Source organism: Tachypleus tridentatus, chromosome 4 (assembly GCF_004210375.1).
Source record: "Tachypleus tridentatus isolate NWPU-2018 chromosome 4, ASM421037v1, whole genome shotgun sequence".
In the NCBI taxonomy this organism is placed as follows: Eukaryota; Metazoa; Arthropoda; class Merostomata; order Xiphosura; family Limulidae; genus Tachypleus; species Tachypleus tridentatus.
The window spans coordinates 91,742,477-91,886,655 of record NC_134828.1 but is presented as its reverse complement, the minus strand read 5'-3'; the positions used below and the strand labels follow the sequence as shown (position 1 = coordinate 91,886,655).

General features: G+C 33.8%; 2 protein-coding genes across 4 annotated transcripts in view; one reads left to right on the top strand and one right to left on the bottom strand.

Annotated features, from left to right (window-relative positions):
• The window catches only part of LOC143249687 (epithelial sodium channel subunit alpha-like), a 67,988-nt gene extending 44,881 nt beyond the window's left edge, over nucleotides 1–23,107 (top strand). For both annotated transcript variants that reach the window (XM_076499988.1, XM_076499987.1), the window contains 6 exons: nucleotides 3,155–3,287; nucleotides 3,975–4,050; nucleotides 12,785–12,851; nucleotides 17,948–18,030; nucleotides 19,152–19,227; nucleotides 21,588–23,107. In XM_076499988.1, the coding sequence (XP_076356103.1) occupies nucleotides 3,155–3,287; nucleotides 3,975–4,050; nucleotides 12,785–12,851; nucleotides 17,948–18,030; nucleotides 19,152–19,227; nucleotides 21,588–21,785 (633 nt within the window). In that variant the 3' untranslated portion in view covers nucleotides 21,786–23,107. The remainder of the gene's footprint in view (nucleotides 1–3,154; nucleotides 3,288–3,974; nucleotides 4,051–12,784; nucleotides 12,852–17,947; nucleotides 18,031–19,151; nucleotides 19,228–21,587) is intronic.
• A 52,628-nt stretch (nucleotides 23,108–75,735) lies between these two features.
• LOC143249686 (ras suppressor protein 1-like) lies at nucleotides 75,736–122,930 on the bottom strand. 2 transcript variants are annotated; one of them, XM_076499985.1, is made up of 9 exons: nucleotides 122,660–122,930; nucleotides 117,305–117,355; nucleotides 110,167–110,234; nucleotides 105,210–105,262; nucleotides 94,915–95,033; nucleotides 91,790–91,872; nucleotides 86,614–86,728; nucleotides 84,894–85,026; nucleotides 75,736–83,137 (listed from the first exon to the last, which is right to left on the bottom strand). In XM_076499985.1, exons 1-9 carry the CDS (start codon nucleotides 122,826–122,828, stop codon nucleotides 83,044–83,046), a joined length of 885 nt encoding a protein of 294 aa, XP_076356100.1. In that variant the 5' UTR covers nucleotides 122,829–122,930; the 3' UTR covers nucleotides 75,736–83,043. The 2 variants fall into 2 exon arrangements, with proteins under 2 accessions (XP_076356100.1, XP_076356101.1); XM_076499986.1 differs by lacking the exon at nucleotides 122,660–122,930 and adding an exon at nucleotides 122,411–122,479.
• Nucleotides 122,931–144,179: the final 21,249 nt, after the last annotated feature.

Here is a 144,179-nt window from a genome sequence, read left to right as displayed (position 1 = left end):
TAAAGACGTCTTTCTGGCAACTATCCAAGGATATGAAGTTGGTAAAGTACTCAAATGTATTACAGTCATAGTTAGGGTTAACCAAGCTATTTCAACAGTCAATTAAAACAAAGTAACCTTCACAACTTCCATTGTGAATGTCTGTTCCAATAAAGAGAAGGAAGAAGATAATAACAGAAGTATAAATTGAGAACAAGATATAATAAATTTATATGCAAAAACGGCTCGTTTGGGTTGAGAAAATATTTTACATAGAAGAACGAACAACGTTTCGACCTTCTTCGGTCATCGTCAGGTCGAAACGTTGTTCACTCTTCTATGTAAAATAATTTCTCAACCCAAAAGAGCCGTTTTTGCATATAAATTTCTCAACAAGTGGGTTTCTCGACATCACTGAAGATATAATAAAGGCTTAACAAGAACATAAAACACTGGAAAAGAGAAATATATAATAAAATGGAATAACATGTGAAACATATGGGTGAAACAAAAGTTAGACAGAACCGTCTTTAACGTCCAAATAACCCAGTTTCATCAAGTAATAAAGTACCAGCCTGTTTAGAACGTGAATTTAATATAGTACTTAAGGAAATAACATGTCATCATTATGTTTAGTTGTGGATAACTTCTATAATGTGTAAACTTGAAATTTAACACGTGGATCATAATACGTGCAAGTGAAGGATAAATCCATTGCTGGGGTTGGATGTTTGTATTTGACAACCAATTGGACCCCTTTAAACTGACTAGCTGATAACTCGCTCGGTAAACCTGGAACCCACAAGACAGAATAGCACACTGGTTTTTTAATAGAAAGATCCAGATAGAATCTAAGTTTCTTCTATAACATTAAATGTTTTACATGGTTGAAGACTGAAGTAAATTATCACCGATAATTGGTTTTGTTAATGATTAAAAGAGATAAGTTAAAAAAGAAAGTACATCAATTTCCTGATGATATTTACCTAAAGATTAGATTTAAGTGTTTAAGGAATTATGTTGTTAGTTTGACCCGTAAGACTAAATGGACTTATTAACATCACCTGTTTAAGAATGCTAAAACTATTAAACAGAATTGGAATATTGTTAACTCTATTATTGATGTTAAAAAAAAAAGAAATTTTGTAATTTTGGTACTACTGATTTATCTGATTTGAATTATTTTTTTGTTAATGTTGCTAAATCTACTTGCTCCAATCCTAAATTTTGTTCTCAGGGCATGCCTCCTGCTCCTTCTTCTTCTTGTTACCTATATCCTGTTACTGTATCTGAAACTATGAATAATATTTTCTCCTTATCAAATTCAGCTTCTAATGGTGTTTCGGTTAAGATTTTGAAAGCTAATGCTAATCTTTTTGCACCAATTTTGACTTTTTTAATTAATTTATCTTTTACTCAAGGGAACTTTCCTAATGCTTTAAAGTTATCATTGGTCATTCCTATTTATAAATCTGGTAATATTTTTGATTTTACGAATTATAGACCTATTTCCTTATTAATACATTTCTCTAAACTATTTGAAAAATCTATGAAGATTAGAATTTTATCATTTCTTGATAGACATTCAGCTTTGTCTCCTTCTCAATTTGGCTTTCGGCCTGGGCTTGGAACGGAGGTTGCTGTTGCTAAACTTGTGGGAAGTATTACAGAAGCTTTGGATTCTGATCTTCATCCAATTGCTGTTTTTCTTGACTTAGCCAAAGCTTTTGATTCTGTTAATCATAAAATTTTGTTAAATAAATTATCTTATTATGGTTTTAGAGGCATTGTTTTTGATTGTTTTTTTTCTTACTTTCACAATAGAAAGCAATCGGTTTGTATCCATAATAATTATAGTGATTGGCTTACAATTAATGTTGGAGTACCACAAGGTTCTGTTCTGGGCCCTTTATTATTTCTCATTTATATATATGATATTCTTTACCAACAGTTTTCTGGAGATATCCAAGCCTATGCCGATGATATTGCTGTTGTTTATAGTAAGCCAAATCTAATTAATGAAGCCATTATTTCTAGTGATCTTAATAAAATTAAAATTGGCTTTTCTGTAATGGCTTATCCTTAAATATATCTAAATCTTTTCTTCTTCAGTTTAACCTTTATGGTGTCATTCCAGCTTTTCCTTCTATTTTTTATCATTCCAATGATTGTTATACTTACCCTAATTGTAAGTGTCCCAAATTGACTCAAGTTTCCTCTGTTAAATATTTAGGAATTATTTTAGATCGAAAATTAAATTGGCAATTTCATATTAATTCTTTAGTTAATAAATTAAAATATAGTTCTATGCTAATTTTTGAACTTAGTCATTGTGCTCCTTATCATATTTTGTTAAGTGTATATTATGCTCTCTTTCAATCTTTCTTACAATATTGTATTTCAATTTGGGTGGCACATATAAGACTTTTTTAATTCCTATTCACAAGTTGCAAAAAAGTGTTTTCTCTCTTATTTTTACCCATAGGCTTGATACCGATTTCAGTAAATTTAACTCCCCTCTTTCATATGATAAACTTTATTTATATTTTTTAGCTTTATCTACAATGCATGTTTCTTTTAATAGGCCTTTTAAAGTCACTTCATATTTTACAAGACTTCAATCTTTTTTTCCAATTAATGTACCCACACCACGAAAAACAGTTACACTTCATCAATATCTTTATTTGGCACCTCGTATTCATAATTTTATTCCTTATAGTATAAGATCTTCTATTAATCGTGTTAATCAAAAGAAATACTTAAAACAATGGATCTTAAATACTGATGATAATATTCTGGGAACTTTATTTTGATTTTGTAAGTTTTGATTTTACTTTATTATGTGTTTAACCATCACAGGACGAGTTAACTCTTTGTTGATGGTTTTATATTGTTATTTGATTTTTTGTGTCTAATTTATTGCTTAATAAATTTATTATTATTATTATTATATATATGATACATATACAAACTAATATTTAGTACCTAATGATGATATAATAAATTAATAACTCATCAGTAATCCATCGTATAGTCTTTTGAACATGACAATGTTCCTTAATTCTATTATCTATTTTCAGTTGTTTATTTTTGTAAACTGTTATTAAATACATTTCAATAAGGTGTAAATATTATCCTGTTGGTTTTCTGATATGTAAATCTTGACATCCTACAGATCTGTATTGAAGGATGTACCCAGAAAGAACTAATCGATCAGTGCAAGTGTTTCGCAACTCATATCAAATCTAATGGAGTTCCAGTAAACAGCTCTTCTGCACGTCCATGTGGACGTTACGATACAGAAAGCTGTAAGTACAAACACAAAAAGCTGTAAGTACAGACACAGAAAGCTGTAAGTACAGACACAGAAAGCTGTAAGTACAGACACAGAAAGTTGTAAGTACAGACACAGAAAGCTGTAAGTAGAGACACAAAAAGCTGTAAGTACAGACACAGAAAGCTGTAAGTACAGACACAGAAAGCTGTAAGTACAAACACAGAAAGCTGTAAGTAGAGACACAGAAAGCTGTAAGTACAGACACAGAAAGTTGTAAGTACAGACACAGAAAGCTGTAAGTAGAGACACAGAAAGCTGTAAGTACAGACACAGACAAAAAAGTAAAAGAACAAAGAATAGAAACTCTATGAAACACAGAACCTGAACAGTGGTTGTTAACTTGTTGCTAAGTAAATTATTAACAACAAGTAAAAAAAAGTTTAAAGTGAAATTACTGTAAGGATGGCTAGTATCAGTCCTTTAACAAATGCTAATAATAAAATAGTGATGACACTTTCATGTAGGGATTATGTAAATGTCATGTCTACTATATTTTTATTAGAAAACTATATAAGTGTAAAAGTCTACATGTATTAATGATTATAGTGGTTCATTGGACTATAAAAAGTGACTCGATTGCCCTTCTAATTGTTTACAGGTAAATTTATAAATAGATCCCAACAATATATCGTGAATTCGATAACATGTTTATTTACAGATAAATGTCAGAAAACTGTTGAAAAGAACAAAGACAAAATATCACCGTGTGAAGCCAAATGTGTCCATCCATGCAGGTAAGTGGTGTCTGTCTCAAACACTAAATATACAGGGTTTGGTGGCTTTGAACAATGATCTTGGTCGAGTATCGTTTTAACTTCTTTTCTTTAAAATACAATTAAAACTTCAGATATTTTATATCAGTTAGGTTGTCGACCAATGAGCTACAGCATACAACTGATATACTAAACAACAATCAAGTGTTTAGACTTAGAAAAAATAAGTTTACTTACTACATCCAATAAATTATCGAAATTTATTAATGTAAAATAAACTGTTTTACCTATTAAGAAATGAATTAAATATTTGTACTTAATATGATTAATGTAGTTACTAATCTACATATGTTGTACGTATTCATTAGACTGAACTGAATTTTTTATTAAAAGAAAACGTTCTTATGTACTGTAGTGCAGTGAAACATAAAAATGTCCTAAATACAACAATTGTCAGTAGATAATTACTGGGGAAGAAATACGTTTTTGTATCTTACATATGTTTACAAACCTAAACTGTTCCTTTTGCTACAGTAACTGTTTAGTGGTTTTTTATTTGTGTTAAAATTCACCCAAAAGATCTGGTATAGAGCTGTCAACGAAGTGACCCAACATGAGTTACGCCGAACCGTTTTGCACGGAGAAAATGTAATTTTGTAAAATAAACTCAACAAAATAATATGATTTACACATTCTACTGAGACAGACTGTTATTCGTGTATTTGTTACTTTTTGTTATAAGGTATGATTTACCTTCTGGTCAGTTGGACAAGTTAACTGTTCTACGGTCAAATAGAACTATAGAAGCTGATTGTACTTCCTTAGGGTCTTCGAAAGTGTTCTGCTTAAATAATAAATAAAACAAAGATTAAAAGTGACATATATCTTCATTTCTTACTTTTGATGTTCACATGTCGTGATGTGTTGTAGCCTAGAGAGTGCACAATTCTTCACATGTCGTGATGTGTTGTAGCCTAAAGAGTGCACAATTCTTCACATGTCATGATGTGTTGTAGCCTAGAGAGTGCATAATTCTTCACATGTCATGATGTGTTGTAGCCTAGAGAGTACACAATTCTCATTATTTTTGGCACGCTCACGTTTTACTGACGTCACGACACTGCAAACTGCAACGTTAGGGTTTTCTGTTGTGACGTAATTTACTGACTGATTGAAAGATAACAAACTATTGTATAGTTGTGCGAATGTTTAAAACGGGTTATCCCACCAGACGGCTTTCGACCTCCTTTGAGGGAAACTAGGATTCTAATTTATTAATGACATTCTCACCTGTGAACATATTACAATTTGAAATTTGGCAAGAGCATAGCATGCCCTAGTAGTCAGAGTGCACAAATTGCAATCTGAGGGTCACGGGGTCGAAATTCGTCATCGTACATACTCGTTCTTTCATTTATGGGGGTATTATAATATCACTGTCAATAACATTATTTCGTAGTAAAGAGTAGCCCAAGAGTTTGCGGTAGGTGGTGCTGACTAGCTGTTTTCTTTCTGCTCTGCTAAATTATAGATGGATATCGCAGATAGCCCTCATGTAGCTTTACGCGAAATTCAAAAACAAACAAATACGAATATATCTTCACCACTTTCCGCTGTTCACTGTTTAATAAACTGTGCTTGAAATTCAATCCGGCTGTTTTTTGTGGAATGGAGCGATCGGATGGTGAACCCAAGGGTTTATGGTTCGCAACCCAGTTGGTGCAAATCATTTGGGACCGTGAGTGCACAATAAAATGATGGGTGAATCTCAGTATTCAGTGGGTTATAATAGCCACGAAAGTAGACGGCAAGTGGTATAGACTAGCTGCCTTTATTCTATGCTATCAGTATTCCCTGTATTTTGAGCCGGTAGATTTAGCCCTAGCTTCGCGAAATGAACTGAAAAGGTCAACTTAATGTATTCACTGTATTTCTTTCTATTATAATTTAAATGTGTTTAATTTAAAATTGAACTACACAAACGAGTTAAGCTTACGCATTCACAACAATCAAATAGAAGTTAAGTGAAGATTAACTCCAAGTTTTATTTCTAAATAAAGATTAAAATAGAATGATTGACGAACACTGCTGAAATATCTACGAATAAATATTTTAATGTTTTTTACAATTAACTATAATAAAAGTTCTATTTTATCTACTCTGGCAAACACTGTTTCAGAACATATTAATTTTATCCAAAAATTGTTTTGTATTTGCCTTCTATCCCAAACATGTCTTATATGGACGTAATCACTATTAATCAGCCATCCAGTGACACAGTGATATGTCTACGGACTTATACTGCTAGAAACCGGATTTCGATACCGGTGGTGAGCAGACTACAGATTGTCCTTTGTGTAGTTTACATGCTATTAACCACCAAAATCATAATAAATGCTTTCATTCTGAGCTTGCTTCTGTCGTAAATAAAAATGAACTTCACCCGATTACACTCACGTGCTGACAGTTTCTAATCAGAGTAATGTCCATAAAAGTACAGTTGGTTATCCTTCCATCAGTAGAGTAGTGACTATTCATGGGTCACAAGATAAATAAATAGTTTTACAAGCTTGTATCAGGTCATCCCTTAAGTAATGTCCGATTTTAGGTTCAGAAAAAGAGAAAGGATTTCGAACGCTTTTAATATTATTTAAACAATAATGTATGTTCCGTTATTATTAATTGCTTCCTGCCAACGATTCACAAGCTTCTGAATGTCACTTCTATAAACGTCTTGAAGTTTGGATGAAAATAATGTAGAGAGGGTAGTTTTGACATCTTCATGTGTTCTAAGCTCTTTTCCATCAAGATTGTTTTGCAAAGATCGGAATAGATGATAATCAGATGAAGCAAGGTCTGGAGAATAAGAAGGATGTGGGTTTTTTTTTTTCCCATCTAGGTCTTCAATCTTTGCAGATGTGATCCTTGTTACATGGGGCCGTGCATCATCCTGGTGTAACACAACACCTTTATGATTGATCAAAGCAGGCCTCTTTTCTTTCAGTGCAACATTCAAGCGCTCTAACTGTTGACAATAGAAGTCTAATGCAATCGTTACATTGAGTGGCAGCAACTCAAAATGGATCACACCAACTATATCCCACCAAACGTTTAACAAGATTTTCCTAAGATGGAGGTCCATTTTGGGCTGTGCTAAAGCCAGTTTACCTTCACTAAGCCATTGTCTGCAGCACTTAACATTTTTATAAAACAACCATTTTTCATCTCCAGTCACTAACCAGTTCAAATAAGGTGAGTTACGCTCACGAGAGTGCGGAGAAGTTGCTCTAAAATTGGCTTCTGTGAAATCATGAGTGACCCATTTTCCAAGTTTTGATAGTTCTCCAAGCTGTTGCAGATGACTGTTGAATGGGTTGAATTAAACTTCTATGCTAGTTCTTAAACTGTGACAGCATAATCTTCATTAAGTGCAGCCAGCAACAAGTCATCATTAAACTCAATATGGCGCATCACTTAAGCTGTAGTCACCTGGTTTGAACTTCTGAAACCACCTCGGACATTTTCTTTCATTGAGAGACTCCCCACCATAAACACCTTGAATGTTTAGTGCAGTTTCTGCTGCACTATTACCTTTTGTAAACTCATAAAGCATCATATGCCTAATGTGCTCCTCAGACACATCTATCTTCATAAGGGTTTATTTGATTAATGATCTGAAAAAGTGTAGTTGGGTTAGTTTATTTTATTTTTCTGGACATTTTTATACAAGTCCTACTACATGTTATAGTTATTAACACCTTCTACAAAGACAGAAATGATGATGCACTTTCTGTATTAAATTTTCGGACATTAGTTATGGGATGATCTGATAGAAACCAATATTGTTTCTGATAAAAGCTTCTTCTTAAGACAGATTAACATGAACATGTTTCAGTAGATGAAAACTGAAAACATTACGTACAACTAGCATGGAAAGTGAGGTAAGTTGGTCCTGTTATGATTGAATGATATGACTCAGAACACAAACACACTGTTTGTCAGATACGAACATGAATGATCAAAGTGCGGTTTTAATCAGCAATAAAAGCTAATATTTTAGGAAATGTCACTTTGTTGGTTTCAAAACACCAGAAATGACAGACACCCAAATATTCCGTAAAAGAATCACGAGTGAAATTCTCCAACTTTACCACATCAAGTACATGAAGTTGACCTACTGTAAGACATTCATCGCTGTCTAGACATATCCACATACCTTTGCATCATTGAGCTAATATACACAGAACTTGAATAAGGTGTATAGTCGTCCTAGTCTATGTTAGAAGCATTTAAATTGTTATGTAAGTGATTTAAGTACAGTTGCAAAATGTATCACTTACTTTAAATTGCAGTTATTATGAAGTAGCTGGGAAGTCATTTAACCCATACCTGAGATCTTATTATTCTAACTTTTATAACTTTCATTTCAATTGGTGAAAACCATATTCATTGTTAATGTGGTATTTCAACCTCTTCTGGTGTTGATAACAGAAGTGTAATACTTGTCATAACTTTAACAATGGTTACCATAGTTGCTAGTCATATTCAGCATCTACATCATTCATATAGCCTAATGTAAGGCCCGGCATGGCCAGGTGGTTAAGGCACTCGACCCGTAATCCGAGGGTCGCGGATTCGAATTCCAATCACATCAAACATCCTTGCCTTTTCAGTCGTGGGGGCTTTAAAATGTGACAGTCAATCCCACTATTCGTTGGTAAAAAAGTAGCCCAAGAGTTGGCGGTGGGTGGTGATGACTAGCTGCCTTCTATCTAACATTACACTGCTAAATTAGGAACGGCTAGCGCAGATAGCACTCGTGTAGCTTTGCGCGAAATTCACAACAAACTAAACCAACCTAATTTCACAGTTCAAGTACCTAATATGTGCTGATAATATTCTGATGCGCAAGAACGACTCCATCAAAGATGAAATAAAACAACAACAAAATACAACCATTCCAAAGCAGGATCAGCAAACAGAGCAATGGCATATGAATGGTCATTATTCATTCTATAGCCACAGATATATCACACTCAACAAAAGATATCCTTATGAGCACAAACCACACTATCAAGTGGAGCCACAGCTATAATTATGAGGTATCTGGGGTAACCTTAATAGATAACGTCACCAGCCACATTAATGCCATGAAAACCAGCGCTTCATAGGAAGTAGTGGACTACTTTCTTGCAATAGGAAATCAAGATGAAGAACATTACATATTTACACTGTGCCAAAGATTTGCTTCTTCATCCTTTATTATGATGAGTGCGAGTGCTTCACAGCTAAATAATGTTAGAAATATAGAAAAACAACAGCTTGTACTTAATGTGACAGAGGACGAATCTAGATCACTTCTATCAAAGCCCTAGTTCATTCTGCCATCTTTTTGTCGAAGATCCATATAAGTCCCATGAATCCCAGTCAAGCAGGGAATATCCTTAATGGTGAATAAAGAGACATTCACATTTTCACCCATTTGTACCCATTGGAATAAATATTTGACAATTTAGAGATTAGGTAAATGGTGAAGCAGATGTCATAGCCACAGATCGCTTGCAAACTAATACTATGAAGAAAGCATTCGTGCATTTATTAATATGTGGTTTGTTTGTTATGGATTTCGTGCAAAGCTACATGAGAGCTATCTGCACTAACTGTCCCTAGTTTATTAGTGAAAAACTATAGAGAAAGTTGCTATTCATCACAACCCTCTGAAAATTCTTGGGCTACTCTTTCACCAAATAATAGTGGGACTGACCATCGCAATATAAAACCACTATGACCGAAAGGGCGAACATCTTTTGGTGAGAAAGGAATTCAAACCCGCAGATTCCGAATCAAATGATCTAACTACCTGGTCATGCCAGGTTAGTTTTGTGGAGCAAAACATTCTAAATAAGGCTGGCGGAGCATCCAGTGTTCCCACAAAATTGCCCAGCTCTCAGTACAAAATACAAAAATATTTACAAAATATTGTAAATGTTTTTCTTGAAGAGGAGCTTGTTATTAAATATTTGAACATAAGTACGACAAGAGTGTTAAACTGAGTTATTTTTAGAAATGATAGTTTATTGCAGGTTTGTTTACGTAACTATTTTCGAATCATATGAATCATCAGTTGTGAATTGGTTGGTTGTTGTATTACTGCATCATGTTACTAGAACCATAAGTTTTTCTCGTAGTTTTCTTCAAGTATTTTTGCATCATAGTATCTCGTATTTTGTGTAATGTTCTAGGCCTTAGTCGGGCTATAATATATACGTCCAAAATGCATAGAAATATAATTATATGCAGAAGTATTGGACAGATCTAGACTGAGTGATCCTGAGTTTAGTCATGACGAGCGTATAGTGGCAAGTTCTAAAAGGAAATGATCACAGATTGTATTGCAACAACAGGGTAGAAAACAATAATTTATTTTTTCAATTGTTCTAAAGTAAATGAACCAGACTGTGTGGAATTTTACAACATAGAGACAATTATTTAAAGCTCTGAATACAACTGTAGTAACTAAAAGTGTAATGAAAATTTGAATATACGTATCACACTTTTTAATATATTAAAACTAGTGGATTTGTGCTGATTGTTTATTGTTGAAATTTAATGTCAACAAATCACAGCTACCTACTGTAAAGAATTCGGTCTATCTATAAAACCTGACACTAAACGACCAGAGTAATAGGCACACTGCACTAATTTTTGGATGTAATTATAATTATAAGTTGATTGATTAATAAGCAAACTATGTTGTTGGTGAAGTAATTCTGGTTAAAATATAAGTTAGTAGTATCGTTGTTTAAATTTGAGATAGTAGACACGCTGTAATGTTCTTTAAGTTGGTACGATATTCACTGTAGTTCAGTTTTTGCTAACATTCTTACAGTCATTCATATTCTAGGTTTACATATTTTCTTACATTTGCAGAAAGACAGGAATCTGTAGATCTTGTAAAATATTTCACAAGTAACACAAATTATACAATTTAACCTTTATATCAGAACTGATGATTAATGTTGGACCTTATATCTAAGGACTTGTTCAGTGTTCAACGTGTGGAACCAAAGATGGTTGTTAATAGTAGAGCAAGTTAATCTCATTCAAACCCAACATGGTTTCTCTATCCTCACTCAGCTGTGGAGTATTTAGGTTTAATGAAATGTTCCAGGTCTTTATTCAGTGCAACACAGCTGCCATATTAAAGTAGTTTTGATGGCAATCTTTGCCGTATATTACTTATTTATTACAATTCCATGTCTAAATACGTATCATTTGTAACTTGTAAGAATTTCACAATAAGGTGATTTCATCAGCTTCGATAACTGTCAAAGAAATATAAAAAATGTAACCCCTTCGGTGAAAAACAGTTTTCATTTGGATAATATAAAGATATGTATTAATTTTCAAAGTGTATCTTCTGACACTATTGTGAAATAAAAATTAGATATTATCATAGTTAAATAATAGAGCTACAGCAAATACTAATTGTATTTAATTAGAACTTCAAAACTACTTCGACACTAATTTGAACTCTAGTTGAATAAGCAAATGTCTTTAGTTTTGACTAAATAAATTTAGTGAGTCTAGTCACTCTTCATAAGAACGATGTTTCGTATCTTGTGTTGTCTTTGGAGATACAAACGGCGTCGTTTTCACTGTGATGATGATGGTTATTATCCGACACATTACAGCGAATGACATTAAGGTGAATGACATTAAAATTAGTCCTACTTTTGTATATATTTTTTTCTAAAATATTTTTAATACTTCTTTCGTTCAGCAATCTCAGTTGTTTTAAGGCTACGTTTGTCTGTCAGAACTAATGCCCCCGCGAGTACAGCAGTAAGTCGCTGGATTTACAACGCTAAAATCAGGGGTTCGATACCCCTCGGTGGGCTCAACAGATAGCCCTATGTGGCTTTGCTATAATAAAACACAGAACTAATGAAATATTGCTCTTTTTTCTTTACTCGGTGAACGCTAAAAACGGGGTTTCGATACCCGTGGTGGGCAGAGCACCGATAGCCCTTTGAGTAGCTTTGTGCTTAATTCAAAACAGCAACATCTTTTCTCAGTAAACCCTCTGTTCAAGGTTTATAGAGAGTAAAGAACACCCAATCTTCCTGTAAAGTTGTTCCTATAAAGTGACTTAAGTAAAACCTAAAAGGCCCAATATCATATATTATTGAACAGTGTTCTGTATATTAGTTACTCTTTAATTCTGTATGACGTACGACAATTTTCTTGAACAATATTATAAAAATAAGGTATAATTGAATATTAATTTCAACAGCTCATCAGAATGACATCAGTCTGAACCTGGCTTTAGTTTTTCTATGAAGATATTTTGTTAGTTTTATATTCATTAGTTCTTTGTTTGAAGTGCAAAGCTTTATAAAGGGTAATCTGTATTATATCTGCCACATGCAATCAAACCTCGGACTTTATCAATTAGCTCATTAGAAGTTTACGTTAAAAGCCTAGATAACTCATCAAATTACAAATTATGAAATATACACAACGACACATTATAGACAATTAATTTAGGGTAAACTTTTAAAAACAAGTTGGTATTAACCAAGTTGTTTTAGCCCTGGTTCTTAGCGTTGTAGTCTTACTAATATCTATGGCTTGAAAGATATTTATTAGCAACGCACGTAGTTATGTGTTTGTTTTATGACAAAGTCGTGTTGATAGCTACATTTCACGTAATTTTAATATATGTTACGTAATTGTATTTGTATTTACTCAGAATAGTGAACTATGACATTACTACTACAGTTAAAGATCCGTGGCCAGAAGACACCGCTCCTAAGGAGGTATTTGTCCTTTTATCTCTATTTAAGTACAGTACATGTAACACTTAAACTGTTGGAATTATATGTTTATCTGCAACATGTATGGTGTGTGAGAATTTGATACAGGTTTTTTCATTCAACTGTATAAAACGTATATTGTAATATACAGTATAGTGACATGTATTTTTAATCTGGTTATATGGATGCACATTTTGGAAATATTTGTTTTAAGTGTATTTTAAGTCGGTTTTATTGAGAGACATGTGATTTTATCTTATAATGTGATACTTGGATATTTCTAGCAGAACAAGTTACCGAAGTGTTTAGCTCTAGATATCCATACGTTAGTTAATGTTTGTATCGTTAACTCTAGATGGAAGTTACATTTAGGCTTACCACCTGATTCATGTTTCACTAAAAGTACTTTTAATAAATAATAAAAGGAAAACAACTATGCTAAGTAGTGCATTAGATTACATATATTTAGTATCGTTCATATTACAGTTTAATGTGTATGTCAGTATTTTATAAACTGAGAGGTGTTGTTAAATAGAAGATTAATATATCTTGAATTTTTGTTGACAAATGTTTTAGTATAAATGTTAACTGTGTAATTTTTATTTATGTAAATTAACACTTTTACATTGGGTTACGATGAAATATGAGCTTACCATATCAAACAGAGATTTGTTAGAAACTAATATCCATAGTGTGCAATTTAACCATAAAATACTAAGCTTGACATTTATTTATAAACTAAGAAATTTTCGTAAATAGTATCCTAGTGTACAGTATCCCAGCCTATTTTGAAGTTATGTTACCAAATGCTTCAATATCTGTGATACTTGAGTTCGATATTTTACGCACGTATATTGAAGTTAGCCCGGCATTGTCAGGTGGTTAAGGCACTCGATTCGTAATCTGAGGGTGGAGGGTTCGAATCCCCATCGCACCACACGTGCTCTCCCTTTCAGCCTTGGGGCGTTATAATGTGACGATCAATCCCACTATGCGTTGCTAACAAGAGTAGCCCAAGAGTTGGCGGTGGGTGGTGTTGACTAGCGAATTAAATGTTTTAATAATGACTTTGTTGTTTAAAGTATAAATTATATTTCTTGCCCTATTTAGGTTGACTTAAGCCAAAAGACAAATTTTATGTGATTACCCTCAGAAATTCAAACAAACAAACAATGAGTACAACTTCTAGAAGTTATATGTATCAACTTGGTATATTACATTTAAACAACAAAGGAAACTTAGCATAAGGGACATACAGCTTACCTGGATTGTAGACATACTGGATTTATAAAACATGAAAATTTGTATTGTATTTTATTATAAGAAACTTGAAAAATATTGAAACAGAATTTCTAAGTTGTTTGTTCATTTTGTATAAACGATCGAAACACATGTTTTGGTTTGGTTAGGTTTCTGAATTTCGCGCAAAACTACACGAGGGCTATCTGCGCTAGCCGTCCATAATTTTGCAGTGTAAGACAAGAGGGAAGGCAGCTAGTCATCACCACCCACCGCCAATTCTTGGGCTGCTTTTTTACCAAAGAGTAGTGGGATTGATCGTACATTATAACGCTCCCACGGCTGAAAGGGCGACCACGTTTGATGCGACGGGGATTCGAACCCTCCACCCTCAGATTACGAATCGAACGCCTTAACCCATCTGGTGTTGTGTTTGGAATCTTTCCTGTCTGTATACGATATATTTGTTTTATTTACACTGTTACATGAGTAAACACTGAAATTTCCCCTATTGTTCGAGCATGCGCAATACTTTACAATCCTTTACTTTTATGTTAAAAGTAAGGTTGTAAGCTATAAATGAAGTGCACTGCTGATTTAGCTTTTAAATTGTTGTAGAGATTCTAAAATAAAGAAAACTTTGATTGCTTGTCACTTATTTTTCATTTAATGTAATTTACTTTCATATTAATATATTGCAGGTATTATTATAATGAAGTGTATGGCAGTATTTTATAAACCAAGAAATTTTGGTAAATGGTATCGTAGTGTATTGTGAAGTTACGTCAGAGATTTTATTTACATTGTTGACTTCAGTAAAATTATTTAGTGTATGGTGTATATTATTGGTGTATATATATATATATATACATTAGTGTGTGTGTGTATATATATATAGAGATAGATATACATAAATTACAGTCTGTGATTTAGTACAATTAGCAATTAGTAAAGTGAATATAATTTAAAATTTCTTATTAAATGTAAGTAATAATTATAGTAACAGATGTTTTACCAAAGATGTACAACAAAAGTAAATTTTTATCAAAACTTGAATAGTTTGGTTTATAATTTATGGTCCATCAATCAGTTGGGACTACGACTTTGTTTTACTTGTATTATAATTAATTCTGCTCTACATCTACATTACAACACAGTATTTATTTCCATAAACCACATAGACTTGGTCAATTCATAAATGACCTTTGAATGAGTCCCACTTATCAAACTGTTTGTGACAACGTTAGTTTTTTCCAAAGTACTGTCACAATACTTTGTTTTTACAGTAAATGTTTATAATGGTTGATTTAAATATCGGTTTGAATTCTTCAGTCTTGTTTCTGACTTTTGTAATTCTTAAAAGTCTATGTCCAGATTGTATGTGTGCAATATTCTATTTTGGCTTCAGCATTAGACAGTATGAACGTTATATTGTTTTAAATAATAATATTTTATTAAATTATAAGTCATTCATTTGACATATTTAATTGCATGGCAGTTATTGGTTATGTATGATCTGTGAAATATTAAGTGTCCTACAGAAACTTGTCTAAAAGAAGCTATGAATAGTTTTAAAAAATGTATTCCACTCTTTCACAAGGTTTATGTGCGTTTGGAAGTGGTCAATGGTTATATAGGAAATGAATGGATAAGTAGTAACTCAATCATTTATTATTGTTATCACAGATAATTAATTTTAACATAGTTAAATCTAGACCTTCATGACTTGTGTACAATCCTACAACAGCCGTTAAAATAATGGTTTTGATGTGTGTAAATTTTCTATAAGATGTGCAATATATAGTGTCAAAACTAATAAAAGTTTATTATTACATATTAAATGTTTTAATAATGACTTTGTTGTGTAAAGTATAAGCTTTATTTATTGTATATTTCTTGCCATATTTAGGTTCACTTAAGCCTACAGACATATTTTATGTAATTGAAAATACTCGATTGATTAAGACATAATTATTCTATCATTGTTTTCGAAGATTCGTTTTTCAAGACTTCATTAAATTATAAACGTATTAATGAACTACTCCTGAAGACTTAAGTCCATAAATATTAATTATTATATTGTCCCTTTTAGGATGGATAACTGAATTAGAGCTAAGCATCTATATTTATGTTGATTTAATTATAAATGTTTTAATTAATTAGTGTTAACCATTCTTTTTAGGATGAATTAATTTACTATTAAATTAATAATTAATTATGTTCATGTTAAGTTACTGCATTATGATCGTTTGCCATGGCTACCTACAAACATTCTCTACTTTGTTGTACTATTACATAATCATCACTCATAGTATTAAATATGTGACTTTTCTATAAATTGTTTATTTTTATTTAACGTTTCTTTAGAATGTTTCGAACACTCGAAGTGACATCACCAGGTAACTGTCTCCATTTATAATCCATTATAGCAAAAGGCTTACACTGGAGATGAAGCAATATACATGTACATCCACTCCATCTTTTTCACCTATGGCAGTTATAATCATTACAAGATGTTCTGATTAAACCATTACAGAACAACAATAAATACAGAGTTAAAAGTGTTCTAGAATCCCTAAGTATTCTCAACAACCTCAGTAATAATAACAAAATCTGCAGTTTTGATGTTGTTTCCATGGATACAATGACATCACCAGAGGAAGCACCAGATCTAGGTCTATAAATAATATCAACAAATCTAACAAATTTTATTAAAACGCAGGCATGTAAATTTTGAAAGATTTGTTACACTTTTCACTAAAAATGTTTCATCTGTCAAGATAAAACCTGTGAACAAATAGATAGCCTCTGCAAGGACAGCTCTCTGTCACGTGGATTATGTGAATTGTTTATTAAGAAAATAGAAAATCAGGCGATTAAAACAGATCTGTACCTTCCATACACTGGTTTAAGTACGTTCAAGAAGGCCCGAATTCACTGGCAAAGTAGTACGTTTGTGGACTTACAACATTAGAAACTGGGTTTCGATCCCCGTGGTGGGCAGCACACAGATGGTCTTTTGTTGTAACTTTGTGCTTAAGTACAAACAAACAAACGTCTACGATATATTTTATAGATTTGAGAACAGCATCCGTCTACAGTCATTTGTGTAGCAACATTCACTCTGACATCAAATTCACTCATAAAGAGTGTGTGTTTTTCTTACATTTGATTAGCCCACCGAGAGGAATTCAACCCCTTATTTTAGCGTTGTAAATCCGTAGACTCTCCATTGTACTAGCAGGGGGCCACTCATGAAGTAGAAAATTAAAACGAGGTTTTCAATTAAATGAACACACCAATAGGACAAGTTTAACATGAAAAGGTTTGGCAAAACTGGCAAAGTCATGACTATATAAAGTGGGACTCCACAAAGTTTAACCTTACAAGCTTTGAAATTTCTAGATGGCTCTGAGCTACATGTTATAGATTAAGAAGTAAACTGTTATTATTAAAATTTCTTCTTTTTCTTGTTATTTGGTAACTACATTTATAGATGGCGCCACGTCCTTTCCTAACAAATTCATTAAATTTTCAGTAATACAACGTACAACTAGCTTGGGAGGTGTATTTTTATATCTCAGAGTGAGTGCGCTAGTATACTCCTAGTATAGGAAAGAATCTGATGAAATAAATGACCGTAACAATTGTAATAATAAATACACTCACTTACTAGCTTGAATTATTTTTTCAAATGTTTATTTCTAGAATTCTTAATATATTATTGACGGTTTGTTTTGTGGTGTTTATCCGTCAGTAATATCACACTTTAACGTACAGTAAATGTTAAAAACGAAAAATTATGAATTTTTTGTTTGACAATTTTGAAGTCTAATGAATATTTTCTGTTTATTGTATAGAAGAAAAATGTGGAATCTGTTTTTAACGTATGGTCAGACTTCGCACGCAGAAAAGCTGGAATTTCAACCTTGGAGAAAGAAAGGTAATCATTGTAGAAATAAACTTTAATTACCGATATGATAATAAATGTTGTTTTTATTTATTAGTTTTAAAGGCTGATGTTTACCAGAAATATCATTAGTCAGTTTATAAAACATATGTTAGAAATAAAAAAATGGGAATAGTCAGTTCATGTAAAAATGTTCATTATATATATGTAGTCCATCTTCAACAAGTATCTCTAAACAAGTACAAAATCCCGTCAGAAACGACGCTCAGAATCTCTATAACCTCTGAAATAAATTGCCTTTTTTTTCTGTAAACCTTCATATTGTATCTACTACATTCAGTATATTAGTTTTATATTATATCTGTCAGTTTGACCAGTCTCGTAACCACCATGAAAATACAAATAAATAAACATTATCCTTTTCTTTCTAGGATTACTTTCAATTGCAGCAGGAAACAACGTTTACCTATAGTGGGCGGTGGGTGGTGGTGACTAGCTGCCTTCTCTCTAGTGTTACACTGCTAAATTAGAAATGGCTAGCATAGATAACCTCGTGTAGGTTTGCGCGAAATTAAAAAACAAACTAACATTTACCTACACTAAATAACTTAAATAGCTTAATATTATTCATCTGTTTATAATTAAGTTTTATTGTCAAGATTGTCAATCTTTGTGACAAACCGTTAGTAAAACGTTTGTATCTAGATACGTATCGTATCATACCTATTATATATACATATACACAGTTACTTCCAAAATATTATACGATTCGGCATGGCCACTTGGTTAAGGTACTCGAGCCGCAATCCGATGGTCACGAGTTCGAATCCCCATCACAACAAACATGTTTGCCCTTTCAGATGGTCAATACCACTATTCGTTCGTAATAGAGTAACTCAAAAGTTGGCGGTGGGTGGTGATGACTAGCTTGTCTTCCATCTCGGCTTATACTGCTAAATTAGCGACGGCTAGTGCAGATAGTCCTCGTGTAGCTTTGTGCGAAATTCAAAACAAACCAAAATATTATACAGCATTTAACCATGGCTCTTTAGTGATAGGATCATGAATAATATATAGTGTATATGCAGGCATCGTTTTATTTGTAACTATTTTATCCTTAAATGGGTTAATATTTTGTTTGTATTTCACTCCAGAAAAAGTTTGGCCAGAGTCCTGATCTATTTCAGCTCCATGACACATGTGACATATAAGCAGTTTCCTAAGTTTGAAGTGAGTGTTTTAAATAAAAGAAAAATGTTCACTTTGAAACAGTAGTTTTGTATGTAAATTAGTGACAAAATTTTATTCATGACAACCTAAATAAATTCTCACGAATAATAAACAAATTTCGTTAAAATACATTGAGCTTTGTGATAATTTCGGTGTTAATTAAAGATTTTGAGTTTGTTCAATTCTTATTTTATATGCATTTTTATATTAAATTAGTGTCTATAAATGATGTATTACAAAATTATCAAAGTAAACCTTGGTATAAATTATAATTTCTGTGAGAAATACAAAACGATTATCACTGAATATAGAGCACTCGAAAAGTACAGTTTAGGTGCTGGTGTTTTCTTATAGCAAAGCCACATTGAGCTATCTACGGAGCCCTCCGAGAGGAATCGAACTCCTGATTTAGTGTTGTAAATCGGTAGACTTACCTCTGTACTAGCGGGGGACAAGTAGTGTCCTTCCAATTTCTTTTTATTTAAATAGTTTGTTTCTAAATCATTCTGGTGCAGTAGATTAATAGAAACTGAATGAATTAGAAATTTACAACATACGTTTATTTTGTGCATATAACGGGAACTAAGAAGTACAATATTCTGAGTAGTACTATTTATTCTATTCATTGTTTATCCTTTGCCTAAATACTACAGTTTGAAAAGAAGGAAAATGTTTGTTTTTTTTGTTTAAAGTACTTTATACCTTTCAAACGTTATTATAATGCACTTAAAATGATTGTAATTTAAATTTAGAATAATCTTTTTGTTGCATATTTATGAGGAAATTGGTCAGTTATAAGTGTATTTAAGAAATACATAATAATAACACAAATTAATGAAAGACTTACTGATATTCTCGTTAATCAAGCACGTCTTCAATGTAATGCCTTATTCTTTGTTATATTTTCAATGTAATGCCTTATTCTTTGTTTCGCGCAAAGCTACTCGAGGGCTATCTACGCCAGCCGTCCCTAATTTAGCAGTGTAAGACTAGAGGGAAGGCAGCTAGTCATCACCATCCACCGCCAACTCTTGGGCTACTCTTTTACCAACGAATAGTTGGATTGACCGTCGGTTTCAATACCCGTGTTGGGCATTATACGCCCCCACGGCTGGGAGGGCGAGCATGTTTAGCGTGACGCGAACCCGCGCCCCTCGGATTACGAGTCGCACGCCTTACGCGCTTGGCCATGCCGGGCCCTTATAATTGAAAGGCTAGAGATTTGTCAAAAACTCGTATTCACGACCTGCGTACGTGTAGCTCTACAACAAACTCAGCCTTTACGTTAAAATACTATATCAAAGTTCAGAAAACATCAAAACGTGTTAGTACGTTACAAATTGGTTAGACAGTTGTCCCCATCCAACCCCACGTAAATTTTTTCTGTATAGATAACATTTGATACGCAGCATAAAACTTTTGTCCCTTATACGACCCGTACATTTCCAAACGTGTAACAACCATAGAAATTGTTTTATTGTCGCTTGATAATGAGCCCCTCCAACTGGTACAGCGATTTATAAGGCTAAAATGAGAGGTTCGATTCCCCCCGGTGGGCTCATCAGATAGCCCGATGTGGCTTTGCTATAAGAAAACACACACGCACCCTTGATAAAAAAAGTGGTAAACGTTGAAACATGTATAGTTTTAGAAATGTTTTTGTGTATTGATTTTAAAGTTGGGTGTTATTCATTGATTACTATGCAAATTACCATTCTTGACTTTGTATTAATAGTTATATTAAGAAACTAGGAGAAGGAACTTCATGAAATTCCGAGACAGTGTTAGTGTGTTACTGTGGGGTCCATGAGTTAAGTGTTCTACATCAGTTGTTCTTTTTATGTTTAAGGTTTAATAGTTTGAACAAAGACGCTTATTTCTTATCAGTCTCCGAGTCGTGTACTAATTTAAAACATGCAAAAATTAATAACTAATCTGTTTCCTTCTCTGAGATAATTAACGTAAGGACCACTCTGTACGTTTATTGAGGTAATGGACTAAACAGCATCAGTTGTTTATTTTGTTTGAATTAATCCTCTTTGTAAGTCCTCACTTTATGACAGACACCTAACTCACACAAGTTGGGCATGGCTGGGTAGTTAGGACGCTTGACTCCTAATCTGAGGGTCGCGGGTTCGGATCTCCATCACACCATCACTCATCTCGGCTAGAGGAGATAGCCCTCGTGTAGCTTTGCGCGAAATTCAAAAACCAAGCCGAACTCACTAAATATAAGACGTATGTTAAAAAGCATTTTTTGTTGTTTCTACCAGACGTACCGTTGTATCAATGGGAGTATATGAGAAAAAGATTAACAGGAATTAATTAAAACTCTTTAGTAATTTATAATCTGTTTACAGGACATCGAAGTGTTCAGTTATATTGGAGGATATCTAGGAATGTGGTTAGGAGTCTCTCTTCTGAACTGTCTTGATATATTGGATGGCTTTCTGGTACGCTTGAAGAAATACAAAAACAAGGAAGTGAAAACTACTGAACAACAATATTCTGATAAAGTATCTTGTGTAGCGGTTCACTCAGTTAGTGAAAACTACTGAACAACAATATTCTGATAAAGTATCTTGTGTAGCGGTTCACTCAGTTAGTGAGTGAAAACGTTGGTCTACGAGGGCTGTTCAAAAAATACGCGGACTGAGGTCATAAAACAAAATGTACTTTATTTAGAAGTTACAGGTCTGGGACCCCTTCAAAGTACTCTCCTCCCCAACGCACACACTTATCCCAACGGTGTTTCCACTTGTTGAAACAGTCCTGGCACGCTTCTTTTGTAATGTCCTCCAGCTCCTTCGTCGCATTTGCCTTAATCTCGTGAATCGTCTCAAATCTTCTTCCTTTCAAGGGTCTTTTGAGTTTGGGGAACAAGAAAATATCTCAAGGAGCAAGGTCAGGTGAGTAGGGGGAGTGGGGAAGAACAGTGATCGAGTGTTTGGCCAAAAACTCACGAGTTCTGAGGCACAAATTTCGCAGCAATGCGGTGCATCTTCAATTTTTCGGTCAAAATCTCGTAACAAGATCCAACTGATAACCCACACTCTTCAGCAAGCTCCCTGACAGTCAGACGTCGATTTGCCCGCACCAGGGTGTTGATTTTGTCGACGTGTGGGTTGTCAGTTGACGTGGAAGGACGTCCAGAACGCTCATCATCTTCAATGGACTGTCGATCATCCTTAAAACGTTCATGCCACTTGAAACATGCCGTACGCTTCATAGCAACATCACCGTAAGCCGTGTTAAGCATAGCAAAAGTTTCAGTCGCAGAGTTTCCAAGTTTAACACAAAATTTCACAGTGAGTCGTTGCTCCTTCAGGTCATTCATTCTGAAATCCGCCAAACGAAAAAATCGCACTTCACTTAAAACCGCGTAGCTAATACACAAATGAAGATATCTGCAATCGGGAAATGGCGTCGTAATCAGCTGATCTGTGCAAACCTAGCGACACCAAGCGGATTCCCCTGAAACTAACTGGAGCCGCGCAATTCGAACAGTCTGCGTATTTTTTGAACAGCTCTCGTATAACAGTTTATTTAGATATTTATCTTCTAAGCCTTTCCTTCTATAAAACATCCCTTGAATTTCCAATCACACTCAATTATCCTCTCTAGGATATCATTTTTAAAACATGTAGCCTCTTTGCCTTTTCTCCAAATAATATCCTTAGAATTTTCAATCACGGTCACATCTTTTACTCTTATAATTATTACACGTATGATAATACACTACGTTTGATAATCGTAAGACTTTTAAAAGAACCTAATCTCTGTCGATTAGGTTTATCTGTTTTAATTTATTTGAACTGTATGCTAGATGCACCAATGACGTACTCATAAGCAAGTGTGTAATAAAATAATTAATTAAAGCATTTCATGTGTAGTCTGGTATTGTGTAATTATTGAAATATTTCGTTGTATTATCAAAAAAATATATTTTTGAGAAAGTGAAGATATGATTTTTTGTGATTTAAATTAATTAGTAAAAGAACAAAAGAACAAATTAAGATCATCCAGTGATGTTAACAGTACTGCGTATGATACCTTTTCCGTTTAAATAGTATTTTCCATATTCTAGGGTCTGAATCTATTTAATCTATTAGGATACAAAAGGCATTTAAATTTATCATACCTGGATTAACTATTCTAAATACTATCGCGGGCCTGGCACGGCCAGGCGTATAAGGCACTCAACTTATAATCCGAGGGTCGCGGGTTCGAATCTCCCTCACGTCAAACGCCTTTTTAGAGTGTCAGTCCCACTATTCGTTGGTAAACGAGTAGCCCAAAAATTTTAAGTGGGTGGTGATGTCTAGCTGTCTTCCATCTGGTTTTACACTACTTTTACTTCAGCGTTTTTCAGACTGAGTTTGAATTAACGTTAATCTATCAGCCTGTATTTATGCTCTTGTCATGGCTGCTACTGTTTTAGCCATTTTCTCTAAAGGTTCAACATTTGTATTATAAAAAACTTTTACACCTAGCGACCCATAGTGTGTGTTTAACTAATGAAATAAGAAAAATAAAAGAAAAACGTAATTCCTTTGGTACAAGTAATGGCTGGTTAAACATATAGCAGTTTCTACTTTTTAAAACTTTCAAAGAGTAAACTCTCTTCAACATTATACATAACTCGTGGTAGCAATAACTCTAAACAAAAACATGTTTGACCGTTTTCTGTAGAAAGGGGAAATAAAATGTACTGGTATGACAGCGTACTGCTACGACTCCATGTGCTGTCCTCCAGTTGAGAAAAGACAACGATTGGTGGTGTTTTTTATAATTCCACTTCCAGTTGACTTGAAGATATTTATGTGAAGTTTTGCCCTATGGTCCGGTATTTAGTTGTAGGTAAATGTCTTGGGGTTTTTTTACCTAGTAGTTTCACCTTTTCTTTTTTTTTTACTCTATTTATTTCACATGAAGCCCTTTCAACTGTGGGTGCGTTATAACGTGACGGCCAATCCCACTATTCGTTAGTGAAAGACTTACCCAAGAGTTGGCAGTGAGTGATGATGACTAGCTGCCTTCCCTCTAGTCTGACACTGCTAAATTAGGGACGGCTAACGCAGATAGCCCTCGTGTAGCTTTGCGCGAAATTAAAAAAAAAACACAAAAACATTTACATGCTAAAGTGGATCATAAAACATAGATTGGTTAGTTTTCTTTTCAGAGAAATATTTGAATTTCAATACCAAATTATGCGTTAGGAAATGTACTGCCGTATGTTGAGAATGCAAGATAGAAATATATAAAGATATATATATATATATATAACGCTGCTGTACACAGTCTGATATGAAAAACACCAAGACCAGCTTCATGTATATTACGATTAACTGTATTTCTCTTACACTGCTAAATTAGGGATGGCTAGCGCAGATTGCCCTCGTGTAGCTTTGCGCGAAATTCCAAAACAAACAAACAAACAAACAAAACAGCTCATAGAATGTGATTCTTGTCGGACAAAAATGTATTCGAATGAGAAACAGGACTGTGTTGTGATAATGGGAAAGTCCAATTGCAACGTTTGAGAGAACCGATACCTCTTAATCTACACCATCAGGGAAATACTTAAGAATATGGAAACAACCAATATCTATGTACATAGGCAACAAAAATATCTGTGTCTGTCTGTTTGTCCATTATCTAACTACTCCAAGGTCGTTTGGCTAATCTGAACCAAAGATTGTATTATGATACTTTGGAACAAAGGGCATGCTAGCGGTGTTTATAAATCCTCCATCCTTGTTATTGCTAACGTTAGTTAATGGTAACTACATTCATAGATGGCGCCACGTCCTTCCCTAACAAATTCATTAAATTTTCAGTAATACAACGTACAACTACCTTGGAAGGTGTATTTATATATCTCAAAGTGAGTGCGCTAGTATACTCCTCGTATAGGAAAGAAACTGATGAAATAAATGACCGTAACAATTGTAATAATAAATACACTCATTTGAAGTTTTTACTTCTACAGCTAAAATAAGCTGATAAAAAGAACCGTTTCTTGACTTATAGGCACTTCCTACTATGACCCGTGATCTTTTAACTTCGGACCGTAAGACATTTATGGGGACAATGAACGCCAATTCATTATTCACGTTAAACTCTGTTGAAAGACAATAAGAGCGGGGTCTTAATAGCCGGTAATAAAAAGTACACCTAGCGCCACCTACGTTGTTGCTACCTCTTCTTCCTTCAAAGTTATCCTGACCATTGCACAGTGTACACCATATTTTAAGTACAAGTATACCTGCTTTTAAACGACATTTTATAACGCAGGTTTTAAATACAAATATATGTATATATAATTAAAACATAAAATAGTGCAAAATAAACATGCAATTAATCTAGGAAACAGTCATGCTTGTCATGTAGGAAACGTTCTGTACACGAAACCGGAAGAAGTATTATAAGAGTTATTATAAGGAAATTAAAACAATGATAATCTTCTTTATATAAGAGACTCTGCCCATCAAATCAACAAGAATTTTATACAAAACTAATAGGCCTGGCATGGCCAGGTGGTTAAGGCATTGAACTCGTAATCTGAGAGTTGCGGGTTCAAATCTCTGTAACATCAAACATGCTCGCTATTTCACCCGTGGAACGTTATAATGTGAGGGTCAATCCCACTATTCGTTGGTAAAAGAGTAGCCCAAGAGTTAGTGGTGGCTGGTGATGACTAGCTGATTTCCCTGTAGTCTTACACTGCTAAATTATGGACGGCTAGCGTAGATAGCCCTCGTGTAGCTTTGCGCAAAATTCAAAAACCAAACAAATCTCTTTATGTATTTCGTAAATAGGGTATGCTTAGTTTATACATTAGCATTACTTTCATAAACAGAACTTGATAGTTTGTTTAATATGTTTGTTTTGAATTTCGCGCAAAGCTACTCGAGGGCTATTTGCGCTAGCCGTCCCTAATTTAGAAGTGTAAGACTAGAGGGAAGGCAGCTAGTCATCACCACCCACCGCCAACTCTTGAGCTACTCTTTTACCAATGAATAGTTAGATTGACCGTCACATTATAAAACCCACACGACTGAAAGGGCGAGCATGTTTGGTGCGACTGGGATTCGAACTGGGATTACAGGTCGAACGCCTTAACACACTTGGCCATGCCGGGCCTATTGTTTAATACATGTTTCTATTATAAATATAATATTGCATCGCTACTTCAATACATGAATTTAAAACTAATCTAATTTCTCTATGCCAGACGAAATTGAGGAGAGAATCCAGATTTCTATAAAAAACATATTGCTAAGAACGAGGATGCTCAACATGTGAAATAATAAAATTGGAATATCTAATTAGTTATGACCATTAACGGGTTGAATTCAGTTCCTAGTCTATGTAAGTGGCTTACTTTTATCAAATGTTACTATTAGTAATGGTGACATCTCTACAAGTATACTCCACTTTAAAAATAACAAACCTTTTGTAGAATAGTGACACAACTGTCTACCATCTGATGTGTGGATAAAATGAACAACATTTTGTAACAGATGTAGGATTAATAAATTTTTCTTGAAACTCGACTGAGAGAATGATACTAAGTGAAAGTACTAATGCATATTAATGATATGGGTATCAGGTATTTCAGAGAAAACTCTTAGCTATATATTAGAAACGTTAGACAACTGGCACTGTAATTGTGGATAGCCTCATTCTGAATGGGTTTACAAAATACTGTATCAAACTGAACCATCTGGTTGTCTATAAGGTTTTTATATTAATCGTACAGGGAAGGAAACTTCGTTATTTTGTAGAGAATCACATGATGAAGTTAATAACACAATTCTCTCGGTCTTTCTTTAAGTCATCCAGTTATATCATTGATTATGACGTTCTGCCATCTAGTGTGAAAGATGTGAAAGTATTATTCATGAGATCTTATTCACAAAAATACCAGAAGAATGATATGAATGTCAGTAATTAAAGCATAACTTAACATTTTTATTGTGAACATTTTTAACAGCTAAGAAAAGAATCCTAACGTTTATCATGATTATAAAGTAGATATTTCATGTAATTTGCTGGGTTCATAAGATTGGAAATTACAGAGAGCTGAGTAATCCATAGAAGAAACACGTATCAAATTTCCTGATTTTGTTTTGTCATTGGCTTAGAACTAAACGTTCCTCCCTCTTCGTCGAGCCGTATTTAGAGTACATGCAGAGCTATTTACATGGTGCACGCTATCTAAATGATGATCTTAATACAGGTGCTAAAAGTAAAAGTTTTACTTTATTTTATAGTTGTTAACGTTATTTAGGAATAATTTTACTCCTTTTATTTCATCCTTATGGACAAAACAACCTCAGTATGACATGAAATTAATTTCTACAACAGCTTGATATAGTCTGTATCCAGTCTCTTGTTCATTTGTAAATTATGTTTATAACTAACAAGGATTCATTTGAAACATTTTACTTTTTTAAAAGCTCATCTTTATTGCTGAGACCACATTAAAATAAAAGGTACTCATATTTACCCCACCTTCCCTATAAAATTAAAATGGAAACGTAAAATGAAACTGTAAAATTCATCATGGCTGTGGTAACTACCAGAAGATCAGTTGAATGTGGCAATCGGCTTGAATCATCACAAGCAGTGGTCTGCCTTAAAAATCACCATGTTTGTCGGTCTTAATCAAATATCTATACCATTGTCTTAGCCAAAATTTACAGTCAAATTCTATGTGGTGCTACTATCCTAAATCAAGGTGAACATGTGACCCATGAATTTTGAATAATCTTGCCAAAGCTACAGTCATGTTTTGCTCACTCGAGAACAGACATGCTAACGGATACAAACCAACACCATTTTTTTGGGATGATGCTATTCATATCGAAGAAATCTAAATTATTTGGAGTTATCTTTAACATACAACTTAACTTCTTAATAAACAGAATAATGAAAACAACAGAGGGCAGCAAATATAGCTGAAGAATGTCAAGTGCCAATGCTCTGCCAAAGTTTTATATGTTCTATTCTGCAATACTAATTGCTAATGGTAACAACAAGTGCTACACAGCCATATAAGAATGAAAAAAGAAAACAAAAATCCGCTAAAGATTGGTCACGGGATTGACCTCTGTAGTTCCAATCAAAGCCATATTACAATTCTTAATCCTCAGTATCATTGCAGAGTACCAACTGTAATTAAAGCACCTGAGTACCCTCCAGTGAATAAAGATCACGGATTCCATTATTAGGCCATTGTTCTATTTAACTCCACAACAGGCTCACAGACACCAACCAAGAAGATGATCATGGGTGGGTAGATGATACATAACTATTATTAATATAACTCATCATTACCAGATTTTATATAACCATATGTGGAATAAATATCTGGTGTCACTGAAGTCTGTGAAAATTAGTCTAGATAAATATATTAAATACTGGGTAGAAAGTATAGCAGAATAAAACTTTTAACACCTGTGTAAAAACCATGATGGACTCCTTTGTCATAACAGCCAATAATAATGCATGGCTGATGGTTAGTTGCTAGTTTTAAAATCATTACCTTTATATTTGAAGCACAGGGATTTATAACGGGATATCTGTGTCAGTATACCACATGGAATTGAACCTTGGATTTTTACGTTATAAGCCCTCAAGCTTCTTGGTAATGTTATGCAACATCCAACTATTAATCTGAGGGTCGCTGGTTCGAATCCCCGTTACACCAAACATGCCCGCCCTTTCAGCCGTGGGAGCGTTATAATGTTATGGTCAATCCCACTATTCGTTTGTAAAAGAGTAGCCCAAAAGTTGGCGGTGCGTAGTGATGACTAGCTGCCTTCACTCTAGTCTTACACTACTAAATTAAGGACAGCTAGTGCAGACAGCCCTCGTGTAGCTTTGCGCAAAATTAAAAAACAAACAATCTACATCAGTTTCTGATATTAACACACAGTACCTGCTCTCCTGATAATTGTGTATTACAAAAGTACAGTTACATAATATAAGTATTGGGTTTGTAATTAATACAAATAAAGTCACCTTAAATGTTGCTGTTAACTTTAACTAGTTATTTGGTATTATTTTGAAACAGTTCGTGATAATATTTAATATTGATATTTAAGGTTAATATTGTTGTTGTTGCGAGCACAAAGCTGCACGAGATTTGGCCTATTGTAAGTTTCCAACCTTGAAATTTAATGTTACAAGCCCTAAAACTTACCACAGAGCCACTTTAAAAGAATAAGGATTGAGAACCATATTAATATTTATAAACGTTAGTTTGTTTTATTTTTATCTAGTGAATATCTACATTTCAAAGACGTCACTTTTCTAGCTTTGGTCACAGTTTCCAAAATTTTCTTTGTAGTTTTCTTAAGAAGTTTTTTCGGATTGTTTTTATCAATCAGTAACAATAAACGTTTATTATATGAATTATTAAAAACGATAAACTACGAATATTACGATATATTACTTTGGATGTCCAATGAACAATGCACAACTCTTGTAAAATAAAAATATCAAATCAGTTTTTAACACGTGGTCAGACAACTGACGAAGAAGAGTTGGACTTTCAACTTTAAGCACATAAATATAAATAAAGGTTCATCATTAGAATGATGATAAATATCGTAAACAAGGAATTTAACTGTTTTAAGTATTTGTTTTAAAGGCTATGGTTCACCAGAAATAGTGTACGTCAGTAGTTCAGTCTCACCTCATGGTTTATTCTATTTGCTGGTAAGTTGTATTTGAGGTTGACATTTCGGATACTCCATACATTGTGTAACAAACGACAGGTAATGTTTTGATATAATTATTTTCTCTTTTATTCGAGCATCGATTTTTCAGCTCCTTTAGATATCCTGCTATGTAATCATACAGTTTGAAATAAATAAAAAATCGTATTTTGTGTAAGTGTAATTATTATAAAAGAAATATTTCATGAATAATGACCAGGTTTGTTCCTGAAACAGGTTCTGACCTCAGACTCAACAACCAGTTTATTCAGAACCAATACCTGTTTTTAGTAGACAGTATGTAAGTAGCCCTAATGTTCAAAATGAATACTCATTAATTATAACTTGTTATCCACTAATCCAACGTCCAATATCCTTGTACAGAAAGAAATGTTTTCAGAAATAATTCAATACAATTACCACATAATTTTATAAATAAAAAGGAAGTAATAATATACTTATTTTTAAGTAATTCATCACCATAGTAACATTTGTTTGGGTCGCATTCGTTTCAAGCAGCCAAGCTAACAAAACATCTAATTGTTAGTTTATAATTGTTTAGTATTAGAGTTAGGAACGATTTTAGATACATATAACAGCTGTATACAGAAGAGGGTGTTGAACATTTCCTCAAATTCCAATAAAAAACATCTTTTCCAGACCTATCTTTAAACTAATGATATATATACTGCCTCAATAGTTAGGGTTACCTATGAGTTTATTCTTCTATTGAAACTGGAAGAAAAGTTTCTGCCTTTTCTGACATTGAAATAGTACAATGATAAAATCATCGGGTAGTATTTTTTTTACGATCTCGATTTCATCGCATTTCATTTCACTGCATACATTTTGAGATAAAAATAATATATTTCATGTTATTTTATGGTATTCTACAAAGCTTATGTTAATAACCAAAATATTTATTCATTATGAGATTTCTAAGGTCTATTATTATTGGCATTATCTGTGAGGTCTTATGTTCACTGTTTTCATTCATTGACCAGGTTTAGTTAACTAAACGGGCCCGGCATGGCCAAGCGTGTTAAGGCGTGCGACTCGTAATCTGAGGGTCGCGGGTTCGCATCCCGGTCGCGCCAAACATGCTCGCCCTTTCAGCCGTGGGGGCGTTATAATGTGACGTTCAATCCCACTATTCTTTGGTAAAAGAATAACCCAAGAGTTGGCGGTGGGTGGTGATGACTACCTGCCTTCCCTCTAGTCTTACACTGCTAAATTAGGAACGGCTAGCGCAGATAGCCCTCGAGTAGCTTTGTGCGAAATTCAAAAACAAAACATAGTTACTATATAATAAATAACAGAGTCTGTGACTTTACAACACTCAAATGAAACGAGAACGAAAGTCAATATTTCCGTTTAGTTTTAAATAATTATGAATATTTCACATGTCTGGTCGTTATTTAACCAATAAAACATTTCACGTACTAGACACGATACGTCAAACAAACGTACATATAAGAGCACGTTTTTTTTAGCATTAACAGACCCCTTACGAGCCAGCAGTGGACATTGTTGTTGAAAAAAAAAGACCACCAGAAACTACCCAATCCAGTTTTTCTAAATTTATTTAAATTTAAATTTTAGATATTTTTTACTCAGTACTCTTTATGGAGTTGGGGGCTGCAGAAAAAGTGATTTGAAGTGATAGAACACGGGCTTAAAGACTAAGTTCAAGAAACATGGAAGTCTCCAAATGACACGTATAGATATTCAGGAACCGTTATGAACCATTTGTTAGACATTGTGTAGCAAGCTGAGTACAATATTATGTCTCTAACTACTTTCAAAGTATTCCTGTCGACTCATCCTACTGCTGACTATCGTGACACTTTGACCTTTCTTTCACAATCAAAGGTGAACTCGTTCGTATCTCAGTTGAAAGCTAAACATAAAAAGATCACGGCAAAATCCGTAAAAAAAGTTACAATTGTTTAATTACGAATGTGGCTTTATTGATGTATACTACACATACTGACCTTTTACTATTTCCTCATTCTAACTCAGTATGTAAGGATTTATATATCTTATGAACGTCATCGTCCAATTATTGTATTTAAACTATCGGTTGGAAAATCAATCGGCTAAGAATAAATTGTTCAAGATAAAAGATCTATTTAATTCTAATTTATGACGTTTGCATAAACATGTGAAAGTTACGAGATTTGTGAACCCAAAATACGTTTACAGGTGTGTTTGCCAGTCATTCGAGTCATGAATCTGGAGAAAGGAGAATATTTTGATCCATTATGACTGGTTCCAAGTGGTCTCAACATAATAACATCACCATTATGACTGGTTCCACATAGTCTCAACATAATAACATCACAAAGAAGACTTGTTGACTGTGAACTTTCAACAAAAGTACTGTAGTGACTGTATTGGTCTATGTATGTGTATAATATTGTATACATTATGGTTATTATAACTGTCGACATAGGTCCAAGAAAGTTCAGTTATTTCAAAGGTCTCAAAGTAGTACATGACAAAATGTTTTGTAATGAAGAGAGGTGTCAACAGAACGACTAATGTTTACCTAGTTATTCCAGCATGGCCAGGTGGTTAAGGCACCTCGACTAATAATCCTAGAGTCGCGGGTTCGAATCCCTATCGCACCAAACATGCTCGCATTTTCAGCCGTGAGGGCGTTACAATGTGTGAAGGTCAATCCCACTATTCGTTGGTAAAAGAGGAGGGATGATTAGCATAGATAGTCCTCGTGTAGCTTTGCGCGAAATTCAAACCATACACTAGTTATTTTAGACGTTTGTCTGTAACTGTTATGATATTAAATGTTAATGTAATAAACCCTAATGGAGATATTCACGCAAACAAAACCTTTGCCCTGTTTCTGATTAAAAAGTGTCATAAAGTAAACCTTATCGCTGCTGCGAGATAAATCAAAAGTGACCAGTGTCATGTGGCTATCAGTCACCTCAACATACAGTATTTGGACATTTCGACTGACATATAGCTACACTATTTTCGAAACATTATAACATGAGATATTTACAACGGCAAGTGAAAATTAGTGTATAATACATTTCACACGTTTAAATACTTATTAAAAATAGGATCGAATCGATTGTTATTAAATAATTCATTGTATTGTATAATACAGGGTTTCTCAACATGAATTCCATTGATCCCTAATGTTTCATGTCCTTTTCACGAGAAAAGCTGTTAAAACTTTAGCTGAGCTTCTAGAAGCATTCTTGTTGGATTGAATGTAAAATATCTGTATAATAATGAAAAAAAATTATGGCAATCCATCCATAAAAATCTTGGCCTTCTATTGGTTATAAATATAATGGGAGCAAAAGTCAAGGAAACCGATTAGCAAATTGTAAAAAAGAGAATGTAGTAGGTAAGTGTAAGAGGAGGCTTTTGACTTTTTAAAGGGTGTTAAAGTTTTCTATTACGTCAGCTAGACAATATTATACAGTGAGAAGTAACTAAACTAAAGAAGAACCAAAGAACTAGAGAACCAGATGTCGCAAGTATTACACTAGTGGAGAGTAAGGTTCTTTATAGATATTTCTTTTTATTAAATTAAGAACTTCAAACTTATAAAACGTTTAAAAATATAATTTTTTATATATTTTTTCTCAAGTAACCCCTTTAGACTTTCATCATGTTTGTCTGATTCTGACAAAGATTGGGCGATCTGGCTAGGTTTTCTGGTTTGCTTACCAAGGCACATCCATAACAATTTTAACCTCTAAGAAGAAAATTAAATCCATATTACTACATATGAAACTCTGGTTCTCACTGATTGTTGTTTGTTTGTTTTTTCCACCACATACAATTTATTGACAGAACTAAATAATTCAATCAACGATAACATTTGCTAAGATATTATTCAACATTTGCCAGGCCTGTAACCCATCATTAAAATGTATTTTTCACCTGTAGCTGAATGTTTCTCTGCATCTTTAACAAATCTAAATCTAAGTGTGAAAGAAACTAAACGACTGGTAAAGATTAACGCAGTTTCAGAGGCACACCATTAAACAGTTTTGAGTACTCACCTGAAAGAGGCTGATAATGGAATTTCTAAACTTGTTCTATACAAGCTACGTCTCTTTCAAATTACATACTGATGTGAGAAAGGATTTTCCAAGTACAGTGCGACAAAAACAAAATATGGAACTAGGCTTAATGATGAACCAGATATAGCGATGTAAATATCTTGCATTGAGTCTAACTTCAAGAATCTCCACGACATCAAAAAGTACATTGAATTGAGGTAGTAACAAACAGCAAATATTTCTATTTGGACTTATGAATCATTTATATCGAAATTATGTTGTTATGAATAATTTAATTAAATAGATCTATTGTGATGTTATATTTCAATATAACGTGAAATGACAATATAATACATATAATGTGTTTCTCTTATAGCTATCTATATATGTATGTGTGTGAAACAGGGCTCTACAGCAAATACATTTTTCAATAAGTGTTATGCTGTAACATAAACGTTATGCACCTATAGAATAATGAAATCCCATACATTTCACATGTGAACATCATAAATTTTATTCAATAGATCCTTTGTCATGAAAAATTATTCTCAGTCTACTGACACAGTCTGAACTTCTAACCGATTGTCGAAATACAAGAATTAGATCATGTCGTTTATGAGCTATGTAAACTTTTACACACTGAGTTGGAATGAACAAGTAGTGATATAGAAAGTAGAATTAAATATATCCTTATAAATCTTACCAACACAATCTGCCTATATTAATTGGTCTTATGATATTGAACTAAGGTAGTACTTCTCCCTAAGATATCCGCGCCATCTGGTTACCGTTGTGAAATTATGACGTCATCGTCTCTAGCTTCATGTCTACCTGTCATGATGGCCTAGTATGGCATTTCTCTTTGGTGACGTTATTGTCCATACATCTCCTTGGGTCGATACACCTGGTTTAGCTCCCTCTGGCGGAAAGGCACCCTGGGATAAAAACTGACTTGAATATTATTAAACCAGAAGACCTCGTAAGGATCAAGGTATCTCACAAAAGAATGAACCATATTTGAAAAGTGCTGGGAATCGAAACATAAATCTAGAGACATCTTAACTTCATACACCCTTCCTCCGGTTGTACAGTTAAATATTAAACTTTAGCCAGATCCAGGAATAATTTCCTTCATCTCACAAGAAAAAAAAAACACGATTTACTGAGGAAGTTAATGTTATTCTATGCATTTCATGAATTACTTTTGTTACAATTCTAATTAATTACGGCTCTAAATCACAAACAAACAAAATTTCTCGCTTGTATTACAAAATGAACGTTTTTTTATACTATTGCTCAAAGAATAAACTAAAATATATATATATAGTTTCAAGTGTCTCTCTATGATTTTCGTTCCATAACAAGGGTTAATAGCATATTAAACAGATTAAAAGAAAAAGAAACAACAATAATCAGAAATATGAGGATATAGCCCGAATACCCCTTCTGCAGGATATAACAATTAATCCCACAGAATGACCATCTGACACACATATTTCTATTGTTTGGTTAAAGTTCTTGCAAGGGATTCATTTCTCTAACGCAATAAATAGAAATAAAGAAATAGCCATTATAAATAGCTCCCACGGCTGAAAGAGCGAGTATGTTTGGTGCGACCGGGATTCAAACTCACGACCCTCAGATTACGAGTCGAACGCCTTAACCCATCTGGCCATTCCAGGATTGTTTTTTTTTTTTTGCAAAGCCACATCGGACTATCTGTTGAACCACCGAGGGGCAAGGGACAACAGTTAAAAACATTTTTCAAAATTATCTCTATCTCCAGTGGAAAATTGAAATATATATTTATACTAAGACTCACGTAAATTGGTCTAAATATGGTTAATAAATAGACCATAAACTTAAAATTATGCTTTTTGTGAGTTTATGACCTCTTATAAGGATAAAAAGTAAACTACCGCATACGTTTGTAAGTATATAGATGGGACTTGTAAAAAAGTATCTTTGTACCAGCTCTCACGTAAGTTGGTCCAAAACACCTAAATTTATGGTGTGTGTTTTATGAGCTTTTATGGCAATGAGTTAGATGCAGAAAAATTTATAATTACATCAGTTGTCATCTTAACTGTTCTAAACATGACTGTACAGGAACTCAAAACACACAATTTAGGTTGTTTGCCCTTTCTCATAATTAAATACTTTAAAAGGCTTAACTAAAAGAATGAAAAAGTGTCTGAGCATATTAGGCCAAAGTATAACCCTACAAGTTGGAAGTCAATCTACTGAAAAATGAAGGAATAACGTTCGATTGAAAAGTTTTTTGGAAGAAGAGGAGAAAGAACCAATGAGAACAGCATAACTTTCTGAGGAAACATAACAAAAGTTGTAACTTTCTGAGGAGACATAACAAAAGTTGTATACTTTCTGAGGAGACATAACAAAAGTTCTAACTTTCTGAAGAGACATGACAAAAGTTGTAACTTTCTGAGGAGACATAACAAAAGTTGTAACTTTCTGAGGAGACATAACAAAAGTTGTATACTTTCTGAGGAGACAACAAAAGTTGTAACTTTCTGAGGAGACATAACAAAAGTTGTATACTTTCTGAGGAGACAACAAAAGTAGTAACTTTCTGAGCAGACATAACAAAAGTAGTAACTTTCTGAGGAGACATAACAAAAGGTGTATACTTTCTGAGGAGACATAACAAAAGTTGTAACTTTCTGAGGAGACATAACGAAAGTTGTATACTTTCTGAGAAGACATAACGAAAGTTGTATACTTTCTGAGGAGACATAACAAAAGTAGTAACTTTCTGAGGAGACATAACGAAAGTTGTATACTTTCTGAGAAGACATAACGAAAGTTGTATACTTTCTGAGGAGACATAACAAAAGTAGTAACTTTCTGAGGAGACATAACAAAAGTTGTAACTTTCTGAGGAGACATAACAAAAGTATTAACTTTCTGAGGAGACATAATAAAAGTTGTAACTTTCTGAGGAGACATAACAAAAGGTGTAACTTTCTGAGGAGACATAACAAAAGGTGTATACTTTCTGAGAAGACATAACAAAAGTTGTATACTTTCTGAAAAGACATAACAAAAGTTGTAACTTTCTGAGGAGACATAACAAAAGTAGTAACTTTCTGAGGAGACATAACAAAAGTTGTAACTTTCTGAGGAGACATAACAAAAGTTGTAACTTTCTGAGGAGACATAACAAAAGTAGTAACTTTCTGAGGAGACATAACAAAAGTAGTAACTTTCTGAGGAGACATAACAAAAGTAGTAACTTTCTGAGGAGACATAACAAAAGTTGTAACTTTCTGAGGAGACATAACGAAAGTTGTATACTTTCTGAGAAGACATAACGAAAGTTGTATACTTTCTGAGGAGACATAACAAAAGTAGTAACTTTCTGAGGAGACATAACAAAAGTTGTAACTTTCTGAGGAGACATAACAAAAGTTGTAACTTTCTGAGGAGACATAACAAAAGTTGTAAATTTCTGAGGAGACATAAAAGTTGTATACTTTCTGAAGAGACATAATAAAAGTTCTAACTTTCTGAGGAGACATAACAAAAGTATTAACTTTCTGAGGAGACATAACGAAAGTTGTATACTTTCTGAGAAGACATAACGAAAGTTGTATACTTTCTGAGGAGACATAACAAAAGTTGTAACTTTCTGAGGAGACATAACAAAAGTAGTAACTTTCTGAAAAGACATAACAAAAGTTGTAACTTTCTGAGGAGACATAACAAAAGTTGTAACTTTCTGAGGAGACATAACAAAAGTAGTAACTTTCTGAGGAGACATAACAAAAGTTGTAACTTTCTGAGGAGACATAACAAAAGTAGTAACTTTCTGAGGAGACATAACAAAAGTTGTATACTTTCTGAGGAGACATAACAAAAGTATTAACTTTCTGAGGAGACATAATAAAAGTTGTAACTTTCTGAGGAGACATAACAAAAGGTGTAACTTTCTGAGGAGACATAACAAAAGGTGTATACTTTCTGAGGAGACATAACAAAAGTTGTATACTTTCTGAAAAGACATAACATAAAAAAGTTGTAACTTTCTGAGGAGACATAACAAAAAGTAGTAACTTTCTGAGGAGACATAACAAAAGTTGTAACTTTCTGAGAGGAGACATAACAAAAGTTGTAACTTTCTGAGGAGACATAACAAAAGTAGTAACTTTCTGAGGAGACATAACAAAAGTAGTAACTTTCTGAGGAGACATAACAAAAGTAGTAACTTTCTGAGGAGACATAACAAAAGTTGTAACTTTCTGAGGAGACATAACGAAAGTTGTATACTTTCTGAGAAGACATAACGAAAGTTGTATACTTTCTGAGGAGACATAACAAAAGTAGTAACTTTCTGAGGAGACATAACAAAAGTTGTAACTTTCTGAGGAGACATAACAAAAGTTGTAACTTTCTGAGGAGACATAACAAAAGTTGTAAATTTCTGAGGAGACATAAAAGTTGTATATTTTCTGAAGAGACATAATAAAAGTTCTAACTTTCTGAGGAGACATAACAAAAGTATTAACTTTCTGAGGAGACATAACGAAAGTTGTATACTTTCTGAGGAGACATAACGAAAGTTGTATACTTTCTGAGGAGACATAACAAAAGTTGTAACTTTCTGAGGAGACATAACAAAAGTAGTAACTTTCTGAAAAGACATAACAAAAGTTGTAACTTTCTGAGGAGACATAACAAAAGTTGTAACTTTCTGAGGAGACATAACAAAAGTAGTAACTTTCTGAGGAGACATAACAAAAGTTGTAACTTTCTGAGGAGACATAACAAAAGTAGTAACTTTCTGAGGAGACATAACAAAAGTTGTAACTTTCTGAGGAGACATAACAAAAGTTGTAACTTTCTGAGGAGACATAACAAAAGTTCTAACTATTTGAGGAGACATAACAAAAGTTGTAAATTTCTGAGGAGACATAACAAAAGTTGTATACTTTCTGAGGAGACATAAAAGTTGTATACTGTCTGAAGAGACATAATAAAAGTTCTAACTTTCTGAGGAGACATAACAAAAGTATTAACTTTCTGAGGAGACATAACAAAAGTTGTAACTTTCTGAGGAGACATAACAAAAGGTGTAACTTTGTGAGGAGACATAACAAAAGGTGTATACTTTCTGAGAAGACATAACAAAAGTTGTATACTTTTTGAAAAGACATAACAAAAGTTGTAACTTTCTGAGGAGACATAACAAAAGTTGTAACTTTCTGAGGAGACATAACAAAAGTAGTAACTTTCTGAGGAGACATAACAAAAGGTGTAACTTTCTGAGGAGACATAACAAAAGTTGTATACTTTCTGAAAAGACATAACAAAAGTTGTAACTTTCTGAGGAGACATAACAAAAGTTGTATACTTTCTGAGGAGACATAACAAACGTTCTAACTTTCTGAAGAGACATAACAAAAGTAGTAAATTTCTGAGGAGACATAACAAAAGTTGTAACTTTCTGAGGAGACATAACAAAAGGTGTAACTTTCTGAGGAGACATAACGAAAGTTGTATACTTTCTGAGAAGACATAACGAAAGTTGTATACTTTCTGAGGAGACATAACAAAAGTAGTAACTTTCTGAGGAGACATAACAAAAGTTGTAACTTTCTGAGGAGACATAACAAAATTCTAACTTTTTGAGGAGACATAACAAAAGTTGTAACTTTCTGAGGAGACATAACAAAAGTTGTATACTTTCTGAAGAGATATAATAAAAGTTCTAACTTTCTGAGGAGACATAACAAAAGTAGTAACTTTCTGAGGAGACATAACAAAAGTTGTAACTTTCTGAGGAGACATAACAAAAGGTGTAACTTTCTGAGGAGACATAACAAAAGGTGTATACTTTCTGAGGAGACATAACAAAAGTTGTATACTTTCTGAAAAGACATAACAAAAGTTGTAACTTTCTGAGGAGACATAACAAAAGGTGTAACTTTTGAGGAGACATAACAAAAGGTGTTACTTTCTGAGGAGACATAACAAAAGGTGTAACTTTCTGAGGAGACATAACGAAAGTTGTATACTTTCTGAGAAGACATAACGAAAGTTGTATACTTTCTGAGGAGACATAACAAAAGTAGTAACTTTCTGAGGAGACATAACAAAAGTTGTAACTTTCTGAGGAGACATAACAAAGGTTGTAACTTTCTGAGGAGACATAACAAAAGTTCTAACTTTTTGAGGAAACATAACAAAAGTTGTAAATTTCTGAGGAGACATAACAAAAGTTGTATACTTTCTGAGGAGACATAACAAAAGTTGTATACTTTCTGAAGAGACATAACAAAAGTATTAACTTTCTGAGGAGACATAACAAAAGTTGTATACTTTCTGAAAAGACAACAAAAGTTGTAACTTTCTGAGGAGACATAACAAAAGTTGTAACTTTCTGAGGAGACATAACAAAAGTAGTAACTTTCTGAGGAGACATAACAAAAGTTGTAACTTTCTGAGGAGACATAACAAAAGTTGTAACTTTCTGAGGAAACATAACAAAAGTTGTATACTTTCTGAGGAGACATAACAAAAGTTGTGCACTTTCTACTATTAACAGTTTTATACACTGAACATAAATTTTCGTTTCACCTTATTATTTACGAATGAAGTGTAGTTAAAAAGCAGTACTGTCATTTTATTTACCTCTCATATTTTATAAAATTATCTAGAATAGTAAAAGTAAAACAACAACTAAATAAAACGACTTTTCCAATTCATATGGAATTATAGAGCACAAAATAGGTTTTTCTTAACAAAATTGTTGCTGCATTATAGTTACAAATAACAACTTGCAAATAATTGCTTTAGATTACATACATTTAGTTACCATCCAATAGTCTACTGTTTCATTGATGACGTGCTTTATATTTAGAGTAGAACGTATACTGTCCATTCATGATTCTATATCGTAACTTCACCACCCCTATAAAGATGTATACCTATAGAAAATCCTTAGAACTGGCAACATTCGATAAATCATTGTAGGCTCATACATTACAGCATTGTGAAAAACCTTTTGTCAAAACATGAGAATCACACACAAAGACCGGAAAGCTGGAACCAAACTCAGAGTTTCGTGCTTAAGGGTATTAGGATTACTGTGTCTGTTTGGATTCCTGTGGCAAACCATTAAGTTTTTTCAAATCTTCTACAGTTATCCGACCTCTGTGGAGATTAAAATTGGTCATGAGGACACTTTGGAGTTTCCTGCTGTGACCTTTTGTCATACCAACAGGTAGGAAGTCTAAGTTTGACACAAGTTTGGTAAGTTGTGTGATAATTGTTTTTACATGCAATACTGTTAGCTGATAGATTTAAAATTATCAGTACACACACTAACACATAAAGGGTCGAATATTATTATAATGAAAAAAGTCTAAATCATCACATATAACGAAGAGAAAGCTTATATGGCATGATAACGGGTATAGAAATTCAAGTTGTTAGTTCACAAATTTATAAGTATGTATTTGATGCTAATATGTGTATGGTATACCAGTAGACAGAAGACTTAAACTTACCCAAGAATCCAAAACTATCTTTATTGCAGTAAATAGATTAAAAGACTGTTACATTACATCTCGTATCAGTTTTTGTGGTTTCAATTTCTAACAAAGATAAACGAGGGCTGTCTGTTATAACCATTCCTGTACTGAAAACCTAGAGGGAAGGCAGCTAGTCATCACTACTCACAGCCAATTCTTGGAGACTATTTTAATAACATGTAGTGGGAGTGACTGCTACATTATAACACCCACAAGACTAAAAGGGTGAGAATTTTTGGTAAGGAGGATTCGAACTTGCGATTCGAGTGCCCTAAACATTTGTGGAATAAAGTTATAAAGAGTTATGTTAAACTGTAGGATTTTTATTATACTTCTAAAGAATCACTATGCCACAGAAAAAGGACTTATAACGCTGGAATCTTAGGTTCACTTCTATGCGATGAACACAGCATATGACTCAATATGACTTTACTAAAAAAAATATGCAAAGAGACATAAAAGAATTAATGAAAACAAAATTATCTTGTATTATTATCATAAATTCAGAGTCCACCATAAGACTGAAACATTATAAAATTGTTTATACAGAAAAACTTTACAAGTTATTCTCTTGGACAGAAAAAAAGCTTTAAAATTCTAGTGCTGTATCTCAAGCAATTTTATATGTTATAATCATTAATGTTTTTCAAGAAATTAACTTTATTAAACGAGCGGCATAATGGCATGTTTGTCGACTTCTACCACTAGAAACTGGGCTTCGATACCCGTAGTGGGCATTGCACAGATAGTCCTTTGCATAGCTTTGTGCTTAATAAAAAACAACAATTAGTGGATAATCTGTAGAGAATGAATGATAGTTAATATTGGTTTCTGAGACATTACATTGTTCTCAAACTGTTTTGGTTTCTGAGACATTACATTGTTTTCAAACTGGTGAAATATCACTTTACACCAGCACAGAAATATGACCAGAATTTGATAGAAAAAAAAAACAAAAACGCCAAGATCAATTTCTTTTGAAGTTTGAATATTATAAAATCGATTTACATATTAGAAGGCATATTTCAATAAGACAATGTTCTTACTATTATAAGAAACGATATAACCAACAAAGAATTTCTTATATCTGAAAAACTCGCGGATTTTTCAGACAGGCCGTAGCGCTACCTACGTCGGAATTGCCCTGATTGTTTGTTTTTTAATTTCTCGCAAAGCTACACGAAGACTATCTGCGCTAGCCGTTCCTAAGTTAACAGTGTAAGACTAGATAGAAGGTAGCTAGTTATCACCACCCACCGCTAACTCTTGGGTTACTCTTTTACCAACGAATAGTGGGATTCGCCATAACATTATAACGCATCACGGCTGAAAGGGCAAGCATGTGATTGTTCATTGAAATGGCAATATTTGACATATATCAATGTTTATAACTGTTTAATCACAACTGAGTTTAATATATCCTGTTTATGTCTGTTACCATTCTACTACACTGTATGTCAGTGCTTTTATGTAAGAATGATGTAAACGTTCGCTGTTCCATATTGTTTACATTGTTTTTGAATAACTGATACTAGCCATCCCTACATTTACTTCCATTTATGTGTACGTACAGTTCCTATTGACACTGCCACTAATAACATCAATTATGGAATACAATGTAGATTGTTAGAAGATTGATTTTTCTAAATAATTTCATCATTTATCGGGTTCTTTAAAAATTAATTCGTATTTATCTCTTGTTAGACAGATTAACTGATCGTAAGATCAGTTTGTAGTAGATACTGTATCTTTCATGTATACAGTGAAAGCAGAGCAACTTTTTTCTTTCTTTTCTATGTCATTGTCATCTTCTATAATTTAAATTTAAACGCTCTATTGGTTTGTTTTGTATAGTAACGTATGCATGACTTCAAACTTCAGCTCAGACAGTATTGGTAAGGCAATGTGCCTTAATACGACTGTACACAGAATGTCTTAGAGTTTGTCGTAGAATGTTATTACATTTTTGTAGAACTCTAATTGGAATTTTTATTATTTTTGTTCTTCAGTGAAATTCTTATTAGTGTATGAGAGAGTAAACGCGATTGTTTGTTATAATATATGTTGAGTGTTTTAGGGCTGTGGGTTACGAAATGTTTCGTCTAACTAGTTTTATGGGCACCAACTAGCCTATTCTCTGCATTGTACCTTACTCAAGATTGGTGTAGAAACAGTTGAAAAGGATGAATGTTGTAATTTTAAAGTTCCATACACACTTGAACTTTCTAGATAAGTGAAACATTTAGTAAGTTTAAATTTAGGTTAAAATAACACTGAAGTGACATCAAATAATATGTGGGAATTTCCAGTAGCCACGATATTTGAAATTATTTTAAGCAGGATTAGAGTAAATTAATCTATGAGACGTTTATTTTCCCTCTCTTTTTATTAGTTTGAGGCCCCTTAATGGCACAGCAGTATGTCTGCAGACTAACAACGCTAGAAACCGGGTTCCGATAGCAGTAGTGGCCTAAGTACAGAAAGCCCATGGTGTAGCTTTGTGAGCAACTACAAACAAATACTCATCAGGATCTCCACCATTCTATCCTCAAATTGAAATTATTTTAAGTAGAATTACAGTACATTAATCTATGAATGTAGTCACATACATCAGTCGAAAGGGTTTGACCTCCTGAGTCCAAAACTGTAATTAGGTCTCAAATCGGTCAAGAGATGACGAAACCATGAGCTAAAAATTTGTACTTGACAAATAGGAACAATAAAATATCAGAGCCGTTTTATGAGCCACTATGCCGCGGCAACAAAAAACAACACAACTCTCATTCAGTTGAAGACATGATAATTGTCTCCTAAACAATAGACAAGTCTCATCTTCAGTTAAATTAAATATTCCGGCCCAGTTAGCATTAAAATAAAAAAGAAAATGATTTGTACTGTATTATGTTTTTGATAGTATTAGTATTTAAAGAACAACAAAATTTGAACACAAAATTCGAATGAAAGTAAACGACAAGTAAATGAAGTTTGAATATGAAATAAAGTCATAGAAATAATAAACTTATTTGTTTATTTATTCTTATTATTTAATATTTCAAGTTTCGTAAATAAATATTAAGGTAAAATTCAAACATGTTTTTAATTTTTAATCCTATAAGAATGCTCTAAAGCAATGTCGATGTTACAGATAGTTTTGTCATTATTTTTTTTTCTTTTTACAGTCATTCTATTGGTTTGGTTAGGTTTGAATTTCCGCCAAAGCTACACGAAGACTATCTGCGCTAGCTTTCCCTAATTTAGTAGTATAAGACTAGAGGGAAGGAACCTAGTCGTCACCACCCACCGCCAACTCTTGGACTACTCTTTTATCAAAGAATAGTGTGATTGACCGTCACGTTATAACGCCCCCACGGCTCAAATGGCGAGTTTGGAGTGGCGGAGATTCGAACCCGCGACCCTCATATTACGACAATCATTCTATACGTTTATGAATAAATTTAATATGAAAGTTAAATAAATTTGATAATAACATCAATCATGACAAGAGTTAATGATTGGATACATTTATCGCATAGTTACATATTATGAAGAGATAAACTTCAATGTAAAACAGTATATAGTTTAATATTTTAGTTGAATATTGTCATGAAAGTGGTTTGACGAAACCTATGAAAGAATCTTATTATTTGGATAAGTTGTAAGTTGTAACTACAACAATGCTGTTATTTTTTGTGAAATCCTTATGCACGATGTTTATTCATGTTAGTTGAGTTAAGAGTCGGAAAAAATGAATGTTTACGTTTAATATACCGAATAAATATTTTTATGCATGTTAAAGAAACATATATATATATATATTTTACTTTCTGGTTAAGACTTCGAAAATCTTTCGTGGAAGAACGCTGGCCAGAAGTGTTTTGGAAGAATAGCACTAAGGGTAAAAAAATGGTAAGACATGTAATATATTTACTACGGTAAGAAAAATTGTAAAGAATAAAGTATATTTATTATGGTAAGAAAATGGTAAGACATAAATATATATTTGTTTGAAAATAAACAGTATTACATTTAGGCTAAAGCTTGTCTTTCGTAACTAAAATCATTGTTTGGTTTCGTTTGAATTTCGCGAAAAGCTACATGAGGGCTATCTGCGCTAGCCGTCCCTAATTTAGCAGTGTAAGACTATAGGGAAGGCAGCTTGTCATCACCACCCACCGCCAACTCTTGGGCTACTCTTTTCCCATCGAATAGTGGGATTAATCGTAACATTATAACGCACCCACAGCTGAAAGGACGAGCATGTTTGGTGTAACGGGATTTGAACCCGCGACCCTCGGATTACGAGTCGAGTGCTTTAACCACCTGGCAATGCCTATTGTAACAGTTAAAGCTAAACATGTTATAAAGAATAGTATCTACAATAGTGGGCACGTAAGATTTTCATTACATTATAAACTAACGAAAGTACTGCGTTTCGCTGGGGTTATTAGGTTGATAGTATGTGTATATTCTGAACCTATTTTAGCATAAATATATAACTTATATACTTTTGTTGCTAAGCAACATGGCATAAATCCATTATTGGGACGCATTCTTACCAAAGTCTACTGGCTTTTGTATATATTATAAGTTATTATATAAGGAGCCATTTCTTCTCTATGTGGTTTGTCGCTAGCTTGCCTCGATAAAAAGATGCACGTGCATAAGACAAGTAGTACCCCGGTGCACACCCTCAGAGTTCACTTAGTATGGGTGGAAAATTTTAGGTTTCTATAATCTTTACTCTTGGAGCTGTAGTAGTCACATACACTTTTCTGAGGGTTTTCTTGTTTGCATACTTCAAAACAAAAGATGCGCGAACACACGTTGAGAGGTAATAATACTCAAACCATTACTCTCAGGGTCCACTTAGTATGGTGCAAAATTTCAGGTTTCTATATTATTTCTTCTTGGAATTATGGTATTCACACTCACGCATAACCACGCTTTTCTATTCTTATAGATAGTTCAATTATCCGAGGAAACTAAAGAAATGCTACCATTGCTATATAGGATGCCACTATAAACTAACAAACTCGTAAAACGCTTCATACGTTTTATTTATTTATTATGCGAAAGAAAAGGTCATCTGACAATTATAATAACAGATGTTTGTGCGACTCTAAAATTCTGAAGTTTAGTCAGCTTAACTGAAGTTTTACAAGAAAACCAATCGTCAGAGTCATACATAGGTTCACCAGAATGTTTTCAACACACTCTTCGTTAATGAGAAAATTGTTTAACTTAACCTGACTTAACTGAAGTTAAAACAAGATTAAAGTAACATTATGAATTCTTTATGTTTCTATATTTATTATTTTTTCGTAGAAACAAGGTTTTGAAAACCGGGGCCGTTAAAGTGAGTCTGGACGACATTTCACATAAACATACTTTTAATTGTTTGTTTGTTTTGAATTTCGCACAAAGCTACTAGAGGGCTACCTGCGCTAGCCTTTCATAATTTAGCAGTATAAAACTAAAGGGAGAGTAGCTATTCATGACAACCCACCGCCAACTCTTGGGCTACTATTTTCTAATGAATAGTGAGATTAACTGCACATTATAACACCCCCTACGGTTGAAAGGGCAAACATATTTGGTGTGAGAGGGATTCGAACCAAGTGCCTTAACCATCTAACTATACCGGCCCGCATGTAACTGTTTTTGTTTGTTTGTTTGTTTGTTTTGGAATTTCGCACAAAGCTACTTGAGGGCTATCTGTGCTAGCCGTCCCTAATTTAGCAGTGTAAGACTAGAGGGAAGGCAGCTATTCATCACCACCCACCGCCAACTCTTGGGCTACTCTTTTACCAACGAATAGTGGGATTGACCGTCACATTATACACCCCCACGGCTGGGAGGGCGAGCATGTTTAGCGCGACACGGGCGCGAAGTAACTGTTTTCAACACACAAAGACATAAAAGTGAAAATTGTAAGAACTATAAATGTTGAATATACAAATACAAAAAAAAACCTTCAAATTAAGTTGAAAACGATCTATAAAAAAAAAGGTGACAAAATATATTGAATGAAACAAAATTCTTCCTTTCTTACATTTTTTTAAAACTTCTTTTATACCTTATGATTCCAAGCATGCCCGCTAATAACATTACTGGCATATAGGGGAAAATAACCTGAAACAAATAAATTTATTGTAGTTTCCTCAGATGATTTAACCATCGATAATAATAAAAGAACGTATTTATGTGTGTGTGTGTGTGTGAATACCATAATTCCGAGAGGAAACAATATAGAATCCTGAAATTTTGCACAATACTAAGTGGACCCTGAGAGTAAGGGTTTGAGTAATATTACCTATCCACGTGTGCGCGCGCATCTTTACGAAAATGCTACAAGAGAAGCAGAGAAATTCTTTGTATATGAACAATGGTATAAATAGCCATCGTTGTATTATTTGATAGATTGTTTAGACAAAGTATTCGTGATAAGTATGCTAGAATAGAGGGCAACTGCCTATTTTAGAAACCACATGTGAAGACGATAACGTTCGCAAAGTCTGACAACGAAAGACAGAAGACTCTTGAAACGTTGTCCTCTTCACTTGTGTTTTCTACAACAAGCAGTTTTTGTCCATTCCGGTAGCTCGGCATGGCCAGGTGAACAAGGCGCTCGAATCGTAATCCGAGGGTCCCAAGTTTGAATCCCCATCGCACCAAACATGCTCGCCCTTTCAGCTGTGGGAGCATTATAATGTAATGGTCAATCCCACTATTCGTTGGTAAAAGAGTAGACCCAGAGTTGACGGTGGGTGGTGATGACTAGTTGCTTTCCTTTTGTCTTACACTACTAAATTAGGAAAGGCTAGCGCAGATAGGCCTCGTGTAGTTTTGAGCGAAATTCAGAAACAAACAAGCTATTCCAGTACTCTCATCAATAAATATTGTATTCCACAGTGTTTGCACAGCGTATTTTATTTGGCAATCAAATTATTTTCGTGGAATTATTATAAGGTCTTTAATGTTGCACATTATTCCATTTTTAGAACGTTTGGAATAAACTACAATAGGGTAAGGCAAATGGATATATCTCGGAGAGGTTTGACCAGGGCTCATCATACGAATAGTTTTACTTACATGAGTAGCTTCTCTGTTGCACTTTTCTTTGATATATTTTAAATACTTCGTTGCGAAATTCTTCGTTATGGACCTCAGTTTCAGGTTTTACCTGAATGTATTTAGTAACGTAAGTCAAAAACTTTCTTTTCCATTGTTATTTAACTGTAATTAAGGTTAAAATCAGTTTAAATCATTATTTTGTTTTTCGTAGTACCTTGACTATTGTGTGCGCCAGTGACTACTGATTTGTATTTTATTATTTGTAGGGTCTAATGTGGGAGTTATTGTACAAAAATCCTATGTACTACACCAACCTAACCCTGAATGAACAGATCAAAGCTGGTCATCATTCAAGTAGTATGATTCCTCACGCTGCTTTTGAGAGAAAGGTTGTAAAATGGTAAATATGGTAGTTTTACCGGATATATAACTGTATTTAACTGGGGATTTTAAGAAAGAGAGAGAAAATACCTGACCGAGTAACAAAGTTTATACATAAAAGTCTTGAATTCGCGTCAGTATGAAGGATATGAAAAGGAATTATTTGTTGTCCATGTTGTGAGCTTAATAACAATATCTAATATAAACTTGCACGCTCAATATTTTGTTTATGTAAAAAGAAGACAATTCCTGTTTATGTATTTATTTGTTTGTAGTTAAGCCTTACAATAGCTATTTGAACTTTGTCAATCTGGGGTACTGAAATATGGTTGTTATTGTTAAAATCATTCAGACTTACCGCTGTGCTTACTTATATTAGAGCAAAGCTACATTAATCTATATGCTGTTTCCATCTCTGGAAATCGAACCCCGTACTTTAACGTTGCATTCCCCTGGAATTACTTCTGTTCCACTGAAGGACTTCTGCTGTGGTACTGAGGGGCTAGAAGGCGATATACACTGAATTGTAGTTCCTTTATCCATTAGATATCAATAGTACATTCTTACAATCCAAGAGTATTTTATCACCGATGATATAGATTTATCCACAAACTATGCACGTGATTGTACATATTTTTGAAAGTAATAAGTTATAAAAAAAAGAAAGATTAACACTGGGCTCCGTTTCTTCAGGTTTTCACTCAGTTGATCTCAATGCATTTCAGTCGACTGTTGACCATTTATTAAACAGATTGACACGTATGCCTTTTGTGGAAGTCTTGCATCACTGGGTTTCCTGATGCAACCCTTGAGCTTAGTGTATGTAACAGGACTTGGGATGTAAACCGTAGATTTGGTGTGTCCTCATAGACGAAGGTTGAACGACGTTAGACTTTCTTAATTTCTCGGACTGGTAAAATTTGGAAAAAGTACTGAAATGCCCTCATCTGAAATGATTTTACCTGTCCTGACCTATTTCAGTAGTGATGGCTATTTCATCCTCAACATTGTTAGGTTGTGTCTTTCTAGGTATATAGAACACACGTGTTTGTCACATGACACTACCTTGAATGGGTCTATAGTTCCGTTAATGGCAATTATTAGCTTTTATGTGTCTATACTGACCTTTCTTACATTGTAAACTTTAAGCTCTCGATTTGATGTTTCATCCAACCACAGACTAGCTTCTGACAAGAGATTACAAATAATTATGTTATGGGCTACTGTGGTCATTATCTGATATTTTCTTACAGCTATAAATTGAATACGTTAGAACAGATAGTCAATGGTAATGTGACATCATATGTAACAGTAATGCCTGTTAGGTGTAATCCTGCATTTACACTGACTGTCTGTTCTAACGTATTCTCTATTGGCACTTTTACAAAAGTCCTTCTGGTTTTCTAAAAAGATAACCTTTTATTTTAAAGCATCTGCTAGATTTCTAGACAGCATTAACAATTTAAGAAGAAAGTATATCAAGATCTATTACAGTTCACTCGTCCACTTCCAAAAAAAAAACCCTACAAGTTTTAATTAAGTAATATATAAATAATGTTATATTTCACAAAGTACAGATTTTAAAGTTGTTTTCAGAACGGGTGTGAGATTTCGATCAGTGGTGTGGTCATTTTCAAGTACACAAGGCTTAACGGTAAAGAACGTTTCAGTAGTTGAAGCACCAATCTAACGGTGTATTTAAATTCTAGAACTGACATATTATTATTATTTATGGCTAAACAGAAAGCTAATCAAACCAGTGATCGAAACGTTGTGCCTGTTCTTCAAACAATCTTTGTTACTGTAAAAGGTCCAACTCATAATGTAATATAATAAGTCAACAAATAAACTCAAAACGAAGCTGCTACAAATAAGTTAACATTATTCACTCAGCAAATCCTTCTAAAGTAAATGTAGAGTTCAAAGAGATTAACAGATATCTCCAGTTTTATTGTGTCCTGCTATTTTTCAGCGCCAAATATCAGATGTTAATTCTGTATACAATGCACAAATATCAGCTGTTAATTATGTATACAATGCACAAATATCAGCTGTTAATTCCGTATACAGTGCACACAAATATCAGCTGTTAATTCCGTATACAGTGCACACAAATATCAGCTGTTAATTCTGTATACAATGCACAAATATCAGATGTTAATTCTGTATACAGTGCACAAATATCAGATGTTAATTTTGTATTCAGTGCACAAATATCAGATGTTAATTCCGTATACAGTGCACACAAATATCAGCTGTTAATGGTGTACACAGTGCACAAATATCAGATGTTAATGCTGTACACAATGCCTAAATATATGCTGTTAATTTTGTATACGGTGCAAGGTGGAACAAAGTTGGAGCATTTCACTGACGATTCAAATTTATCTACATTTTTAGGAACATTTTATCCTATTCTGGTACAAAATCTGAACAGACATCCTCTGAAATATCTCTATGCTTCCTCAGAAAACTACACGTGTGTAGTACATGGAATTCAAGGGAACTTAATTATTTTTATCGTTTTTAATAGTTAAAGTATTTTATATTTTACTTTTGAAGCGATTTAGAAACCCTTCAGAAAGTACCTTCATTTAAAAGCCTTTCAAAAAGTACCTTCATTTCTACAAGTACGTGTGGTTCACAGGATTCTGCTGAATACCACCAAGAGATAAATAAATATGGTAACTGAATGTGAAATACACATAAAACATGAATAAAGTTTTATAATTGGGTGTTTCTTGATATTGGACTTATATTGCTGACTTAGAAAATGCAAAGTCTTAACGTATGGCTATATTACTTCTGGCAGTTACGTTCAATTGGATTGTAGGTAAATTTATGTTTACCAAAAGTCCAATTATCTGTTTTGACAGCAGTTCTTCAGTTATGTGGGTGTTCCATTTGGCCCATAATTAATTAAAAGCTGCAGTGTGATTGCCTTTCTTGTTCAGCCAGTATGAATATCACAAGTCCCCAAAAATTATGAAAAGATATAATGCGATACTAAGGAAATTGGTGTGAAATGTTAGAAGAATAATAGAATTTTAAAGACAGGAGCTCCACGAAAAAGAAACAGATAATCGGGAGGATGAACAAACTCAAAGAAGCAAAAGAAGAAAGTAGTATGATGCCAGTAAAGATAATACATAGTTCTACCACGTCCATAGTATCATACAGTACACAACCACGTCCATACCATCATACAGTACACTACCACATCAATAGTATCATACAGTACAATACCACATCCATAGTATCGTACAGTACACTACCACGTCCATAGCATCACTCAGTACACTACCACGTCCATAGTATCATACAATACACTACCACGTTCATAGCATCATACAGTACACTACTACGTCCACAGCATCATACAATACACTACCACGTCCATAGCATCATACAGTACACTACCACGTCCATAGCATCATACAGTACACTACCACGTTCATAGCATCAGTCAGTACACTACCACGTCCATAGCATCAGTCAGTACACTACTACGTCCATAGCATCATACAGTACACTACCACGTCCATAATATCATACAGTACACTACCAGGTCCATAGTATCATACAGTACACTACCACATCAATAGTATCATACAGTACAATACCACATCCATAGTATCGTACAGTACACTACCACGTCCATAGCATCACTCAGTACACTACCACGTCCATAGTATCATACAATACACTACCACGTTCATAGCATCATACAGTACACTACTACGTCCATAGCATCATACAATACACTACCACGTCCATAGCATCATACAGTACACTACCACGTCCATAGCATCATACAGTACACTACCACGTTCATAGCATCAGTCAGTACACTACCACGTCCATAGCATCAGTCAGTACACTACTACGTCCATAGCATCATACAGTACACTACCACGTCCATAATATCATACAGTACACTACTACGTCCATAGCATCATACAGTACACTACCACGTCCATAGCATCATACAGTACACTACCACGTCCATAGCATCATACAATACACTACCACGTCCATAGCATCATACAGTACACTACCACGTTCATAGCATCATACAGTACACTACCACGTCCATAGCATCATACAATACACTACCACGTCCATAGCATCATACAGTACACTACTACGTCCATAGCATCATACAGTACACTACCACGTCCATAGCATCATACAGTACACTACCACGTTCATAGCATCATACAGTACACTACCACGTCCATAGCATCATACAATACACTACCACTTCCATAGCATCAGTCAGAACACTACCACGTCCATAGCATCATACAGTACACTACCACGTCCATAGTATCATACAGTACACTACCACGTCCATAGCATCAGTCAGTACACTACCACGCCCATAGTATCGTACAGTGCACAACCACGTTCATAGCATCAGTCAGTACACTACCACGTCCGTAGTATCGTACAGTACACTACTACGTCCATTGCATCATACAGCACACTACCACGTCCATAGCATCATATAATACACTACTACGTCCATTGCATCATACAGTACACTACCACGTCCATAGCATCATGCAGTAAACTACTACGTCCATAGCATCATACAGTATACTACCACGTTCATAGCATCATACAGTACACTACCACGTTCATAGCATCATACAGTACACTACCACGTCCATAACATCATACAATACAGTACCACGTCCAAAGCATCAGTCAGTACACTACCACGTCCATAGCATCATACAGTACACAACCACGTCCATAGCATCATACAGTACACTACCACATCCATAGTATCATACAGTACAATACCACATCCATAGTACGTACAGTACACTACCACGTCCATAGCATTAGTCAGTACACTACCACGTCCATAGTGTCATACGGTACACTACCACGTCCATAGCATCAGTCAGTACACTACCACGTCCATAGTATCATACAGTACGCTACCACGTCCATAGTATCAGTCAGTACACTACCACGCCCATAGTATCGTACAGTACACTACCACGTTCATAGCATCATACAGTACACTACCACATCAATAGTATCATACAGTACAATACCACATCCATAGTATCGTACAGTACACTACCACGTCCATAGCATCACTCAGTACACTACCACGTCCATAGTGTCATACAGTATACTACCACGTTCATAGCATCATACAGTACACTACCACGTCCATAATATCATACAGTACACTACCACGTCCATAGTGTCATACAATACACTACCACGTCCATAGTATCATACAGTACGCTACCACGTCCATAGTATCATACTGTACACTACCACATCCATAGTATCGTACAGTACACTACCACGTCCATAGCATCAGTCAGTACACTACCACGTCCATAGTGTCATACAATACACTACCACGTCCATAGTATCATACAGTACGCTACCACGTCCATAGTATCATACTGTACACTACCACGTCCATAGTGTCATACAGTACACTACCACGTCCATAGCATCATACAATACACTACCACGTCCATAGCATCATACAGTATACTACCACGTCCATAGTATCATACAGTACACTACCACGTTCATAGCATCAGTCAGTACACTACTACGTCCATAGCATCATACAGTACACTACCACGTCCATAGCATCATACAGTACACTACCACGTCCATAGCATCATACAACACACTACCACGTCCATAGCATCAGTCAGTACACTACCACGTCCATAGCATAATACAGTACACTACCACGTCCATAGCATCATACTGTACACTACGTTGTCCATAGTATCATACAGTACACTACCACGTCCATAGCATCAGTCAGTACACTACCACGCCCATAGTATCGTACCGTACACTACCACGTTCATAGCATCAGTCAGTACACTTCCACGTCCGTAGTATCGTACAGTACACTACCACGTCCATAGCATCAGTCAGTACACTACTACGTCCATTGCATCATACAGTACATTACCACGTCCATAGCATCATACAGTAAACTACTACGTCCATAGCATCATACAGTATACTACCACGTTCATAGCATCATACAGTACACTACTACGTCCATAGCATCATACAGTATACTACCACGTTCATAGCATCATACAGTACACTACCACGTCCATAGCATCATACAATACAGTACCACGTCCAAAGCATCAGTCAGTACACTACCACGTCCATAGCATCATACAGTACACAACCACGTCCATAGCATCATACAGTACAATACCACATCCATAGTACGTACAGTACACTACCACGTCCATAGCATCAGTCAGTACACTACCACGTCCATAGTGTCATACGGTACACTACCACGTCCATAGCATCATACAGTACACAACCACGTCCATAGCATCATACAGTACACTACCACATCAATAGTATCATACAGTACAATACCACATCCATAGTATCGTACAGTACACTACCACGTCCATAGCATCACTCAGTACACTACACGTCCATAGTGTCATACAGTACACTACCACGTCCATAGCATCAGTCAGTACACTACCACGTCCATAGTGTCATACAGTACACTACCACGTCCATAGTATCATACAGTACGCTACCACGTCCATAGTATCATACTGTACACTACCACGTCCATAGCATCATACAGTACACTACCACGTTCATAGCATCAGGCAGTACACTACCACGTCCGTAGTATCGTACAGTACACTACCACGTCCATAGTATCATACTGTACACTACCACGTCCATAGCATCAGTCAGTACACTACCACGTCCATAGCATCAGTCAGTACACTACCACGTCCATAGTGTCATACGGTACACTACCACGTCCATAGCATCATACAGTACACAACCACGCCCATAGCATCATACAGTACACTACCACATCAATAGTATCATACAGTACAATACCACATCAATAGTATCATACAGTACAATACCACATCCATAGTATCGTACAGTACACTACCACGTCCATAGCATCACTCAGTACACTACCACGACCATAGTGTCATACAGTACACTACCACGTCCATAGCATCAGTCAGTACACTACCACGTCCATAGTATCATACAGTACGCTACCACGTTTATAGTATCATACTGTACACTACCACGTCCATAGCATCATACAGTACACTACCACGTTCATAGCATCAGTCAGTACACTACCACGTCCGTAGTATCGTACAGTACACTACCACGTCCATAGCATCATACAGTACAATACCACATCCATAGTATCGTACAGTACACTACCACGTCCATAGCATCACTCAGTACACTACCACGTCCATAGTGTCATACAGTACACTACCACGTCCATAGCATCAGTCAGTACACTACCACGTCCATAGTGTCATACAGTACACTACCACGTCCATAGTATCATACAGTACGCTACCACGTCCATAGTATCATACTGTACACTACCACGTCCATAGTATCATACAGTACGCTACCACGTCCATAGTATCAGTCAGTACACTACCACGCCCATAGTATCGTACAGTACACTACCACGTTCATAGCATCAGTCAGTACACTACTACGTCCATAGCATCATACAGTATACTACCACGTCCATAGCATCAGTCAATACACTACCACGTCCATAGTATCATACAATACACTACCACGTCCATAGTATCATACAATACACTACCACGTTCATAGCATCAGTCAGTACACTACCACGCCCATAGCATCATACAGTACACTACCACGTCCATAGCATCAGTCAGTACACTTCTGTTTCATTTGTCCCCTCTCTTCTCTTGGCTGCTCTTCCACAGAATATGTTTTATGAAGTGAGGAATACACCAGATGTTACACCTGTCAGTCTAACATAATATGTCTGGCGCACATGTCGATGATATAGCGTCCTTTAGCTTTTGTTATGGAACAGTAGTAAATTAGTTGTAGGATGTCCTATGGCATCAATTGCTATCCAACTACCGAATTTTTAGACCATAACATATTCCACATATTAATTGAAACGAAATTATAAATTTCTTCTTTTCTTCTGCTTCACGACTGGCATGCAGGTCGCATGCAATATCTGCTATTGCTGTACAAATTCCTTCCTGCTATATGTTACCAGTTCATGACATGTAGATTTGTTTGTGTGTTTTTTTTATTTCGCTCAAAGGTACACCAGGATTATCTGCGATAGTCGTCCCTAATTTAGCAGCGTAAGGCTAGAAGGAAAGCAGCTAGTCTTCACCACCCGTCCCCAAATTTTGGGCTTCTCTTTTACCAAAGAATAGTGGAATTGACTGTCACATTATAATATCCCCACGGCTGATAGAGTGACCATACTTATTGTGATGGGGATTCGAATCAGCGATTCTCACATTACGAGTCAAGCGCCCTAACCACCTGGCCAGGCTAAGCCTTACATGTTCATGAATGAGTAGCAGTTCTGTTACAACTTCACGTCATTAAAATCACCATTTTACTTTTGCGCCCTCTAACACTATAATGCCCCAAAAGTGAGAGGTAAAGACTGTTCTTTTGCAGTCAGTCGTTGTTCTACTTCTCTTATTAAAGTACACATTTTGATCACCATAACAAAATATATCGTTTAAGTATAGAACTAAAAGTAATACGACAAACCTCAGTATACAGGTTTTGATTATACTTACGATCTAGTTTTGTACAATATTTTGATAGACAGCTATCACTATTTCCCAGATGATGAATGTAACTCGTATACAGGTACTGATTTCATTGTAGAGAAATTCACATTAAATATTTGTGTTACGTCTGTGCAGTAAACAGTTTATAGATTTGCCAACCATATTTTCTCTCTCTTGTTAACCTGTTTGACATGGATACTCAAATAATGTAATTGTTGCACTAATGAATTATAAGTTCCAAGTTTGCAGATGTTGAAACATTGTTCATTATATATGCAGTTTTAGCTTGTTTAAGAGCAGAAGTAACTTGGATCATCTTCTGTGTCTACTGCGGGAATCGAACCCCGTATTTGAGCGTTGTTACATAGAGTACTATATTCATATTTGATAGTATTTCCTTTAAGGAATATATAAATATAAGCAAAATATGAAATATTTTAGTGGTACATAAAAAATTAAAATAATATCATTATTCGAGACTACAGCTAAGTGAGGTTTTTCACCTTTAGGTTATTATTTATATTTTTAGGAAGCTAAGTCCATACTACAGCCCAAGTGTGTTCTTATACGGAGTGTGTTACACGTGGACTCAAGAAAAGAAAGAAAAAAACATTTCGACTGGTTCCGTTAGTTGTTTGAAATACTTTTTGAATATATGTGTTACAGTAATGTTTAACAATCTTATAAAACAGTTTTGGTATCATACAGAAGTTTTAAACTACATTTTTATTTAATTACCCATATTACCAGAATGCCATAGTTTTCAAACATGTCATAGTCGATAAGGTAAAACATATTTTTTTACCTATGTACATGAGGCATCAGAAAAAGTCATGAAACTTGATGTTATAGTTTATTGATGGTTGAATGTAACAAATACAATATCTGTCACACAATATAAGAGTCTCTGACGTAGCATATTACAGCTACAACAATCTTGTTGTGTCAGCGACATCTATCGGCAATTAATGAAGTGCGGGCGTACGGTAATCTAATCCTGACAAGTACAATTCTCTGCATAGAGACCGTGTATTATAGTACAAGAGCCACGCCTCCTACAATATGCTAATCAGTTGTAGCCTGACACAGAGACACTTCAAGACTATCGCTACACGTAACACACACCAATATCTTACGTGAGTGATGACGTCACATTTTAATGTACCCTAACAGATTATGGATGTTAGTCTTAAATCTGTATAATATTAGTGTTTGGTCACTAATACCCATATTTATCGTAGCATCTTCTGTGAGAGCCTGTATTTCTTTAATAATACATTTCAACGTCGTTTGTTATAAAGATAACACGTCAAAACTTGATTGGTTTTGTTTGTCTTTAAAATTAGATGAATGGACAATTCATGACTTCTTTTGTTATCGTAGCAATAGTGCAACACAAAAAGATTACTTCGGGTCAAAAACTGAATTAGTTGTTTCTGGTATTTTAAAATGTATCATCGTCACTACATGTCAATCTCCTAGGCTGAAAGAACTGAGAATAATGTAAGTTACAAATACTTTAATATTTATGGATTGTGCAAAATAATCTGTAATTAATTAAATTTTAGAAATTTCATACATAGCTGTGAAAAAAACGCAATACACGGGAGAATATTTCTTTGATGTAATTTAAATAACGTACCTTATATTCGGGCTAACAAAGCTTTGTCACTATATCATCAACTAATTAATGCACAACTTTACATAAACATCTGACGTTTGTTTAGCTGAATGAATATTGAAAGAAGTTAAATTCTTAGATCTATTTCCACATTTATAACAGACGTTTCACGTAAGCAGGAAATTGCCCTCTATCGACAGTCTGTTAAAAGCTATATTTGAAAAGAACGCTATATGCGACGATAGTTTAGTAAGGCCTAGTCACTAACCCAGCCACGCAAGAGATAGTAGGAATCGATATATACGTAACCTAGATAATAATAGTGACGTAGAAAGTTTTAATGATACATGGAGTGCTGAAACAAGAAAGTCAGAACTACAAAAACTGAGTTATATAGCATTTAAAAACTTTAACCTTACTTTGGCTTGTGTTAACAGAACTACAGTGACTGTCGAAAGTAGGGATAAGGTTCTTGTTCTTGTATTTTTTACATTTTAAGTAACTCAGTTGTTGTTGTTTTGAGTTTCTTGTTTCATATATTTTTGTATCATTAAAACTTTCTATATGACTATAGCTAGCTAGATTACGTAGATATCTATCCCTATTTCTCTTTATAAAACTTGAATATTTATTATACATGTTTATTTCCCTTTTATTAGCTGTGTTTTTGTGTGTGCGTGCGTTAGCTACATCTAGAATCAGACGCACGCATAATTGATTCGATTTCACTCAAGGTTTTTACAGACCTCCCCTAAAATCCAATTATTAGCCCTGAATAGTGCATCGTCCGTTTTATACATATATCATTTTTTGGTTCAAGAAAGTCACTTTTTTCTGAACACTTGTTTGGAAAAGTGTGATTGTTTTGAATTTCACGCAAAGCTACTCGAGGGCTATCTGCGCCAGCCGTCCCAAATTTAGAGTGTAAGACTACAAGGAAGGCAGCTAGTCATCACCACCCACCGCCAACTCTTAGGCTACTCTCTTGCCTACGAATAGTGGGATTGACCGTCACATTATAAAGAAAAAGGGCGAGCATGTTCGGTGTGACGGGGATTCGAATCTGCGACCCTCGGATTACGAGTCGAGTGCCTTAACCACCTTGCCATGCCGGGCCAAAACAACATTCAGCTATCTGCTTAGTCCGCTGAGGAGAATCGAAACCCTGATTTTAGCATTGTAAATCCGTAAACTTACCACTATACCAGCGCTCGACTTGTAATGTGAGGGTGGTGGGTTAGAATCCCTGTCGCACCAAACACGCTCGCCCTTTCAGCCGTGGAGTGTTATAATGTACAGTCAATCACACTATTCGTTCCTACAATAATAGGCCAAGACTTGGTGGTGGGTGATGATGATACTGTTATAATGTGACGGTCAATCCCACTATTCGTTGGTAAAAGAGTAGCCCAAGAGTTGGCGGTGGGTGGTGATGACTAGCTGCCTTTCCCTATAGTCTTACACTGCTAAATTAGGGACGGCTAGCGCAGATAGCCCTCGAGTAGCTTTGCGAAATTCAAAACAAACAAACTCTTAGTTTGACGTAGAAGTATTATGTGTAATGTTGTTTTGTAATAAACTTAACAATACAAATGTGTAAACAACTGTAGTTGTATCCCTAGTCACTCAGGACAGAAGCTGAATGTCTTTATTCTTTATAATGTAATAAAGAAAAGTAAAGTATTGTAATAAGTATGACTTTATGTTAATATTGGAATAGTGAAGATAATATATGAAGATACTGTACGATCAATTTTGCTACATAACATTGTTGATAAAACGTTAATAGAGTTAATACTAACACCGAAAAACAAATATATAAAATAACTGCTGAAAAATTATGATATTGTTGTTTAAAATGACAAATTAAAAAATCTAGTAATTAAAATAATAAAACAACACTTTATTTCTCTTATTTTATATTTTTTCACTTTAATCTAAAAACAGAATTTTGGGCCATAGTGAACTTGGAACCAAACGAAGTCTTCACTGATAAAGTGGAAGTTAAACTGGTTGTTCACCAACAAAACTACATACCTGAATTTACCACTGCTGATGGTGTACTGTTAGAACCTGGTAAAGATTATAAGCTAAAACTCCAACAGGTGGTGTTTTTGATATGTTTTCTTGGACATTATTTTTTCATATTTACTCACGTGTAGACTGATTATCAAGTGTAATTAGTAATTTCCCGTAATGTTGTTTAATTAAATAATATATTCGTAAGTTAGTTTTTCACTGTTTAGCAAGTATGTGATAAAGTGTCCTAAAGAAAATTGATTATAATAATATTATAACTGTATTTCAACCACATTACGTCCACCATATTCTTTGCTAAACAAGGGTTTTGCTTAATCCAAAGCTCATCAGGCTAGTTGGGACACAATAAAAGCGTTATAGGTCAGAACAACACTATTTACATAAACCACTTGTTACAACAATTGATACAATGTAAACCACTTTTTTAACCTAACGCAGCATGATTACAATCAGTTACACTTGTCTTAAGACATCATTATTAACCATATAAAGATTTTTTAACAGTATACTGTTTTCTAAAATGGCGGAGCATGGTTATAATTAATTACACTTGTCATGAAACATTAATATTGGCTCTATTTAAATTTATAACAGTACATTTCTTATTCTGTTCCTTAAGGATCTCTCAGAAATAAACAAAATATGTAAATTTCACACAACTTTTTACGGTTGTTCTTCACGTTCAATTTCATGACGAAAACCCAAGGTGTAAAACAACTCACAACAACTTACTTATTTGGAAAATTTTAATATGTTTTATTATCATTTACGAAAGAGTCATAAACGTTAGAATTGCATATCTTATTTATGCAAGAAGTGTCATGTCTGATTTGTATTGATTGTATATATAAAATTTAATATAACCATATAATCAAATGTATTGTCTATATAAATAATATAACTTTATTTAGCTTACATAGATATAGCAATTGGTTTTTGTTGACTTTTTTAAACCAACGTCCAGTCCACCACAGAGACACTGTCTACACCATATGGAGATGAATGCCACAATCAGAACCAACTTGGTATGGATAAGATGGTGAGATGAGTCAATTAAACATTTAATTACTCGAGTTAGAAACAATAATTAGCAAGCCAATAGCAATTAAATTTTGTTTTTATAAACACATTTATTATTGTATGAAACAAGGTAACTCTACTGAAATATTGTGCTTGTATAATACAATACTATTGTGAGAAGAGACTGACGGAAGAGTTTTGATTACGTTTCTTACAAATACTATATTGATCAAACATTAGTCAGAGTCTTTAAATGATGTTAATGTAAGGCCCCGGCATGGCCAGGTGGGTTAAGGCGTTCGACTTGTAATCCTGGGGTCGCGAGTTTGAATCCCAGTCGCACCAAACATGCTCGCCCTTTCAGCCGTGAGAGCGTTATAATATGACGGTCAATTCCACTATTTGTTCGTAAAAGAGTAGCTCAAGAGTTGGCGGGGTGTGGCGATGACTAGGTGCATTCCCTCTAGTCTTACGCTGCTAAATTAGGGACGGCTAGCGCAGATAGCCCTTGAGTAGCTTTGCGCAAAATTAAAAAAACAAACATGTTAATGTATTTTAAACTTGATTGGGAATGAATGTTTACTTATATTCAATTACCAAAATATTTAGATGTGATGTTCAGTGACGTTGCGTTAAGGTTACGTCGACCAAATGTTAGTTTGTGTTATATGATGGTAAGTCTCTTTGTTTACCTGAAGATGACCTAGGAAGGTCGAAACGTTGTTTTCAGCTTATCAGTAAAAGTGTTAATACCCATACCAGCTGTTCTGAGATACACTTACAATTACAATCAGTTGATATTAATATTTTTAATGAGTTTCTAATTCCCAATCAAATTATATCCTACGATATATTATTTAGGCAGAGTATTTATAATGAAACTTAGTCGAAAGGACGGCAAATTCCTGTTGTAGAAACGCAAGTATAGAGCACGACGTTTCGAATGGGAAGGTAGCTACTTATCACCATTCACCAACTCTTGAGCAACTCATTTATCAACGAATAATGGGATTGACAGTCACTTTATAACACTCCCACCACGGCCGAAAGGACTGTACTGTTAAGTAACTAATAATTTGACTTAGGTTACTATAAACCTGAAAGCAATAAGGTTAATTAAACACGTTATTTATCTTCCTGAAAACTTTTATCAAATAAATTGCAACTTCTCTTTTGATCAGAAACTTTGATGCTGTTAAATTTCATTTCGGTAAAATATTCATAAATGATGCTATTGGCATTCTGACATATAAACTTTGATATCCGACAGATATGTACTGAAGGATGTACCCAGAAGGAATTAATCGATAAGTGTCAGTGTTTCAAAACCAATGTATATTCCAAAGGAGTTCCTACGAATTCTTCCATTGCACGTCCATGTGGATGGCATGGCACACAAATGTGTAAGTTTACACATAAATAAAAGACGAGTTAAGTTACACGTAGTTGCTTTTCAGTCAGAATTATAAATAACTTATTTGATTACGTGAGGAATATGTCCAATTTTAATTCATTTTGAAGACGGTACTTAGATGCAAAAGGTTACATGTTTGAATTGGATAGAACTGCGGTACACATGTAAACTGGATTACTTGCTACCTTGTTCGTTGTCATGTTCAGTGCATTATCTGTAGAAAAATAAGAGATTTCTTAATAATAAGTGAGAGAAATCTTATGATAAGTAAATCCAGACTAAATCGTGAAGTAAGTAACATGTTTATTTACAGATGAATGTATGAAAACTGTTGAAAAGAACAAAGACAAAATATCACCGTGTGAAGCCAAATGTGTGCATCCATGCAGGTAAGTGGTGTCTGTCTCAACCACTAAATATATAGAGTTTGGTGGCTTTGAACTAGAGTAATGTTTCAATTTATTTTCTTCAAAAAAATTAAAAAATTGTTTTATTTACACTAATCAAGCGAAAAATGAGTTACAGTTACTATCTGACATACAAACGCATTTATTTAAGTACAACTAAAGCTAGTATCTACTATAATACAATAGAATATCGGTACTCACCAAATTATTAGTACCTACTATAATACAATAGAATATTGGTACTCACTGAATTGTTAGTACCTACTACGAAACTATCTGCGCTAGCTGTCCCTAATTTAGCCGTTTAAGACTAGAAGGAAGGCAGCTAGTCATCACCACCCATCACCAGTTCTTGGGCTACTCTTTTACCAACGAATAGTGAGATTAACCGTAAAATATAATGCCACCACGGATGAAAGGGTGTACATGTTTTTTGTGACGTGGTTTGAATTGGCGATTGTCAAAATTTTACACTAGGAGTGATGGATGGTCAAGTTCTTCTAGTTTGTGGGATAAGAGTTGATCATGAGTTGGGTATAAGTGCTGTTAACTAAATGTCTTATATATAGTCCATAAGGTCGAGATTATGCCCAGTTATGAGCAGGTAGCCCTTTATGTAGCTTTGCATGAAACCTCTGAAATACAACAAGGTACAAAAAACAAGAACAACAACAAGCGGAAGATGCCTAAGAAAGAATGCAATTACCTGTTAAGTATTGTTTGTAAGATTGTAGATTGGTGTTTTTAATGTGTTAACTTTCCCACAGACTCCTAAAAGATAAAACAAAATTCATAATTATTCTGCCATATTTGAGCAAAATAATAAAATTTGATATACAAAAATTTGCACTGGAACTTACTATCGTGAAACGAACCAAAGAAGTTTTTTACTACGTATTTTGTTCATTCATACCGAAAAGTGCGCTATCGTCCTTTATGCAAGGATGGCACAAACACCTGTAATAAAACAATACAAAAGCCATAAATATTTTTTTTCTCTATAGGCCATCAGAAGCTATATATAAAAAGCTACTGGATACAGTCTCTATTTCCGGTGCATATGCCACTTTTCAGCTATCCAGAGCAACCCAAAGTTGAAAACTGGCAAATAGTCAAAACTGAGATTTTTTATTTTCGTTCAATCTCATCGTTCTTCAACAGGCCTATTGCCTATCTCGTTCGATCAGTAACTATAATTTTATCATAATTTGATAGAGTAAACAGACTTCACGATCTTTTACTACTTATTTTATGATTATTATATGCAGAATTTACAAAGGTTTGTAACCAACCTTATAAAATAGTAAACAAACACGTATAAGGAGAAAATATCCTCTCTAAATATAAAAACTATGTAGAGCTGGCTACTGAAGTTACAGTATGTCACTTGATCCTCTCAATGATGAAGTCAGTAATACAGGGATTTTAATCTCCATGTAAAGTCAAGTCTGCTGTGCGATCAATAATAAGAATTTCAAATCGTAAAGTGTTACTATATTGTAAACTAAAGTATAATGAAACATGAGGTTTTGTTGAATGAACGAACTTTCGATAGGCTCAGTATCATCTGCTCGTTTCCATAATTTATACTGGTAATGAGTATATTCTCAAAATAGGTTTTGGTTACAGTAGCTTGTAATAAGATAAAAGTGATAAAATATCTGTTGAAACAGTAAACCTGTAAAATAGGATTAAACTCTGAAAGATTGGTTGGTTAGTTTGCAGTTAAGCAAGGAAATTATTTAGAATTTCAAGATAAGTTGAACAGCTGGTTGATTAGTAGCTATTCTGGGTTTAATAATTTGTATATGGAACATTTTTCTGGTGTTTAAGTTACACATTCAGAAGTACTGCGCTTAATATAAAATTTGAGCTCACAAGTACAATGAGTTATCTTTCAAGAAATGCTGGCTAAAATATAAGCTAGCAAGTGCACTGTGCTTTCTTTATGGTTAGTTGCATATTATAAAATGATGTTTCAGGCCCTCTATTGCTCTTAGAATTACATCCTGGTTTGTCAATGATGGCTATGATTACTGCTTAAAGCCACATCTATTATAACAAGTTTCTTGATATGAGTGAGAGGTTAATCCTAAGCCTAACATATTTACATATATTCCAAAGAAGTTCTGATATATATAGAGATATCTGTTTCTAAAACTAAATACAAACAGACAAGAATAACATATAATTTCGGCTAAAGTTGCAATATTGCGCTAAAAAGATTATACGATTCCAATTCGCTTATTTAACCTTATTACGAACATAGTCTCTGATTTCAAGATGTGGATGAAAATTTATAAATGCTTGCTATCTGCAAATATATTTACTTCATCGTTAATAATTCTTGGAAGTAGGCCCATTGTCATCATAATTAATCACAAAATTGTGTATACATTGTAAAAATTATCACTAACAAATATTTTTAATTACCTTTAACAGTTACTGGAGATATGTTCCATATCATCGTAACTCATCGCATCGGCTATTGGTTCTATGTGTTCTTCTTTCACATCGTGGATAAAAGTGCTTGCAGTAATTTATTTGGTGTTGTTTTGAGCTCTTCCTGTCCTAAACACTTTTTCTGTGTGATTCTGTATGTTCCGATGGAAACAATGAATACTTCTTAATTCGAAATGCTTTGTCTGTCTTTCCTATAATAGTCCACAATTTTGCTGTACCAATATGATTCTTTCGTAAAAGCTGTAACACATCTTCTAGTCTAAAGCCTTTCTTTCAGCATCACACTGTTGAGTGGTTGCAAATTTATACTGAACCAAATATGCTAAATATGACGCTTGGGGACAACAAGACTTGTACACACGGCTCGGACTACTAAACTAGCATAGGCATAACAAGACTCGTGCGTCTAGGCCTACTAGATTAATACAGATATATTGTTTTTATAATGTTTTATCACTATCCAGGACTATATTTGATTATTTTCATGCAGAAAACTTCGCAGCCCAGTTAAAACAATTATCCACAGTTTATTTTATGACTTTGTTAATATTTCTAGATTTCCTATCCTTTATCAGTCTAACAGTTACAAAATTGTCACTTTTTTATACTTAAATCAGTTCAAAGAAATATTTAAGTTCATGATTTCAAAAGAACTAACACGGGATATTTGTATACAGTTTGTTTTCAGTTAAACACAAATGGACTATTTGTACTCTGCCGACGGCGGGTATCGAAAACCAGTTTTCTAGTGTTGTATGTCCATTGTGCCACTGGGGCCATTTCGTATAGTACAACATAAGTAAAGAAAAAAAACATAGATTCGTCTTGAGATCTTCAACGTCAAGCAACAATTCTCTACTGTGTTTGCTGATTTCTCATTACATTATGAAAAATATAATTTTTTTTTTTAATACCATTATAAAGTAAACGCAGACTTGATTATTAAGTTGACTTGCATGTCATCAAAATCGTATTATTCTGTTAAACTGTGTGAGCGAACTTTTGTTAGCATTATAATTTTCATCATTATCGCCTAATTAATTCGTTGGACTTAAATATACAATAATATTTATATAGATAGCAATGATAGATGAGTGCCCTTGTTGTATTGATATATACGTATATACTTTAACTGATGTTTACACATCTTACGTCGCTACATTTATTTTTGAACAGAATGGTGACCTACCAGGTGACTACGCTAGCCAAAGATCCATGGCCTGAAGACATCAATCCTGAAGAGGTATTTGTTCTCTTAACTGTGTCTGAATATACATATTATTTGAAAATTACAGTTTAAACATCGAGAGTTGGTGAAGTATTAGGAACCATTAGGTCTAAAATTTGTGATAAAAAATCGCAAATCAAAAATGAACAAAATAAGAAAACATGAAAACAATCATTTACAGTTTACATGTTTTTTACTGAAATGTTAAACTTATTAATATGTAATACTTAGTTTGTATTTTTTAATGACAAAAGCCGCCAACACCAGACAAAATTTGAATCATCGGTCGTAGTATCTATCGCCTACTTTTAGCTTACCTTTATTTGCTAATAATAGCTTTGCTGACAATTACATGTTCTGAGGTCTGGATGCCCACGTGGTTAAGGCACTCGACTCGTAATCCGAGGATCGCGAGTTCGAATCCCCCATCACACCAAACGTGCTTGCACTTTCAGCCGTGGAGACGTTATAAGGTCACGGTCAATCCCACTATTCGTTGGTAAAAGAGTAGCCTGAGAGTTGGCGGTGAGTGGTGATGACTACTTGCTTTCTCTCTAACGTTAAATTACTAAAGTAGGGACAGCTTGCGCAAATAGCCCTCGAATAGCTTTGCGCGAAATTCGAAACAAATAAATACGTGTGAGCAGACAAGAAAACTGTGTTTGTATGTGATGCTGTAACTCCTGAGAGAGGCGTTGGGTTAGATTAAAATTGTTTTTGCCAGGAGTGTGTTGTAGTTCGTGTTTTTTTTCTGTAAACGTGGTTTCTATCCTTTAGTCTGCTCTATAACATTTTGAAACTGAAACATTTATAGCTAATTTACTTAAAATGTCTTTGTATATCATAGAAAAATTGTATTACATTTAATTTTAGCGTTAAAAGATTTAGTTTGGTTCGAATTTCGCGCAAAGCTACTCTAGAGCTATCTGCGCTAGACGTCCCTAATTTAGCAATATAAGACAAGAGGGAAGGCAGCTAATCACCACCACCCACCGCCAACTTTTGGGCTACTCTTTTACCAGCGAATAATGGGATTCGCCGTTAAGGCACTCGACTCGTAATCCGAGGATCACGAGTTCGAATCCCCCATCACACCAAACGTGCTGGCACTTTCAGCCGTGGAGACGTTATAAGGTTACGGTCAATCCCACTATTCGTTGGTAAAAGAGTAGCCTGAGAGTTGGCGGTGAGTGGTGATGACTACTTGCTTTCTCTCTAATGTTAAATTACTAAAGTAGGAACAGCTTGCGCAAATAGCCCTCGAATAGCTTTGCGCGAAATTCGAAACAAATAAATACGTGTGAGCAGACAAGAAAACTGTGTTTGTATGTGATGCTGTAACTCCTGAGAGAGGCGTTGGGTTAGATTAAAATTGTTTTTGCCAGGAGTGTGTTGTAGTTCGTGTTTTTTTTTTCTGTAAACGTGGTTTCTATCCTTTAGTCTGCTCTATAACATTTTGAAACTGAAACATTTATAGCTAATTTACTTAAAATGTCTTTGTATATCATAAAAAAAAAATTGTATTACATTTAATTTTAGCGTTAAAAGATTTAGTTTGGTTTGAATTTCGCGCAAAGCTACTCTAGAGCTATCTGCGCTAGACGTCCCTAATTTAGCAATATAAGACAAGAGGGAAGGCAGCTAATCACCACCACCCACCGCCAACTTTTGGGCTACTCTTTTACCAGCGAATAATGGGATTCACCGTCACATTATAACGCCTCCACAACTGAAAGAACGAGCATGTTTGGTGGGACTGGGATTCGAACTAGCGATCCTCGGATTACGAGCCGAGTGCCTTAATCACCTGGCCATTCCGGGCACGCGCTAAAGTCTTACTACAGAGAATTAACCACAGGTTATGAAGACCCAAAATCGACTATTATGCCTAAACATAGATGTTTTGTGTTATTGGCAATTAACGACATTTTTAAAGGCGTTACTCAATTGATCTAGTCACTTTCTTCAATATCCTTGTTATACAATCATTCTCTAAAACGTGTCATCTACTTTTACAGTTTGCTTGAATGTGTAAGTAAATAAACCTACACGTAGATTTTCATAGTAATAGCATGAAATTCTGATTTGTTGTTAGATTTTTTGGTGCATAATAAATATTGTCTGTTCTATTCGTAGAAGAAAAATGTCAAATATGTTTTTGACATATGGTCAGACAGCAAACGAAAAAAAATTGGACTTCCAACCATAGAGAAAGAAAGGTAAACACTGTAGAAATACACTTTAATTACTGAAGTGATCACAAATGTTGTTTTTAGTTTTATTATCGTGTTTATAAATATATACATTTATTTTAGATATAATAATTTAAGGGAAATATTATAAGTCAGTATGTGAAATATATGCAAGAAATATTTTAAAAAAGGCAACAGACAGTCCATGTAATATATATATACATATAATACGTAGAAAATCTTCAATCATTCGTAAACAGTTCACGATTTTTTGTTTGTTTGTGGAATTTCGCACAAAGCTACTCGAGGGCTATCTGTGCTAATCGTCCCTAATTTAGCAGTGTAAGACTAGAGGGAAGGCAGCTAGTCATCACCACCCACCGCCAACTCTTGGGCTACTCTTTTACCAACGAATAGTGGGATTGACCGTCACATTATAACGCCCCCACGGCTGGGAGGGCGAGCATATTTGGCGCGACTCGGGCGCGAACACGCGACCCTCGGATTGCGAAGCACACGCCTTAACGCGCTAGGCCATGCCAGGCCAACAGTTCACGATAAAATATTTTAAATGGAAATTTAAAAAAATACATTTTAAATAAATGTAAGCGAAGAATGTGTAATGCAGATGATATTGCTTTGTACTATTAATTTATTTTATTAGGTATATAAGCATGTTAAGTTTGGAAAATGTAGGCCTAATTAGTTGTTAAATATGGTTTGGTTTGAATTTCGCGCTAAGCTACATAAGGGCTATCTGCGCTGACCGTCCCTTATTTTGCAGTGTAAGACTAGATGGAAGGCAGCTAGTTATCAACACTCACCGTCAACACCGACCATCACATTATAATGCCCCACGACTGAAAGGGCGAGCATGCTTTGGTACGACAGGAATTCGAACCCGCGACCCTCAGATTACGAGTCGAACGCCTTAACCCATCTGGCCATTGCTTCTTCGTTTGGTTTTTTTAGTGCAAAGCAACACTATGGGTTAACAATGCTCTGTCTACCAAGGTTAATCGAATCCTCGATTTTAGCATTTCATGTAAAGAAACTTACAGCTGGCCCACGGATGAAGTTATATCATTGTTAAATGATTTTTATTGGAGTATTTGCTAATCTTCTTAACTTTTTCTTTGTTATTAAACACAAAACTACAACACGAGATATCTACTGAGACTTATTGCTGCCCGTCGCATCAGGTGGGTGAATAGATTATGAAAGATAGATAAAAAAAAAAAAATACTTTGCGCTATTTACAGTAAAACCATTATGATTTTTATATCAGCGATATTAGTTTTCCTACAATAAAAAATGTAACTAGTTTATGCTTATGTTCACTTTGTCAGTATCCAGTTAACAGGGAAAAGATTAATTTTTCTGGATTTTTATATTACTCCTAGCGGCCAGAGTAGCAAAATGTTTTTATTTGCTTATAATGGAAAAAGTATATACAAAAGATGCATCTAATTATGGATTTGCAGGCCCAACAAATTATTTTTAGTAGAGATTTGGTTGGATTTTAACGTTGTAAGACCGAAAATTTACCGTTGACTCACTGAGCAATAAATTTTTAACGCACACTTATTTTAAGTATATTTAAAACACGAAATAAAACAAATTAATATTTGTGAAATTATTTGATATTTTTCGTCAAACTTACATGTACTCAATATAACCTCAAGTGACTACTACAACCGTGTATAATTACTTGGATAATTTTGTAACACTTGGATAATTTTGGATTGTAAAAATAATCTTACGGCTGAAATATAATATCTGTAGACATTTGCCCAAATGATGAGAAGCGGGTAATAAACCTTGAGTTTGCTTACACTACTCATTGATGGTACAAATTACTGAACTATTTACACGTTTGTGAGTACTTAAAAGCGTTGCTAATTCGTATCTGCACTTTTATCAACCGACTGTTTGATTTTAACCACAGCTATCAAACAAAACCAGGACCAAAATCATGACAAAAACAGAATCTATATAAAAAACAACAACAACGATTTAGAAGTAATTTACATCTTATACGATATTTCGAAACGAAAATCTACGAAAAACTTTGTCTTGAATCGAACTTTATACCTTACCCTGTGTGGAGTTGTTATACAAATGTTCTTCCCTTTAACAAATTAATGAAGGCATAGAGTAAACACCCGTCAAAAATTACGGGAACCACTGATAAACAAAACCACTTCGTATATAACTGGCAATTCACAAAAGAAATATAAGATTTCCTTTCCCAGCAACATGCTACGTATGTCCACTACATATAGCTGACTAAACACACTACTTATTGGTAACCAGGGTTAAAAGATTAAGACATACAATGACCACGTGATTGCATACACACCTTCTTCTTCAGAGGAAAAAGTCATCCTCTTCCCGACAGATAATTGGTATCTTCAGTGTGTTCTATCAAACACGTTTTTGTAATATAGATTCGGCTTATTTTTTAAATTATTTTCGCCTTCCTGCTTACTTATTCGGATTCTACCTAACTTGACGTCATAATGATGTTGATTGTTTGTTTCTTTTGAATTTCGCGCAAAGCTACTCGGAGGCTATCTGTGCTAGCCGTTCCTAATTTATCAGCGTAAGACTAGAGGGACAGCAGCTAGTCATTACCACCCACCGCCAACTCTTGGGCTACTCTACCAACGAATAGTGGGATTGACCGTCACATTATAACGTTCCCACGGCTGAAAGGGCGAACATGTTTGGTGCGACCGGGTTTCGAACCCGCGACCCTTGGATTACGAGTCGAACGCCTTAACACGCTTGGCCATGTTGGGCCACTAATGATGTGGATTACGTGCTGTTACACACACAACACCATGCTTGATATGGCCCTGGGAACATCCTCTTTAACATAATTTTATATAGCAAAAACAAATGACGAAATTTAGGGGCTATGCATGACTATGTTTTTGTTTCTTAATTTCGCGCAGCGCTACACGAGAGCTATCTTCGTTAGTCGTCTCTAATTTTGGAGTGTAAGACTAGAGAGAAGGCAACTAGTCACCACCACCCACCGCCAACTCTTGAGCTACTCTTTTACCAACGAATAGTGGGATTGACGGTAACTTTATAACGCCTTCACGGCTGAATAGATGAGCATCTTTGGTGTAACGGGGATGCCTATGTTAGGGATTAGAGTCACTAAAATGGGAACGGATAATCAAAGGAAAAGGTATTATAGGAGAAAAAGTGGAAATGGACTTGTATAAAATATGGAGAAATTGTGCGTGACTGACCGACCGACACTTTGTTTATGTATACATTGACTTTATCAATACATAGAGATGATTTTACGAAAGATGAAATCATCGTGGTATATAACGCCACATGCTTTATAAAAATGAGACTTAAATTAAGCTTACCATATAATATGATTTAAGTAATATGTATACATGTATTACTCTATATTCTGCACCATATGTGGTGTTTATATGGTTAACACTCCGGATAATACATACGGTTAGTTTCTATTTTATTTGTCACACTTGCACATCGTTACATAGGCTTATGTTATTGTATTTAACTCCAGGAAAAGTTTGGCCAGAGTCCTGATCTATTTCAGCTCTATGACACAAGTGACATACAAACAGTTTCCTAAGTTTGAAGTAAGTGTTCAAAATATTTATAATGTAACATTTTGTAAACAAGTATAAAGATATATTTATTGTTAAAACATTAGTGAGTGATTATTCCATTCTTAATAAGTTGAATAAGATCATACGAGTAGTAAGAAAATTTCATTACAAAACAAATACAATATTTTAATAGTTTCAGCATTAGATTTAGTGTTTATCCAGCACTTGTTATAATTTCCCTTTCCACGCAAAGTAACATTAAACGAAAACAATGTCTAAATCACAATCAATGTATTATACAAGTATTGGTAAAGTGTGGTTATAAGTCAGACATTTTAGGAGCAAATAAAATATATGTACTGTGTCAAATTTACGATAGTGTTAAGACAAAATCTCTCTTCTTTTTATCCTAAATGTTTGAAAAGTTACATTTCTTTAAATTATTACCACCAATAACAATTAAACTGGCGCAGTATTTATACAGCCAGAATGTAAGACAGATAATTCTCTCTATGTATTTATCTACAAGTACGATAAAGTACACATTCTGGTCGGACATATTTGACATGCATCACATGTCCTCTCATCAGTCCTTATGCCATATTTATCTACTTTACACATATCTTAGTACATTAAAACAGATGTTAAACTAAGAACAGTCAGTTCTCTGACCGCCAGTTATACTTATTAGCCAATAATATAAACAATCCAAGTTTTTTTCTATGCAAATTTTTATTTAAGTTTTCCTATTATCGGAGTTTTCATCTCATTGAGTTAGACCTAAATCGCTTATTGGAAGGAAAAGATTAAGAGAAACTTCTTACTTACAGGAAATAGAATTGTTCAGCTACATGGGAGGATATTTGGGAATGTGGTTAGGAGTGTCTCTGTTAAACTGTCTTGACATTGTGGACAATTTAATGCTACGCTTAAAGAAATTCCAATACAAGAAATGTGGAACAACTCCTGGCCAAAAGAATCCTCATACAGTACCCTGTATAACAGTTCATTCAATTAACGAGTGAAAAATGTCGGTTTGAGTTAATTCTTTCCCATCTACATTTATAAATATGTAACTTTTAAGCCTTTTTCAGCCAGCTAATATCCTTCGAAATTCCAATTATACTAAGCATACACTACGCTTCGAATGACTAGTTACCTATTTCACAATGACTATAGTCGAAGATATGAGCTTATACATATATTCCACTAAATAGGGCAATCTTAAGATTTTCAGAAAAAAAAATGTTCTTATTTCATTCCCTTTGCGTATTGATAAAGGTGTAACAATTTACTTAGAGCATTCTTATTATCGTCAATGCGACTTTATTTCTACTGAATTTGAGCCGTGTTCCTATATTAATATATTCTTTTTTTTCTTCTTCTCACAAGTGTTCAATGAAACACTTGAAAGCAACTGTGTAATAATGTACGTAATTAAAGCATTAGTCGTAAAATTTGGTACAGTGTGTTATGAAGTGTAAGGTAAGATCAGTCGAATTTGAGAGTGAGAAATAAGCCGGCATTTAATGTTTCTAAGGAATTATTATCATTCATATTAGCAACAAAAATGTAAATTCATCATCTTAAAGATGGTTTGTCCGTAAATGTGTATCTAACATAATGACTGTTAATCGCTACAGCTTTTTTTTTTTTTCCCCAAAATGTATCATTTATACAGACAAGGAATCAACCATTCAAACTAAGTTTTATAATCGAAACGAAAAATCGAAAATTTTCCAATTTACTTTCCTACGTTTCACACATTTCTAGAGATAAATTGTTCAAAATAACAATAAATGCACTTTCCAAATACTTTGTACGTGGAAATAATAAACTCAACAGAGGTGATACTTTTTTCAATATCACGGACAAATTATTGTGGTTTAATTGTAAAGTGTAATTCGGCTCTTCAGCAAGTTTCAAGGTAGGGGTTGTTATCTTAAGCCTATTTTTGGAAGACAAACTTTAAATGTTAAGGTGATATTAAATATAAAACAAAATAGAAAAAGATGCTGAGTTGATAAAGTTGTGCATTGTCAGGCTATTTTTACTGTTTATGGTTAACTAAGTGTTAAGTTATTTTTCATACAATACGAAAATATGTAGTAATAAATCAAATGTTTATCTTAACTGGAAGATTTACATGGCTTGTAAGTTGTACAGATAAACGTAAAGCCAACATCAAAAGAAAATATTCTTGAGAACAATGATAAACAAACTGAAAAATATTATGTCAGTGCAAGAAAATCTCAAACGGTGTACTGGAAATTTTAGAAACAAAATATACGTTTTCTTGACAACGAACAAAGCATAAAACATTTGGATTATATTACAACAGACCAAAATTTCTGTATATTTTATATCCTATACTGTTGCAACAACAAACACATTTTCAGAGACATCTTTACTCTTAAAATATTATTTAACAATTTAGCAAATATTTACCACATCTGTATACGGGATATAAAAAATATAAAAAACTTAAATTTTAGTAAAATTTTAAATATGTATTACAAGAAGTTGCCAACTTTGTAGAAACAGGTGTTAAACATTTATCAGCTTAAACTAAAATCAATACAGCAACAATAAACTTGTCTATCCGGATAACATAAGAAATTTAAACTTACCTATGTACAACCTTCAAAAATGTACCTAAGGCACCTGGTAGTTTAGTATCAGAAACATTTGGCATACAGAAATTAAATTTGTGACAGTGTTAATAATAGTGCTATTTACATATAAATGTAAAATAAATCTGTTAACTTTTAGTCCTAAATAGAGTTAAAAAGTTTTACAAATACACAGTAAAGTACAGTGTATGTGCAATGTCAAAATATTAAACTTGCAATTTGACCACTAGCCAGAGAGAGTTAAATATATTTTCTCACAAAATACCCTGTATAACCATGATCTGTATTTCCACTATCTACCAATAAACAAAATTTTACCTTCAAAACAAATACATAACACATCACATCTCTTTTAATACTTCAAAAACACCAAATTAAAGAGAAAAAAACTGATATTTCAAGAAATCTTTAGTTATAATCATAATAAAATCAGCGTCTAAAAACACATGAAACAAAATATATACTACAATAGCATATAATAACACATCATTGAACTTAAAGACATACCAGAAATTATAATCCAGTTTAGCAACAACAGGAAAAGCATCTATTAAATCCATGCACAATTCACATTATATCATCACAATTTAATCTAACAAATAACACAAAGTATTTCAATAATTATTAATTATCAAACTTTATTTTAAACCAAATATAAAAGTTAATAGTAACTTCTATAATCTACATATAATTGTAGTTAATACCAGTTGGGCTCATAACAAACGGTTGCCACTAAAATTGATACGTTGCAGATGTTTATTTTGTTTTATTGATGGAAAAACTACTATGGCTATTTGCTGCAATCCATAATTTTGAAATTGCTGACCAGAAGGAAGGCATGTGCAGCAGCACCCACCACCAACTCTTGAGCTATTCTTTTACCAGCATTATAATGTCCCCACAACTTAAAAGGAGTGCATGTCTGACACTGAGTTTACACTATGGGACTTACAGACTGCACAATGAACACCAGGAGTTAATAAAAGTTGGAGTTATAACATATGATCACTACTACAGCTTATATCTAATAACATACAAACTTTTAAAATTTAACACTGGTTTAAAAATGTCTTATTGATAGCTAAGTTATTAAATAATCTTTATGTTAATAAAACCAGCAGCAGTTTCTCCAAGGAAACACATTATTTTTAGGAAAAACTTTAGTACTGTTTAGTAAAAATTTAAATGTATATATAAGAGAGGACCAAAGAGCAAAGTTTCAGATCATATAATAGGAACAGTCACATCTGGAAATTTGTACTTATGACACAGTTACTAAGACTATCAATGGCTATCCTGAATTTTTATGTACTGACCAGAGGAAAAAGGCAGCCATCCAGAAGTACCCATAACCCATGCTATTCATATAAGGCACTTACAACTTACAGTGCTCTGTAATTCAAGCCTTTACCAAAAGGCCAACCTGTGTTCATTAACAATGTTTTAAAATATATTTACCACATCAAGACCACAAATCTTCTCTACTCGATACATTTGTAGATGGACATATGTTGTTTTTTTCTCAGATTTTATGACATCGACCTTACCTAAATGATCGACTTCTTGAAACCATCTGTTACTTAACCACGTCAAAATTTCCATCTTCTTCGAAAGAAAACATTCCAAGATGACCAGAAAGTATTTTAGTAGCAGACAGAATGAATAAGTTATAAATGTGTACCTGAAACATTTGAACTAATGCTAAGCTGTATACAAAAGTGCCTTAAAACAGCTCCACCTATGTAAACAAGAGTACTAACTAACTCATAAATGTGGATTTAATTAACATTAAATAACTAATGCTGGCCAGTCAGAAGTTAACTGATTAGAAAGGACTTTCTACCACATGTAAAACAAAAGTACAAGTAAGTATTGTGTGAAGCAACAATAACCTTCATTATTAAGACATACTATGTTACTATTTCCATGATACTACTAAAAGCCTATTCCAAGAAAAGACACCTATGTTCATATTTGAAAATCTAATTAATTACACTTTTCATTTTTTCAACATAAATAAGAGTATTATACGAGTCCCAAGTGCAAATGAATTTTAGTAACTATTATTTGTGCTATTGACAACTTAGAGCACTGTTAATATTGCTTGTAGAAGCATAAAAATTTAATATTTTTTTAAATTGGTAAATTTTGTTTATATATGCATGTATTTTTATCATTTATGTATTTGGGGCTTAAGGAATGAACAAGATTCATGTATACAAAAATGTAAGCAGTAACGAACTCCCAGGGATATTAACATCTCACCAGTAGCAAGACTTATTTGTGAGCTTTGTTTGTTTCTGAATTTTTGCACAAAGCTACTCAAGGGCTATCTGCACTAGCTGTCCCTAATTTAGCAGTGTAAGATATGAGGGAAGGCAGCTAGTCATCACCACTCAATACCAACTCTTTTACCAATGAATAGTGGGATTGACCGTAACATTATAATGCCCCCACAGCTGAAAGGGCAAGCATGTTTGGTGTGACGGGGATTCGAAATCGCAATTTTTAGATTACGAGTCAAACTCCTTAACCCACCTGGCCATGCCAGGCCTTATTTGTGAGCATTATTGACATTATGAATTTTGAAGACATATAAAACTTTGCACTTGGAGAGGCTATGTGTCTCGAACACGGTACTTGTTTGCTCACTTTTTTTTTACCCATTATAAAGATAACACCAAAGTAACTGTTTTATTGCAGTGCGGGTGGTAAGTGCTACAAACATTTAGCTAAGCATATGTTCACACAGTTAAAGGCAGACCATCAACATATTACAAACTTCCATTCTCTGATAAAGAGCTATGAGACATATCTGTTTGCTAAGCAGAAAAAGCAGTGGCAAGTGTCTTTGACCAACCATGAGAATAACTTTGCACAGCGAGGTACAAAATACTACAAACAGTGTTACATGGATGGAAAGACTGAAAGTGATACAGCCATAATGGAATTAGGACCAGTAATGTGGCAACAAACATGGAAGTCTGCAATGTTAAAAAAAACTTGTGCTAATAAATAACACTGTTGGTTTGTTAGCAGCAAAGGTTAGATATGGAGGTATAACCAAAGTTTCCAAGGATGCTAACATTTGTAAAGCTGCTAGGAAACTTTGGTATTTCAGAGACAATCGTTCAGTTGGACTAACACATACCTAACACTATCAAACAGTTCCAAACATAGCAAGAAATTCAATCAAATGTCTCATTGGTTCATGGATACATAAGGCAACAGGTAAACTTCCTACTGTGGATATCTAAAGTATACAAGTCATCAGTCCAGTTTCTCCATTATGGAACCTCAAGAGTTAATAAGTCCCATACATTTTGATATTAAACATAATTTTAGTTTTTATTTACATTAGCATAAACATGCATGTTGTGAGCTCAAAACAACATAAAATACCTCATTACATGGATATATAACCTGCCATACATTTACTTCTCTATCTGGCATGAATATTATTCTGAGAATGTGATCACTGCTGTAATCAGAGGATAACAGCTCCATGACCAAAAGGTTCATCACACATTTTCTAAATGTATTCTTCATACCTGACACCACTCTACTATTAACACACGTCACAGACTCAAACAAATTAGTGCAATAAATCAATTTTATAAAGCTGGCCAAAACATTGGAAGAAATCAAGTGCCTTTTCTTGCAAATCAGCTGTTAAAAACAAAAATAAACTAGAAACTAAATACAAGAACATTGTATTTAGAATTAACACCATATAGGTTACAGCTAGAGATCATGGTTATCAAACAATTCCAAAAAATACATACAAAAAATTATGTATACAAGTAAAATACATGTACAGACAACAACATCTAGAATTTTCCCAGTTGTATGAAGAAACCATGGTTACTAAATTGTAGCAGAAACTAATCAAACAAAAAATTACATTTTTATTCAAAAGCTATAGTAACGAAATGGCATCAGAAACTAATATATTCAAAATTATGTATATAAAGAGTTAATATTAAATATATTTTATTGAGAGCTGTAGTAATGGTGTATCAGAAACTGAGAAATCAATATATATCTATACAGAGTTAACATCTTTCTCAAGAAACTACTAGAATCAAAGGGTATCAGAAACTAAGGCACAGGAAACCTTAAGCAGCTAATACTAATTATGCCACAAAATCAGCAGGGCTATAAAGAATTTAAATGTACATAAACAAGTGTAATTTGAAAATTAATCAATTGTTATGTAAATTGTTAAAGTGCTTTAAATACATATTTACTTTACAGTGCTTTTTTGTTTGGATATCTGCAGAAAAATCAAACCTCAAATTTAGGCAGTGTAAGTCTGTAAACTTACCACTGTCCCACTAGGGGACACTTTTCAATGCTACAAAGTGAGGCAAGATATAATGCACTCTTCTTTGTATTTTGGTTTTCCTCTCTTTGTTTTATAGAACAATCGAGGCTCACAACGCAATCTACATGCAAGGGGTTACATTTGGTAAATACATCCAGTAAACATGAAAAACACAAAACTGCAATAGATGCATTACATTAAAAAACAAAAGTTAAGAACAAAACAGACATCACGTGCAATAACACAAATAATGAGAAACCACACAACAAAATAAAAACTTCAAAATATCATATTAAAATAGACACGTACAGGAAGTTAACACTTTCTTTCAAACAGAAATATAGGAAATTGTCAGCCATATGTAACTTTGTGAACACCAACATTTATCCTTTTTGAAAATGAATATACAATGTTTCCACAAAGGAGTTTTGCAAACTTTTAGAAAAAAATTACTTTTCAAGCAAGGTAGATTATGTTTTCCACATACCTTGACAACTCTAATAATTTGAATGAGTTTCGTACTTTGAAAACAACAAATGTATAATGAAAATTCACACAGGAAGGTAAAAACACATTAGCATAATACATGAACATGACTGTTTAAAACCAATAATTCATAAATGTCCAAGGTTTGTTCTGTATATGCATGAGCAAGCAAAGAAGGTACTCACTTTTAAACTGAGCTGGTACAACAACAACAACAAAAAAAAAAAAAGCTGGGACAAAATGTAGTCTTATATTTCATTTTTCAATCATAAAAGAACAGTGTGTAGAAAAGAATTGTTATAAAATATCTAATGATCCTGAGAACCAACATAACAGATGTCACAAGTTGTGTAAAACATCAGTCCAGATTTACATCAGAGTTACCACTAATACTGTATAATGAAGTGTGAAACACTTGCAGAGAATTCCACAAGTTACAATTTACTTCTAATTTTCAATATCTTCAAAATTTCTATATACTGTTAGGTATTTATACTTTACCACACACACGGGTGTTAATCAAATGGATAAATTAATTTTTTTGCTTGTGTATAGCATTAAAGAAACAGAAAATACCTGGCCTATAATCAATAAATATTTAAGGAAAAAAATCTCTTAAGTAAATATCTTTTCAGGAACAACAAATGAATGATAACTAAAACCCTCAAAAAAACAACAGAATTTAATATCTAACAAAATTATCAAGCAGTGGTAAATTAAATCAATCAGGCTTTTGTAACTTTTTGAAAACGTGTCACAGTGGATTATAGAACGGCTGAGTTGTTTTTTATTCAAGTGCAAACCTTTAGTGCATGAGCTCCATCTGTTGACCAATTTGAGATCTATTGAGGATTCCCTAGTTTCCCATTCAGACACAAGTACAGCTAACAACTAGTACAGACATGGGATATAAAGGGTTTTGCCCCTAATGTAAAGCTTTGATATGTTCTCAACCCTCTCATAAGGCAGTCATTCACTCTGGTTTTCATGATGGTTCAAAGCATATCAGCAGGAAAAGAGGTAAAATCCATTGTACAATACTAATTATGATTTCCACCTATTTTCTAGAAACAAGATACATGACACTTCTTTACTCGATTACTCGTTGTTGTTTTTCTTACTTTAGTTTCCAACAGGTCATACAAAAATAACTTTGTATAAAGAAAAAGACAGCAGCTAAACTACAGATATTAAAAAAACTTTCCATCTGAAATTCATGCACATTGTACAACATCTGGTGGGAAAAATAAATTAGCATCCACAACTTCCAGCTCAAGTTTGTATAGAAAAATGTGTGTAAAAAAGTAAAGGTGATTTTATTGAAATATTTTCTTCATAAAAATTGTTAACTAGTAGAATCTTAAATAAAATGAACAAAGTGTGAGAGGCTATAAATAAAATCACCTTTAACACCAAAATGTCACCTTTTGACATTAAAAGTGTGAACTATAAAAAAACATGTTATGCACACTTTCAGAATGTGTCTAAAAATAAACTATACTTTAGCTGAGTTAAAGAACAAGTAATAGATATAAACACAATGTTTGTGGCACTTTTTGATTATACATACATGTAGTAATATGTATATATGTTCAGTATTTCTCATTTTCAGATCAACACGTGTGTGCTTTTGAAATCTGAGTTTTCCAGTAAATTTTCCTACACGTATGGTACGCTTAAAATTACACCGTACTGTAGCCAAAGCTTTCCTTTTAAATTAATGACATATTACAGGTTATCGTCTTAAACACAAAGTACTTTAATAATAAACAAAAGACTAACACAAGGATGCACCTTTATGTTTCATTAGGTGAACTTTTCTGTGAGAAGATCTAAAACAGGCCACACACTTGACAGTACAGGTTACATATTAAATAAATTATATGGGCGAGATATTTCTTCTGTTTAATAATATGTTATATTTAGGAATTATCAACACAGTATCTTCTGCAAGAAAATGAGAAAATCAGTTGTGATCCCTTTTGCGGCTGATCTTTTTGCTTTTATCCTTAGTCTTCTGGGGTGCAGGGTTTCCTTGTTGAGCATTCCGATCGTAAATACTTAAATAAAAGAATAAATTGTCAATCATAAAGTTCTTAAATCAAAAGAATAAATTGTCAATTATAATAAGTTCAAAACATGTTTCAGGATGTCATTACAACTCTCGGACTTATTTAAGTCTCAGACAATTATGTTTCAAGTCATTACAACTTTCTGAATTATTTAAGTCACTATAATTATAATAAGTTCAAAACATGTTTCAGGATATCATTAAAACTCTCAGACTTATTATGTCATTATAATTATGATCAGTTCAAAACATGTTTCAGGATGTCATTACAACTCTCAGACTTATTTAAGTCATTATAATTATGATCAGTTCAAAACATGTTTCAGGATGTCATTACAACTCTGACTTATTTAAGAAGAATCTAAGTATAAGCTGATGGTGACAACATTCTCTGTAATTAATTTGTAAAAGATTAATAAATGTCATATAAGAAGGCTTAATCTATAGAATAATGTCAGTCACATTTACTGTTTTTAAAACAGATTTTCTTTTAAATCCTGGTATAATAATTAGGCTTAATATATCAATAATCTGTTTTCATGTTCTGTACAAGAATTCTGCACATAACATTAAAATTTTGAAAATCTAACTTCAGAGAAACAGCAACAACCAAAAAAAACAACAAAACAACAACAACAAAAAAAACAACAAACAAACCCTAAACTGTTGGTGTACATTATTTGTATCACAACTGGCAGGATGGGTCAACAAGATCCATGTTTAATAAATTTCAAAAACATTATCTTTGTAATGTACTTCATCCAACACTCAAGAACTGATAGAGTAAAAAAACATTAGGTGTATAACAGCACTGAGTTGGAAAACCATCTTGAAGCATAAATGGTAGGTCCTTCTGACCTTACCATGTCAGCTGAGGGTTAAATATTAAATATTTTATATAAGAAACTACACAGTTATCTTCCAAACTAAACTGAATATGTGCTTAAAAAATTAGGCTTAATTTGATAGTTAATTTATGAAGGTGCATAGTTATGTCTACCCAACTAGTACTGAGAGTTAACTATAACATACAAACTTCATAATGTATAAATCAGAAGTTACTATCACTTATTTCACTGCAGTTAACTCCTTTAAAGTTAATTCGACACAGAAACCAATGTAAAAATATACATAAGTAGGGTTTGTTCCTAAAAACAAACAAATGGTATAAGGTGTAATGGTTTGCAGTGAAAACAAAAGTTAAAGTGATTAAGAAGGCTTGTAAAAACTGACTTATGTTCATGATAGCAGGAATAATACATTTTTAAACATAATTAGATATGCAACAGTAATAACCAATGGTAACTAAATGTATTACTGAAATTACAGTTCTCAAAATACTTAAGTCCTTGTGTACTACACAAAGTAGTTACGGAATTTTAAGGTCATGCCTACCATAGAAAATGATTTGAAATACTTTATATATCTGTGTGTGTGTCGTGCCTACTGAAAACAGCAAATAAAGTTTAGATAGCAAGTAACTTATTTTTACATTATTCTTTATACTTTTATCTACATATGTGTAGAGAGAGAGACACATACACATAGAGGTTCATACATTTATAGATGTATGGAAGGGTTAACTACTGCTGTTCTTAATTTACTGACTAAAGGGAATTGTATGGATGCCTCCAAGCTCCAAGATCTGAAATCCAGAGCTCTTCTAGAGGGTCAACCCTACATAACACAGGAGAAAAGTTAACCCTGGTGTATATAAATACTCTTCTTTATGGGTCTGTACTTACAACTTATAAGTTTCTGTACGGATGAATTCTATTACATGGGATACTCCTATTGCCAGCTGGTCTGCTATTGGTGGAAGCCATTCATTGTTGTCCATTCTGACTACACATCGTTGACTAATCAAATCGAGATTTCCTATTATAGGTTCCAGTGTTAGTATAAAACAGTCTTAAGACACTAACACTCAGAAATCATTAAAAAAATCATAGCAAAATAAATTACTATTTCTAAACTCACAAATGTAGATTCATAAAACATTCAATGCTGAAAAGTACGTTTTGGGCAAAGAAAAAACACAATTAATATGTAGTTATAATTTACCAGTCTCCATTACCCATAATTTTGTTACATGGTTTCTTGCATTTATTTTAAGTACAAGTCTAAAACTGCACAACTTTCTTTCTAATGTAGAAATACATTTCACACAGAAATTATCATGATAGTTTGAGAAGAAGCGTAAATGTTTTTCTTATTTAAATTTATATCATTTTTTCTACTTTCCATACTCTCTTCACCAATGTTTTGTGTCATTTTGTATATTTATGACTAGCTGCAGATCCTAACTTACTGACACTGTTTCAAGTTTAAAGTCAGTCAGTTAAATAATGGTAGCACACAGAAATTATTTTTTATAATTTGCAGTACTGTAAAATGATAAACCATGTGACTCTTTTCATCAGCTTCAGGGAAAGGATAATTTAAACACCATATTTGAATCAAAGCAATCATAAATAAGAAGTATATCGATCTTTACATTTGGAAAGAGTACTTAACAAAATTAAATCAATTATCACAAAATATATCAAATACACCCTGACAAACACACAATTAAAACTTACATGTAGGTCCAATAAAATAAACTGCTGATAACTCTTTACACAGTGCAAATAATATGTCACATCTATTTCTCACTAGAACTACATCTAAAACAATGACATTTTTAGATCTTCCTAAACCTGAAAGTCACATGAAAAGCTTGCATGATCTTGGTATTCAATGGCATACAGCACAACAAACTTATAAATGTTATCTCTAATACGAGGTATAATGAGTTTTATATATATATAGTTCTCAATTTTGGGAAAGAGATTTAACGAAGTAAATATTTTACAAACTACCCTCAGTTAACACCATATAAACAATCAAAGTAAATAGCACTCTCTCCTTTCACCCAAATAATACTATTGTATCAGGATCCTATACCAGAAGTAACTGCTGTTTTCGTGATTGCATTTGTTTGTACAAACAAATATGAGGAAGTAACTATACATGAAAACAAAGAACTAATTAAAATGCTAATTAAGAAAATGTTTGGAAACTAAAGTCATCCAACTTAATCTATAAGTGTCTAGAAGACTATAAATAAAAAAAATTAAGCAGAGAAACTGAAACTGAAATAAATCCACGTTAAAGCTGAGATCATAAAATATTTTAACATATAATAATAACGTATCTAGACAACATCTCTATCTAAGATGTTACGTATCTCAGTAAGCTGGAGTAAGTTGTTGTTATGATACATAAACATCACAAGACTAAGAAACCATCTTTCTGTTTAATTTTACTAAATATGAGTTCAACATTTGGCAGAGTGCATTGTATAGTTACCACAACAAGTAGAATTTAACACACTTTTCATCTAACTACTCTGTTAAGTAAATCAAAACGAGATATCTACATCAATTTCAAAACTATCTCTTGTCTTCAATGATGAAAACTTACCCATCTCAGGTGGAAGAAGAGTAAGAGAATTTCCTTGTACGTGTAGCTCTCGTAAACGTGTCAACTGTCCTATTTCTTTCGGCAAACTTACTAACTCATTTTCTCTGAAACATAACTGAAGTACAAATAAATAACAACACTTTTACTGATTATTTATCAAAATTAAAAAAAATTATCAGATCCTACATAGATGCTCCAGCTTTCTTAAAACTTATCAAAAAATGTTTTTAAAAACTATGTAATATTTGTGTTCATTGATAACAATTGTTTGCCAAGAGTTGGAAATAAGTGTGGAATATAATGTATATTTAAAGATGCAAAAATATAAATTCCACATCTCCAAAAAACTTTAAGTTATTAAAAAACATCCTAAATGTTTCAAAGTTTCTTAATGTTTACTGATATATTTTTAAACTCTCAATCAAAGATGAACTCTTCAACTTGAAGAAAACATTAGTATTTAGCATGCCTGATTGCAGAAACTACTTATATTAAATAAAGGTTCTATATTTGAAAAATACCACATATGAGTACATAGAACATACAACAAATAAGCATTAACAGCTACCAGAAGACCCCCCAAAAAAAAGTTATATCTCCCTGTTGTTATGATGATACAAGTATCTTCATTGAAAACCTGCTATATATATATATAACTTGTGGGTTTTTAATTAAGTTGCTAGTAATTTCCAAATTTCAGTTATTTCTATATGTATTTTACTGATTTTTCTATCATATGACATTACAACTTTTCTATACAATTTTGTATATAAAATTTTTTAAAAACAAGGATTATGCATTTGTCTTTAAGTAAGTAATTTTGTGAGTCACTCTTAAGTGGGTTTTCTCTAGCATAAAGTGATGTTCATGACAAAGTAGAAATAACACAAATGTTCAAAACTTGTAATAATACCTATATAATTCTAGGTAAATAAGATAAAACTTAAATTACAGCAATACTAAAAATTATTATATTATCATACCAAGTAAAATCTAGCAATATGAGTGTCAATATAGCAACTGAAGCTCTATCAGAACTCACACATTCACACATTTTTTTTTTGCTTAAAGTGGCACATACGGCCTCAAAAAGTGCTATCAATAATCATGAAATTGCCAGGTTTTATATTACATTTTTAAAGACATATCCAGTTACAAATATGCTTTCTTGTCATCACAGATTATGCTTTTAACCATAATTTTGAGTTTTCAAATACGAAATGAAATTTAAAATTTCACAGATAAGTATGCACAGCTTTTCTAGACTAATATTCAAGATTTGGACTATAGAAATTAACAAAAGTCTCGAAGAAATTTCACTTATTAATTAAGTCATTGTGTATCATAAGCATATAGCAAATTCCCTAACAATAAAGGTGAATAAATTTCCAGTAAATCAAAAGGACACAAACTTCAAAGAATGCTTTCCTGTATGACTTGTTTATTATAAATTTAAAATTTATGAGCAAGTGTAGTATGCTTATACCAGTCTTAGCAAACCCGTTTTTATTATAAATTGAAACTATCGTCCTGGATTCAATTTTTTAGATTTTGTTGGTTGTTGACTCAATAGTTTGATACCACTTTCACTGATGAATTATATTTTCAAATAATTTTAGTTTTTAGTTCATTAATCAGATAAGACCCTTATATGAACTCTTGGAAAATAAACAGAAACCATCAGTATGAATATGTAATGTAAATTATGGTTTCTCTAGAAACTTTTACAGAAAGCCTACATGAACTAACTCAACTACCTGTTTTACCTTTTCTGTCCTTTCAACAAAAATATGAGATTTTAAGAGACTTATTATGCACCACACCATCTCTATGTAATATCAAAGCAAGCCCTATGGTTAAATATGATTGGCTAAGAAAAAGCTTGATTGAAATTCATAACTATCTTATTAAAGTTTTAAATTAAATGTTTAATAAATTTATTTATATTAAAAAAAACTAATCCTACTGCTAGTCCTTAATCATATAATGCTCCACACGTTGAAACAATAAAGTATGCTTGAGTAAGTCTCCTAGTAGAACGGTTATAGGATTATGAACTTACAATACTAAAATCTAGGGTTCAATTCCCTACAGTGGGCACAGCTGATAGCCCAATATGTTTAACTTTAAAACAAAGTGGTAAGAAAAAATGGATGAAAATTAGAATGTCAAATTTCTTAAGACAATTTTCTAAATAAGGAAGTTGTTTGATTTCTAAAAATTAGCCTAGAAATGTCAATAACCACACTGTATATCAAAAAAACCATTTTTGGATTGCAATAATTTTTACTTTGTAGAAACATAGATATTTAGTTAAAGAAACACATACATCATCATGTACATTTAATGTCCTGTGAAACCAACTGTGTCAAAAAGAAAAATATATTTTGTTTTGAACAAACTTGAACATCCATTCAGAAACTTCCTTCTATTTAAGGAGCAACTCCAGGTCGAATTACTGTTTTTGAGAGATTATACAAGTATATCTACTGTTGTTTAACATTGATAAAATGTTGCATGTAACACCAACCTTTTATATTCTATATTATAGTCATTGTATCTATTACAAACTTTCTTAACCAATCCCAAAGCAGCAACTAAATTTCCAAGACTAAACCTAGCTACAAAGAATAAGTATAAACCAATCATATTAAAGAAAATTGGAAAAAACAAAATTAAAATATAGATGTGGTTAAAACAAATTAATGATTTCACAGAGAACAAAGCAAAGTATACACAACAGTTGAAAGAAGTTCAGAGAGACATTTAGAGTAGGACAGTTTGTGACTTCATGAAAAATAATGTCACATTATTCTAATATATTTCTAAGCTTATGGTTATGTGACTGATGGTGTAAAAAAAATTAATAAACAATTATGTTGAAAAAATCAGTATCAATCGTTAAGAGTTTTGAGAAACCACAAAAGCTAAGGTGGCTACAATGTATGATAGAAACTGTAATGGTAAACAGAAATATGGATAACCAGATAGTCAAAGAGTAGGATGATGTGATGTGAATTTCAAAATAAATTTTACAATGAAAAACCAGATAACCTTGACAGGCTGAGTGCAAACGTTTGTTTGGCAGTTAAACACATTTGAATATAAAACAACTTGGATTTCTGCCAACAAATGTCCATGAATTTGAGGCAAGAACTACTCCAGTCACTCCTACAATGCTTTCAAGTACTTCATGAGCTCTACCATATACTTCAAATGCAGCAAAGTCAGTCAAGGTAATAAAATTGAGAAATTTAGAAACACCTGTAGTATAGACCTTATGAAACAGCTTCTAACTACCTAGTCAATAAAAAAACCAACAATTATGAAAGCAGCATAGTGTGAAAATCAAACAATTTCTTTCTTTTGAGATTATTTCAATAAATAAATGGAATACTAAACAACATGGCATTTGTTTAAGCACAAAGCTACACAGTGGGCTATCTGTGCTTTGCCCAACATAGTTATCAAAACCTGATTTCTAGCACAGTAAGTCCACAGACATACCACTAAACCAGTGGGAGAAACATGGCATTCATCTTGCTCGCCAGTTTAAAACACAGAAGGGGAAACAAATAAACACAAGAAATTCATAATCATCATCATTTATAAATGACTGCTCTTTCCATTTGACCTACATTGACTCACTGGATAAAAGAAAGGGTATACCTTAAAATTACTACTCTATGTACTAACAATGTTTTACACTGATAGAGAGACATGATACAAAAATCCAACAGAATAAAACTTAATTTTCTCTTGATTTTTAACTGCATCACAGTTCACCCTCTCTAATAAATTACTTTAACAAATGGTGCAACAAATAGGTCCTTGTTTATTTCCTACTAGTTTTTATAAACAATTATCTTTTTCAGTTGAGTTATATGCACTGCCCTAGCCTTGTTAGAACTGATTGCCTCAATGGTTGTCAATGACCCTGAACCAGGGTTGTTTACACTTTTTATTTAAAATAAGTGTTAAATCATCTAACTACAAAAAATTAATGGGAAATTAGTAGCATATTAGAATTCTGTCAAGATAAATTTATTTGTATCACTTTAAAAACTATCTTTTAAACTCTAGAAAAGTCAGGCCTTCATCAGTGAGTATGGGCAACAGAATTTTATGTGAACTACTGATGACCCAAAAAGTAACTGTAAACCTCGCCATCCATATTTTTGTGTATTGCTTTACTGATGTAAAATAGTAAGCCAAAACATTTACAATGTGCCTTACTGTGATATTAAAAGTAAGTCATATTATTTCAAAGTAAGGTGTATGTTGATATAAAACAAGTGAGTCCTTAACACTAAGATTACAGCTTTTTAAACCAAACAACCTAATTCCATTATTTAGATTAACTTTTCACTCATATTTATAAACTTTGATTTATTAAGCCTTATTTAAAACAGTTATACAGTCCAAGCTTATTTGTGAAATTTTTTTATAATGTTCTCTACAAAGAATATTTTTAATTCCTACAATTTCAGTCAGTTATTTTATCTTTCACTATATAATACACTGATGCCTAACAAAAGAGCTCAAGATACAAAACTGCAAAGGATAATCAATCAATGTACATGTTTGTTTTTTTTTTTAAATTTTGCACAAAACTACACAAGGGCTGTCTATGCTAGCCATCCCTAAATTAACAGTGTAAGACTAGAGGGAAGGCAACTAGTCATCACCACCCACCACCAACTTTTGGGCTACTCTTTTACCAACGAAAACCAGGATTGATTGTCACATTATTATGTCCCCATGGCTGAAAGGGCAAGCATGTTTGGTGTGATGGGATTTGAACCTACAATCCTCAGATTATGAGTTAAGTGCCTTATTCACCTGGCCATGCCGAGCTTAATGTGTATGTAAAAGGACAATATAAAATCTTACAAAACTTATGAAAAGCAACATTAATTTACTGAAAAAATATTAAGATATATTTAACACTGAAGTAAAATCACTGTCAGGTTTCATAATATTCAAGAGTTATTTGTAGTTACAAAAATAAAACACAGTCATAAATCTGACACCTTAAACAAACAAATTACACAACTTAAGAGTTGAAAACTACTTTGAACCAATATGCAACAAAAATAAAAAAAAATATCTTAACTTTGATAAGACACCCTTAAATAACTTTACACTAATACTTTACTTTGATTGTAACACTTACAATTTGCAAGTTCTTCAAGTTACCAATTTCTGATGGAATTTTTTCAAAATCATTGTCACCAAAATAAAGTGCTCGTAGTGTTTCTAAAAAAAAAAAGCATATTTGAAAACTTTGAAAGATAAATATAAACGAATATGTAGAAATTTAAAGTATAAAAGATAAACAATTATTGTTTCCTCTCTTTTTCGATTAAAATCTTTATCCTGAATCTACAGGTGTTAATATAACCAATCAGTAAGAACATTTACTTCAATGTACTACAGTATTAAAATATATTTTGATTCTAGTGCTTGTTCCACAAAGACTAAACATTCATTTAAAGTAATAGATTTTCCTCATACCCTAAATAAAGAATCCTAAAATTCTTTTATAAACTTTTAGTGTTTGACTGATTGACAACACCATCAAAATAATGTACCTTAGCAACATAACTAAATATCTTATACACAGTTCTTTTTAACCTATTTTTTCTATTTCTTCTTTTCTGTTTAGTTCTTTTCCTTTCCAATTTTTCCCTTTTCTATTGTCATAAATTTTTTATCACTTACTTGGAAGCATATGTACCTTTGTTTCGCTGTAGTTTCTTTAATATTTTGTTCTTTTATTATTATTCACATAATAAACTGTATGAACATGTTATTAATACTTTAAATATTTATATAGATGTGTTCCTTACTGAAAAAAACAACAACAAAGACCAGTGGCCACAAGTGTAAAAACTAGGGTAGTTCACAAAGAGATAAGTAACAAAATTAAAGAAGAGAATAATGTATTGAAAATAATTTAAACTGACTCCTATAATAAGAGATTTGGAAGATTATAGATAAAGAGTTGGTCAAATGGAAAAATAAAAAACTATATGAAAAAAAATGTTGACTGAAGTATAAAAATTAACAGCAGGATCTCTTTAAATATACTAATGGTAATCAAAATGTCAAGATGAGAGTGAGGCCTTTGGATTATAAGGGAAGGCTCACATCTGATGATTACGAGATGGCTGGGTTATTAAATTCCACTCTTTCTTCAGTATTCACTAATGAAAGCTTAAGCAATATTTCTCATCCTGAGCAGTTACAATACAGAAAAAAGTCAGAAGAAAAGGTCACTTTAATATTGAGCTTGTTAACAAATGTTTATGGCAATGGTCCAGTGGTTGAATGCCATATTGGAGAAATAATGTTAACTATAATTCTAAATTTGTTAAAAGTACCTTCAAGAAATATGGCAAACTTTTAGTAAACATTACATATCTCTTGTATATAAAAATACAATTTTTTCAATAAAACATTTTTACTGAAGATTTGTCTGTGAATGTTTAATGCAATTATGTACAAAAACTGTCAAAAGCACACATACATTTGGCAGTAAAATAGAATTATGAAATGAACTGGGAAGTTTAAAGAATGATAAGAGGCCCAACATTTTTTCAAGTTTTGAAGCAGATTAAAGAGTTGTTACATAAGCCACTTGCTACTATTTTTGTATGTCCTTCAATACTGAGCATGTGCTGAAGGTGGAGTTGAAGTTGACTAAGGTTACTCCTCTTTAAGGGAGGTGATAACATTTGTTGAGTATGTGTGTGTGTGTGTGTGTGTGTGTGTGTGTGTGTGTGTGTGTGTGTGTGTGTGTGTGTGTGTGTGTGTGTGTGTGTATATATTAGTCTTACATCAATTGTAGGGAAAGTTTTGAGAGTCTGATAAAAGTTGTTTTATGAAATCATTTGAGAAAGTGTAAAATTCTGTAGTAAAAATTAACATGGTTTTACCAGGAAAGGCCACTGACCTAGTCATCTACACCCACTGTTTGAAGACATTACTACTCACGTAAGGGAGTGCATTTGATGTGTCTATATTTTCAGAAAACATCTGGAAAGGTTCTAAGTAAAATGCTTGTTAAACACTGTCAATACAGGTTGTTGTTGTTTGTTTGTTGTTTTTTGTGTATGGTGGTGGGGGGGGGGTTAATCAGCTCATAGGAAAGAAAAGTTGCTGGACTGAAAATAGTAAAGGGGTGTGATAAATGTTTAGTCAAAATGTACTAATACTACAAGTGGGTGGCCTGAAGGTTCAGCATTAGGACATTTGTTCTTTTTTATTTAAGTCAATGACACAGATGAAGAAATGGACAATTACTTATATCTGCCCTGATATTTAGGTCTTCGACTAGCTAGCTGTAAGGATGCTGCTACTTTACAAAAGGATTTAGATCATCTGATGAGTTGGGAAAACAAATAGCAGATGGCTTTTAATTTTAAAAAATGATAGAGAATGCATGTGTGTCATCACAATTTGAATTATCAGTATAACATTGATGAAAACAACCTCAACAGTTTTATAAAAGAAACTAAATTTAAACATTCTGGTCGATCAGTCCATTGAACCATGCAAATAATATGCCCTTTCTAAAATACTGAATACAAGTATAACAATATAATTTCATTGTACATGTCACTAGTTATGCCACATCTGGATTATCATGTTCAGTCTTGGGGTCCTTACCTTTGAAATGACACTGAATTGTTGGAATGGATATAGAAGAGAGTTATCCCTAGGATAATATCTGGGATAAACAGGTTGTCATGTGAGGACAGGTTAAGATCTTTGAAATTGCTTTTCAGAGATAAAGATTTTCATTGAATCTGAGAAGTTTAATACTGTTATAAGAATTGGTAGTGACAATAAATCATCTTTTACTGAAATCACTGGTGAGGATATTACAAACTGGGAGAACAAATATAAATTTTAAGGAATCATTTTTACTTAAGACAGATTTATTTTTCCAAAATAGTTGGGTTTTAGAACAACCAAGCTTAGGAAAGCCTATTTGAATCAAATAGTTGTTGGTCTTAAATATTATATTTCTTACTTGTAATTTTATATTTGGATGTAATAACAAATGATTTTTGAAAACAAACAAAAATTGTCCGTGTTTTTAGTTTTGATATTTCACATCACAGTTTTCTCTTTCACAAGAAAAATAATCCCCCCCATTCAATGACTTTTTTTTAATTGTTATTTTACAAATGTTATAAGAACATCCTAGAAACTCTTAAAACTGATTTGGTTTTAGTACAGCTGATATTGCATAAGTACACTCAAGAACTGCAACTGTTGGATTTGACATACCTAACATAAAGAAGTTGCCTGGTAGAGTTTTTTCATTTAAGTTATTATAAGTCAAATCAAGAACTTCAAGTTGGGGAAAAGCACCAAACCCTCGAGGAAGTGAGTAAAGTCTGTTCATCCTGTAATTGAACAATAAAACATTAAGATGCACACACGATAAATTCAGTAAGCAGAACACAACCTCATAGCACTATTTTCTCATCATATTAGATTAGACTTATATATGTTTTCTTCAGTAAAATTGTTCATTTTTTAAACAAAATTGTTACTTACTATAGTTAACTAGTTTCACCATAAATGGTAAATCACTTTGTAATGACATTTCCAAATATAAATGTATCTCAGAATGGCTGGTATTGGTATTAACACTTTTACTAATAAAGCAGAGAACAACATTTGGACTTTACTAGTAAAAGTGTTCATACCCATACCAGCCATTCTGAGATACATTTTTACTTCAAGTGGGTATCTCATTATCAATAATCTCCAAATATAGTACCCATCAAAAGTCAGGTGATATTTTAAAAACACTCAAATGAACTATTATTCATATAGTGTATATTCAGTAAAAGACATTTTTAATTTTACTTGGACAGACTCAGACTGCTTATAAATAGTAAGTAGCATGGTGGTACACTGTGTATTAAAATTTACTTTTCACAATATCAAGATAACAACATACTTTTCTCAGTGTATAGTTAGTTTTTAAAAAAGATCAGTTTTAAAAATACTCTCATATTTTAAATTTAATATCATTGCATTTCATAACATCCAAGATCTCTTTTCTACATCAGAAATGTGTAGATTCTAATGTAGATCAACCAAAGTTTACAAGGACCGGTGTCTCCAAACTTAACATTACCTTCACTCACTGCATTAATTAACTTTGATGAACACAATTACAGAAAAATAAAACATTTGTTATGTATTGTCTTTTATGAAGTACTGATTTTTGTATTTATGTCTATGAAACATTTTTGTATAAAAACTAAGATATGGTATTTTGTCTTCATGTTTATATTTTAAACCAGCTTCATGAACCTTAACCCTAAACTTTATTTTTTACGCTTAGTGCTTTCTGTTTGAAATCTGTATTTTAAGAATTAACACCAACTTTTTAACAACATTTTCTTCATCATACAAGTTTATATTTAAACTGGTCATGATTACATGTACTACAAATGCCAAATGTTAAGAAAATGTCTTATGTCAATGACACTTAACCCTACTTTTTTAAAATATTAACAGTTGTAGTGCATTAAATAATTTTTACAAAAATAAATAATGCACCAAAACTGTAGAATAATAACATGCAAAAATCATTTATGCAATGGTAGTATATTTACATGAGATAAGGGTGTCCAAGGGATTATGAATAAGGTTCCACTGATCTTGTAAAGCCACTGTAAAGATCACGTGGGCTTGACCAAGAGAAATGATGGCCTCTAATAAAGTCTACATCTCCAAAAGAAATAGAACCTCTTGTGCAGATGGAAAAAGTGAGGAAAAAATGCTCAAAACCAGAAGCTACACAAATCACAGGTGAAGGGGAAGAAGGGTGAGCCTGGCTGAGATGGGAACTGACAACTATCCTGAAATGAACACAATAATTAGTGGGTGAAAGGAAGGACTTTTCCACCTTGACCAGTCAACCTACCCCTGCAGCCTCTTGAAGAAGAAATTGAGTGTTATAGGAAAAGCTGGCATGGAAATGAACTAGAAATAACCAGTCGTCCAGGTAATGATGGAAATAAAATCCCTTGAAACTAAAAAACAGGCAAAGGCCTTAAACACCTGATGAAAACATAGGGAGCTAAAGCTAGCCTGAACAAGAGAGTCTGCAATTGATAGAAGCAACTCCGATGGACAAAATGAAGAAAATACCAGGATGCAGGAGAGACGGGAGTGTGACAGTACCCATTTGAGGCACCTATTTTCATCATGCAAAAGATTTGGAGTAGAAACCCATTGAAGAGATTGGCAGAACTCTATAATGAAGAGAGGAAAGATGAAGATGAAGTTCAAGGAAAAGAGATTGATGACAGGGTACCAGTCTTTGGTCTACTTGGGAACTATTAACAAATGGGAACAGAAACTTGGCTAAAAAGGATCTACCCATTCTACAATACCCTTGTGAAGATCTAGAAATGCCTCAGAAATACACAGACAGAAAACAGAATCCGAAGGAGGGGAGAAGGCACATGGGGTGAAGGGAACTGAAAGGAAGAATGAGCCCTTCAGAATAATCCTGAAAAGCCCAAGGGTTTATGGTGAAGAAATCCCAATTGGTGGCAAAGCACAAATGCCTGGCCTCCACTATACCTGTACCCACCAAGCAGTCACCAAGATCATCGTGGTGGCTGAAGCTGTCAAGAACTGACAACTAATCTGAGAAACCTATGTACCAGGAACTCATAGAGAAGAGGAAGAACAAGACATTGGAACAGTTTCAGGAGGAGGTTAACACAAATGGGAATTTAGTGAAGAGAAGGAGATTTATAAATGTACAAACTCAACTGTGATCTCAAATAAGACAGGAAGACCCCCAAAAATATCTTGACTTAAAGAGACAGCCATATACAAGTCCCATAAGGAGGTAGGGGTAAGCATAAACGGTACATCGGACATCCTGACACAAGAGATCCCAATGACTGAATAGTCATAGGAAAAACATAATAAAGAGGGTCATCACACAAGTGTAAAGAAAGTAGAAAAAACCCTCAAGGAAATGTTGAAGAGCCTCAGACAGAAGGCAAACCAAGGAAAGGGAATGAAGGAAGAATGATGAAATGAGGTAGGAAAAATGCTAATGAAGTATTATGATCCAAACCCCAAGAAGCACAAGATAATACAACTACTGGGAGTCCAAGAAAGAATAAACAAATATATGGTAAACCATAGCACGAACTTCTGAATATAACTGGTATGCAAATTTATTGGCATGAATCCCAATATTCTGCAAGGGAGAAAGAATAAGATATTAGCCCGAAGGAGTTTAACTTAAAAGGGAGGGAAAGACATCAAAGGAAATGTACAAAAACAGAACATAACTTTGGGAAAGGAAAAGGAGGCCTTGGTGCTTCTACTAGAGCTAAGAGTGACTATGTGACATAACAAGAAGAGGGAAACAGGCAGTCAAAAATGTCATCCAATTCTTCATAAGCCTCAGGCAAATCAAGAGCCTGCATGAGAGTAGCCAACTCATGTTGAATCAAGGCTGTAACAATTGTAGACCTGAAGTCACTGTAGCCAAAGGAAGGTTTTGTTTTGTTGTATTTTTTAATTTTGCACAAAGCTACTCGAGGGCTGTCTGTGCTAGCCATCCCAAATTTAATAGTGTAAGACGAGAGGGAAGGCAGCTAGGCATCACCACCCACCGCCAACTCTTGGGCTACTCTTTTACCAACGAATAGTGGGATTGACCATCACACTATAATGCCCCACAGCTGAAAGGGCGAGTATGTTTGGCGCAACGGGGATGCGAACCCGCGACCCTCAGATAACGAATTACACGCCACCACCATCAGTCACCTGAAGTTGGCCTTTCCAGTCCTGGTTCCGGGTTATGTGTCATTATGGCCAGTATCAAAAAGTAAAGTAAAAAAAGTGTTAAAAGACATGCAGCAAAATTGTAATAATAACTCGCCAGGATGACAAACTGGTAGTACAAACAGTAGCGTTAGTCACCTGAAATTGGCCTTTCCAGTCCTGGTGTCGAGTTATTTAATGTCATGGCCATTTTCCAATTTCAAATTGAACTAGAGAGATTGTGACTCTTAAAAGGGAACCACAATTAAAAAGGTGTAATGAATAAATATCAAACACTTAAATGATGTTAAAACGATTAATGGCCATTAAAAAAAACTTTATCAAGGTAGACAGTGTCACTGTCACCAATAACACTGTCTAATGTTATGGACAAACCTTGGGACAGAACATATTCAAAATAGTGCCGTCGTTGAGAGTTGTAACGATGGTAAGAAAGTAAAATGTGGCTTACAGTGATTTGAGTGTTACACAAGGTAAACACTGGTGCATCAGTTCCAGATAAAAGAAAACGATGAGTTAAAAGTTGTGACCAATGCGAAGTCTAGTTAGAACAACTTCCTCCTTCCGAACCTTACGGAAGCTAGACAGTCAAAGTCCAATATAAGGTTTTATTTGGAAAAGCTTGTTGTTGCATTGCTCACTCCAAGTTGACTGTCAGCTGTCACAGAGCCTTGAATACAGGACCACAGTCCATGTATGGAATCGACACAGTGGTGATAATGCCAGAGCAGATAGATTTAGTTGCCGTGTCTGAAGCTCATTCCCGTGAATACCAACGTGTCCTGGTATCCAGAAAAACTGGATAGAAGTAGATGTTAATGACAAATGGGCCAGTCGGTTTTGAATATCAGCGAGAACAGGGTGTGATCCAATGTGAAGCGATTCCTGGGCCAGTAGAGAACTAAGCAAGTCAGTATAAATAGTGCAGATGGAGTACTGCTTAGCTTCAATATGATCCAGGGTAAGAGAAATGGCATACAGTTCAGCAGTGAAGACAGAAGCTGTAGAGGGGATTCTGCGCACAACCACTGAACCACAACCTTCCATGGCAGAGCCCACAGAGTCACCTGATTTGGAACCATCCATATAAATTGGAATGGAAAGATTGTGCGAAAGATGTTCAGTAAATAAAAGACGGTACTTCTAATTGGGAGTATCTGCCTTTCTTAGATGACTTAAAGAAAGATCACATTTGGGGACTGTAATAAGCCATGGTGGGATGGACTGACCAGTGGATTCTGCAATGTTATCCAAGGACAGACCCAATTCATCCAATTGCATCTGGATGCAAAGGCCAAAAGGAGCAATGGCAGACCATCTGTTCTGAAAAAGTATGGCCCACCGAGGAAGGAAAACACATCCCCAGGTGGGATGCTTTGGTAAGGAACAAAGTTTCGAAGAATATAGTAAAGACAGTTGCAAACAGTGAAGGTGCAGAGAAGGTTCACTTATAAGCTCTGAACTGGGGAGGTGAGGAAAGCCCCAGTGCAGAGTCAATGTCCTTGATGATGAATGGGGTCCAGCATCTTTAAGGCCGAGGGTCTAGCTGAGCCATAGACAAGTGATTCATAGTCGAGTTTCGATCAAATACGAGTATGAGACATCTTTAATATGGAACATCGATCAGTTCCACAACTGGTGGTAGAGAAGACACGGAGGATGTTCAGTGCTCTTGTGCATCTGACCTGTAGCTGCTTTAAGTGTGGTATAAAGGTCAGCTTACGGTCAAAGATAAGCCCCATGAACTTGGTCTCAGGGACCACAGGCAGCAAAATGTCACTGATATGGTGTTCAGGATCAGGGTGAATACCCCATTGGTGGCAAAAGTGCATGCAAACAGTTTTAGAGAGAGAGAAATTAAAGCTGTTTGCCGTGGTCCACTTCAATACATGATCAAGGGCAATTTGTTGTGTGCCGTTCAATATACCTCATGTTCGACAACTAACACAAGATGTGAAAGTCGTCAACATAGAGCCCGTTTGCAACAGTGAGAGGGAGTTGTTTGGTGATGGCATTAAACTTTATACTGAAAAGTGTGACACTCAAAACACAGCCCTGAGGGACCCCAAGTTCCTGTAGAAAGGAACAAGAAAGTGTCGAACCCACACAAACTTGGAATCTCCTGTCCGTTAAAAATTTTTAAAATAAAAATGGGTAAATGGCCACGTAAACCCATATATGTGGATATCTCCCAAAATGCCATATCTCCATGTTTAGTCATAAGCCTTCTCAATGTCAAAGAATATGATACAAGATGTCATTTGAAAAAGACTTCTCTGATTGACGTTTCAAGTCTAATTAGGTGGTCCATGGATGGGTGCTGTTGTCGGAATCCACACTAGATGGGCGAGAGGAGTTTATTTGATTCGAGGAACCAAACAAGACGAGCATTAATCATCCCTTCTAAGGTTTTACAGAGAGAGCTTGTCAAAGCAATTGGATGGTAGTTTGAAGGAAACTTGGGATCTTTCCCAGGCTTAGAGAAAGGAAAGACAATAGCCTGGCACCAAGCATTAGGAAAAGCATTCTCCTGCCTGATCCAGTTAAAAGCAATGAGAGGAATATCAAGAGAAGCAGGAGATAGATGGTGCAGCATGTCATAGTGTACATCATCTGATACAACAGATGTTCTACCAGAATGATGAAGGGCCAGTTTCAGTTCCACCAGTGTAAAGGGACAATTATAGTCAAAGAGATAATCAAATGGAAGGGAAAGAGGTAAACGCTCTGCCAGAGTTTTGATGGCCATGCAGGTGGACGAACAAACAGAAGTTCTAGATACCTGGCAAAAGCTTTCACCTAGAGTATTGGCAATGCTCTGGACATCAGCTACTTCTTGGCAATCAGAGTGTAAGATCGAGAGGAGGCAAAATTGTAGTGCCCACTGACCTTTCAAACCCTGTTTGTATAATACAGTCAGTTACTGCTGCCACACAGTTGTCTATTGATGGCTGACAGTTGATGGCAGGATCAAGTTCTGCAAGAGCAGTGAAAGTGGACCAGTCTGCCTGATCCAGCTTCCACCGGGGCACGTGGGTAGGGTGGCATCGACCACAGTCACTTTCTCTCAAAAGTATAGGAAAATGATCACTGCCTAGTGGATTATTGTCAATCCTCCATGTAAAATGAGAGAATAATGAAAGAGAGCAAGTAGAAGAACCAGTATTGAAAAGGCAAAGGTTGTGATCAGAGAGCATACACTCTACAAAGCGACCCCTCCAATCAAAAACAGCACTTTCCCAGAAGGGATGATGTCCATTAAAGATCCCCAGGATTAGAAAGGGAGATGGCAATTGTTCAACAAGAGCATCAAGGTTTGATTGATCATATGTCTCTCCAGGAGACAGGTAGAGAGAACAAACAGTGATGGTATGACCCAAGGAAACACAGATGGCTATGGCCTCCAAGGGTGTGTTGTGTGACAAAGACAGTGTGGGCACATGCTGATCAACCAATAGTGCCATCCCTCCATGTACTCGTCCATCACACAGCCTGTCATTTCTGTACAGAGAAAACTGTCGAATGGTGACTGTATCAGCGGGTTTGAGAAATGTTTCTTGTAAGGAAAGACAAACAGGATGGTAGGAAGCAATAAGTGTTTTGATATCATCCAGATGAGAACGTAAACCTCGACAGTTCCATTGTATCAAAGTGGCTCAAAAACCCTTCTGTTTACGACCACATCTCTTTTCCTTACTGTCCTTATTCGGAGGAGGTCTATCAGCCTCCATGGATCCTGCCCTGGGTCGATTGGGCAGGGCTTTGTTGTTCGAAGGGGATTCCAGTGTCTGAGGACGTGAACGTATCACTGTTTTGCATCTTGGGGTGGGAGAAAAAGATGTATCTGAAGAAATTCCTGTATTTGGAACCAAAGGATGTGGATTTTGTGGTTTGTTGGAATGTACGGGAGGAACAGATATGCGTGTAGAAGTTGATTCATCAACGTTTTTAACCATGGAGGTCAATAGGCTTTTCATTTGTTCTGAGAACGATTCTCTTGGAGGCACAGAGAGATCTGTCTGCACTCCCACTGTAGTTGTGGAATGAAGTGCAGCAGCATATGTCCGAGATGAAGTGGCAGACAGCAATTTCTGAGCCTCAGGATAACTAATGTTATGAGTCGTTTTCAAACGCTGCACCTCTTTTTCCTCCAACCATTTAGGACAAGAACTAAAGTAGGAAAGGTGAGAACCATTGCAGTTGACAAAATTGGGTCCGTGTCACACTCATAGGCATCGTGGTCCTTGCCACCACAACAAGCACATGTCAAGAAATCACAACATGATGTCTTTTAGTGGTTAAACCTCAGACATTGGAAACATCAGAGAGGGTTTGGAATGTACGACCGTACCCTGCAATTTAGATAACCTGCTTTAATGGTGGCAGATGCATGTGGTGATGTAAACATCAAAATAAGGATATTTGTCGGCAGTGTAACTCCATCTTTGCAAGTGGAGATGTGCCTCACTACAGAAACTCCTTGAGTGGAGAAACCAGCAAGAATCTCTGACTCAGGGACATTCCTCAAATCCTTCCCAACAATAACTCCTCGTGAAGAATTCAAGAAAGCATGAGGGGTAACCTCAATAGGTACATCCCCAATTGCCTTTGAATTCAAGAGAAGTTCACTGTGTTGGGATGTAGATGTTTCAACCAATATGTGTCCAGATCGAAGCTTCTTTACTGACTTTGGAGAGCCAGCAAGTCCTCCAGTCCCTTCTGAATAAGAAAGGGGCACATTTGCCCCTAAAGGGTTTTTTGAAAGAGAATGTAGAATGAGAAAATGAGGTACAACTGGTGGTACAGATGTTAAAGATTGCTGATCAGTCTTCAAGACATGGTCATTTAACTGTTGACTGTTTTTTCATTATTTTATTTAAATTTTTATTAGAAGGAACAATAGGAAAAAAAAAAAATTTCAGTGTCCACTGACCCCACCCACCATGGAGCCCTACAAGGGATACACTACAATGTCAAGCAAGGACACTGCAGCAATTCCAGGGTTTGATGAGCAGTATACCCAAACACCAGCATCAGACACAATGTCCACAACACCCGTTGGGAACTTCCAAAGCTGGTACTTGGTTGACTCCAGCCCATGTGGACCAGGCGACTGACCCAAGAGGGGCTACCCAAAGACCGCCTGTCTACAGAAAGAGCAAAGTGGTGTGTTAGGGTTGGACCCTTCAACCACCAGGATCCTCTCCTCCCCTTCACACATTGCCACAAACAGCAAACACATGGGTGGATGTTTAGATCCTAGAGGAGGTAGCATGAAAGAACAGAACCTTCCCTGGGAGGTCCCCTTGGCAACTAAGAATGGAAGTAAACATATCCAACAGAGAGCTCCAAAGAATCATGTATTAAAATAAATAACACACGATGCTAATGTGTGCTAACTAAAATTGTAGATGACAAGTCTAAAGAAAAACTAATTTCCCCTCCTCAAAAACAAGGAAATGACTGAAAATCTGTAAATGAAAGCATGAGTGAAAAACATGTCTGATCACCACAAGTGTCATTCAACAACTGATTTGGGGCTAAACTGCATTGATGGAGTCAGCTGTACTGGATGTTATGTTTGGCTCCTACTAGTGGAGGGCTGTTATGCTTATTTGTAAGTGAAATTGCAGCTGCCTGATGTAGAAACACATGAGGGTAGATAGGAATATCAAGACCAGTGACAAGCAAACATCTGTGCATGTGGAGGGCAATACAAGATATTGTATTGGAAACTCGTGCATTGGAGACACTATCAGAAAACTTCCAATTATCATATGATAATGTGTTTGACAAAACAAGAAAAAGAGTTGTAGTATTATAAATTCTGCACTATAGATCAAGCTGTATTCCCTCATAGTTTTACACAATCTAACATTTCAAGAAGGCATAAATCTTAACATTTAGAAGAAAAGTAAAAATATGTGTAATGTCGTCAATTTAAATTTGTGTTTGTTTTAGAATAGAAATCTCTAGAAAATCATGAAGACATTATAAACTACTTATTTTGTACCAGTCCTAAATTCCAAAAGTAAACTGGCATACTTTTAACTTTTTTTACCAACTTTTAATGCAAATTGTCTTGTGCATTAACCTTTTACCAGCCAAAGTATTAAAACTGCAATGATCCTTAAAGGAATTATTATCTCAGTTAACCTGAAAAATAATTTTATTCTGCTAACCTCCAACTTACTACAGATTTTGAAAGCTTACATTTTTATACTATTAAGATACGAGTGGTAATTTAACAAAACTGTTTACTTAATCAGAAAACATGTTTTAATAACAATAAAAACAATAATTATTTAACATATTTCTTAAATCCTAATTTTCCATGTTCAGCAAGACCTGCAAGAAAAAACAACACTAATTAATACTCTCTGCAGAAAACATGGCTTAAATATAACTCAAAAACACTTATAAACAATTTCACATGCAATTTGATGGCTTACATCCAAACTAAGATGATGAAAACTTACCCAACTATTTACTCTGCAAGTGGTAAATTATAGAAATCTTCATATGTGAAAAATCACTGAAATTTACTGAATGCTTATATCACTATGTATGTGTGCCATCACTTATTTCAAAGTAAAGCAACTTAATTAGTCTCATTACAATAATTTATAACCTCTGTCATGAAGTTCCAAAAAATTTTACCATTAAAAAAATAAAAGTATTTTCAGGTCATTCTCAATCTTTCAAACTGACAAATTCAACAACTACAAAACTTACTATGAACTTACCCAAGATTAAGAATTTTTAGTTTTGGTAGGGATGAAATTGAAGTTGGCAGTTCCTGAAAATACAATATAAAAGCAAAATATTTCTCAAAAAACAAAATAACGTTAAATACTTTAAAACATTCATATCTCATTGCCAAAGATAATCTCGGTGTATTTTTATTTTCTAACAAACTACAGTTACAAAATCCTAATAACCTAAGAATTCAAACTTTGTGACAGCTCATTCTCATGACAGTGAAGTGTAAAGGTTGATTTTAGAAAGGAATATTATAAATGTGATTGTGCTTTCTCATGCAGAGGAGGGGAAGCACAGGTAAAAAAACTGCAAACGAGAGCAAAAATTAGATTATTTGAAACAGCTGAAGAAAGTCACAAAAAACCAGGTAAAAATGTTAGTAAAGAACTATTTTGAGTTCACAATGAAACAATATTTAACGTATTGTTTTAATCAAAGAAAAGCTTGCATTTAAAGTTTATTATGGTAAACATGTAATTTATAATTATATATTTAGACCAACCTACAACTTGTAAATCTCCCCCACTTTGTGTGCAGAACTCCTTGATTTATGATCATTTTATAAAAATTTAAAGAATATGATGAATATTTTACTGTAATGCATGGTGGTTCACTTTCAAAAGAGCTCCACTCCTCTGATATGCATCTCGTATTTTCAAACATAAAATGAACAAACAAAAATTTGCTGCAATTTCAGGTTATTAATTCTATTTTAACAACCTTAATTTATAAAACTTTTTTACCTGAAAAGCCATAACACCTACTAACAGACAATTCCTTTGGTTTGATTTTTATTTACATTCTATGTTTAATTGGCTACTGAATCTTATACATATTATAATTAATCCAGTAACAAGGCTAGAGAATGGACTTAATTTCTTTCCAACTCTGGTAAATGTTAGCAATATTTGGTGAACTCTGTGCAGTAATTTGAACTACTTTAGCTTTAAGCAATTACTTACAATATTTATCAATGCAAAAGATTTACTGTTATACATTTAACTTAATGTCTGCTTACATTTGTTTCAATTTGATGCAAGTGACATACATTGTTGAATGTGTATTGTACATGTCCTGCCTGTTCTCTAAATTAGTAGATGATTCTTGAGAATAAGAATCAACAATATTTTTAAAGAAAACACAGGTGCGAGGATTCCCAAACTTTTCAGACCAGTGGAGCTTCACAATAGTAAAAAACAAACATTCCAGAGCCTTAATAAAAAAATATGCTAACAGAAACAGTCAGTCACTAACTTCAGATAAAGTTTACTTCAAGCTTTTAGAATGTACATTTATTAAAAATATCAATATTTAAAGAATAGTTTTTCTTCTACTTACTTGTTCAAAAATTTCTGCTTGCAAAATTTATATCAGTAAAAATACAATGTACTTAATTATTTATTAGTGGTTTGGATAGGCTTGCTTTTGTTAACAAAATAGTTCAATATTTGGAGTTATGGTTGTTACCTGTAAGCACAAGTCATCTTCAATATTTAGCCTGTTTCTAAATTTGGTCTTTGTAGCTGTATACAGTGAAAATGTGTGCTCACAAATATATGATGTTGGAAAATACATCAAAATTTTCAAAGCTCTGTTACTTATTTTAGGGTATTCCACAGCCATTTGAATCTAAAATTCTGTAATTTCTTCCTGATGAAATTTTGTTTTTAGGGTGCAATCAGTTGAAATTTCTATAAGCTGTTCTTTCTCTTTCAAAGGCAAATTGTTGGTATTTGCAGAATCAGCAAAGGGATTTTGAATCCAAAGTAATGTTTCTAAATGAGGAAGGAAGTACTCCCTGGTAGTTGTACACAAATGAGATGTGTGCTAAAAGACTGAAACTTTTTGCATCTTAACTTAAGGAAATTTCATTTATAAATAACAAACCACTGAGATTTTTAAAGCATTCACATTCTTCCATTATATATATTCACCCCAAAGTTTTATCTTACACTATTAATTGGAAAACTACAGAATGTGACCAGGAACATTTATAGATTTGAATTATTATAAACTGTTCAACTTCATTTATGGGCTTGGTATAATATGCACAAGTTTGTTTACATGTTTGCATGTGTTATATATTTGTACTATAACTTCTGATATAATGTGTGTATCTTCACAAAATTTGGTAGACCTTTAGTAAAGGTTACAAGTTTTTTGTACACAAAAACATTTTTTAAATTAAATATTTTTACTTATCTCTTTTTTTGTGAACATTTTGAGTCTGTTTCATTACTAGTCTGAGTACAAGGTGATTTCATGTTATGATTAAAAAAACTATTCTTCATCCCAATAATCTCAAATATTATTTGTGTAATCGCTAAAACATCCTAAATACATTTCAAATATTTTTCAGTGAAACTTCATATTTTACACCCTAACTATGTGAGGTCTGTCATTTGACCAGCTTCTTGATCATTATAAAAAAATAAGGAAATGAATATAAATTATGTTTTTTTGTGCTAAAATGACTAGATATTATGACACAAAAGCACAAGTGTTTAGTCTGCATAACTTAGGTCTCATAACGTTATATTATTTTTTATTGTACTAACCTTCAAGTCATGCCTAGCAAACACAGTTATTTACACTGATGCAGTGCACGTACACTCACATTACGTATCCAGTAATATAAAACTGACCTTTAGTCTTCCCCGTATTGACTGTGTTTTAGTTGACTAGTATTTTGTAATATACAGTCATACTTTAATTATTATACATTATATATCCATATAGATCATTACTATTTAGAAAAATTGTTGAACTTACTTTTCTCAAAATATACAACAATAAATCAAGAATTTAAGCAAACAATTATCTCTTCTTACAACCTTTGTACTCGGTTCCTGCTGGATGTAGATAGCTAAACCTCTTAAAATTTTGCATGTGGTGGATATGAAACAGAATTTTTTTTTAGGTTTTATTACAAAACTTTTATAATTAAGTAACGATTTTATTTTCAAACATAAAATAAGTTTTACCCTTCTGTAAGTGTTTGAATCAATATATTAGATCTTCATGCACTTCCTCATGAAAAAAAAAAAACTGTCATTTTCAACAACTAAGGATAATAACTCAAAAAAATTTGCTAAAGTTAATATAGACAAAAACAAAGCCTGATCAGCTTTCTAAAATGTCTTTTCTTGTGTGTGTGTGTGTGTGTGTGTTACCTATCTTTGATCATATTGCATGTATTTTAGCACTTTATATCTTAATATAGTAATAAATCAATACCATTATTCATATTACAACCACGTTGTGCAAAATTGTGTAAATGAGAATACAGGTACAGATATCTAGGATTAGCTAGAACAATACCATGTCAGTAAGAATACAGGTACAGAAATCTAGGGTTGGCTGGAACAATACCATACGAGTGAGAATACAGGTAGAGAAATCTAGGGTTGTCTAGAACACCATGTCAGTAAGAATATAGGTACAGAAATCTAGGGTTGGCTAGAACATTACCATGCGAGTGAGAATACAAGTAGAGAAATCTAGAGCTGGCTGGAACACCATGTCAGTAAGAATATAGGTACAGAAATCTAGGGTTGGCTAGAACAATACCATGCAAGTGAGAATACAGGTACAGAAATCTAGGGTTGGCTAGAACACCATGTCAGTAAGAATATAGGTACAGAAATCTAGGGTTGGCTAGAACATTACCATGCGAGTGAGAATACAAGTAGAGAAATCTAGGGTTGGCTGGAACACCAGGTGAGTGATAATACAAGTACAGAAACCTAGGGTTGATTACAACAATACCGTGTCAGTAAGAATACAGGTAGAGAAATCTAGGGTTGGCTGGAACACCATGTCAGTAAGAATATAGGTACAGAAATCTAGGGTTGACTAGAACATTACCATGCGAGTGAGAATACAGGTAGAGAAATCTAGGGCTGGCTGGAACACCATGTCAGTAAGAATACAGGTACAGAAATCTAGGGTTGGCTAGAACAATACCATGCGAGTGAAAATACAGGTAGAGAAATCTAAGGTTGTCTAGAACACCATGTCACATGTCAGTAAGAATACAGGTACAGAAATCTAGGGTTGGCTAGAACAATACCATGTGAGTGAGAATGCAGGTAGAGAAATCTAGGGTTGGCTGGAACACCATGTCAGTAAGAATATAGGTACAGAAATCTAGGGTTGGCTAGAACAATACCATGCGAGTGAAAATACAGGTAGAGAAATCTAAGGTTGTCTAGAACACCATGTCAGTAAGAATACAGGTACAGAAATCTAGGGTTGGCTAGAACAATACCATGTGAGTGAGAATACAAGTACAGAAATCTAGGGTTGATTACAACAATACCGTGTCAGTAAGAATACAGGTAGAGAAATCTATGATTGGCTAGAACAATAACATTTGAGTGAGAATACAGGTAGAGAAATCTAGGGTTGGCTGGAACAATACCATACGAGTGAGAATACAGGTAGAGAAATCTAGGGTTGTCTAGAACACCATGTCAGTAAGAATACAGGTACAGAAATCTAGGGTTGGCTAGAACAATACCATGTGAGTGAGAATACAAGTACAGAAATCTAGGGTTGGCTAGAATACCAGGTGAGTGATAATACAAGTACAGAAACCTAGGGTTGGCTGGAACAATACCATATGAGTGAGAATACAGGTACAGAAATCTAGGGTTGGATAGAACACCATGTCAGTGATAATTCAGGTACAGAGATTAGGGTTTACTTGACCTATAAAAAGTATGTAAAAATTCAGTTACAAAGTTTTATAATTAACCAGAATGATAATATCTCAGCACGAATTCACCTACAGAACACTGAGGCTGCCCATAATGCTACAATCAAAATAAGGTTAATATTATCTGCAACTTCCTTCTTGTTAATTACTACTTTATTCTGTCTGAAATATCTTTCTTAGCTTTGAGAAGAAAATTTTAAAAGTTCTTTTAATATACTAACCTCAATATGGTTATTGAAAAGTGTAAGAACTTCAAGGTTGACAAGATTAGCTATGCTTGGAGGAACACCTGAAACACATGATAAAAATATTTGTAAAAAAAAATGACCATACAAAAAGTCTACTTTCTGTAAAGCACACCTGCATATGCATTACACGTAAGTAAAAATGATAAGAGACAACTTAACAAACATTCATCATGTAACAAAACTAACTGGAGTTGTATTTCTAACACATATCTCTTCACACAGAATAGCTTCATTCCTTGTGATCTGTCTATAAAACTTGCATGTCACTAGTCTTGAGCTAACTGTCACTTAGAAATAACATTTAATATGAGCTGCACTGGTACATGATTGCATCATGCAACAATAGCCCTTCACCTGTAGGACATTGACACAATCTCCTCGCACAGGAACTCTGCAGTTGTGCTCAAAATAACTTTATTCTTAGACATGGAAAGAAGAAAATGCACTAAAAGTAGGTGGGAAGGTGTACAGAAATGAGTATCTATGATAAATATATTTTTAGGTAAGGAAATGTTAATGTCTGAGATAATGCTTCACCTTTTCACACAGGTTAGCTATATTCCTGTACTGAAGCGATGAAAAGGCTGATGCTAAAATCAAAACCAGATGGGCATCCTTCAGAAAGGCTTCTGAAGGAAAACATGATGGAATATAACACCCAATGGCAAGATCTTCATAGAGGTACACACATGGAAGACTGCATTTCATCTTGAACAGAGTATATTCTTCATCTGGAAGGAAACAGAGAATACCAAAGGACTCCATGTATCATGGAGCTTGTCTGCTTGTAGTCAAGCACAAAGCAACACAAAGGACTATCTGCTCTCTGCTCACCATGAGTATTTAAACCCAGCTTCTAGCATTGTAAATCTACATTCATACTGCTGTGACACTTGGTGACAAGTGTCATAGGGATAAGTGGAATTAGAACATGTCCAACTAAGGATCTGTCAGCAATCCAAGAAGTTTAGTGTGATTAGAACACAATTAGACCATATGGTGTGTGTGCTCATCTCAACTCAGTTGGACAGACTTGCTGCAGGAAAAGAGCACACTAGTTTACTGAGGGGTGACTTGCACTACACAAACAGTGCCATCACTGGCTACTTCCAATCTGAGTCTTGCACCATAGTGAGGACCTCTCCAAGGTCCACCACTGCAACAGCTAGGAACCAATTAATGACAAGGAGAGAATATGCATTGGAAAGACTAAATAAGTGTATGGATCCCCACTAAAAAATAGTACAATTGGTGAGTGAAAAACTACTTTTTTTAAAAGTTTGCAACCAAAAGACAAAAGTATCTGGCTTTTTCCATGATAGTGCATGGAATGGTATGGTGTGTATCAGACAACTCATCTATATGAATACCATGAGGATATCTTCAGGAGACTTGCAGAGCACCTCAACTAAACAGTAGGTACTATAAGAGCCAGGGTGGATTCATTGAGCACTTTCTGTTATCCCTGGTCTGATTCAGAATTTGGGAAATGTATACAACATAGGAGGCAACACAAGCCACCTAGTGGGATTCAATAGAAAGAAAAAGGCACTGAAAAAAGAAATATTTATTTGCTCCTCCCAAAGAGGATATGTAGTTATACATAAGAACTGTGACAAGAGGAAGCCAAAATCCTGCAAGAGAATAAACAGCTAGATGAAGAAGATAAAGTGAGGTAGGTGGGGTGGGGGTGGAAGGTTCATCCATATGCCAGCCTAAAGGATCTTGTCCAAGAGTCAGTGAAAATGAGAGCAAAACAATTGAAGAATCTGATGTGATGAAATGTGAAAGAACAATTGTCATCCTGAATAGCCAAAGTGTGAGAAAGAAATGTTTGATCTAGATAAAGTAGTAAGATGGGTGTAAAAAAGTATTAGAAGGAACGGTAACATATACATCAAAATGGCAGCAACCAGTGGTGAGAAGAAGTAAATATGTTTACAGAGAAACTGGAACATAAAATCAACAGCCCAATTTGAGACTTTTCAAGAGTGTGTAAAACCACAAAGTCTCTGTGGCATACAGAAGTAGAATAATGAATAAGAGGATTGGTGAAGGAGGAGGAATCAGAACATTGCAGAGAAGATAGGAGAAGAAAAAACAGACAGTGATAGGAGAGGTAAAATGTGGCAGGTATGGCTACTTAAAAACCAGTCATAGCAATAACAAGCAATCTATGACAAACCATGTGAAAAAAGCCAAAAGGTGGACCACGGTAGGATGGCTGGAGTAAGAAAGAGGCAGATGGACAAAGTTTAAGAATGACAAGACAGACAAGGTCACATGATCAAAGAGTCCAGCCCTGTGGTTAATGGATCAGACAAATCTTACAGATCAATAAGAATGAATAACACTCCTTGGAGAGAAAGAAAGATAGAGCAGCAGCAAGAGAATGGTAATGGGATGGAGGAACAAAAGGTCTCGACATCAACTGATGGAGCACATGAAATCATGGCTGTGCCAGTGAAAAGGCACCAACAACAGGACCTGATAAAGGAGAAATTAATGCTGAAAATAGGCATATGAGAAAAGGTGAGACCAGTCCTAAATGGTATTGATAGCACCAACCAACATAGGCCAAATAATGAGAAAATGGAGAGTATAAAAGGGGAAGTGTGGTGTTGAAAGTGGCAATGGCATCAATAAGAAATGTGCCTCTCTCAATAGCAAACCCAATGAAAATCCCAAAGGGAAAGAGAGAAGAACAGCTATCAAGCACAAAACCCAAGGCACGAGTATCCATGTTGAAATATATCCTAATAACATGTCCAATATGTTAAAGCAAAATTACCTAAAATTGGTATCCCCCTCATGGTTAACATAAAAAACAATCATGGGATTGTCTGAATAAATCACAACCAAATGACCCACAATAAGAGGAAGGATATGACAATGATCAACAAACATCAAGAAGGGTAAGGACATTGAAGTCAAATGAATGCTTTCCCAGAATCCATGTGCTCCCAGTTTTATAAATGTTCAAAGACATCCCCATCACAACAAAGAAGCATCAGAGAAAAAGATATCTGCAAGAATATGCCCACCAACGAGTTGGTGCAGTCAGGTCTCCAAGAAAGAAAAAAAAAACCTCAAGAAAAGGAGAAGTGCAAAATCAAAGATAATAGATCACTAGAAAAGTTCCACCAGTACTGCAACTTCCACCAGAAGAAACCCCAGTGTGTTCAGATGAAATTAATGATGGTAGAAGGGTCCTTAAATTAAAAGAACCAAAGTACAGGGTAAAAAGGAGAATCATAAACCTTGGGGACAAAACATTTCATCTCTCATAAACAAAGTGGTAAGGTTTAGCCTGATGAAGATGAGAGATAAAGAACACACCCAGAAGTACCAAATGCAGGGCAAGTACACAAAAAGACTTGGGAGGCTTAACAAGCCAGCCCAACTAAGCAGCCTCTCTCAAAAGAATGAAGGTGAAAGAAGAATTCTCCAGGGAATGGGAGAGGTCAATATTCCAAGTAAAACAAAATTTTAGCCATGTGACTCATATAAAGAGAGAAGCAGCAGACACAAAACTAAAGGAAAGAACAAAGAACTGGAAGATGAGAGCATTAACTAGGTGTAGGGATAACAACCCTTATTCATGATGGTATTCTTTGGCATGAGAACTGAGACCACATCCACAAGACACTGAAGACAATGGAGAAAGGACAAAAGAACCTTTAAAAGGGGGAAGAGAAGACATAGGCTATGAGTAAGAATTTGAATAACCCATTTACTGAAAAAAATAGATGACTAAAGACCAGCAAAGAAAGCCAGAAGGGCCCTGAATGTAATGTTTGAAACGAGCAGTCACCTACAAAAAAAGTGTGATCATCCAGACAATGATTAGTAAGAGAAAGGAAAATCGAAAAAGGCCAGAAAACTGGGATGGAAAGGTGAGATACAGATTTAGAAATCCTACAAACAGTAACATAATGATGAGGTAGAGAAAAATGAGAAACAGAAGTAAAACATTGAAGACCCTCCTTCCCAGGTTGCAACAGTCTGAGTCTTCAAAGAGTCAGAAACACCACAGAAAACCTCCAGACAAAGAAACAGCTTGTTAAAGATCACAGAAGGAACATTGGCCAAATGGATAGAAGGAAATTCAGTGTGTATAAAGAAACCAGCAACATGTATCACAGTGACTGACATGTCTACCACAGACAATGACCCCTCAGTTGCAACTAGACACAGGTACTGTGTAAGGAATGTCACTAATAGAAGACAACATGGAAATTACTGTCACTTGACAATACTTAATGCATAATCATTGGGAAAATAATAAAACAAACCAGTGAAATTTAAACGTACTGTAAGCTACTGCACATCTCATACAATTAATTAATAAGTTCAAAGACTCATCTGTTATAGACAATGATGAGGAAAAGAATGAAGTTATTTTGAGTGCAAGTGTTTAAGGTGAGTTATTGTGCAAAGAAGTTGAGTTGCCCTCCTACTGGTGGAAGACTATCATTACATAATGATTTCACTACATCCTAGTGTAGATCATGTTAAACATGTGATTTATAGGTGGAAATTAAAAATCTCACACATAGTGCACAAGAAATAAAGCTATTCTGTGGAAAGATGCAAGGTAACTTCCCAGAAATATTTATTTCATATATTATTTTATAATTAATATTTTTAAAAGCTTCTCATGTAATATTTATTACTTGTTAGCTTTGATAGTTTTAACTCTACTCTGAAGTATTGATTTTGATACATTAAACTTAGTAAACCTTGCATTAATTGAAATTTCTTGCCAAAACTATACAAAATAACTTTATAAAAATTTTAAAACTACATATTATACATACTTTAAAAAAATACTTATATTCATGTTAACTCCATGTCAATGTTGCCAGTTTTAAACCCCTTCTGTACGTTTACTGGGTTACATTCAAAATTTAATGAAATCACTTTAATATGAATGTATTTTAATGAAATTGCTATTATCAAGTATGCTATAAATTAAAGTTTTGTATTATCTAAGAAAACATTTAAAACAGTAATTAAAACTGCAGGATTTGCTGCCAAGCGATCCACTCAAGGTTACAAGTCTAATCCGTATGAGCTATTATATATGAAAACAGGATAAAGACTGTCAGCATACAAGATGAAATTGAAGTTTCATCTGTCTTTCACTAGCATTTGAAAAATTGTGAAGAATTTCTCATTGGATATTTTACATTTTAATATTTCTAAGCTTGAGGTCGACTAAACACATTTGCAAGGTGGCAATCTGAAGTTGAATGACATGCTTACAATAAGTAGAAAGAGGAAATTTTGCACTATTCAGTTATAGCCTGAAGAATCATCTAAGAATGTATGGATTTCTAGCATGAGAAAGGAAAGAAGTTTAGTTCATTGTTCTCTCGAGGTGTACTTAGTGGTTTGCAAGTGTTTCTCACCTTATGTGTATTAGTTTCATAGCTAGTTATGTTGCATTTACATTTTATGTTTACATTTTAATTAGTTATGTATTATTTGTGTTTATAAGTGCATATTTGAAAATTTTATGATTGTATACATTTAACTTGATGTAGTTTGACTTGTGGAAACACCTAAGCAAGATGGTGTCATTCTTTTGTGGAAGCATTAGCGAAAGAATCTGTGGATGACCTTTGACCTGTAATAACTAATATAAACACAAGGTCATGTTGGCAGGAAGAACAAGAATAAAAGATAAAGTATTGGAAAAGAAAATTAAAAATAAACTAAAAGTAAAAACACAATATTATGCATATGATAAAAAAGAATATTACAAAATAACACGAGCATTTAAAGTGTGTATAAACAGTAGAAAAATAAAATCTTATTTTTCGTAAAACTACATACTCTTAGGATCATGCAAAAAAAAATTTAAACCTATAACATCAACTAGTTTCAATTTTATAAAGATCTTTCACAAAAGTTGCATGCCTACTTAGAAATGTGAGTAGGTCATACTCATATGATCAAGTACATTCTCAGTTCTTATGTTTTAAAACCTTTTTAAAACTAATAATAAGATGCATAACATGTTAAAAGTAATAATTTACACATATTTAAATCCATTCAGTCTCAAAAAGTACTTATTAAGTACACCTAAGTAACACCTTTTTTTAAGAAGTTAAATGGCTAATTTAGAACTACTGACCAGAGAATGAATGCTACTTACTGGTTATCCTTTGCCTATTATTTTATTGTTCTTAACTGAATAACTGGCTTGACTGTTGCAGGTATAACATTATCTCAGTAAAATACTGAGGCTTTAACCATTGACACTCTGATCCACTGTTATTCTCAGTAACAAGTTAAACAGAGATACACAAATGCAGAGATTCATCTACGTATAAAAACTGTTATATTACTTCAGCTACACTTGTACAACATGTACTGTGGAAAAAAAACAACTTAATATATAGTAAAATGATCTACTTGGAAACAGATACATGAAATATTTACATATGAAAGATTGATCAAAATAAAAACACACTAAAATATAATATATTCCATATGCTGTGAAATTTTCCAAAACTAAAATAACAACCACAATTTCAATAGTATCTGAGTTGCATATATCTGTTTTGAAATATAGTACTAATACTAGGGTCATTCCATGTCAAATCATCCAGGGGACTGCAGGTGACCCCCACAGAATGTCTTGAAAAAATACACGTGCTTATCTACCCATATAATGAAAAACTGCCAGAGATTAGATCAGCATCTCTAATAGTTTCTGATTTACAGCCCTGTAAAATTTAAATAATTTTTTGTTATTTTCAGCAGATTCATTTTTGGGCAACTTTGGCTGCTTAAAGCTGCAAGAGTAATGGTGGTAGAAGGCTGACATTTGCTACACTGACAATTAATCTCACAGAATTCAAAAATGGTCTCAAACCAAGTTTATCTCTCTTAGAATTTGCATAGTGAAACAGTAAAATCACCTGAAAACCCCATTATATGGGTAGATGAGCACATGTGAATTTGTTCAAGGCATTCTGAGGGAAAACCTGGAAAAGTTTCCAAAATCTGGATAATTTGACATGAAATGACCCACTAACAATTCTTAAACACCAAATTCTGACAATGGCTCTGTTTCATTACACACAAGTTATATACTTACTGCTAATTTTATTGTGGCTCAATGTCAATCTTGTTATGTTGTACATGGCCCCTGTGGAAAGAAAACAGCCAGTTAAAACCTGAATTAACATATACACTTTGTAGCATGTTAAGAACACTAAATTACTGACCAACTTCAAATTAATTTCTGCAATGGCACTTAACTGATGCTTTTCTATAGAATTATGTATATTATATATAATATAATATTATATATAATTATATATAGAATTAGTCCAAACAGGTCATTTTCCTAGTTTATTTTTAAAAAATTCCTTAGTTAAATACAAAAATACATGTATAATGCATTAACTTACAGTTACAAAAAGTGAGCTATTACTAACAAAATAACTAGGAATCTAGCCAGGTCTTCCTCTGGTCTAATAATTCTCCAAGAAACGTAAAGTGTATATAACCTTTGGTGAATTGAACACTAATGTTAAACAGTTCTAAAAACTTAACTTTTACACTTATTAACTATCTACTTTTGAACTCTTGGCTGACAAAGCCTTAGTAATCATTAAAGCTTTCTAAACTCCAAAATATCAAGAGAACACTCATGACACATATTTGTACACTTTAATCTGATACTGTTATGAAGTATCCGAAATATTCTCCATTACTTATCACAGGCCCATAGAATTTCTGGTTTACCATTAATGATTATGCCAAATACAAAAACTCCAGCAACAATGTCTTTATGAGAAACTTGTAATACAGTTTCAAATAATATATACTTTAATAATAGAGGACAGCACACCCAAAAGTCCTTGTATCACAAAAGTACGAAATTTTTAAGTACACCAGGTCTAATAATAGAGACCAACAGAGATTCCAAATAATACATATACCAAAAACCACTATATCAAATTCTGAAGCAAAAAACCAACCATTCAAAGTATTGGTTATGATATATTATGTACATATATACTAATAATACACTAAATAGGTCCCTAACATGTCTAGTATAACAATTAAAACATTTATAAAATAGCAACTTTTTCATCTACTATCTGATCACATCAGTAAGGCTAGCAATTAGATGACTTAAGACTTTCACTACATCATTTCTGTAGCTTAGTTGACTGGTCTGTTGATATCCACTTTGGATATTCTCATAAAAACAAGGTGTTATGTGTGTGTATAAACACTAGTATAATATAAATAATAAAGCTATCATGAATGCACTTAAAACATCTTTTGAAATCAAAGAAAACAAACAAAAGTATTGAAAATTAATTTTAAAATGAAGTATGGATCCTGCTATAAAATTTAAAACCACAATCACAAATTTATAATATTTAATTCGTACTTTGACAGCTTTATATACTTATCTGTAGGTTAAAGTAAGGATTGGATTTTATAAGCTTGTGGTTTTGGTTTTAATTCTTGTAAAAGTTATAGCTATCAGAGATATGACTCCACTGAAAGTACATATATATGTTATGTCCATTCCACAGATGTATAAAAACTGAACAAATGAATACAAAAACAAGATAAAATGTCAATGGATAATTGATTATTCGTAGAATTGTTATAAGAAGTATCCTAAACAAAATAGATGCTGCAATATAAAGTACACAGCCAAGTAAAGTGATGTTAATTGGATAGATTATTAAATGATTTTCAATCCATACTTCAGTTAGCAAATGGTTAACAAAATCCATAGAGCTATTGTGATCCATATTTTAAAATCTATCCAATTACTGTCACTTTACTTGGAGTATTTATTTTGTTTTGGATATTTGTCATAGCAATTCTATGAACAACCAATGATCCATACTTTCCATTAATATCCTAACCTGAAGATGACCTAAGAAAATCTAAACATTGTTCTCTGCTTTATTAGTAGGCCATCCTGAGATATAGTATGATACACTACTATACAGGAATATAAGTTTTATATATGGAAGATTGGATAAGCATAACAAAAATGTTATAGGAATTGAATTTTATTTTTAAGCTCACTTGTGAAAAATTGCAAATGCCTCTAAAAATTACTTGCTAAAATGTTAAGCCCACTAGCAATCTCTTTGCATCTATTATTGAAAGGCAAGGATCCATTTTTATTGAGTTTGGATAAAATCTGAATATTAAGGCTTACTAATTTTTCTACCTCTAATAATCTTAAAATGCATACAAGATTTATCACCAAATGTCTTTGAATGAAACTTTATTATGCCATTTTCACACAGAATTTTTAATCTTTAATCTAATTATTCTATTTTAAGTAAAATTATATTTTTGCATAAACAGCTGTTAAAAAAATGGTAATGTGGCTGATATTTCAACCAACAACTTCCAGCCACTCGCTACTTTACATACCATCTCCAAACTTCCCCAGTTCATCTGCTTTCCTTTTATGAACTCACAGATTTTATTAATTAAAAAGCAGCTCTTCTCATTCATAAAAAACTTCTGCCCTGAAATCCACCTCAAACCAATAACACAGATCTAACTTCCACATTAAAAACTTTTTTTCACTAAAATGAATTAATACCAACACTACATTCATGGGTCATAATACTAAGATCACATACATTGGCAAAACAAAATGCCACTGAAAACCTAGAGTCGGTAAATAGTTAGGGCAATACAACAGAACTAGTCATCCATTATTCAACTGTTTATTCACATACTGAAGCTACAGGCCATAACATTTCATGTACAACTTCTCCATCTTACTAAAGAATCTTCAGACTTTGAGCTTAACTCTAAAGAAAGCAAGCTCAGTGTGTGTGTTTTCTTATTGAAAAGCCAGATTGGGTTATTTGCCGAGTCCACTGAGGGGAACCACCTGAGGGTTGTGAGTTTTAATCCCCATCTCATCAAACGTGCTTGCCCTTTCAGCCATGAGGCCATTAGAATATGATAATCTATCCCACTATTCATTGGTTAAAGAATTAGCAGTGAGTGATGTTGACTGGCTACTTTCCTTCTAGTCTATCATTGCTAAATTAAAGACAGCTAGTGCAAATAAACCTCACGTAGCTTTGTGCAAACCACTCTCAAAGAAAGCTTACTCACAGTAAAGGACAGCCTGCCTCTTAGTAACTTACAAACATCCTTGTACATAAAAGTATTCCAAACAGCTTTACTTTAAAGACTCAATCACTTTTTAAAAATAGTTTGTAACTGTTTTCATACAACTTTAACATATTTACTTTCATTACATATTCTATAATCTCTAGTTCATTTCATTTACCTTTTTAACAAATATCTTAAGTAAATTAGCTACTGATGATACTATAACATTACTTACTAACTACAATGTTACTTCCATATTTCACTGAAGACAGAATAAGTGTATTCTGATACATTTGAAGCCTTCATAAATAAAAATGTATTTTAATCAATTGTCCTCATATTTGTTATTAGTTCATTTTCCCCTGCTTGAATCCATTACCAAAGTTTCTTATTTTATGATAAACAGTAACACTTAGTGTGAACCACATGATTAATCACTATGTCAGTACTCATTTCAAACACTTATCATGTACTGATTTTCACTTCAAACTTTTCATACTAATAAGTCACCTCTTGTATACACTTCCTTCATTTAGTATAAACAAGGTTTTCCTTCTCTAGTAACACTGATGCTGTTCCCTTATTTAACTCAACCCAGTATGTCTATATATTTTTAAATTTTGTAGTCCTGTATAAAGCAATCTGTAAGGTCAGTAAGTCTATAAAATGTTGCAATGTATACTTTTTAAGAAATTCTTTAGTATAAAATAGCAGAGATCCACAAGTAAGCTCATCAAACCTTTAAATTTAATACTGTCTTGAGAATTTTAAGAAATGTTGACACACCTGCCTTTACTATTTAAAATAAGAAAGCCTGTACCTTTTTGTTGTTTTATAGAAATTAACTCAGTTTAGCTATTTCAGTGTTATATATATGCATGTTGAACTATCTAGATGTTGTCCAATAGCAAGTGATCTAATACCATACATTTTGCAGTCAGCAACTGTGAAAGCCTAGCTACATATATACTGTTTGCACAGGGTGGCCCATAAGTCCCTACCCATCCATATGTCATTATGTTATATTCAATAATACTAATGATGAGTTGAAGGCAGCTGTTACCACAGCATTTAGAACATTAACCCCTGCTATGTTGAGGAAAATGTCTCACAGAACATGGTATAGCATAATATTATGCACCAAGAATGACAGACAGCACACAGATACACTGGATACATAAGATATACATATGGGTAGGGACTTATGGGCCATCCTGTATCATGTTTGACAATTATGCATAATATATGTAGCATCAAACAGATCTGTTTTTAAAATAAGGTTTATGGTTGCTTACTAGCATTTGACAGGGAACATGGTGCAGTACATAAACACAACAGAATTGACCTAAATAAACAGATACTCTGTAACAGATCTGTTTCTCATGTTATTTGGCTATTAATGAAGAATTTGTTGATAAATGATGTAATTCATTATATATTTCTATATCCTATCTAATTCTGCATATTTTGTGTATTATTATATTAGTATGCAGTGGATTACTGTACTGAAACAAATGAAACACAGTTTATGTTTATTAACCTATTACTGTTAATCTATTTAAATTAATGTGACCTAGTTATATATATTGTAATTTCTTAGTATTAGTAATATTATTACTACTTAATTTTATTTAGTTATTAAAATTAAACTTAAAAACAGAACAGCTGTATTCAATCTTCAAACTGCGGTAAGTGTCTAAAGGGTTTCTTTAGTTGTAACCTTATTGTGTAGTTAGTTGTATATCCAAAACATACTGTTAACGAAACTCAAAATAAGTTCTCGATTGGCACTTCGAAAGCTGTTTGAAGTTACGTGCGGAATCATAGATGTAAAAAAACCAAGTGGACTTAAACTTGTTGCGGAAGCAAATAAATGAACCTGAAGCTTGTTGTTATGGCTTAAAGACTTGCTGTACTAATTTTGTGGCAATTTTGTCACACCATCACAGTACTAAACTACTTGGATATGTGAACATTAACTAAGGTGTGAATAACACTCGTGAAAACACAGGAATACATCAAAAATTAATTTAAAAGTAGACGACAATATTTAAAAAATACACATAGCAATTTTGCTTACACAACTCTTAGTTATATTTCATTTCGAAGACAATCAAAACATTAATAATACTAGTAGTGCAATACTAAGTCTGTCTTTGTTGCCCTCAAACTCAAAGAAACTGGTTTTGTTCTGTAATTGTGCCTGTAAATATGTAAATCACGGTCCCGCCAACGCTTATGCGTTTCGAAGTTTACTCTCCAAATTTGGAAACTGGCCCATTTTCGACTGCGCGGAGATCACATCATAGCCTTAAGTTAGATTACTTACACAATCCGGGCATGTCCTCAAAAGATGCTACGCCCTTGTCAACCAGGTCGATTTCAGAAATATTGTTTTCTTTCGCATCTTCTAACACTTTTTTCACCTTCGACATCTTATTGAAGTCGAAGATATCAGTACAGGAAGTTTGGTGAGGGTTGTTTGCTGGCTTTTCCATAGCTAAGAAAACGTACTTCCGACTGCTAAAGTTAACAAGCTACCACTAGATGGCTAGCACCGATTCTGACTCCTCACAGCATCCACAAAACTGTCGCGTACTAACCTACGCACAGCCCGTATATGGGTTTACCTTGTTACGACAAGACATACGTCATCTAAGCAAGCTCACTTGCGGTTAACTTAAGTTGGCCACAAACAAAAACGTTAAGCGTTTATACATATATACAATTTTACTAATACATTATGTTACTTATTAACGTTTTACACAAAACTTGAAACAAAGAAAGAGATGAAAACAAAACAAAGCAATGATCTGATTCAAAAATATCTTTGTAAATGCAATAATATTAGCAGTAAAATGTTGAAAACGTTCTTTTGTAAGTTCCAAAATGCTTAAATGCATAAATGTATATAAAAGGCTCAACAGTTGCATAGCGGTAACTCTGAACATTTCCATACTCCTATTGGAGGCCTAGCATGGCCAGGTGGTTAAGGCACTCGACTCGTAATCCAAAGGTCATGGGTTCGAATCCCCATCACACCAAACATGCTCGCCATTTCAGCTATGAAGGCGTTATAAATCACGATTAATCCCACTATTCGTTAGTAAAAGAGTATACCAAGAGCTGGCGGTGGGTGGTGATGACAAGCTGACTTCTCTCTAGTCTCACACTGCTAAATTAGGGATGGCTATTACAGATAGCCCCCGTGTAGCTTTGTGCGAAATTCAAAACAAACGAAACTCCTGGTGTACACAGCACAGATTATGTAGCTACAACCCGTTATGTAGCTATAAGCCTAACTACAAACAGATAGGTAAATAGACTTACTTTGATGTTGTTTTACTATTAACACTGCAGTAACTCAAGTGTCAAATTTTAAGCCTTTAGTTTTAAGAAAATGAATTTGCGGAAATTCACAGGAACAATATACCTCTTTTTTTGTTGTTGTTGGGTTGAAAGTGTGTTTATTTTTCTAAATTAATAATTTGAATAATATATTTAATTCTTTTTTATCGCTCTCTAACGGTAGATCACTCGTAAGTTTAAGGATTTACAACACTAAAGTTCAGGGATCAATTCTCGTGATTAGCCGCAGTCAGATAGTGTGTTGTGTAGCTTTTCTTCCAAACAACATTTTTCAACGCAATGTAGCGCTATCTATTGGAGGTGCCAGTAACTACAATGATAGAACTATGGTCGTTTAACACAGTGTTTGTTCCCATATTAAAAAGCATAAAGGTGAACATCTGAATTTATCAAAAAATTAAAGCATTTGAAGTTAAGTTGATCAATTATAAGGCCGGAATACTTAAATCGAAGGTTTACTATGAACAAAACGAGATGTCATGACAAAAGTGAGGTTAAAATATGTAACGGACTGCTCCTTTGTTGTTTCATAACTTTTCGGTCTTTATGCTGAGGTCCTCTTTTGGTAACCGTATGATATAATAGTTTATATTTTTCTACACGTTAGCTAATAAAGATAGAGTGCGTTTATCTTTGCTAAAAACATTAAAATTATATTGTTGGTACTGAAATACGACAAGTTTGTTATTTTAGGAGAGATATAGTCAGTTGTGTGATTGTAGTATTAACAGAAAAATCCGTTATATTCTTTCAAAGTTATTTTAAGAAGCCATAGTTTTATTTTCGTTTGTTTGTTTGTTGTTAAATACAGAGCTACAAAATGGACTATCTGTACTCTTCCTTTCGCAGGTATCGAAATACTACTTTTGCGTTATAAGCCATCATACTTAACATTAAGCTAACTGAGGAGAAGCATTTATTTTTATTTTGTTTTTAACAAATTATTTCCTAAACAGGACTCTTTTTTAATTAAAAATAATCCTCATGTTAGAAACATCCTTGCAAATAACTCAAAACAAATATGGATCATATCTCGAGAAAAATAAAGATTGAAAGGGGAATGAAGATTTTTACAACACGCGCGTGGTAGTAAGATATTATTTTATATTCTGGCCATGAAACTTGGGCTACTATCATTATCATAGAACACAGAAGTTTTAAGATTTGGAAACGGTCCTGGTTTTTCTTTCAAGACAGTAAAATTGTGCTTTTGTACTCATTAACCAAATTTCTATTGCAAAATGTACAGTTGTAATGCTTTTGACAAGCTTGGAGCCTTGTATTCCATTGATGTAACCGGCTCTTCATACATATATGTGTGTGTGTGTACATAAACAGTTCTACAGCTATAATAAAGCATTTAGGTATAACAAAGGACCCATTTGTTCATTTCGGTTGTTTCATCCTCTAAGCCAGGGTTGGACAACTTATTTTTCATAGTGGTCACAACTATGGCTAATGAAAACAACGTTGGCTACACTATTAAAAAACAAAAGATGTTAGTTAATTTAAAATAATTGCATTTCAAATAACCTTCACAGTGAAAACTGATGGGGGTTTTCATCAACAAGTTTCGTGAAATTTGGCTTAATATCTCTGCTCAATGAGCATCTTAGCTCTGCCTCTAAATTTATGTCAGCAAGCCGAGATCTGTAGCTAGACTTGAGAAAATCTAGCGTATAAAATGTTGATTCAAACACCTATGTGGATCCAAACACGGAAAATAATTTTGAAATTGCTATCTTTAAATTTGGAAGACTCTCATTTATCAGAGTAGTGAGCCACATCTCTCTGATAGAACATTTTTGTTTACTTTTTGTGTGTTCTACACTTTGCAGAGTAAGCATCTCGTCTTCAAATCCACACTTATCCAAAGACAAAAACGATGTAATTCTCTCATTGAAATTTTCCAAGTCAAAATGAAATGGATCATGCAAATATTCAAACATGAATGTGAAATTCTATTCACATTCAGAGAAATGTGATTCAAATTTTTGAGATAAATTTTGATCCAGTTCACACAGGGATCATCTTTAGCATCAAAGAAATCATGGTCCTTATTATTTTCTAGAAACGTATTCAACTTTGCAAAATGTGTCAAATCATTCTTTTGTAATTGTTCCGCAAGGAAGTTTAGCTTTAATTGAAATTCATGTATAGACTGTAGCTGTTCGCCTATTATTTTACCTCTTCCCTGAAGCTTCTTATTCAAATTATTCAAGTGACCCATCATGTCGCACAGAAAGTGTAAATCACACTGCCATAACAAAGTTTCAATTTCAGGGAAATTTTCAGTCTTACCTTTTTCAACAAGGTACTCTTTTATTTGAAGAAATAAGGAAGTAAATCGTTCCAAGACTTTTCCTCTATTTAACCATATTACATTTGCAAAATCAGTAAGACTATCAAAAGTACAGCTACTGCTTTTCTTCAACAAACTGTCGATGGGTGAGAGAGCTTTCACTTATAATTCACAATTTTTATAACTAGTCCATCAAATTTTTCAATTAATCACTATTAGACATCTGTACACATAAATTTTCCAGATATAAAATGCAATGAAAAGATGGCAGCGTGGACTTCACATTATTTTCAATTAAATGCTGCTTCAAAAGAGAAACAAATCATAATTTCGCCCTAGTCATGGCGCGAGTACCGTCTGTTGTGAACAAATCAGTTCTTTGAAAATTCTTATTAAATATTTTGACATTTCAAGAAATTTTTCAAAGATGTTTTTTCCACATGTTTGATTTCGTATTCCACAAAGGCTAAGCATTTCTTCTCTCACCTGAAGATCTGAAGTTACATATCGAATCCAAAATATCGACTGTACAGTGTCACTAACATCTGTTGACTCATCGAGTGCTAAAGAAAAATACAAAGTCTTTTAGTTGTTCAAACATTTGATTTTCTATATCTTTCGTTAACTCTAGCATTCTGCGGGCATTTGTTCTTTGACTTAATTGCAAATTATTTACCTTTTGAAGAATATCATCTTTTGCTTTGAATCATAATTCTCCAACAGAGTTTCAATGACTACAATCAATATTTCTTTTGCCAGTTCAGTATCAGAAAATGATTTATTTTTGTGAGCTAGAATCCACGCTATTTTATAGCTAGCTAACGAAACTACTTCTATCTTTGATAAAAAAAATTTAGACCTTCCTTTTGTTCGTGAAGTTGTGCTTTCAGACGGCTAATTTCATTCATGCGATGTTTGCTATCAACTGGAACTTTTACATCAAATTCGTTGTGAAAATTGTTAAAGTGTTGTTTCATGTTGTGTACTTTATTATTCCTAAAAACTTTGTTACACAAAAGACACACTGGCTTATTATTTGCTTCAGGCACTGCAAATTTCAACTTCCAACTTTCATTAAATTTTCGTGCCACGTTTTTCCAGTCACGCGCCATTCTATTTTACTCAGTAATGCCAGAATCAATTAAATTGTCTTTATTTTCTAAGTGTTCACCATCATCTGGATGCTTTCGTTTTCGAATTATCCACTTATCTATATTATAGAATTAAAAACAAAATATATTTAAACACTTGAAAGTTGCACATTAAAAATATGTTTGCAAGTGCATCCAGAACAACGCACACTCGATAACAAACATTTAAACCAGACTGACGTTACAACATGGGTCTGTGGCAGTGATGACGTGAGGCAGTGCAGTTGCTGATGACCAAATACGCGATAAAAATATAAATAATGGAAAAAGTTGATTCCTAAACTCGAGCTGGACACATATGACCAGTGGCCATAGAGTTGCCCACCCCTGCTCTAAGCCAAATTGAAACTATTAAATAATAAGAAAATAAATTTAAAGCCAGCCCTTATAATTCATATACCTATCGAGCTTACTTTGAAACTTACTCAAATTTACATTCGAAAGCAACCCATTCCATAGACCAACCATCCTATTTAAAAAATAAAATTGCCTTAGCTTTAGGCGGCTTTTACCTTGCGTTAATCTATAATTGGGTCTCCTAGTTCTATAATTCTTGCTATTAAGTACCCAAAATGTTGATGCATTGGCATTTCCAGTTCCTTTTACAATCTCAAATACTTCAACCAGATCCTCTCTAACTCTTCTTCTTTTAATAAAAAACAATTTTAAGGATCGATATCACTCCTCATATGATAACCAATCATAGAGTTATAAATAGAGATCTGGTCACGTGACCGTGTGACGACATGAGGAAGTCACTGCCGTTGTCAAAATGGGAATAGACGTCCGAATATCACTGACAGATAATTGTCAACTTTTCAAACAATGCCTGAGAGCTGTGCCTGATTTAATTGAACAAATAAGCGTAAAAAGGCTTCAAGAATCTCCTTCCATAAGCAAATATTCACATATATAAAATTTCCTTTCAAAATGAAAGCTTTTAAGCTCGAGCAATTGTAAACTGTCGTCTGCTTTGCGTCTGTGAAGGCCCAAACTGTATTTTAATGTACTAATTTCTACTAATCTACTAAGCCTAATTAAGATATTGTACGCCAGAATTGAGTTTGATATGATACTGATTTATACCAAGGTATTAAATATACCAGTATTTAGGTATGAATAAGCGATTAAGCAGCCAAATCATGAATGGCAATGGCCGCTGGTGAAAATTAGGTGCAGACTAAACACGGTTTTGGTTCCAAAGCTGCTTTTTTTTTTCTTGTACGACTCTAAAATTTGAAAAGAAGATTTTATATAGATGTAGCGGAGAGATTCAGAAAGTGTATCCTCAAAATCAGTTACAGTACAAGTTCATTTTTAGGTTCTGTTCTGATGAAGCAGTTCATCAACAATGTTTGAAGAATGTAAGTCGTGAAGGATTCCAGGCATTACAGGGTGTGCAGTGAACACTTTCTGGAAAGAGATTATATGAGAGGTATAAAACCACTTATTAATATTTTTTTTAAAGAAAACTCATATTTTTATTTTTTAAAAATACAATCACTGACTTTATAATATATGTAAACTACATAATAATGACTGCTTATGTTTGTTACTGTTTATAGGACGCGTATTTTTAATTTCGGGTCTGTTTAAAAATGAGACAACAATAAACTACCAATGGCCTTCTTTGCGAAAACCTGCTGCAATCACAAGACTTAAAAAATAGTTTTCTTTTATTCCAGGAGTGCACCCAAGAGACATTAAAAAAGATGGCATCTTGATATATGAACTGAAATCTTTGGTAGTGCTTACCACCTTTCTAGGTCATCCTCGACGTAAGCAAGTTGTACAATCACAAAGTAGACCATCTCCGAAAAAATGAGATCCTGAAATCAGTGAAACATGCTCAGCACCTGCCCAGAAGAAGAAAAAGACATCTGGTGTCGAGCATTCATATTATTTAACTGTCCCAGTGGAAGATGAGTTTCAAGCAGCTGAGGACAAGGTAAAAAAGTAAAAAACGATATGAGAGTATGCAATCAACAAATGAAAAGGAAAACAGAAATAGCGCTCAGTCACACATTTTGAAGCTCACGAGCCATAGGGCCTAAATTCGCCGGGTTCCTAAATTCGCTACTGGGTTTATAAAAGTAGGGAGAAATTTATTTGCTAAAATGTATAGAACCTCATTGGGGAATTTAGGCAGTATGGCTCGAACTCATAAGTAAATATAGAGACTACATTTCTACGGAATTAGGTACGTTATGATGTCCACCGGGCGTTATTCGACAATGTGACCTGTAATTAACTGCACAGATTTACTTTATGCACGCAGTTTGCCTCATTATTGCTATAATCGCAGACATATTTAGTCAATTATATAGTTTTCTCAGGAAATTCTCACCCTCTTCGAAACTCACATGTGCAAGTGTGTTGTTGACATTGTTCCAACTTTCGCGGCAGTTTTGAAACCTCCATTACGTCATAGTCTGTAATTGTTCAATGTACAAGAGCGCTCTCTTTCTGTTTATAACTCTATGCAACCATCCAAGGTACCGTTTTAATACTCTCTTCTGAACCATTTGCAACAATTCAATGCCTTTCCTAAGGTAAGGAGCCAAAGACTGAACACAGTAACTCAAAATGTGGTCTAACCAGCGACTTTACAATAAAATAACAACCTCTTTAGACTTTTATTCAATATTTCAGTAGATACGACCTAAGATCTATTTTTATGACACTCTTGAGGTTATACTTATAATTCAAATTGTAATAACTCACATGCGATATCTTGCATTTATCATAATTAAAACCAATCTGCCACTTATTTGCACAACTCACTAAATGATCTAAATCCTTTTGTACGGCAGCATAACCCTCTTCACAGCCAGAAACACTGGATACTTTGATATCATCAGCAAACTTAAGTTATTCATTGATCATTCTTTCATTTATGTCATTAATATAAATAAAAAAGAACAATAGTTCTAAAACTGAGTCCTAAGGCACACCTCTTGCAAAATTAATCCAGTCTGACTGTGACTTCATTTATCACAACCGTCTTGTTTCTTCTATTCTATCCAATTAGTTAACTTGTATCCCGTAGAGATAAATTTCTTTACAAGCCTTTAATGTGGCACTTTGTTAAACGTGTTCTGAAAATTCAAATACATGAAAAATAAACATCCTCACCCTAATCTACATATTCAGTGAAATTTTCAAAGCATGTTAAAAACTGTGTAAGACAAGATTTTCTTTTAGTAAAATCACGTTGAATATCCAATAAAATACTACGTAGTATCTTTTATCAAACTCTCCAAAACTTTTTCCGCAACTGATGTACAGTAAGACTAATAGGCCTATAATTACTGCTACAATTTCTGTTACCTTCCTTGAAGATAGAAGTGACATTAACTAATTTCTAACCTGTTGGTACTTGTCCACTGTTCAAGGATTTACAAAATCATTTTGGCAAGTGGCTAACATATCCAATCCTTGACCTCCTTTAATGCATTCGGGGAAATATTATTTTGACCCAGGATCCTCATCATTCTTTAAACTTTCCAACTTTATTTTAATAAGTTCAAAATTTATCCAACTGTCTTGTTAAACTTTGTTTCCATCTGTCAGTTGTTTAAGATGAGGAATACTGCTTAAGTCTTCGTTAGTAAAAACTGAAGAAAAAGCAGAATTTAATAACCTAACCATTTCATAATCATCAGATACAAGCCTTCCTTTGTCATTCCTCAGCGGTCTTATCCCCATGCTAACATTTTGTATATCCTTAATGTACTTTAAAAATCCTTACTGTTACAACTTATTATTTCAGCCAAATTTCTTTCATACATCCTTTTGGATATCGTAATGTCCTGTTTGACCAGCTTTCTTGATCTTCTATAATATCAATCATTTTAAATTTGTGATGCTTTACTTTAATTTTATTTCTTATACCCTTCATGAGCCAACCTAGATTTTACTTGCAGCTATCCTTTTCCTTATGTAATAAATATATTTGTTTTGAATATTATAACTTTTTTTTTAAATTTTCAATGTTTGCTCAGCGTCTCCAAATAACTAAGCTTCCCAATTACCAACAGGTAATTCTTCAAAATTTGCCTTTTCGAAATCTGGAATGAAAATATCATTATTCCTTATTTCACTACCTAATACAATGATGATCATTTGTCTCCCACCCTTTCAAACATTTATATATTTGAAGTTAACAATAAATCTAAAATAGCATTGTTTCTAGGAGGTCCCTTGACCAATTGGTGAAGAAAGCCATCTTGATCAGTTTCCAAAATCCTTTATCCCATCATGATTTGACCCTAGCATTTCCAACTCAATGTCTAAAATTAAAATCACCCATAATTATTACTTGTGTAACAAATTTCACAAACATAAACCCGAATGGATTCGATCTCCTTTCAATTATCCTTAACATTCTCAACTTCAACAAGATGTAACTCATACTTCACATATAGAGCCAATTCCATCCTCTATTCACTATTCTATCCCTATTAAATAACCAAAAACCATATATTTCAAAGAAATTTCTGTCATCAAAATTCATCTACATTTAACCATGTTTCAGTTATTCCCATTATTTCAAAATCTTATATTCCTATTTGTGCCTTAAACTCATCTGTTTTATTTATTATACTTTCTTCTTTTTATTTCTTATATTCTCTTTCTTTGCATTATACTATTGGCAATTAAGCCTATTCTTCTAACTACTTTTATATTGATTTCCTATGCTAAACTTTCCTCTACAAGACAGTTTTGTTTCATCGTGTGTTGCTTTGTTCTCATCACTATCTAGTCCTAGTTTTAAACTTCCATCACAGCTGAATTAATAGCCCTTGCAAACATGCCAGCCTCTTTCACACTTAAGTGTAAACCATTCATTCCAAAAAGTTCCCTCCCCCAACTGAACTAATCCCATAAGTCCAACCAGCTAACCTACTATTACTTTAAGCCTAGCACTTAGTCCTAGTGACCTACGCAAAAGTTCGTCTCCACAATCAATTTGTGGCAGTATCCCTGACACAATTAATTTATGGTTTTTTATCATTAAAGCTTTTATCTTATTATGTAGCTCCTCTAACTTATTTTTTCTTATATAGTTTGCTCCCTCATTGCATCTTTGCCATTCATAATATCTTTTGCTCTGTCAATTATTTCTCCATCTGTGTTCCAGAGAAGCATGATCTAACTTTTCTCCCTATTCACCACATATACTATTCTATCCACATATCGTGCCGTGAACTCACCTATAACCTCTTTAAGTTCATGATCAATATCATTCTCTATTCCGTTTGCTTTCCCTTCATCCAATAGTTTATCTTCTACATAAGGAAAGGACTTAAATCTGTTGCTCAACAGAATATGGTCTTTACAATTAAGTTCACTAGTTTTAAGCCTAATACTACCTTTTCTAACTTATTGAATGTAATTGTTAATCTTAGCTGATGCCTCCCTTGTATGTAAAAGCTTAATATCCTCTTGCTGCCACTTCCCCCATTTCCTATGAAATACATGAACTGTAAATAGCAGATTTCTTAATGTCACTATAAAACAATAATTACGAAATATATATATATCAAAACATTACAAAGAAACTCAAAAATCAATATTAATTTTTCATTACCAATTCTTGTTGTCATAATCAAATTCATGACGGATAACGTCTTTGGCCATAGCATCGAAACGAGTTGGGGATATTCCAACTGTCAGATATGATCCAGAAGCCAATGTCAAACTAGCTAGCAACTAAGGAAAATCAGTTAAGGGTTAGGAGGTAACTACTTGAACTCGCTACGTCTTAACTTCTTCTTTTCGATGTTTGTAGCTAGTTGTGGTAAGGAAATTCACTTAATATTTAGATATAACTTTAAGGAAATAAACACCATTAAATTTTTACAATACATAATTTCTAACTTTTACCCTTTTATTCAACAATTTTCTATCCTCCTTGCTTTCAAATTTTTTTTTCAAGTATAATCCAGGTGAGCTGATACAAACTCAGCTAATATTTGTTCATTTGTTTGTTTGTTTTTTATTTCGCGCAGTTAGACAAGGGTTATCTGATACCTGCCCCTAATATAGTTGTGAAAGAATAGAGGGAGAGAAACTAGTCACCACCAGCTTTTGGGCTACTCTTTTACCAACAAATAGTGGGATTGATTGTTACGTTATAAGTCCTCATGACTGAAGAGGCAAGTATGTTTGATGTGACGAGGATTCGAACCAGCGACCCTCAAAATGCGAGTTTAGCACTTTAACCATCTGACCGTGCTAGGCCCCAGGTACTGTAAATCGGTCTTTCTGTCCCAGTATATTCTGAAAAAATACCTAAATATTTTAAAGCTAGTTACTTGTTAACTAAGGATGACCTCGTGTTAATAACGACCTCTATATTCTGAACAAGGTAATGTCCATAACCGAGAGTGTATTTTTAAATTAATTTCATATTTATTATTAAAAAGTATAAACATTTATGCCAGTCCTTATAATAATTATTTTTCTATTTATTTATGAATAATTTAACATAATTCGTAAAAGAATAATTCCTATTACAAATTGTTAATTTTGTGTGTTTTTTTTTTTATTGAGAGTTTGTTTTGTTGTTGAACTTCGCGCAAAGCTACTCGAGGACTATCTGCGCTAGCCGTCCCTAATTGAGCAGTGTAAGATTAGAGGGAATCGGCAACTAATCATCACCATCCACCGCCGCCTCTTGGGCTACTTTTTTACCAACGAATTGTGGGATTGACCGTCACCTTATAACGCCCCCACGGCTGAAAGGGCGAGCATGTTTTTTGCGACCGAGATTCGAACCCGCCACCCTCGCATTACGAGTCGAACGCCTTAACACACTAGACCATGCCTTTAATTGAGAGACCCTTTAAATGGATGGATTATTGAGACAATAATCCCTTCTAGATGAATGGATGGAACAACACTGTTAAGAACAGGTAGATGGAATATCCCTAACACGTTTCAGTGCCATGGCTACAGACATTATCCTTTATGAGTTTTAATGATGACAACAAGGAGTGGTAATGGAAAAATTAATTTTGAATTTTGAGTCTATTTGTAATGTTTTTATTTATATTTAATTATTTATTTATATACATATATAACTCAAATTGCTTTCTGAATTTTAAGAGCAGTCTGATCATCAAGTAATCGTCTTATATGGCGTGAAAACTGTCTCTGACTAAATAATGTCTGAGTTAATAACAAACAACAAACCCTCTAATATTATATACAGAAGAACGTTTTTCAGCAAAAAGAGGTACAAAAAGTAAAACTTAGGTTAATTAAAGTTAAAAATAAACAATAAACATGCCTAAAAATCGTTGGGAATGTAATGATAATCAAAGTGAAATCTGTTTTAGAGATCAAAATTGTATACTTATTTATATATCATATAAAATATACATAAATATCATCCGTCAGGCGGTTAAAAGATGCCGCCTCATTCTGATTGGCTGCCTCATAGAAGAGGGAGAGGGATGATGTCATCAAAGATTACGAAGATATAGTTCCAAAAGTCAAGGGTACGTTGGCAGGTCGCCACGAGGAGTAGCCATTACTTGGGCTATACATGTCTCAACATATATATAACTAATTAAATAAATAAGTCTTCTTTTAAAGGACACTTAACACTAATTAATTAATTAATTCTTGTTGTTTTTTGTTGTTGTTTTGAATTAAGCACAAAGCTACTCAATGGGCTATCTGTGCTTTGCCCACCACGGATATCGAAACCCGGTTTTTAGCGTTGTAAGTCCGCATACATACCCCTGAGCCACTGGGAGGGCTAGTTAATTCTAAAGAGGATAATGAATGCTACATCATTTATAATTAATGTGTCCTTAAAAGGACATATAACACTAATTCATTAAATCATTTATAATTAATTTGTCCTTAAAAGGACACATAACACTAATTCATTAAATAATTTATAATTAATTCACCCTAAAAGGTTCATCAGTTAAATATTTTTCCTTACAATTTATATGTCCTCAAAAGGACTATATATTAATTAAAACTTACTCTTTTAATTATCAATCAAGTGTTTTTCAGTAACATGATATGTTATATGCAACATGATCATAATTATATACATTTTTACCACGCATACAATACATGACTATATGCTTAAATCACCATAAAAGAGCAATATGATATAGAACTTAAAACATATACTTTTACTAGTTTGACTTTATACAACGATTTACGTCATCATTAAAACGTTTATTATCCAATAACACTTTTGCTAATGTCACTTTATGTAACAAATTAATTTACACAAGTTACTTTATCTTATGTTTTTCAATGGTTGAGTATGAAGAAAGGATATTACATTTCTTTATCATTGATTAGTCTTATAAAGACAGCATGATAACTGAAACCTATTGGATCAAATGATTAAAGATTTTCAGTACCAAATTATTACATTTCCTGTTCCCAAAGGGACTATATTGTACTCAATCTGATGCATACAACGCATGCCTGATGTTTAAATAACCCTAGTAGAGCGATATCACACAATTATTAAAACTTATACTTTTTTACAACAATTTACACTGTAAGTAAAATGTTTATTATGCAATATTACTTTTACTAATTTGTGACAAAATAATTTACACGTATTTTACAAAGGCAGACTTTCAAATATAATGACTTACTATTTTTAACATGGGATTCTATCAAATATACTATGAGAGTACTTCTACAGTTCATCAATGTCTGGATGTAATTATGTTAAAATTCATTATCTGTCATAAAAATGATAAATGATTGACTTCTTGTATCCGTCCATTTTCTAAATAACCGTTGATCGCTTCCAAATGCACATAAAACTTGTGAAGGTATGGAATACATTTCTAACCTGTTCATAGCTTCTTTCAGGCAATGTTTTGTCGGACACATAATGTTTCACAAATTATACCTAACCAATAATCACCCTACACCTAAATGAATGAATTACTGATGAATAATATTTAAAATATCACAGCTTTCAGACTGTCTATCACAAAAGAGATACAGATTTCTATTACAAGTTTCTAAAACTAATAATCCATATCTGATGTCAAACTAGATATGCATGTTGACAGTTATTGTGATGACACTTGATCAAATTTAAAGCTTTTTTCTACAACACATTGAAGACATTGGTGTCACCAAAACAATTCATAGATCAATTCTGAGTTGATCATTACTATGTGTTATGTGAAGTAAGTACTGTGTTGTAATGTAGAAGCAAAACATACTAACTCTTTACACTATCTTAAAGAACATCATGTTGAATCGCCATTTTCTAAATACAATTTCATGTGTTCATGTTACAAACTTCATAATTGTTTTTTTAAGATTAAAAATACACGAATCATATGATTAGATTTAATTATATGACAAGCTTCATAATTAATTTTCCTACAACTAAAAATAATAAATAAATGGCTTACTGTTTCTATTAAAATTTCACAAAACATTGAAACTACTGAGTAGATCCGTACAATCTGGAACGTGTGTTAAAGCTGATCACGTGGTAACTTGCGGTGTGACCAAACAACATCATTGTCTTAATAACGTCATCAGTGGGTGGTTACAAAGAAAAAACTTACTATTTTAGGGATTGTCACATATCATTCTTCAAACAGTTAGTTTACTAATACTTAAAATAGTAAAAGTTGCCCTTTTCTGTAGATAATTCACTTTAAAATATACAATACAAATAAAAGAAAGAAAACTTTGCAACCATAATTCTATGTCATTGAAAGCCACTAAATACTTATAAGCTTTAATGTCTGTTTGATCACTAACATTCCACTCAAATTTCAACACTGCTCTATTCATAGGTAGTCGTCATAGCAAATATAATGTTTTAGAAAGAGTGAATGCAGACTTGACGCTGTATAGAACGGCCTTCGACACGCATGACAATGATCACTTCTAATTGTGTTTAGTTTTGTGTCTCAGAATGGCTGGTATGGGTATTAACACTTTTATTGATAAGAAGAGAACAATGTTTCGACCTTCCTAGGTCATCTTCAGGTTAACAAAGAGAGAGTTTGCAAGTGACCGTTGCCGGACACATGCCTTTAGGACGACAGTATAAACGGGTAAGGGATTGTAGGGGCCGTTGCATTTGGATGTTAGGTTATTAATTAATATAGGTATAAAGGTGTTCCTTTATATTGGTTTAATTTTGGTTTTAATACTATTTAAAGTTGTACTTTTGTCACACTATTCACTTTCTGATAGTCCAGGTATAATTAATTCAGTTCATCAGCTACCTTTAACAGAACGTGTATATTCGTATGACAGGAGGCAGACATTCAGATCTTTGACTGATTGTTTCCAAACCCATAATGCCAATTCTTTAGTATACTTTATTTGAAGAACCTCAGCTGTTGGTTTATTAAAAATTAACCCAAGTTAATAGAGTTATGTAAATTCATTATTAATGAAAGGTTATCTTAGGGCATGAATAGTTGCTTCACTAATATTTAATTGTAAAAAAAAAGTCCATAAAAAAACCGAAAAACTGAAAATTTATATGTACCCCCAGATAGACCTGATGAGCCTCCATACCAATTTTGGTGAATATTCATCCACCCTGCAAAGTAGTCACATGGGCATACAATGGACAGTACTATTATACTGATATAAATTTTTGATATTTGTCAAAAAATAACAAAAAAACATTCATTAGTTCTTGACATATTCTATATATATATATAGAAAGATCTTTCATACAATTTCTGTAACTGAACAGTACTTCAGCTCAGCTCGTTTCATGTATCTCACGTGTCGCCAACTTATACTATTTTGGTTAAATGGTATGTCATGTTTTCTGTTTTCCCAATCACATTACTGTTTATTAAGGTTCATAAATGGTGGCTTCATGAACAAAACTCCAGCTTAGAAATCTCTTCCTCTTTAGTCTATAACGTTCCGTTACTGACATTGGATTTAGTGTTCATGTGCTCAGGTTTGGTTTGTTAAAAAAATAATTGTCCACTCTTGGTAGTTGTCAGGTTACTGTCCATTGGGAAGTAACAAGCTCATTCTTAAAGATAAAACATAAACTAAAACATTGTGTACTGAGGTAAAAAACGTTACAATATAATCTTAAAGCGCCTGAAATTTATCTCCAAAATTCATTTGAAAGTTTACTCTATAGCTTCGTCTGTGAAAGCATTTCTAGTATTAAAATATAATATCTAGTAAAACAACCCAGTGTTATGTAGGATATGACATTACAGGTATTCCCACGACCGTTTGTTTTATTCACTTCTATCTCTATGACCTTCTCGAAGATTAGGGTTAATTTCTGTAATGTTCTTTATTTGTCTTTGTTTACCTTTCCTTTATTTACAGTAACGAACAATATTTTTTTCGTTAATTGTAGTGACGATAATATTGTTGAAACACATTAATGTTATTAATATCCCTTGTCGTTATATTATTATTGATAGTTCCTGTGAAAAGTACGTCAAAAACCTTCAAAAAGCCCACTGACTGTTACCGGACCTTCTATTTTGTTATGGTTATTTTCTTAAACAGTAATACCAGCAGTTTAAATGCTTTACAATATCCGTTTCCTTTTTTAAATATTTATATCTTTGTTTTGAGGCAATTTTCACTTATGTTTCTTAAAAGACAAGTCGAAATGAAAGCATTCTTATGATAATTCAGGTTTATTATTTCACTTTCTTATTCTGGTTGGCAAAATGTAAGAAATATGAATGGCATATTTTTAAAAACAACATAAAAGGGCAAAAGAAAACTTGAAACTCTACTTACATACAAAAGAAGTATATCAAACTGAAATGAGTCATCAAGCTGTTTTTTTTTATCAATTGATTAAAAAAACAAGGAAACGCTGGTGCAGTCAAAGTTGAACGTATACCTACTATATTTATTTCCGCAGTGCTCCAGAAAGTGTTCTATTTCAAGAGTAAATACAATCAAAATTATGAGAAAAAATATTTATATTTCTTGCGTTTGAAGCTCATATATCATACTGTGTTGTAGCATACGGAATGCATAATGTTTCTTGTGATTCATGGTATGCTCACGTTTTACTGACATCAGGTTGTGCAAATTGCAACGTTAGCGTCTCTTATGCGGCGTCATTTTAGTGTCTACTGACTGACTGGCAGACAACACTTTACTGTATAAAGTACGAATAGTTAAAACATGTGAACTCTCCAGGTGGCGTTCAGCCCTCTTACGGGGAAAAAAATAATTTTCCCATTGGGCAGCTTTGTGCTTATTTCTAAATAAACAAACTTATGTGATACTCAACTGTGATGAAACTTTGCTAGAAACTTCCCCTTATGATGAAAACTTATGCGAAGTTTCATCCAAATCGAACTCAAACTACGGGAGGAGAAGTTTTGCGGGCAGACGGACATTAACCTCATATATATATATATACATATATATAAAACTTATTTGTTCCTTCTTCCTCACGGCTGCATCAGCTGCTCATCCAGGTTTGTCTCAAAATGCATTGCAAATTTAATTCAAATAGGGTCTTTTAATTAGCAATCAACGATTAATTAAACATGCAAACTGTAAAAGTGATTCATTAACATTAATGATAAATTACGCTAATATCTTTCGATTGGATATCGAATTAGGACAATCTAATGTATTAATTTAAAACTTATTATTTATGTTTAATTGCTTTGAAATACCTACATTGAAAATATCTTTCGATGTATCTGTTAAGACTGGCAAGTTTTTTGTTTGTTTTTTTAATACTTGTAGACGATGTATTAGAAGTAATATTCCTACTAACAACCACTCAATATATTATACCTACTCTAATTGGCTGTCTGTCGAAGGGGTCAACTCGAGCACACTAGGTTCAACTGTTAAACCTTACGACATGACATTCTAGAAGTAATTAACTAGTCACTCGATGTTCTAATGAGATTATTAGGACTGCAGAATCGATTCTCGTTGGGCATTTAGGGCTAACAAAACATCCCATTCCTACAAGGGATTATGAAGCTTGACACCTGAATCAACCTTTCAGAATTTACGGCTCCTAAACTTAGTACATATAAGTTTTATATGTAATACGCCCCCTTTAGGCCATTACTTTAAATAAACTGGTACCCGTCTTCAGGCACTGAGATCAAGAAATGCTAACAGAGAATTATTGAATTTCCTGCAAGCAAAATAATGTAATGACAAAATAACCCTTTTAATATTTTATTGTTCTAAAAACAGCAATCTTTATGTTAAATTATACATATAAAAGCAAACATCGCATAATATTTAGCATTCACTAATAGCATTGTTTGAATTTCGCGCAAAGCTACACGAGGTCTCTCTGCGCTAGCCCTCCATAATTTTGCAGTGTAAGATTAGAGAGAGGGCAGCTAGTCATTATCACCCACGGCCAACTCTTGGACTACTCTTTTACCAACGAATAGTGGGATTAACCGTCATATTACAACATCTCCACGGCTGAAAGAGCGAGCATGTTTGGTGTGACGGGGTTTCGAACCCACAACCTCTCAGGTTACGAGTCGAGTGCCTTAACCACTTGGCCGTGTCGGGCCTGTTAATAGGAAATGGTACTAATAAACTTGTTATCAAATGGAAATCAATTACAATTATATTTGGTCAGTTTGAGTGAAGTATTGTGTTTGTTTTAGAAGGAAAGCTTGTTATGTTCGCAAGTTTACTATTGTCCCAATGAGGGATAACGTATCTTAACAAACGTGAATTTTCTATTTTGCTGTATCTAGTATTACCTCATTTCAAACTACATATCTGTTGATATAAATATTTTTGTATTTGTAACATTTTTTTTCAAAACGTCACGTTGATTAAAACATGTTTAATAAACACTGCCTCTATTTATCAATAAAATACTTTAAATATAAAAAAAACACGAACTATGATAATTGAATATGAGACGGACAAAAACCTAATAATGTGTCATTTTAAACATACATTTATCAATCATGCCTCCCACAGTGGAAGCCCGGCATGGCCAGGTAGTTAAAGCATTTGAATAGTAACCCGAGGGTCGCGGGTTCGTATCCCCGTGACACCATACATACTCACCCTTTCAGCCGTGGGGGCATTATAATGTGACGGTCAATCCCACTTTTCGCTGGTAAAAGAGTAGCCCAAGAGTTGGCGGTGGGTGGTGATGACTAACTTCCTTCCCTCTAATCTTATGCTACAAAATTAGTGGCGGCGAGAGCAGATAGCCCTCGTGTCGCTTTTCGCGAAATTCAAAACAAACAAACAATCCGACATTGGTACAGCGATATGCCTGCGAATTCATGCAGCTAGAAAACGGGTTTCGACACCCTTGGTGAGCAGAGTACAGATTGCCTATTGTTTACCATTGTGCTTAATTCGAAAACAAACAAAAACTTTATTAACCGTCATTAGTATTTACAATTACCACAAGTGAATCTTTTTAACAATACATGTATGTTGTTTTTTTATCATTAATGTTTACAATTACAATACTTTTTACGTTCATGAACTCCAGACTTTTTACTTTTGGAACTGTTGGACTTATTTTTCTACACATATATTAATCGTTATATTTATGAAAATGTAGAATTATTGGTGCGTATATATTTTGTATACTATGAGGTATTGTATTTTATATCTGCATTATAATATTGTAACGAATGCCTCTGCGTGTCTATATATAATATAAATAGTGTAATTGATTTGGGTTTTTTTAATTTCGCGCAAAGCTACTCAAGGGCTATCTGCGCTAACCGTCCCTAATTTTGCAGTGTAAGGCTAGAGGGAAGGCAGCTAGTCATCACCACCCACCGTCAACTCTTGGGATACTCTTTTTACTAACGAATAACGGCTTTGACCGTCACATTATAAAGCTCCCACGACTGAAAGGGCGAAAATAGTGTAATAAGCGATTTAAGTAGTGTAATATGATTTTAAAGTCTAAACAGTAAGTTTATAGGTTTCATGGCGGTATGATTAGTCTAGTGAGAAAATAAAATTATAACTTAATGATAATTGAATATTATTGTAAAATCTGTTTGTATGTTATTAAACACAAAGTTACAGAATGGCTTGTCTGTGCTGTACCTACTGCAGGCCACCTGAGGAAGGGATGTTATGTTTAATATATTTATTTCACGATTTATACTAATTAAAGAGGCGCGTCCAAGATTACGTGAGAGGGTTGGATCTATATTAAATTATCAAATTTGGCAGTGTTCGAGGTATGCAGGGCCTAATAGTGTTGGCCAATCAAATGTTTCAGGAGGCTTATTAAACGAAATGTTACAATAAAAGATATGGAAAATCCCCATATCTGAATGTGGTAACACATTAAAAATACCTCCACAACATACGCACGTATTCACTGTATCTTTAAGTATTCAAGGTTAGGAAATATTAGATATTCAAGAACAATAACTGAGTACGCTGAAAGAAACAGATAATAATAATAAACTACATGATCTGTCATATTTAATTGCAAATAGTATTAAGGACTTGTAAAGTACTCTATTTGCATACATACATTTTCACCACTGATATTACCTATCACGACAATAGTGTTAGTTATCGTGACAAGAATGTTATTTACTGTAACAAATGTTACCTGTCGTGACAATAGCGTACATACTATAATTAAAGATGTGTGACTTATTGTGAAAATGGCGTTACATACTGTAACAAATGTTACCTATCGTAAAAATAGTGTTACCTACTGTGGAAAAATGTTACACATAGTGACAATAATGTTTCTTACTGTAACAAATGTTACGTGTCGTGACAATATTGTTACCTCTGTAAAAAGTGCTACATGTAGTGACAATAAAGTTATCTACTATTGTAAATGTTACCTATCGTGACAATAATGTTACCAACTATAGTATCTATATTTTGCGTACGTGTGTTTGTTTTTCACATGACCGTAATTAGACTTGTATGATAACCAAATCATACTCTGTTTCTAATAAATTATCTGTAAGGAACTCTTGGTGACGAGAAACCCACTTAAGTAAAAAGTAAACTTAGGTCATCTTCAGGTTGACATAAGAAGGTCGAAATGTTGTTCATTATTTTATTTTAATTAAAGTTTTGATACTCATACGAGCCGTCCTGAGAATACATCTGTGAGAAACGTTTCATAAACACTAATGATTACAATGTGTTTAATACCTGCCAAAAATATTCGCGTAAGTTACTCAAACCGTTTATCTTTGTGATTTTTTTTAATGATCACGTCGCTGTAAAGTTGACTAACGACAGAATCGCAATAATAAAGAGTAACTGCGAAAGAGGCTAACTTTCATCCTGTTTGATCTACGATGCCTTCACTGTGAAGAAGCAGGATTTTCCCTGTACGGAGTAGAAGAAATGTAACAAATGAGTTCTCTCTCCTTAACAGCTATCCCCCAGAGGTTAATGATTAGGGTAATTAAAGTGTGACACTTTTCTTTTCTCTAAGCGTGAGGTAATTTCCCCACAGTGTAGTCGATTCTGATGTGTCAGTCAGCGTGACTGCACGACTGCCAGAAGGTTACGACCGTGATTTTGGGACAAGGCTCTTAGGGGAAGAGTTCCGCCTCTGTCAGTTACGAATGATTGATAGGCGTTCAGTTGACTATGAGGTCCGTTAGAAGATGGTGAAAAGGCTGAACCATTTGGCCTTGTAACATAAAAATACCTCACGGCTGTTAAAGGACAGTGATGTTGTTCCTGATGGATAAAGTGGAGAACAAGGGGCAAGCTAAGTAGTACAAGCGGGCAACTTTTATAAAGAGCATCAAACTCGTGTCCGGAGTTGTTAGACTAGAGTCTGTAAGTGTGATACCGTTTGAAATATAATACTGTGAAAGAAATAAACCTGTTATAAAGTTTATTTTCACATTTCAAGAACTATATATTTTAGAAATTAATTAGATTTTTTGGTACACGCTTAAATTTTCTTTAACAGTAATTTTTACAGAACTTTATTTACTGAAATTGATAAGTAGCCAGATTTCAGTCATGCTTGTACTTTATAAACTTGCCGCTAGGAGCTAAAATAACTCTAGTAT

What these genes read in the sequence shown, in the direction of transcription:
- LOC143249686 (XM_076499985.1), bottom strand. Translation starts at nt 122,828, where the DNA reads ATGGAAAAGCCAGCAAACAACCCTCACCAAACTTCCTGTACTGATATC. An exon ending in ACTTGAAGAACTTGCAAATT is followed by an intron (nt 86,729 to 91,789) that starts GTAAGTGTTACA and finishes TTTGTACTTCAG; the next exon opens with TTATGTTTCAGAGAAAATGA. An exon ending in TCTTCTTCCACCTGAGATGG is followed by an intron (nt 85,027 to 86,613) that starts GTAAGTTTTCAT and finishes AACCTATAATAG; the next exon opens with GAAATCTCGATTTGATTAGT.